This window comes from Furipterus horrens, unplaced genomic scaffold (assembly GCF_987537825.1).
Source record: "Furipterus horrens unplaced genomic scaffold, mFurHor1.1.pri manual_scaffold_2, whole genome shotgun sequence".
Taxonomy (NCBI): domain Eukaryota; kingdom Metazoa; phylum Chordata; class Mammalia; order Chiroptera; family Furipteridae; genus Furipterus; species Furipterus horrens.
The window spans coordinates 139,328,825-139,473,003 of NW_028327172.1; the positions used below are offsets into that span (position 1 = coordinate 139,328,825).

Here is a 144,179-nt window from a genome sequence, read left to right on the forward strand (position 1 = left end):
TGATAGAACCGTCAGAGTCTGGGTCTCCTCAGATTCATGCATTGACTGGTGAAAAGCTGTTTGGAATTGACCTCAGAATTTATTTCTCAGGTGTAAGGTGTTTAGAATCTGGACGTAGGAATTCTGTAAACCGTGTACCTTTAGGAAAATCAAGGCAAAATGGCTTTTCCAATCTTTTATAAGATCATGATTAAATAATGAGAGAGAGATCCAAAAAGTTTATTAGCTCACTTTCCTAGTTAACCTCTGTGAAGGTAAAGTCAGATTTGATTTCCATGTATTTTGCCTCTAAATGAACTACATTGAAAATGCACGCTGAGTAATCGTGCAAAAAATGAGCAGCAATTATTTTAAGGATGCAACCCGTTTGAGATACACTTTACACTTGGAAAGCTCTGCCCCAGCGCCTCAGCGGCGACCAGGAAGAGGGCTGGGTGGCCGCTCTCAGTAGTGACCTCCGGGCACTCCGCCTTGCCCTAAACACTACGCCAGGCGCAGAGCGGCAGCCCCTGTGGCTCCCCAGCTTCCCGCGCGTCCCGGGATTCTGTCCCACTCTTGGCTAGCCGCCTCCCCGCCCTCTCCCGCCGCCGTCCACGCCCCCGTCGCGGGGGGTAGGGCAGGAGGCGGTGGTCGGCCCGCCCCACGACCCTATTAAAGTGTCTTGGGCGAGGGCCGGGCATGTTGAGCCTGGAGGCGAGAAAAGCGGTGTGCCGAGCTCCCGGAGCGGCGCGCAGGGCCCAGCGGCTAGGACTGCCCTTCCTGCGCCGCGGCGGGCTCTCCGAGCTACCCCACGCCTCCTGCGCCCCCCTGCCGCGGGCCCCCACTCCGCCCTGCGGGCCCCGAGAGGCCCGGCCATGCGCCCAGGCTAGTGCGCCCGGGGCGCAGCGCCGATCAGGGCTGCCCCGCAGCCCGCTCCCGCCGCCGGCATGCTGCGCCCGCTGCTGCTCGCGGCACTCTGCCTGGCCGGCCAGCTCGGACCCACCCGCAGCTGCCAGTTGCCGTCCGAGTGGAGACCACTGAGCGAGAGCTGTCGTGCCGAGCTGGCCGAGATCATCGTGTACGCCAAGGTGCTGGCGCTGCACCAGGAGGTGCAGGGCCTCTACAACTACCTGCCCTGGCAATATGAGGCTGGCGAGGCGGGGCTTTTCTACTCCGCCGAGATCGAGATGCTCTGTGACCAGGCGTGGGGCAGCATGCTCGAGGTCCCCGCCGGCTCCAGGCTCAACCTCACCGGCCTGGGCTACTTCTCGTGCCACTCCCACACCGTGGTCCAGGACTACTCCTACTTCTTCTTTCTCAGGTGAGCCCAGCGCGCCCACGCCGCCATCTCTGCCTATCTGCATGACCTCTCAAATCCTGTCCGTGCCACAGGAGAATATGCCTTGGGGTCCTCCTCTTACTTTTTAACCTATACCTCTCTGCAAGATCCCAGGTATCTCTGGCTAAGAAGGGTTAAGAAAAAAAAAATACGGGAATGATTTCTGGGCTTCATGCAAAGAAGAGTTTCAGGCAATTGCTCAAGGTGGTTTCCAATACTTCATTTGAGTCAACTTTTTTTTTTTTTTTTTTTTTTTTACCGGATTCAGTGGGAGTAGCTTGGGCTGGTGAGAGAAAAAAAGAGAAAAGAAAAACCTTTGAAGTCAGACTGTTGTTGGAATTCTGGTTCTGCTCTCCTGATTTTGCACAAGTTACTGACCTCAAGAACATCATTTCTCACCATAGTGATGTGAAAAGCAACGTTGGTTGAGACTAAAACACCTTAACTCATGCAAACACCTGGGGCAGGTTAGATGCAGGAATAGTCACACTCACTTCTCCCCACCTGCTTGAATTCCTGGATGTGAATGGTGTGGAATGCAACCCAGCTGTCCTCTTGTTTCACTCCTATCTGTTGATATCAGTCTCATATCAGCTGCCAACAGACTTCAATGCCAAGCTGTTCAAAATAGCCAAGGTTTAGTGGGGTGGGCTTCTCGCTGTAAGACCCTGAGTCACAGTGCTTCCAAGAGGATAGAGGTGAGTCAGACAGGAGGTTCTCTCTGATCAGAGACTGCTGGAACCTTGTGATGTGCCCTGAACGTTGGCCTGTGGTCACAATGGAATGCATGTGCATGAGTTCAGTCAGTGGCTCCACTAAAGTCTGAAACAGCAGCAGATGAAACCCTAAATGCATTGATTGTTTCCAACTGAAATAGGATAGTGATACAGAGCAACTGAGAGAAACATCAAAATGGAATCTAACATCTATATCCAGATAGTGAACTAACCAAAGATGTGATTGGTACTGGTTCCAGTCTGCCCAGTGTGTAGCAATAAGGATCTTTGAACGAGTGTGACCTGGGTCTGCAGATTCACTTTGAGCTCCTGGGATTTCACATTTCTCTGAGAAGGGAACCAGGAAGTCCCACAGAGGGCATCCATAAGCCCATGGCAACACATGTTTTCCATACTGAAGCCAGAATATCTAAGTTTAGAATACATGAGGCGTGCTTCATGTTAGCTTGAGTGGTTCAGCTAGGTTCAGTTGAATTTTTTTTTTCATTCCTTGGGAAGCATAGTTTCTAAATAAAGTCAGCGAGGCCTGAGACTGCACCTTTCTTATACAGAGAAACTTCACTTAGCTTTTTCCTGTTTTTACTTTAGAAAAACACCGAGAACCCAGCTATAAAACTGTACAAAAATAAAATTTTATTTTCCAAAGCCAAAAGAGCTGGAGTGCTTGAGTAGACATTGTCCCCTCAAACTCCCTACCCCCGGCTTTATAATGAAATACAGTTTTGTCCACTGGCTCTGTGGTGGTCAGCCAAGTCTTTCATCTTTTGCTCTGACATATTTACAAAGAGTCAGGACAGAGACAAACAGTAGCCTGATAGATTTCCATTTCACAGGGCTGTGTTGCCCTGAAGTGTGTTAACAGCTGCATACAAATCATTCCTCCTCTGTTATTTGGGGACCCACTGAGACAGATTCTGGTCAGTGTTACAGGGGGAAGGGGCAGTGGAGACTCACTGGTGAGTCTCTCCGTTTCCTTTTCATGATTTTCTTTCCAGAAGGCTATTTACACTAGGCTCTATAAAAATGTTAACTAACATTTGTACTGCACTCACTTCAGCTCAAGTACTTTATTTACTTACATTTTCTAATGCAATCCTCACACTGCCACCAAGAAGTAGGTGCTCTTATCATCCTGTTTTTACAGATTGAAATCCTAAAGTTTAGAATTTGAAAAATTTGTTTCATGTCAGACAGAAGATAAATAGGGTAGGATTAGAACTCAGGTCATTTCAATTGGCCTTCCTTTCACCAAGAAACAAGGCATACCCTCTATGAGAAGGAAGGCCTCTTGGGAGATATGCAAATAGGCAAATATACATGCAAGCAAGCACTTTCCCCCCTGCTTTACCCAAAGTTATCTTTTTGAAAACCTTAAGAATAGATGCATGTACCCAAGGCAGAGAAATAATTAGAAACAGTAACTCTTCTGATGAGAGTCATGTGAGACATTGTGTAATTAGCAAGACTGTCTCAATCTTCTCTGACTCTTGATTAAAGCTGGTACACCCCATAGGTGTCCTGTCTACATCTGCTTTTTTCCCCCCTCTTTTCCACTAGGATGGATGATAATTATAACCTCTTGCCTCATGGAGTCAATTTCCAAGATGCCATCTTTCCAGACACTCATGAGAACAGAAGGATGTTTTCCAGCCTTTTCCAGTTTTCGAACTGTTCCCAAGGACAGCAATTGGCCACTTTCTCCAGTGACTGGGAGATCCAGGAAGATAATAGGGTAAGAACTGGCTGTACCCTGTGCAGCAGCAACATGATAGAATAGCCGCATCTTGTATGAGATTTTTTTAAAAAAGATTTTATTTATTTATTTTTAGAAAGAGGCGAAGAGAGGGAGAAAGAGGGGAAGAGAAATATTGATGCAAGAGAGAAACATTGATGGTTGCCTCTCATATGTGCCCCCGACTAGGGACTGAACCCACAACCCAGCATGTGCCCTGATTGGGAATCAAACTGGTAACCTTTTGATTTGTGGGATGATTCCCAACCAACTGAGCCACACTGGTCAGGGCTTGTATGAGTTTTGTGACCAAAGGAGTCAAGAATACTCTTTAAAAGCTCAGACCAAAGCGTATTACCCTCCCTTTTCTCTCCCTGTCAGCAATTAGAAAACATTGCCCATAAACTTCAGATTTCTGAAGCTTTACCATTTGGCATGGGGTTCCTCACAAAGTGAGGGAACAAGATGGGAGGAAGGTTGGCACACTGTACCTCAGTTGTTCCTTCTGTAAAATGGAGTCAACAGAAGCATCTGCATCACAGAGCTGATACCGTATGATTTTACTGTGTGAAATGTATAAACATGTAAAGCCCTTAGCATAGTGTTTGACAGAGGAAGCACTCTACACGGGTGAGCCTTTGTGACTATCATCATTATCATTGCTGTTCGGATGTGTTATTGATGGTGTCAGACTCTAAGAAATTTTCTAAGAGGAAAGAAAATGTCCTTAAGGAAATGAAATGAAATAATTATCATAGTTAGCACAGTCTATGACTGTAAACTATAGTTGTTTAGACATGGAGGTACAGGGTGGCCAAGGTGGTTGTGGTGTATAAGGGTCAGGATGATTTGGGGATGGAGGTATAGGAGGGGAAATTTTGAGGATTGTTACTGTCCCAAAGCAATGACATTGCCACAGTGGAGGTGGGATGATTGTGGAATCAGGCCAGGCACTTGTCTGAGACTTTTTAAGGCAATGTGACAGACTGCTGGAGAGAGTTCTGCTGTGGGGATGTGGGGATCCCATGGAACAGGAACTGTTTTAGGGGTGAATGGACCGTTGCATGTATTTGGGGGCCTCTGTCCTTCCACCCTCATGGAATGGGTTTGGATGAAGTGCTTTTCTCTCATCTGGTGGGTTGGCCTAGGATAGCTGCCTTGTTCTTCCAAACTTCCATATCTTTTGCCCAGGGTTCCCTGGCACATGGAGGCCTTCTTCCTACTCCTGCACAGAAACTGTTAGCGTGATGGCAGGTACACCCAGCTAAGGAAAACTGTTCATTTTTACTTCCTGGATATTATGAAGAGGTTCCTTCCTTAGACCTACTTTATTAACAGCAGTCTAGAATCCTCTAGCCCTCCTCCATGTTGTCAGAGTTTTCTGAACACTTGTCCTATTTTTCTCCCAAACATGGTCCCAAGCACCTGCTTCTTACTCTTCATAATCTGTACCGGCACTCACTCCATTTTGACCTGGCACCACCAAGTGTAAGCCTGAGTATCCCAAGCCTGAGTCATGTCCTACCACATTACAGCTGAAATCCTTTTAGGCACGGCAGTTTGGTTCTCCATTTTGTAGGAACTTTGCTTATACTCCTAGAGCCTTGATAACAACACATTTGTATTAAGAGATCAGATAATATTCCAAAAATATCTTAGTAGCTTAGCTCCAAACTCTTTGGCTACATAACTTATTAGTCCTCTGATCACATAATGAAGCTATTAACATTTCCTGGAATTAGCTTTTCCATCATTTGGAAAAAACAGAACAATAGGACCATGGAGAATTGTTTCAATGTGCAGGCAGCCCTATTTCTGGTGGTCAGATGTTGATCTTGGGGAGAAGTCCTTTTCATTTCCCTCTAATCACCTTGGCCACTTAGACAACAAAGGGAGGGGATGCTGCCTGACTCTGAGGAAGAATCAGAAGCTTTGCGGGAGGAAAGTTCCAGATTGCTGAGCTCCTGTGTGACTGAGTTTAGAAGTTAGATCTGATGTACCTTGCACTTTTCAATACCTTTGGAACCCCTTCCATTTTTATCCCTGCCCACTTTGAAAGGTAGCACATCAGAGTTAAGTTAAATTAGCTAGATAGTTAAGAATTTAATTTTAAAATTAAATTGCCTTTTTTTCTCAATATTAAGATTTGTACTTTATGATACTCCTTGAGAAATTTGTATGTACCTGAAGAGATTCAAGTAGTTGTGAACTAATGATCTCAGAGGTGGGTGAAGAATTATTGACAATTACTTGTGCTTTTCTTTAAAAAAAGCAAAGCTAAAATTTTTATGCCTTTCCTGTGTGAAGGTGAGCATCACATTGTCTATCCTACCCAGGATGACTATCTCATGTTCTGTCAGAAGCAGTCTATAGTTTTACTGTGGAGGTCCTTAGTCTAGGAACGAGTCCAAAGAGCTGTTCAGGACACATCTTTATTTCAGTAGGAGTAGGTCTGAGGATACTTTTGAAAATAAGAACACAGGAATCCTTCACATGTTCTGAGCCCATTACAATGGCCCTGGACATTGCACAGTACACGCCTTTCTTTTGTACATGAGCTGCTCTTAGATCACAAGACTGGTGAGTCCTTGGGCTTTCTACTGCCCGAGCTGTTGCTCTCAGCTCCCAGTCAGCCGGACAGTCATCTGGATGGGATTTGTGAAAGGCATCTTTCAGTCTCTTCACTGACATCTCTCACTTTCTCTGGTTGGAGGATCAGTGAATCTGGGACTCTGGAGTCAATCCAGAGGCTGAGAAATGGAAGAGGAGGAAAATCGCATGTAGGGAAACGTGGGTGATGTACACCCGAGGCCTCATTCCCCTCAATCCTCAGCAGCACAGTCCATGTTTGGGAATAAAATATAGAACAAGTGTTCAGAAAACTCTGACAAACCATGGAGCGGGGTTAGAGGATTCCATCTCTAGTTCCAGCTCAGATGTCCCACTCATGCCTCAGTAACTAGAAACACAATCTTTCAAAAGTTGCCAGGGAGTCAGCAGTGTTACTGAGCATTCAGTGCTGCTCGGGTTCAGTGTCATGGTGTTAATGGGACCTTGGGGGGTGTCTTTGGCAAGTTGGAATATCCAGCAGACTTACTGGCAGAATTCTCTTCACAACAGCCAAAGACATTTTTCTTTCTTTTTTTTCTATTCTGCTGGGTGAGTATAGCTGTCAAAACAGAAGTTGGATATTTTCCTTTCTCTCCAAGTACTGTCCCCTAGGACTAAGACCCAGACTGACCCATACTTGTATAGGTCTGTCACAGCATGTCATGGGATTGAGATAAGATTTGTGAAAGTCCTCTGCCATCTCTTTCAGAAAGAGTTGGGAAGGATGGGGGAGTTCTTCAAGCTGCATTAGAAGGAATATAAATTTAATCAGAAGATCTAGATCGACTCCGCCATTTCCATAGGAATGAGTTTGGGAAGGGCTCTTTAATTTCTCACAATGTCAATTTTCTCACATATAAAATGGGGCTATAATATATTGTGTTGGCCAAAACGTCTGTTATGTTTTTTCTGTATGATGGCTCTAGAAGTGCTTAGTTGTCTTTAACTTCATTTGAAACAATTTTGTTAGATTGTATTGTGAGATGGAAGAGAAAAACATTTTTGGCATATTATGCTTTACTATTTCAAGAAATGTAAACATGCAACTGAAATGCAAAGGAAGATTTGTGCAGTGTATAGAAAAGGTACTATGACTGATGGAACATGTCAAAAGTGGTTTGCCAAGTTTCTCGGTACTATTGACATTTTGACCAAATAATTCTTTGCTGTGGGCCTGTCTTACGCATTGGAAGATGTTTAGCAGCACCCCTGGCCTCTGCCCACTAGGAGCCAATAGTGGGAGGTAGCCAACCTACTCAAAACATCCAAATCAATAGTTATTGGTGAAAATGAAAAATGTGTCTTATTTTACAGAAAAAATATAATGACTTTTTGCCAAACCCAATATAAACTAAGGTTGTTGTAAGGACCTAGCTAATTAGAGCATATCGGAAAGTATTTATACTGTACAAACTGTGAAGGGCGATGCAAGGGCTTATTGCTATAAATTGATCATTTTAAAGTATGATTTTAAAAATGGCATTTTTAAAATTTAGAAAACTTCCTGCTACTTCCCAGGGGAGCAGTGGGGTGGTGGCAGTGTGGCGATGGGGCCGTGTGTTGGCGGAGCGGTGGCAGCGTGGCGATGGGGCCTTGTGTTGGCGGAGCGGTGGCAGCGTGGCGATGGGGCCTTGTGTTGGCGGAGCGGTGGCAGCGTGGCGATGGGGCCGTGTGTTGGCGGAGCGGTGGCAGCGTGGCGATGGGGCCGTGTGTTGGCGGAGCGGTGGCAGCGTGGCGATGGGGCCGTGTGTTGGCGGAGCGGTGGCAGCGTGGCGATGGGGCCGTGTGTTGGCAGAGCGGTGGCAGTGTGGCGATAGGGCCGTGTGTTGGCAGAGCGGTGGCAGTGTGGTGATGGGGCCGTGTGTTGCAGATGGGGGCGGGTAGCAGGCAGGCCACCACGCGTACTTTCATTTGTTCAGCAGAATTTATGGGATTCCATGCAGGGGACACTTAAAAACTCATTTGCTGAATTATAAACACATTCTCATATGGGTTCCCAAATCTAGAAGTATGAAATGGTAGGCAGTAGAGTTTCTCTCCCACTGACACCCATCTAACCAGTTATCACCCACCCTCCAAACAAGTATCTGCTGTTATTAGATTCTTATAAACATTCAATGAGCATTTTCATCCAACAAAGAATGCAAACGTGTATTGTTTGCCATCTTTGACACAAGTCAAAGTACACTGCTGTGTACTATGCATACTTTGATCACCTTGTTTTATTCATGAGGATATCTTGATCTTCCCATATCAATGCATACAAAGTTGTTTTAAATAGTAGCATAGTATTCCATCATATGAATGTGTCACAGTATGTTAAATCAAGTCCCCTATTGATAGGGAGTTAGGTTGTCTCCAATACATTGCTGTTACAAAGAGTGTGGACATATATAATATTATACATACCTGATTTTGTGGGATTGTTGGGTTTTAGTCTTTAGCAAACACTTATGGAGTACCCACCGTGAGGCAGCTACTGGGACAGACACTAGAGTTTAAATGTTGTGCAAAAATCTTCCAGTCAAGCTGGAAGTGTAGGCAGACATGGCTCGCCTCTTTGCACAACCACATCCACATTACAACTAAAATATAGAACAACCATCACTCAGAACAATCAGAAATTGACTTGAATGGAAGTCTGACAACTATGGAATTAAAGAAACCACATCCATCTGGACTATTAGGAAGGGCACAGATGTGAATGGGCTGGTCCCTGATCCACATGTGGTGGATAAAAACTCAGGAAGGATATCTCGGGAGCAATGAATACCAGGCCCCCTGGCCCAGGGTTCCAGGGCCAGGATGATAAGTCTCTAAAACTTCTGTTTGGAAACCAGTGGGGATTGAGTTGGTGGAAGAAACTTCTGGAGCCCCAAGCAATGCCTCTTAAAAAACCCACACACTGACTCACCTGCTCAGACTTACTTCCTTTGAACTCCAGCCCTGGGGTAGCAGCTTAAAAGCACCAGTGGCATACAGGGAGAAACTGAAGTGTCTGGCATCAGGGCAAACAGAGGCCATTGTCCCTTTTCTAAACCCTCCCCCCACAGAGCTGGCAAGCTGGTGGCATACCTGAAATTCCATCACCCTAGCTAGCACTGTTTGACCCACCTTGGAGATCCCCAGAGACTCTGCCCCACTCAATTTACAGGCCCACCCAAGCTGATTTTCATATGAATGGCTGGTTTTGGCTCATGCTTCACAACTTCCTAAATCCTATCAAGCAAGCAACAGTGAGACCCAGGCAGCAACCAGCCTAGATTCACGGCTTGGCTTTGCCTGGGAATCTCCAAACCCAGCACAAGTAGCAGCCATCTCAGATTGCATTATAGCTCAGGAAAGGTGGCCCCAGGCAAAACACAGGTGGGAGCTGACCTTGGTCAGCACCACCTAGGAAATCCCAGGACCTGCACAACCAGTGGACAGCTACAGATCACATCAAAGGATCACCACCCTGCCCCATGCACAGCTGATCCTCCATGGAGGGCGGAGGTTGGTGGTCAGAGGTCACAGCCAATCCTTGCAGCTGACTGGCCAGAGTAAATTACTCCCATTGACCTGCCAACAGCAACCAAGTCTCAACTACAAGAGGAGGGTGTACTCAGCCCACACAATGGGTGCACCTTGAGTACCCAGGTTGGGTGATAGAGGAGGTTGTGCCACTGGACCCTACAGGACACCTACTACGTTAGGCCACACTACCAAGGCAGGGAGTCATAGTAGCTCTACCTAATACATAGAAACAAACACAGGGAGGTTGCCAAAATGAGGACACAAAGAAACTTGCCTCAAATGAAAGAATAGATCAAAACTCCAGAAAAAGAGCTAAACAAAATGGAGATAAACAATCTATCAGATGCAGAGTTGAAAACATTGGTTATAAGGATGCCCAGTGATGCTTAATGATGACTTCAACAGCATAAAAAGATCCAGTCAGACACAAAGGATACACTCATTGAAATAAAGAACAATTTACAGAGAAATAACAGTAGAGTAGATGAAGCAAAGAATCAAATAAATGATATGGAACATAAGGAAGAACAAAACGACCAATCAGAAAAAGAGGAAGAAAAAAGAATCCAAAAAAACGAGGATAGTATAAGCAGCCTCTGGGACAACTTCAAGAGATTCAACATTCACATCATAGGAGTGCCAGCAGGAGAAAAGAAAGAGCAAGAAATTCGAAATCTACTTGAAAAAATAATGAAAGAAAACTTCCCTAATTTGGTGAAGAAAATAGACATGCAAGTCCAGGAAGCACAGAGAGTTCCAAACAAGATGGATTCAAAGAGGACACTCCAAGACACATCATCATTAAAATGCCAAAGGTTAAAGAAAAAGAATCTTAAAAGCAGCAAGAGAAATGAAATTAGTTACCTACAGGGGAGTTCCCTTAAGATTGTCAGCTAATTCTCAAACTTTGCAAGCTAGAAGGGATTTGCAAGAAATATTCAAAGTCAAGAGAACCAGGGATCTACAACCAGGACTGCTGTCCCCAGAAAAACTATCATTTAGAATCTGAGGGCAGATAAAAAGCTTCCCAGATGAGAAAAAACTAAAGGAGTTCATTATCACCAAATCATTATTATATGAAATATTTAAGGGATTTATTTAAGAAAAACATGATGAAAATTATGAACAATAAAATGCAATAAATATAAATCTATCAACAATTGAATCTAAAAACAAACTCAGAAAACAAGAAGAACAGAGATTGAATCATGGATATAGAAAGCATTTTGGTGGTTGCCAGATGGGGGGAGGTGTGGGGGAATGGATGAAGAGGTAAGGGGATTAAGAAGTACAAATGGGTAGTTACAGAATAGCCGTGGGGACGTGAAGTACAGTATAGAAAATGGAGTAGCCAAATAACTTATATGCATGTCCTATGGACATGAACAATGATAGGGGGATTGCCTGAGGGAGTAAGGGATGCTGCGTGGAGAGGGGACAAAGGGGGAAAATCAGTACAACTGTAATAGCATAATTAATAAAATATAATTTAAAAACATCGCACAAAATACAAACTCTCTAATCCGTAAAGCTTATAGTCCTAGTGTTGTTGGTTGACATAATCAAAATATTACATTTAGTGACTTTATAATTTCAAACGGAAATAAATGTTCCAAGGGAAGGAAAGGAAATAATCAGGAAGTGTGACCTAGACTTAGAGATAAATAAAGCCTTCTCTGTTGCATTTATACTAGAGCTAAGATATGCTGGATGAAGAGGCATCAGGGGAAATGAGCGCAATCTAGAGAAGGACAGTATGTGCAAGGGCCCTGTGGTAGGTAGCAGGGTACATGGTTCATTTGAGGAAATGAAAGGAAGCCCTTATGACTGGAGCAAAGGGAATGAGTGAGAAGGATGAGGAAAGAGCAATTAGTTAGGACCAGGTCATGCAGGGACTGATAGATCCTGGTGAGGATTTGGGCTTTGTCCTAACAGTAATGGGAACCCTTTTATGTTTTGAAAGCAAAGAGTGATAGAATCAATTTACAGTTTGAAAACACCAAGTGGTTTGGAGGGGATCCAACTGATGTGGTGAGAACAGGTATTGGCTGTTATAAAGCTACCAGATAGATGCTGAACTGCAGTGGAGGCAGTGGGGATGGAGTACAATAGGCAAACCAGAGAGATATTTAGGAAGTCAAATCAGTAGGTATTAATGATAGTTTGGATTTGGGTGGTAAAGGAGGTGGGTGGTGGCTAAAGACAATTCCTATGCTTCTGGCATGTAAACTGCGTGCCAGGACCAACACTGAGACATGGGAATGGGTTTGGTAGGGGAATTCATGAATCTAGTGTTGGGTGTATTGAGTTGAGGTGGTTGGAGCTACAAGTTTGGAGCTTTGAGAAGGGCGCTGAATGGAAGATATACCTTTGGGACTGAACAACAATTTGATGTCAGTTGAAACTGCATCTGAATGAGGCCCAAGGGAGAGGACGTAAAGAGGAGCAGAGGCCCTAGGATTGGACTGAGCCTGTGGGATGCTATTGTTGGTGGAGGAGGAGCTGTCAGAGTTAGAAGAAAACTAGAAGGGTCTGGGGCACAGCATGTTTCCAGTAGGATGAATGATTGACAGAGCCCGAAGCTGTTGAACTCAAGGAAGATGAGGACTAAAAACCACTGCACGTTGGTGGCCTAATTGAGGACAGGTTCCACCGTGTACGGGAGGAGAATCTAGATTGTGAGGGTTAGTGGAGTGTGCAAGGACAAGAGGATGTGGAGCAAGTGAGGTGGACGACTCTCTCATGAAGCTTGGCCGTGGGTGCTGTGATAATACATAGAAGGCAGTGGTGAAGGGGCAGAGCCGGCGACAGAGGAGTTTTGTTATATTTAGATGGCACCATCCTAGTCAAACCACCTTGGTCCCTGTTTTCTCACTCTTCAGACACAGTCTACCCAAGTAGATGAAACTACCCAAGGGCAGGGATATCTGTTTTGTTGACTCTCGTATATTTGGTGCATTTTTATGGTGTCTCACACATTTGTGAAATCAATAATGTCTCTCATCCAAAGGGCTCTGAGGCCTAAGCAGGGATCTTCTTTGTCCCCACCTTCCTCCCCTTTCCCCCTCTCTCTCCCAAGTAATGTGGTGAGAACGGGTAGTGGTTGGTATAAAGCTATCAGATCAATGCTGGACTACAGTGGAGGTGGGGGGAATAGAGTAAATAAATTTGGGAGAGATTTAGGAAATAAAATCATAGGCTTCTCTCCACTTCCTCTTCTTCCCTCTCTTTACCCATCTCTCCTCCCTCAACCCCTCTCCTCCCCCTCTTCTCCCTGTCTCTCCCTGGCTTATTTTCCAAATATTTAAAATCCACATAACCGTAAATTCACTTTTTCATGAACAGTTATGACTTTTGACAAATGCACGTGGTTGTATAATCACAACTACAACCGCGATACAGAACACTTCCATCACAGAAAACCTCCCATGTGCCCCCCCTTATAGTCAGACCCTAACCCAGCCTCCGCTCCTGGGAACACTGGTTTGTTCTCCACCACCAGTTTTGCACTTTCCAAACTCATGTGAACAGAATCCTACAGTAGGTTGCATTTTTTAGTTTGGCTTTTTTTTTTTTTTTAATTTAGCAGAATGCACTGGAGATCTGTCCATGTTGTGTGTGCCAATAGTTCACTCCTTTTTAATTGCTGAGAAGTATCCCATTTTAGGGATGAACCACAGTTTTATTGATCTATTTACCAGATCAGAGATAGTTAGGTTGTTTCTAGTGTTAGGCTACTGGAGCTTCTATACATGTACAGGTTTATGCCCAAACATGAATTTCAGTTTCTCTTGGGTAAACACCTAGGATAGGTTTGCTGAATCATAGGTAAATGTATGTTTAATTTTATAAGAAACCGAAAAACTGTTTTAAGAATGGCTCTATCATTCTGCATTTGTATTAGCAATGTATGAGAACTCCAATTCTGCATCCCCATCAGTATTTGGTGTTAGGGAAGAAAAAAAAAGTGGGTAATATAATGGGTGTGTGGTGGTATCTCATTAAAAAAAATTCCACATATAAGTGGGATCATATAGTTAGTGTTTGTCTTGGTTCTCTATTTCACTTAGCATAATGCTCCCAAGTTCCATTCATGTTGTCCCAAATGACAGAACCTCCTTCTTTTTTAAGACTAAATAATATTTCATTGTGTTTCTATATCACAATTTCTTTATCCATTCATCTGTTAAAAGAAACAAGTTGTTTCCATATCTTGGCTATTGTGAAAAATGTGTAATGAACATGGGAGGGAAGATGTCCCTTCCCCTTCACCTACTTATTTCTTTTTTCTTTTTCTTTTTTTGGTATATACCCAAAAGAGGGACCACTAGCTATTATGGTATTACCTTTTTTAATTTTTGCAGAATCTCCATGGTGTTTTCCATCGTGGCTGCACCAATTGCCAGTTTCACTAACAGTGCACAAGTGTTCCCTCTTTTCCACATCCTTGCCAACACATGATATGTTTTCTTTTTTGGATAATAGCCATCCTCACAGGTGTGAGGTGATATTTCATTGTGATTTTGGTTTGCATTTCCTTGATGATTAGTTGGCGATCTGTATGTCTTCAGATCTTCTGCCCATTTTTAAATTGGATTATTCTTTCTTTCTTTCCTATTGAGTTGTATGAATTCCTTCTATATTTTGGATATTAAACCATTACCAGATATATGATTTGCAAATATATTTTCCCATTTTGTAGGTTGACTTTTCATTTTGTTAATGGTTTCCTTTGCTGCACAGAGGCATTTTTTGTTTGATGTAGCCACTTGGTTCACTTTTGCTTTTATTGTCCTTGCATTTGATGTCAAATCCAAAAAAATCATTGATAAGACCATGTCAAGGAGCTCACTGCTTATGTTTTCTTCTAGAAGTTTTATGGTTTCAGGTCTTACATTCAAGTCTCCAATCTATTTTGAGTTGATTTTTTTGTGTATGGTATAAGATAATGGCCCTGTTTCACTCTTTTGCATGTGGCTATTTAGTTTCCCCCCATTTATTGAAGAGGCTGTTTCTCACTGATTGTATATTCTTGGCTACTTTGTTACAAATTAACTGGCTACATATGTGTGGGTTTAATTCTGGATTTTCAATTCTATTCCATTGATCTATGTGTCTGTTTTTATGCCAATACCATACTGTTTTGATTATTGTAGCTTTGTAATATAGTTTGAAATCAGGAAGCATGATGCCTCCAACTCTGTTATTCTTTCTGAAGATTCCTTTGGCTATTCAGGGTTGTTCCCTTTTTTTAAGTAGTTCCATATGAAATTTAGTTGTTTTTAAAATTTCTGTGAGAAATGCCATTAGATTTTGATAGGGATTGCATTGAATCTCTAGATTGTTTTAGATTTTAGCAATCTAGAAAACAAACATTTTAACAATATTAGTTTTTCCAATCCATGAACTTGGGATATATTTTTATTTATTTGTATCTTCTAACATTTCTTTCATTATGTTTTAAAGTTTTCAGTGCACAGATATTTTACTTTCTTGGTTAAATTTACTACTAAATATTTCATTCATTTTGATGCTATCATAAATGGGATTGTTTTCTTTTTTCTATTTTAAAAATTGGTTTGAGAGAGACATTGGTTTGCTGTTCCACTTATTTATGCATCATTGGTTTCTTCTTGTACATACCCTGACTGGGGATCAAACCTGCAACCTTGTGGTATCGGGACCATGCTCTAACCAACTGAGCTATCTGGCCAGGGTGGGATTTTTAAAAAATTTTTCTTTTAGATAGGTCATTGCTGGTGTAAAGAAATGCAACTGACTTTTGTATATTGATTTTGTATCCTGCAACTTAAATGGATTTATTAGTTGTAATGTTTTGTATGTGTGTGTGTGGCCTTTAGGATTTTATTAAATACATACAGAATCATGTCATATGCAAACAATTCAGTTTCTTTAATAGCTAGGATTAATCAGGTTAGCTATTTCCTTTGGCCTGTGCCACTGTGGCAGTGCAGATCTGGGGTTGGCCTTAGGGAAAGGCTAGGTGGGAAAAAAGAGAAGAGAAAGGGAAGAAAACCAGGGGCTTTTCCCATATTCTCCAATACATTGGGGCCCTCTTGCAAGGTCTTCTGGACAGGAATGGGGGATTTGTCTTGGAGATTCTGCTGCATAATTCCACGATTCGTCCCCCATTGGTTGAAGTCCCATTGCCTCTAATTGTTTAGTTTTCAGAGTCCATAGGTAGTTGCCTTTTGTATTATGTGCAGAGAATTTTAACTGTAGACAGTAGGAGTCATACCCATCCAGCTTACTTCATCATGACTGGCACTGGAAGTTGATGTTTCTTTTTTACTATGCCCATTAAGAACATTTGGGCCCTGGCTAGATAGCTCAATTGGTTAAAGTGTTGTCCCAATATGGCAAGGTTGTGGGTTTGATCCCGGTCAGGGCACATACAAGAATCAACCAATTAATACATATATAAGTGGAACAACAAATTGATGTCTTTCCCTCTCTCTCTCCTCATCCCCCCCTCTCTAAAAACAATCAATAAATAAAACTAAAAGAAAAAATTTGGTCAAACTTGAATAGGACATACCACAGGGAGGAAAAGAACAGGATTTAATTTATTTCAGACTATCAAAAGCAAATAGGAATGGGAAAGATGATCTATAGTTTTTAAAGTGAGGTTGGAGCCCTAAATGGATTAAGAAAGTAAGAACTCGGTTCATCCAGATCATCCATAATGCCCTAGAAGTATTTGATTTAAAATATTCCTGGAAGTTTGCTGAGACAGTCAAGTTCACCAAATTATCTGTTCAAGAATAAAGAGACCCCTTAGGGATGGAGAGGTATAACTTCAGTTTAATAGGTATTTGAGCACCTGTTAAGTATCTGTTTTTCTGTATTTCTCTTTGATACCATATCAAAACTCCCCAAAGTGGTAATTTCTTAAAAGTTACTTTCAATGCAGAATCTCAAACATTATCAATGAACTTTCTGTATTCCTGTGTGAAAATCCATTAGTCTGTCTTGCACTTCAAGTAGGTTTTTTTTCCCTGTGCATAATTTTGTAACATGATGAATTGGGCATTTAGAAAGTTCAGTTATATGGCTCTTGCATATGTCAAGGCTTTTAATTATACAATATGAAAAAATCCTACGCATTAATACACCACCGATCTCATCAAGGAAGTCTTAAGCATTGGGAAAATGTCAAGCACACAGTGGCAAATTTTCTAAATTCTCATTTTTGCTTGAAAGCTTGAATTTTATCACTGGCAACAAATACTGTTGTTTTCTTTGAAGTGACAGGCTTGCTTTATCCATTTTCAAGAAAATGTCTAACAGATACTCAAATTTGACTACCTATAGTTTGTCAATCATTCTTTCCCGTACAAATAGTGTTTCCTGAAGAAAGCCACTAGTTCAGCTCAGAACTCAAGCACGTAGTGCTTTCCCTTGACACAACCATTGTACTTTGATAAGCAGCTGCGGTGCTTTATGTGTGCTTCCGATTTCTTTACATGGAGTGTTAAAAAAAGCCAGCATTTAATTAAGGAGTTTTACTGTTTTGTAAAAGACATTCTTAAATTCATCTGGCTTTTTCTTTTCTTCCTACATGAGGCACTGAAGAATACAATGACTATTAGTGTAATTTGGTGCCACTGTCTTGACTTGCTCTAGGTGCCAGCACTTCTGCTTACCTTTGCTTTTGTACCAATAGTGCAAATGTCAATACAGTAAAAAAGACATCTTAGTATTATTCCAAAAGGAGTTTTGCTCTCTTGAATCCCCTGAAAGGATCTGGGAATCCCCCAGCAATCTGCAGACTTCAAGCATGGCTGCTGTAGGCCAGCTCAGTGATGGGAGAATGTACAAGAGGAGATGTTACTTGAGATGAACACTCAAGGATGGGGATCCTTTCACAGTCTGAGCTATGAAAGGGGGATGTGTGGCCTCACAATGGGGCCCAGAATTTCAGAAGACTAGGAGTAAACACTGACTGGAATGATTACAGCCGTGGGGTTTCTAGCATTAAGAATAGTGGGAAGTTGCATAGTTAGGGTTGGATCAGGTTGTAGATGGCTGTGGATACCTTTGGGAAGAGTCTAGTCCTGGGATTCAGGGGATCTGGATTCTAATCTGGACTGTCCCTATTAACAAATATTAATCTAGGGCAAATCCATTCATCTGTATGGATCTTTGTGTTTAGCACATAATACATGCTCAATAAATATTTTGTTCATTGAAATGAAGTTATTTCATCTCAGGAAAACTAAGTGGTTATATTTTATTTTACTGAGGCTTCTATAAACACTAAAATTATTTCTGTTATTAATATCACAGTTCATTCAGCTGAGGCCTGGTAAGTGAAGTGCAATGTGGGTAGACCATGACAGTAGCAGAAGTGAGACCATAGTCTCCTGACTTCCAGTTTCTGCTTTTTTTGTCTCCATTGTGCCTGCTCACTGGTTTTCTGCCTCCCATACCTGAGAGATTTTGTGCTTACAGAGTGACTGTTACCTCCCTGACCCACTTCCTACCTCCGTTCCTTTCCTTATCAGCTGGCCTGGTTTTGTCCTCCAGTAATGCTGTTAGCCTACACTTATTTTTTCTTTGTGACGCTTATCACAAATACAGTTAAGGAGTCAGCAGGACAAAGTTCTCACTCTGATGTGTTGAAGAGGCTTCACTGAGTGTCTGCATTTCTTCCTTAATTTTATTTCTTTTCTTGCATAATAACTTCAGTCCTGAAGCCTTTCCAGAGTACTTCAGTACATATATACTGAGCTGAAGAGGGAAGAAATAAAAGTGAAGTCTGGTCTTCCATCCCAGGTCTTCTTTGTCCCCAAAGAAGAGAGTCCTCTAGCCTCCACCTGGCCTCATCGAGGCTTCCCAGTTCCTGGAGTTACTGTGGAAATGTGCTCTAGTACCAAAAGGAAATAAAAGCATTCTGAGAGTCTTGCAGGCTGGGAGATAGAAGTTCTGACTTTTGTTCCCAAGGTCTGTGGTTGCTTTCTTTATTAAATCCTTTCTTCATGTTTCATTGTCCTCATGTGGATGTGGAAGCTGAATGTGTTGACTGTCCTTGCAGAAGCTTTGCGAACAGGCTTGAGAGTCTGGTAAACTTTCTAGCCCTCAAGCTGTGGTTTTAAATAAATGATGATCGTTTATCTCCTTCCTGCCTTGGAAGCAGAAAATCTGCCACCATCTGAGCACATCTTAGCTCATGCAGACTTCTCTTGGGAAGGGGAGAAGTGTCTTTTTGCCTTTATGCTTCTTCCCCGCACTCCTCCTCCTCCTGCGCCATCCTGTCCCATTGCCCAGCAGCTTCAGCTCTCATCTTTCTCAACCTGCACTGTGGTTTTGCACACAGGCGGGGACATATCTGGGCATTGATTGGAGTGGTTAGAACAGGCACCGCCTATGAATCCTGGGCAGAGGTCTCCTGTCTTTCCCACACTGCTCTGGTTCTCCTGGGCCCTCAGGGATGCTGTCAAGCTTCAGTTCCCCTGGCTGGTTCTCCTCTTTCTTTTATTTAAATCAGCTGTGACACTGGCAGACCCACGCTCCCTCTGAGGGCCTAGGCAACCGCAGATGCTGCCAGCATGTTCCAGGATCATTGTCTTCAGAGTGCACACAGGCCGCTCCATTTACTTTGTACAAACACAGGATGAGGAATGTCAGGGCTAGAAGGGAGCTGAGAAGTCATCTAGTTCAGCCCCATAATGCAACATCACAAAATAATTTTATATGAAAACGAAGACTCATTCCACAGCTACAACTACTGGCATGTGGCCCTAGTGATGCTGTTTTGACTTTAAATAAAATAATTATAATTTCAATAAAAATATTTTTAAAATGTTAGTAGAAACTAGCATAGGGTTCCAAAAGTATGCAAATCTTTGTCCTAGCTTTGTAGCAAAGCAAAACTATCATACTAAAGTCAAAGGAAGTGAACCACCACATACATACAATTATATGTGCATGCATACATAAAAAGGAAGGGCAGGGTGTTCTTGCACAGCATCAGGTGGTAACCTTGTGGGTGCTTTCTTTGTTATTTCCATTTATTTGATCTGAGGAGAGGATCCTTCTTCCACTTCCTTATTCTGTGGCTAGAGCGAAGTGTTGATTTCTGTTTTCTGGGAAATGGTTGTAGTTGTATCTAGAGACCAGGGTGGTCTCTCTGTGCTGCCTGTCTACCTTTCGGTCTTGTTTTTCTCCCTCAGTTCTCCCAGTAGACCTTGGGTTGTCCACCTGCCGGATGCCTCCTGCCTGTCTCTTTCCCAGCATCCCATTCACCAGGCTGCACAGATTTCTTCTGCTGACCTGTGTCATGTCATCAACCCTAATGCTCTACTGGACAGTTGAAACTGATCCCAGGGAATAATTCAAATTAAAGCAGTAAAGAGTAGTAGTGGCATTATTTATAAACATGTGCATTTTAAAGTTTTTGATCCCTTAATTCTAAAAAAAATGTGAGTGCAACAGACCACTCAAGCAAGAGGCAGAAAATAGCTTTTCTTTTCTGGATGATACATTGAATCACTCAGGCTAGATAGTTGACACCATCCATATACCATCCACGCGGAAGCCCAGGGGCAGTCCCTTCCTCTGTCCTGCTGACCTAAGGCAGATTGCACCCATATATACTCCAGGCATGTCTTCTCTGAGTGTTTATTTGTCTGTAATTAGGTCATAAGCTACTAATGAAAAGGCATCCTATCTTTTAAATCCAATTCTTTTTCACAGACAATAGGAACTTAATATGTGTTGGTCGAAGATGAAATATTACTGTGGCTGAAGGAGTCAGCAATAAGTCTTTCCTAGTGTTTGAAAACTGCTTATAGAGCCTACTGGAAAGGCCCTGTGAAGGCTTGGGTTTTGTGTTTCTTATAAACACTAATTAGTTGGAACCCTCCAGTGAAGGTCATTTCTTCTCCCTCTAGCCAATTCACGTTGCAAATGCGTTTCTCTCAGGCAGGGATTTCTGCTTACTGCAGGTCCTGGCTGTCAGCACTGCAGTCAGCTACTAGCTGGAGGGGCGGTGGATTTGCTTTCTTCCCTTAGGAAGCTTTATCAATGCTGGTTTCAACAGGCATTTATGGATGCCAAGAAAAAAAACATAGAAAGCACTGCGTACCCTCTTGTGGGCACTTAAAAGTGGCGAATGCCACTGCATGGGAGCAGACCCTGTGGTTGAAGCCTAGCACTGCTCCAAAGGAATTCGGTGGCAGTAGGCAAGCCATTCAACTTTGTGGAGCCTCCACTGTTTCAATAACACTGGGAGATTTGCACAAGGTTATTTGAGATTTAAATGAGATATTCATGCAAAGATCTTGGCACAGAGTAAGAAGTGGCCAGCTGGTGAATGGGAGCTCTATCATTTGGTAAATTCCCAAGTGCATTTTGCATTTGCATTTTGGCCCATTAAATTGCCATCTCAGAATGGTGTGTGGGGGTAGAGCTTTCAGATCAAGAAGTTTGGGCTTTCAGGTGGACACCTCTTTATTTTTTCAAGAGAACACGTACTTTATTTATTTATAACACTTTATAAACAACCACACTGTGCATTTTTAATTCAATACTAACAATTTTTTCCCCTATGAATTTATACCAAACCCTATATAAAGTCAATGAGTTAATACAAGAGTGAAAATGATTAAGGGAGAATAACTTTTGAAAATGTTAAATTACAACACTCGATACAAAGACAGATAACTATCTGTCCCATACAAATTTACATGCCACACATTAATTTATAATTTTAAATATGGCATAAAACAAATTTACTTAAAAAGCATCAACATCAATTTTATTATAAACCAATGAATTATGCAGAGGAATATTTATTAAAGCTTACTAAAAAAATCAGTAAATATTACAGCTGAGGTAAAAAATGATAAGTAAACAAAACAATTGTTTATAAAGGCCCAAAAGTAAATGGAAGGGCAGACAACACTTTCTAAAGACTGTCTGCTCCTTGGTATTTTAAAGCAGCTTCAATACATGTAACTTAATAACCTACTGAACACTTCTATAGCCTAGGGCTACAGCTAAACCTATGGATATACACTGAGTTGGTTTCAATTGTTGGGTCAGCTCCATCTTCTAAAAGCATTTTTACACATTGCATGTGATTTCCGTGTACAGCATAAAGCAAAGTTGTGCCTCCATTCCAATTGTATTCATTTACAAGAACTCTACAATCAAGCAGCATTTTGACAATATCTGTGTGGCCTTTACTACTGGCCAGAGATGGTGCAGTCTCTGAATCTTATCCTGAAAGCTGGGAATCAGCACCGTTCTGAAGGGGAAACTCTACTACAGCAACTTGACCGTGTGCTGCAGCCCACATCAGAAGAGTAACTCCTTTTTCATCCCTGTGATTGATAACATTGTCTTACAGTTTCTTGGTCCATGTGAGTAGCCAGGTAGAGCATCTTTCCCTGAGCAGCCAACTGGTGAACAGATAGAGAATTTGCTAACAGAGGTGTGGTTGAGACCTCATTTCCTCTGTGCTTGTTGGTTAAGGTAGTTGACTCTTTTATGGGTGAGAAGGGCTTGGTTGTTGGGAGGTTCCTTCCTTGGGTTCCTGGGGAAGGAGTTGCATGGGTATTGCATTCAGCTCTAAATAGGACAGATGCCACCTCCAGGTCAGAGTCAACTTGACCTTGAACATTTCTACTATACTTTTCTTTTAAGGACTTCCCAAATTGAGAACACATGTTCATATCAACTCAATTAGGCAATATGAATTTCATTCCCACAGCAACACCCTGAGCTGATGCTTCTCTTGCATTTGAACCCAGCTGATGTTCTGTTTTAATGTCTGGCATGGCAGGCAGACTCTCACTGCTGGGACACTCTTCCTGCTATCAGCTGGGCTCCAAAGTCCAGATGTGCCGATGTAGCTATGATTTCAACTGCAGTTTCAATAATTAAAGCATTTCTTCATAATTTCCCTTTGGTTTTTATAAGAGTGGTATCTAGTATATTTTTGAAATTTGGGTATTAAAAAAATCCACGGCAGGCGGTCCTGAGGACAGCGGCCGGAGGCTGAACCAGTGGGACCGCAGGGCCTCGTGACCTCTTTCGGCAACGAATGGCCAGTGGGGCCTTTCCATCGTGCGGCCAGAGATTCACTATAGGCCCTCAAGCCCCCACTTGTTTTGATTGTGACATCACTTCCGATTTCTTCTTTCGCTTTCTGGACTGAAAAAACGTTTCTCACCACTGCCTTTGAGAGGATTTCCAGGTTCTTTCCTGCCACTGCACTGTGCGATGCTTATTGCCTGAGTACGACAGAGACAAGGTCATTTCAGGGGGCCACTGAGTCACCAGAGGAAGGCCCCATCTTGCCCTTGGGTCACGCCCCCTCCTCCCAATTCACTCGTCCTCCTGACCCGCCTGGACATCTCTAACTCTTGAATCCCAGAGGGTCAGCATGGAGGGTCAAATGCCAGGGTGCTGTGAAATGTCCCATTTTGGGGTGTGGGATTCTCCCTCCAGACAAGAGCAGGGGTTTGATTGCTGCCATGGAGAGAGTGCTGGGCGGAGCGAGTTCTCAGGGCACGTAGGCTGGGTGCCAAGGCCTTCTGTTGCCATAGACTGTACCCCCAAAATTGATACATTGAAATCTTAACCCCCAATGTGATGGTTGGCAGGCAATTAGGTCATGAGGGTAGACCCCTCATGAATGAGATTAATGCCCTTATAAAAGAGACCCCAGGGAGCTGCCCTGACCCTTCAGCCATGGGAGGACCAGGTGAAATGATGGATTATCTATGGCAAGTCCTCACCTGACACCAAGTCTGCCAGCACCTGGATCTTGGACTTCTGAAACTTTAGAACTGGGAGAAGTAAATACCTGTTGTTTATTGCACACTGTTCATAGTATTTTGTTATAGTAGCCAGAATGAACATACCTGTAAATATTATGTTTCAGTAGTATGATTGGATTAAAAAATAGACTTTGTTTTGTAGAGCAGTTTTAGGTTCACAGCAAAATTGAGTGGTAGGTACATAGATTTCCCATACACCTTTGCTCCCACACAATGACAGTCCTCCCTCATTATTATATCCCCCCACCAGATTGGGACATTTGTTACAATTGATGAACTGATGTGGAATCATCATCATCACAGAGTCTGTAGTTTACATTAGTGTTCAGTCTTGGTGTTGTACAGTCTATGGGTTTGGGCGAATTTGTAGTAACCTGTGTACCATTATAGAATGACACAGAGTAGTTTCACTTCCCTAAGATTCCCATATGCTTTGCTGACTCACCTCTTTCTCTCCTCTAGTCTTACTGGTTTTTAAGCAATAATTATTTTGCATATTGGACAGGACATATTTAGAAGTCCACCTGTCTGTTTTTTGGTGTTTTTTTTTTTTTTTTTTTAATTTTTAAAATTTTTTTTATCTATTTGCCTCATAAGATCATGAGTAAAAGGTTCACGGATCAGATGTAGAAAAGTAAATCCATTTCTTTGTGGCTGTGGATTCTTCTCTTGACAACAAACATTGTTTGATGACTTCTGTTAGAATTCTTGGCCACTCCTGCTCCCCATCCCTGCCACTCCTCACCTGACATTTCTCTCTTATACTCAATACTCTGATGGTAGGGACCATGTCTTCTTCATCTGTGTATCCTAGAGCTTACCACACAGCAATTGCTCAGCAAATGCCCTATGAATCAATGTTCATTATCAATTTCTAAAACTCTACTTCCTTTCATTCATGTTGTTTCATGATCATCAACTGACTGTGGACCAACCTTGCTTCACTTCTGCTGCCGCCCCCATGTGCATCTTTTTACCAATTGATGTGAGGGAAATAGGACAGAGGCCCAGATCTCCACAGCCATGCACAGGTTGCTTCTAAGTCAAGCCTGGCCTTGTGGCTTTGAGCAGAAAGGAAAGGCTATAAGGCATTTGAGATGACATTGCTCTAGGGTCTGGACCCCATTGTGGGGAGACACAAGGGCTTAGGTGTGAAGAGCAGGAATCTTACCCATGAAGAGATGCTCATGTCTTGTCTTTCAGACAGTAGGATGCAGTGTGGAAGGGTGTGTTTTGAGGCCCACTGGCCTATCACAGCTCCATGTTCTGAATTTCTAAGTGGTTTCATTTCAACTCATTGAAACCTGGAGAAATTAAATTTTGCACCTGAAAAATTGGAATTGGGTTAACTGTGTCACCCTTGGTAGCATGATTAAGAAATGATACATGTGAAATGCTTTGAGGCCTTTGTGGAAAAATTGCTGGTTCAATGCACAATGTGTTTCTTCTGTCAACTGCCAGAGGGTACCCTTGGTGTGGCAGAGTGCTGGTAAGAGAAGGGCTGTTAACAGGGCTTGCCCACAGGATGCCCACGGGTGGGTGCCTGCCTGTTCTGAGCACTCTACTGCAGGCCTGGCCCCCTCACAAAGGGAGGATTGTGAGTCCCAGGTCCATGGGAGGAGTGGTTCAGTGTTGATTTGCCCATCTTTCCTCTAGTTGAAAAACAACCAGGGATGAATTGATTTGGTGGATTTGTTTTCTCTTTAAGCCTTTCTCTTCAAAGGCTGCTGAAACTCTTCATGTTCTTATGCCTCGATAAGGCTCCACTAATGCCCAGTAGGTGGAGTTGGGGCTGAGCAGAACATGGGAAGGTTCTTGTATGTTCAGAACTTGGGCTGGGGGTAGGTGCAAAGTGAACCTTGATTGTTTCCATTGGTGGATGTGGGGAGTCCTGGAATAAGCATGCATGTTGAGGGTGAGTGGGTGGGCCAGCAAACACCTTCCCTACCTGAGCCCTCTGAGATGGTATGGACAGAGGACTGGAAGACTCTGGGTAGAGGACACTGACTAGGGGGATTTGCCCCTGCTTCCTGCTGGATCAGCGCCTTGGGAAGAACGTGTGAATGGTGGGATTGAAGCCCACAGCACCTAAAGCAATTTAAACCTTAGAATGAGACTGACCAGAGGAGCCCACAGAAACCTAGGGCAGAGTCAGTTAGGCATGGACTTGACTCCTGACTTCTCAGCTGTTAGACCTTTGGGGATCCCTCAGACTCATTTGTCATGGGACATACGAGATGGGCATGACAATACTTACCTGGAAGGGATGAGGATTTCATGAGACAATGTATATAGAACACCAGATACATATCAAGTATTTAAAAAGAGGTAACTTACCAATTGTCAAATTGGGGGAACATGTTATTGGGAGGAATTGTGCTATTGCTGTAATGAAATGCTAAGGAGATCCAAATCTGGTCATCAGACCTTCATCCCTGGATGGGATTCAAGGGCCTAGTTGTGCCCTGTGCTGTGTATTGGTAGTAAGACCTGTCTGAGATGTTGAAGGTCCAGAGGTGCACAGAAAGCCCTCTAGTTAGGTGGTGATCTAGAATGATGGAAACTTACCATGCCACTTAGAGAGGTGGTGCCTCAGCTGGTGGGTCAGCAGCACACAGTGCCAGGGCCCCTCAGGGCCACGTCGTCACTGCTTCCTGACACTCTCACAAAAGCTCTCAACAGCAGGATGCCAGGCTCCTATTTTGCCTCATGGAATGGCATTTCCCAGACATGTTGGCCTTTTATACCTGGCTACTCAGAGGAGTAGTTAAATTGTGTCTTGGAGGCGTTGGAGACATTTTTCAAACACCTGGCATGAACAAGAACCACAATACTGGCTATGGGATCAGTTTGTTCATCTAAAATGAGAAAATCATAGAACCTACTTCATAAGGTTGCTGGGAGGGTTGAATTTATTAACTTATGTTAATTACTTAATATACTTATAGTAAAGGCTCAAAAACATTGGTTCTCTATATATTTTAAAGTTTTTTTATATTTATTTTTAGAGAGAGGGGAAGGCAAGGAGAAGGAGAGGGAGAGAAACATTGATGTGCGAGAGAAACATCGATCAGTTGCTCCTTGCACGCCCCAATGGGGGACTTGGCCCATAATGCAGGCATGTGCCCTGACCAGGAATCAAACCAGCGACCTTTCGGTCTGCGGGAATGACACTCAACCTACTGAGCCACACCAGTCAGGGTGGCTCTATTGTTATCACTGTGGCTATTGTATCTTCTACCTTCTTCTCCCCCTACAACTCCATCCATTCCTTCCATCCCCTATCTTCAATTTGGGTTCCAAGAAGTTTCCAGGAAGATAAGCCATTTGTTGGGACTGTCTTGTGGAAGCTATGTTCATCCTGTCCACATCTCTCACCTGCCCACCTCTGTTCTGACCCTTGGAGTCAGCCCAGTTTTCTTCCTGTGTGCCAGGCAGCAATCAGGTCTTACTTTCCATGAGGTTGGTTCCTACCATTGCAGGAGCTGGCAAGAGAGTGTCCTTGTCTGACTTTGAGGAGTTGGCCTCAGGGCAAGGGGGAACTGAGCAGGGCCCTGGGGTTTCTCTGGGCAGCAGGGAGAACTCTCATAAAACACTCTGCCAATTCCTTTCATGGGATTCAGAATGGAGATCCTACCACTAGGAAAAACTGGACCTCTCGACCCTCTCATCTGCCCTTCCTTTCTCCTAGAAAGGTGGGGGTGTCCTGTTGTCCTGGAGGTATAGCCTGGCTTTGGTATCCCTGACTAGGAGCTCAACTCACAGCTCCTCTGTGACTCATAACTGGAGCTCACTGTCATGCTCCACGCCCTCTGCTTCCAGTAGCACATGTTCTGGCCAGGTCATAATTCCTTCCACCCACCCCGCCCTCCCTGTGCCAGCTGAAGGATATTATGAGGAGGAGGTTAGGTGGATAAAATGGCCACATACAGGATTTCCCAATTCCCTGTACTTGAAATTGCTGAAATATAACAATGTACCATCAGTTAGCTCTGTCCCCTCTGCCAATGGAGATAACAACTGTAAAAACACACTTTGAGAGCAAAACAGGAGGAGAGGAATATGGCCCTCTCCCTGCTAGTGGAACAGTCATTTTGGTGGCACTAGAAACAGACCTCTGGCCTGCGCTGACCTATTCTATTCCTGTTCTCTGTTGATGACGCCTCTTGTGGGACACACCAGCCACCACCTGGCTCGGCCACATCCAGAAGGCAGCCTGTCTCACAGATGGAAACTCCAGACATGAAGTTTGGAAACCTTGCTCTGCTTTCTACCTGGAATGAGATTTTTCTCGCTTTACTGAGCAGCCCTTTCCTACCCAATATAGTTCAACAGATTTAAGATTTGGGATGCTCTGTCCATTGCCTCTCATCTCCCACTATTAGAGGGGCTATTGACCATGCCTTTGACCATCTTTGATCATCTAGAATGCTGCCTAGTCTCAGGGTGCTTGCATTTCTCTTCTCATTTGACCTTCATATCCACAGATGCCATGACAGATGAGAACATGGAGGTAAGTGACCCACTCAAGGTCACAGAGGTTGTTAGCAGCTAAAGAAAAATAATTCCAGTCCCCGAATGTCTAGTGTGGCACCATCATGCTACTTGGGGAAAAGCTGGGGTCATGTGCAAGAAGCCTTGGGGATATGAGACCTGAGTCATGTTTGCCTGAAAGCCCAAAGTCCAGGCACACCTTGATTTTTTGTGCTTTGTAGATACTGCGTTTTTACAGACTGAAGGCAAGACCCTCCACCAGCAAAAAGATTACTATTTGCTTCCTTGTAATACTAGCTCTATTGCAGTGGTCTGGGATTGAACCCATAACATCTGTGAGGTTTGTGTGCACAGTAGGAGTTGGGTAGCGTGCAGTGAGTGAGAGCGGAACTTAACACCTTCTCATTGGCATGGAGGCAGCAACACCTTTCTGGTGATACTGGGGGCCCACCAGATAACCACTGCCTTTGACCTTGTGGAGGAGGCTGCCGTATTGCAAGACCATGGTTGGCCCCGTTCCCTTTTCCTGAGCAGACAATGCTGGTCCAGACAGGCCAGAATCGGTGGCATTCCCTGAAGGAGCTCCATCAGGACTCAGGAAAGAGGCTAGGCTTTGTGCTGTTGCCCTTTTCTGTTGCTCAGGAATTGCTCAGGAATGGACTCAGGAGAGTCCTTGCTTGGTCTTTGTGGAGCTTCCTCCCTTCAGCCGTGTGACTTACTCTGTGGGCAGGGCTCCTGTAGTGTGCTGCACACCAGGACTCCTGGCTGGGGCAGGGGCTTGCACTATGTTAGATTTTGTCTTGCTTCCCTAAGGGCAGGTCTCATCTGTTCTCCCTTCCCTGATGATCCCTCAGACTGTTTATTAGCAAAAGAGACCTCATGTCTTTAAGAGAGAGCTTTGCTCTCTGTGTCTCCTCTTGGTCCCAAGCAAAGCACCCAGCACATAGTAAGGACTCCATAAATTATAGCTGCTGCCATTGTTCTCATGACCTCCTTTATTTCTCGCAAGTCCAAAAGCAAGGTGGTGATGTCCCCATTTTACAGATGAGGAACCAGGCTTGGAGAAGTCTGCCTGGTCCCACAGTCAGTGAGTTGCTGTGATGGGATTTGAACCCAGGCCTGTCCACATCCATAATCAGGGTTCTTTCTGCTTTATCAGCCCATTTCCCCTGTTGTCCTGTTCACTGCAAGCCAAACTGATTTCTGGGATTCCTCATTTTAAAAGCATCTGGAACGTGACCTGGGGGCTAAGTGCTACGGGACACCTTTCTCACTCACCCTGGTGGAAGGGGACTTGGCAAGAACTAGGAAGGTGTCAGGGTTCCAGCTTAGAATGGGATGTAGCTTAGGGCAGGGGGTCAAGTCCAGCAGGAAATTCAGAAAGCCAGGCTGGAAAACAAGGCAGAAGTCAACTGCATGGTCTATACCTGTGGCAGAATTTAGGAGGACTTGCCTCTGGCCAGCTTTAGAAATTGGAGGGGACATATCAATGAAGCCCAAGTACATTGTGCACTCTTAAGAGTCCAGGCTTGTGTGGCTGTGAGGATTATGACAAAAATAAAACAACAAAAGCAAAACAAAATCACAAGTGAAGTTGAGGAGAGCGGTTGCATTTGAGGCCTTGGGGAGGAACAGTGAGCGTGCTCTGGGTTTGTGGATGGTGTGAGGTGAGTTTGACAGTGAGGGTCACTGTCCTGCAGGCGGTGGTGGTGAGAGATGGGGAGAAGATAACACTCCCAGCCTGGGAGCCATCAGTTGCAGCTGTGAGCAGGAATGAGTCCATCCGTTTGGCGGCAGGTTGGGGTGGAAGGAGGGACAAGACTCAGTAGACAGAGAGGGGGCCATGGGAAGTGGGGGTGGGAGAGCAGTGTGGCGGGACCCACATGCAGAGACAGCCAGGAGGGAGAGGGTGGCAGTGCCAGAAATTTAAGGTGTGGAGGGGACCTGACCTGGCGAGGAAGAAGTCATCGAGGACCCCTGGGAGCTCTTTCCTCCTTTTGCACACCTCCACCTACAGTGGCCTACAGGGAGAAGTGGTGCTCTGAGCAAGGGATCTCAGGGCCTCAGGGAGTAAGTTGTGTTCAGAGTGCGGGGCCAGTTAAGGCAAGAAAACGTCCTTGTTTGTTTTAGAAGCTATCGGTCATTTCTGTTTTCTGCCTGAACATTGGCTCAGCTGACCACAGTGGCCCCTTTCCTGCCCACTTCAGCGACTTAGAGTCCCACTCCATGATGTAAACATAGTTTACAAGGCCCCAGGGACAGGCAGGGCAGTAGACAGCTTGGGGTCTGATTCCACATGGTGACAACCAAGGACTCTTCTACCCTTCAAAATATGATAACTTGATAGATCTAGGTTTTGGAGTAATTAGCCTTGACCCTATACTTCTAAGTAGACAGATTCCCTATTAAAACTGGAGACAATGAGAAGTGAGAAGCAGAAGGGTTAACGAACTTGCAAAGTGCTTTATAATTGCTAAGTTTATTAGTTTGTGGAGTAACTTTTAAAGAAGTTTTAAGAGTGTTGTATTTGGGTAGAGACATAGTGCTTAACAATGAAAAACAGGTCATTAAAATAACAAAAGAATCAATATAATTATCTTCTTTGCCTGGCAGAAGCCTCTGAAACCCGAAAAATTAAAGTTGGGGCTTCCAGTTGATTAGGCTCTTTATTAAATGGCACCGAAGTGGGTAAGTTGTGTAGTGGACTAAAGCAGCCTTTTCAAGGTGGAACTGCTGAGTTGTGGGAGGGGGGGACAGGTGTGGGTCCACATCCTCAACTCACTGGACTCAGAGCATTGAAGGCAGCTGGGAGGGAATGAATGAACAGAAGTGCAGCAGCTACAGATCTGGGACATTTTATGGGGTTGTGTATCATAGATCACTTAACATTTCTGGGTCTCAGTTACCAAGCCACAGTCCATTTGGGATAACAAACCCTGCCTTCCTCCTGGGTTGGTTGAAAAGGCTCAAAGAGATAAAATACAGGGCAGTGCTTCAAATGTCATCAAGCACTATACCCATAAAAGTATGAAAAAGTCTCTCCATTTTTAGAAAATGTTGGGGTTTCAGCAAGTTCAGTAAGTAGCCACCAGCTTCCTCTCCCATGTTCTGATTTAATTGCACTGAAGTTTTTTTTTAACTGATTGAGATGGAATTGGAAAATGTTGTTCCCAACGCAGGATCTGATGGCCTCACCCATCCAGGCAGGCACAGGAGGCCCTGGAAAATCACAGCCCATGTCTTTGGGCTCTGACACTAACATTTTCAGCTTTGATGAGAAGACTGGGCAGGGAGCTCCCTGTGGTCACCTAGCTCCCAAGAGGATAAGGAGAGAGGGTGGGAGAGTGAGTTCCCATCCCCAATCCATCAATCTGGATTCACTCCCCATTTCCAGGGGGATGTAAGTGAGGGGCCTGGAGAGACCAGAAAGGTACCTCTAATGAAGAGTTGACTACACAGGAACTAGATGGAAGAAGAGAAGATTTCTCCCAACAGATACTGCCATTTAGAAAGAACTCAGCCCCCTGAGAGCTGATGCTGTGGCCTCTGAATTTACTAAAACCCATTTGCATCACTCCCAGATGTTTCCTTCCACAGACTGTGACAGATATATTGAGACATGACCTTAGGAACATCTAGAGAAAAGTTGGCAAAGAGGTCATATAAGTAAGATGCTTGGATAGAAGATTTCCTTTCTATACTGGAAGCTTAATGATGTGTGGTCACAAAAAATGTACTCTTGGTTTGCTTTCATAGAACTCAATGGTTTCTCATCCAAAGTGAATTATATTTCAAGTCTCATTTGGGTGGGGTGTACCTCCTCCACGTGTCATTTTATAGCTCATGTGGAGTAATGAAGCCTTCTTTTGGGGGGTGAGACATCTCTGGATTCTGTTTTGCATTGTACCTCCTTGAAACCCCCACTCTGCTAGTGTCCACAAGTTAATGAATTTGTGATCATATGAGAAAAGAAACTAACCGTTAACAATGGATTACTACTATATTTATATACTTTGACCACCATGGCTAATCACTTGATTTTTACTAAGATGGACTATTAATGTTAAAACCATTAGTTTAATAAAAAATAATATATTTGCCTTTCCAAGTGCCTATGACAGTTTCTATGACTTACACCTATAATCTCTCACACACAAACAAAATAAAAATCTAACAGTTTTTCTCTTCCAGGCTGGTGTGGCTCAGTTGGTTGGAGCATCATCCCATACACCAGAAGTTTGGGGGTTCAATTCCCAGTCAAGGCACATACATACTTAGGTTGCAGGTTCAATCCCTGGTCAGTGTGCATATGAGTGGCAGTGTGTGTATGGGAGGCAACCAATCGATGTTTCTCTCTCACGTCGATATCTCTCTCCCTTTCTTTTTCTCTAAAAATCAATAAAAATTTAAAAAATTTAAAAAATCTGACAGTCTTTGGGAGTAGGAATCAGAAATATGTACTGAGCTCCAGTTGATGAACTTGCTAACCATTATTTCAAGATCAGTTGTGTTGTGAGAGAGTGTGCTTGTGTGATTATAAAAGTGTATGAACATGTAATGTACTATAAAATATTGGTGTTTGGAAGTCCTTCTCTTAGCACTTCTTTTAGGTTTTATGTGTAAGCTTTAGACCCTGTTGTTCTTAATACATTTACTAAGTGTGATTGTAGGTAAGTCACTTGCCCTCTTAGTCTCTTTCTTTCTTCCTCTGTGAAGTAGAGTTAATTATATCATTAGGGATGCCTTTGGCTGCAAGTAAGAGAGACATCTGGACTCAGCTAATTTAAAACATTTACTATATTTCCTAGTGAGGAATGTATTATCACATGAGGTAGGCCAAAGCTCTAGCAGTTCCAGACACAGAATCAGGGCTCGGGTCCCCCCCTGGGTGACTCTTGGGGATTGGCATTCTCTCTGTGGAGCCTCTGTCCTCAGGCCAGTTTCCCCCATGGTTACAAGAAGATTGCAGCAGTTCCAGGCATCAACTCCAGACCCAAGAATATCCAAAAGAAGGAGACAATCTCTCTTCCTGTGTGACTTTTATTAAGAACAACAAGGAAAGTATTCTGAGGAAGAACTTCTCCCTCCTCACAACCAGCAGACTTTCTCTTATAAATCATTGGCCAGAAGTGTGTCACATGCCTGCAGCCAGTGGGTCTTCTTAATTAGCTTAGACCAATAAGGATCTGCCTCCTAGGGCAGCCCCTCCTGAAGTAATGGCCTTGTGGAAAAGGCTGAAAGTTTAATAAAATTGGGGTTTATTAGGAACAGAAGAAGAATGTAAACAACCAACAAAATAAACCCTATAGGATTATTGTGTAAAATAGATGATATACATATGGTTTAATGAGTAAACACATACAAAACTCTTCAAACAGTGCTTAGGACATGGGAAGCACTAGATATGCATTAGTTTATTGTGATGAATAAATGGCTCATTGCAAGTCTCAGAGTGCCATACCAATGTGAAATAGTCTTATGACTAGTGTTGTTTTATTAGAGGTAAGAGGAAACAGATGGATGCCAAAGATAAACAAGAGGGGAAATCTAGCTGATGCCCAGAGGCAAAGAGGAGACAGTAAGCAGTTGGCCTATATTTGGTCATAGTCTGTACACTAGGAGGAGTTAGGGCAGCTTTCTAAATAAAGGAAAACTACAGTTGCCCAATGTGTTAATGAATTCCAGTCCCCAAAGTCTCCTCTTCCCCACAGCTATTTTTTTTCACTATTTGAAAGTGGTATTTATTTGTTGAAGTATTTTTAAAACAGCTAGAGGTCTCTTAAATGAAAAGCTTAGATTTTATTACTTAAAAAAATATTTATTTATTTTTAGATAGAGGGAAGGAAAGGAGAAAGAGGGGGAGAGAAACATTGAAGTGAGAGAGAAACATCCATCAGTTGCCTCTCCAACACCTGCAAGCAGGGACCTGAACTGCACTCAGGCATGTACCCCAACTGGGAATAGAACTGGTGACCCTTCGGTTTTCAGGATGATGCCCAACCCATTGAGCCACACCAGTCAGGGAAGATTTTATTACTTTTGACATGGGGAGAATGGAGGTGAAAAATTGTGTGTTGTATATCTCTGCATGTAAATTTAAGTATTTCTATGAAAGATCCACATACTTATAAAAAACTGTATAAGAGCTATAGTAATCCTAGCCAAGAAAAAGGAACAGAAAAAAAAAGCTTCTTAAAGCTTTAAGCTATAACTAAAAATAATCTTCCTAGTCCATGTTTGAAACATTACTCAAGAAAAATTCATTAGTCAGTGTATCCTGAATGATTTCAGAGTTCATTGTCATTCTATGTGACTTCAAGAGGATCCCTGTAATATCTGATGGCGTTTTATATCATTTGGGACAGGCTTTGTTCTGGCTGCTTGATATGATATTTTAAACGTAATGAGGGACAACTGTAAAGCTACTGTTTGTGTCTTTAAAAGAAAAAAGGAAGATGTAGTTCTAAAGGTAAAAGCTCATTTCGCATCAATGCATCAAGTTTTATTTTTATAGTCTTGAAGAGATTTAGGGGTTTTCTGATTGTTACGTATTTTTCTTAAATACAAAGCAAATTACTTTAAAGACAGGGTGTCCATTGGACAGCAGAATTTGTCATATCAAATCCCTTACCTTCAAGGAAACCAAAGAAGACACAGGAAAATCTTGCAGCTCTTAATTCTGGCAAGAAAACAGCAATTTCTTCTTTCATCCTTCTTGGCCTTACATCAAATTTTATTTCTAATCTTCTCAGAAAGCTATGTTCCATTATTTATAATCAATCTCATAAAGTTGATGTTTGCCAATTCTATCTGGTTTGGCACTGAGCATCTACAAGTTCAAATTGCGGTTTCTTCCTTTATCAGAGCTTTACAGTTCTTCCCACTTATACCCCCTCAAAAAGGGGTCTGAGGGATATTTCTCTACATTTGTGGAGTATTGTCTTCAAAGCTGAGACTGCAGCTAGCTCTGGGTCCCCAAGGAGAGGATTGAAATGGAACCTGTACTGATTTCGGCTGATTACTTTGCATGGAAGATCCTTTCTACTTCCCTGGTGCTATGAGCTTAAGCCCTATTAACTTCTTAACACTAAGTCCTCCCTTGGACGTCAATCTAATGGACTTCACTAGATGTCCTAAGTTGCTCCAGGCTTGAGAGCAAATACTGAGCAGTGCTAGGATATATTTATACTATATTTATACAGTGATCACAGAGCCTTCGGGAAGAAGCAACAGAACACCCAAAATTATGTATGCCAACATCTTTTCAAAGGCTCACGACGACCATCTCTGTTCTTAGATTTATTCCATAGACTGTAGCTAGGATAATTTAAGACTGACAGAAGGTTTTTCCCCTTTCTCCACTTTTCATACTACTTGACTTTATTCTTCTTTCACGGAAATACTAGTCTTCAGTGAGGACTTGACCCACCTGCTATTGCCTTTCCTGATGCATTCTTAGCAGGCTGTTGTGACTCTAGGTTTTCACAAAAGCCCTGTGATGTGTATACAGCTACTACTCTCATGTCATGGATGTGGAACCTGAGGCGAGGTGGGATTAGGCCACTTGCCCAAGCCACTGAACTAGTGAGGGCAGAATCTGAGCTGGGGCCTGGGTCTGTGGGATTTCAAACCCATGCTGTGTATAGCATCACATAGAGCTGTTTCTGGATGTGCTAAGTGGAGGGTGTATTTCTAGGTTCCTCCCCTGCTGTTAAGTCACTTCTGTTCCTCCTTCTGTCTACTTTGGTCCCACTGAAATATCATATTATAAGGATAACACCCAAAACTGTAAAAGTAAGAAAGTCAGAAGGTTACCCCAAACTCCCTTTGTGCTGGTGCAGAGCGCTTTATGCCCAATAGAACGCTTCCCCATTTTCTGTCCTCAGTGGGGCTCCTTCTTCATGTTAGGTCAGAAGTCCCAAGCTTGTGATCTGTGGGCGGAGCTTGGGCAGCAGTTACTTCAGATCTGTGTTGACCTTTTCAAACACTTGGCTGTAGGGAAGGGTTGTGCTGCCTTGACCTCTTCAGGGGCCTGCCAGCCATTTCCCACATCTCTCACCTTCCCCTACTGCTGAGTTCCCCCTGCCATACCTGGTGTTTTGAGTCTGCATAGTTGTCATTGCAGCGGGAAGGCTTTCTGGGCCTATTACAAAAACACTGGACCTACACTAAGTACTATAGGCTTTGGTCTGTTAGTTTCACGTTGATCAGGACTGGAATGTCACATTATAAATCTCCATGCCTGGCAGTGCTTTCTCTGGGCCAGTGAGCAGATGGGCCTTGAACCCAGGGATGGGGAATTTCTATCCTCTGAGGCACCAGGACACAGCCACATCTCTCTGGCTCCCAGTGATCTCTTGTGTCTTCATTTTGGCCTCCCTTCTCCCCTCTTCCCAAACACACAAAGGAAACACTAAAAAAACAATGCAATAGTACAAAGGTCTGTAGGGCTGAGGGACAAAAACAATGGATATTCGAAAGACATATGTCTGTTGTTTTCATTGCTTCCTCCCTCAAGGACAGTACAGTTATGTTGAGAAAACACTCAAAAAAGGAGAGGAATTTTTAATTTTCCTTGGGTCTCACATGTAAGCATTCTGGGTACTGTGTGACACAGTGGTAAACTCAGGCTGGAAAGAGGCCCCAGCCCTGGCTTTGACCTTGACCAGCCCTGAGGTCCAGGCCATGTCACTAACCTTCCCTGGGGTGCAAGTTTTTTGCCTGTAACCTGAGGGTTTGGACTAGATGATCTGTAAGGTACCATTTAACTCTGACATTCTGTTGTTTGAACATAGGAGATACAGTGTCCATAAGGATGGTTTCCCATGGGCTGATCCTTGACTCACCCTGACCCTGTATATTCAATGGTAGAACATTTAGCTAATTAGTACTCGAGTGTCTATTATAAGCCAGGCACTACACTAGGAAATCATAAAGTATATTTCTACTCTTTGTAGCTTGTAATGTGGGTGGAGGAGTAGGAGTGGTGGCCATCTCTAGTTTACAGTGAAGTAGAGTGACTATAGTAGCCTATCAGTTAGAGTCTAAAACTTAATTCTTCACACCCCTCCATGTGTGGATATCTGCTGTTTCTGTCTGCTTCTTGCTTTTGGCAATGGCACCCCAACTTTCCTGTGCTGCCCTTTCCTATTGGGTCGATCACATGCCTGTGATCTAGGCCTGGCCAAGTAGAACTCCAATCCCCTGGCTATGGTCCGTGGTTAAAGAAATGGGCAGAAACCCAAGCCAGGCAGGTTAGACTTTAGTTAGGCAGAGGGCCCCTCTTCCCACTGGGGTTGCCAAGATGGAGAAATGTCTGCCCGATGCTGCTGGTGACCATCTTCACTACAACGTGGGGTAGACCTAGTGACGGTGAGGCTGTCACTTGGCGGGGAGGTTGGAGCAGAGCAGAGGAGAAGAGTGGGCTTCTGGTGACATTACCAGCGTACCTGAGCCCAGCTCTGCCAGCATCTAAAACAAGGCTAGGACTTGTCAGTCACGTAGGCCAGTATACCATTCTTTTTTCTCTACTAAAGTTTTGGATTGAGCTTCTATCACCTACAATTGAGTCACAGTCAGTACCACTCTTCAGGCATGACTGCCTTTCTGCCACATTCCCTGGGCAGCCTTTTACCCTGTTAGGATGCATTTGAATCTGTTAGGATGAATTTGACTTTGAGACCATACCCAAAGCAGCTTAAATGGTAGGGTGTTTATTAGTCTCTTATAACAGCCTAGGGCAGTATGGGTCCAGGATTGGTATTTATTGTCACCAGAGGCTCAGGTTGACAGGGTCCTGGCACCTGCTGGCTTGGTTCTTGAGTTTGTCCCCACATGGTACAAAGTTGCAGCTCTAGAAATCACTTTCTCACATGGCTGCTTTATCCCAAATGGCAATTCCTCTCAAAATTCCTTCACAGAGTTGGAGTATTGGATTTCTTTGGCTTGTTTGATTTTTTGGTTTCTTTTTATCTTAGATAAGAAAAAAAAAAAAGACTCTAGTAGCAGCCCTTTAGTAGCAGCCCTTTAGCAGAATTGCCTTGATGTTCCTATTAAAGAAAAACAAAGCCTGACATTAGTTAAAGGAGGTAAAGGCAGATTTCACTGAGTTTTACTGCAGGACAGGAAATACACCTAAGTGTCTATAGAACTGGGCTCAAATCTGATCCATGTAGAGGTGACTGGGAGTTTTAAAGGAAGAATTTAGAGAAGAGTAGACAGGGAAGTGGAAAATTATGAAAAGCAGGTATGTTTGTCAGCGTTATTAGGCCATCTGGGTTTGCTAACTGCTGCTTATTGAAGTTACACTCCTACCCTCCTACAGAGACTGGGAGACATCGGTCTTGTTCTTCCTGATGATGACATTTCAAAGGAATGACTTTTAGGGCCTTGAGAAAGACACTTCTGGGTTGTAGGAGATACGTGTACATCTCAAAGGGACAGAGAGGGATGATTCACAATTGAACATAAGTTCTTTATTTTTATTTATTTATTTTTAATTTTTAAAATTTTTAAAATTTAATTTTATTGTTTTTCTATTACAGTTGTCCCATTTTGCCCCCCATTGCTCCCCCCACCCAGCCCACCCCTTCTCTCACAGTCATTCCCCACCCTGTTGTCCATGTCCATGGGTTATTTATACTAGCTCCTTTACTAAACCCTTCCCCACTTACCCCCTCTCTCTCCCTCCCCCCCCCCGATAACTGTTATTCTGTTCCTTGTTCAGTTTTGTTCATTTGTTTGTATTGTTCATTAGTCTCCTGTACATAGTTCTTTAGGAAAAAGGGAGGCAGGGGCTTCTCAGGTTGTCGACTGGAACAAACTGTAAATTTGATTGGAAGCCTTGAGTTTTTTCAGACAAGAACTCAATGGTGCTGGGTCATCGCACGGACATGGCCTTAGGCTGCTGGAAGCCATATTAGAGTTTGTTCAAGTCACTGAATGTGGAACTGTTTGTGCCGAAAGTTGCAGTTCTTATACGACAATGTTGAAGCCTCAGGGGGAAGAAAGCTCAGAGGAGACTGACTAAAGTATGGTCAAGGAAAGAGTCTTATTTCCTTGGCCAGAATTGCATTAACAGTCCTTGACCAACCAAGCCAGTAAAAGCTCCAGGCATATACTGTGGCCAAAGAATTGTAATTTTCATTATTAGTGTAGAATCTAACCTTAGACTCATCAAGATCTATCTTCTGGAGTTGGGAAGGGCCTTTTCTCCGAGTCCAAGACCAGGAGGAGGGTGACAAAACTCAGGGTTCCATGGGCAGGAGGAAGGGGATGAGGAGTGGGTGGGGTCTACCACTGGGTTCCTCTGCAGACTCACCAGCTGTGATGGTTAGAGCGGCCATTACTGTCCATCTCTATTTATAATAGTCTTGCTCCATAGAAATGCCAGATAGAGGAAAATTGGTCTAAAGAGTATAATGTGTTTAGCTCCCTCATGGATAATACAGTATACCTTGAAAGGCATAGAATGATGGGATAAGAAAGTTTCTCTTTATTTTTGACCATGGAGATGGTGGCTTGGCAGAACAGCAATGTAGTCACAAGTCACTGAAACGAGGACAAAGTTTTTGAATCTGGTCTTGGTTACAAACCAAATAATTCACAGGACTCACTTTGAACTTACTTTCCTCTCCTCACTCCCAAAATCCTGCCATATTAACTATGGGCAGGCCTAGAAATAACTTGGTTTTGCCTCAGAAAGGTGGTAATTTTAGACAGGAATCAGAATCTAAGTGATGGAGTCGAATGAGGAGTAAAATACTAGTCACAGAGTGGGTTCTAGGATTTTGTTAAGTAAAATGGTACAGATTGCCTAACACAGTTCTTTAAAAAGTTAATTATATTTTATTTGCATTAGGAGAGCTTGGTATTTAAAGATGTCTCAGAGTGACCCTTTATGAAAATAGAACTAAACGATTTTGGTGACTCAACTCCATTTGGTATACCAAAGAGTCTAAATGCCAGACACATCTGAACAATTACAGAATTATTCTAAACATTTAAAAAATAAATAATTAATTTTTAAAAAATTGAAGCATGATCTGCTGACATGGGCGGTGTGTGGTGATTGTGGGAAGTCCTGGGCTGTGAGTGACAAGTGGTGATATCTTGGTAGGCCAGTCCACATGCTGAGAATGGAGAGGCAGGTAGCAGTGGACACTGGCAGAGCTATCACGGCAGCCTCGTGGGTGAAACCTGCCTCAGGACCATCTGGGTCTCTTACACGTTTTCATTTATAACAGTCATTTTGGAGTGCTGGATAATAATTGGGAAGATACATATTATATGTCCCATTCAATAATCCATGTCATGGAAAGAAACATAAGATCATTCAAAATAAAAAGTATTTAGTTTGGAGGAAGTCTTTCATTCACATTGTGTTTGTTTGGATTCAGAATATCCCAGTTCTGCAATTCTGATTCATTTAGAATAGGTCAGAAAACGGGCATTCTGGGTACACTACTATTTGTTTTCTAAGTGAAGGTTTTCAGACATTATTACATAGCATGGGTTCTTCACACTAGACCAGAGGTTGGTAAACTTGGTTCCACAGGCCAAATCTTGTCAGCTGGTCACACAGAACCCACTACCTGTTTTTGGCTTCTAGCTAAGTATGTTTTTACATTAATATTTTTTTTTTTTTTACTCATGAGAATTGTGTGAAATTCAGATTTCAGTCTGTGCACATAAGGCTTTCTCAGCTCACAGCCTTGGGTGGTCATTGCATTTGTGTGTGGCTGCTTCTGTGCTAAGTGGCCCTAGATGAGTAGTTGTCAGAGGTTGTGTGGCCTGCAAGGCTGAAAATATTTACTGACTGGCTCTTTACCAAAAACACTTGTCTACTTATGCAGTAAACCCTCACAGTGGCTCCTGTTTTTCTCCTCTTCCTGCACATGAGGTCCTTTCTCTTGGGGTCAGGCGTTCTGAGCAGCCACTCGTCAGCAAGTCAGCAGTGAGGCTCAGGGGAGAGTTTTTCCTCCCACATGTAAACAGTTGGAGCCTGAGGAGCAGACTAATAACATCTCTGTGGAATACCTGTGAGAAGGTGATTGACCACTTCCTATTTTCCTTTCACTTCAGGCCCTATCAATATTTTATTTTCACGTGTACATTTTAATCTTTTTATTTCATTTCTTCTGAATTCCTCACATACGTAACTTTTGGGGACATGATGAGATGGGCTAAGGGTAGGCAGAGGGATCCAGCTGGACTGACTGAATTCCTCATTCCAGTCAGGGGCTCAGTGCCCACAGCACAGAGGCAGCATGGAGGAGAGCTTGCTTCACTCTGCAGAGGCTGGGGTGAAGGGCACGGGTCAGGGACTGCTCGGAGGAGGTCACACCTGGCCTGGGGTTAAAGGAGGATGGTGCTCTGAGGATGGGCTCTCTAGACAAAGGACACTGATGTGCAATGGCACCAAGTCATAAAACATTCCCAAGCATTTGGAGAATTTAAATAAGTTCATTATTGCTAAAGAATACATTTCAAGATGGGGTCAGAGAGAAGAAGGTATAGCCAGAAAGGTAGGCAGGAACTCGGGTATATAAAGAGATGGCATGGGCCAGTTGAGTGTTCCATCTAGCTGATGCCATCAAAACATTTCAAGCTGGAGGTGAATAACATTGGTTCTGTTTCTAACTAGTTCTCTAAGTCCAGCTGAGGATACCTATTGCACCTCAGTGAAACATGATTTCTGTATAGGTTAGTTAAAAGTCTGTCAGTAAATAATTGTTTTTGAGTTTGGGGATTAGCCTATTTCATTACTTCATTGAATTATTTCTTCTACCAATATTTATTGAGGGCCTATTTTGTGCTGGGGACTGTTCTAGAAACTGAAGATAGAGTGGTGAGCTAAACAAAGTTTTCTCCTCCGAAGCTCACATTCTAACTAACTGTTTGTGGCCGTTCATTGTCTGGCTACATAAGCGGGTTCAGAAGAAATGCATAGGGCTGTTTTTTGGTCTTACTGAATTTTAGCACAATCATTTTGGCTCTGTTCTTGTATGGCCACAAGAAATCATTTCCTATTTTGCACCTGTGTTTCCTTACCTGTCAAATGGGCATAATCGTGGCCACCTTTGGTGAAAACAGCAGAACAAATCAGATGTGTTAGTGGGGGTTGAATTAAAAAGAGGAGTTCCCATGAGAACACAGGGTATACATCCTTTATCAGTGGCTTCCAAACATTTTTAGCTGTGGCTCATGCAAATAAGAACATTTGGAACCAAAGCGAGGTCCTAATCCTTGGTCTCATCTATCCTGCTTTATCTACAAACGCTGGTAGAGACCTGCTGCATTGATTTCACAGCCCACTGTGCCTGGATCCCAGCCTCCAGGCTAAGAACAACTGCCTTAAGGTGAACGTTCCTTGCCAGTGGGGTTTTAAACTTTATTTCTCCCCTTTCTCCTTGAGTACTTGTTGCTGAATTGTTTCAGTTTGTATTCGGCCTTTTATAACCCAAGCAACTGTTGACAAACTGAGCTAGAGATCCTCCTAGTCTGTATCGCCAGGGAAATCAGTCTACGTGCCTGCTGCACATTCTGTCCCCCATGAGGTGACCCAGGCTGCCCTGGCAGTACAGGTGGGCATTACATGGAGTCAGAGGTGGTGGATGAGAAGCCATCCTTCCTCCCCTTCCCTTCCTTCCAGAGGGTCTTGCTGTCAGCTCAGAATAAATGATCGTGATGCGACACCTTTCCCCAGAGAGAAGCACAGGTCTGAGCTTGTGTAGCTTGTTCTGGTTGGGGCACAAGGGCTCCTCTTAAGGGTTTCTGATGTGGGCGAGGAGGTGGTAAGTTTAGAAATGTTTGCCTTCTCTATTCTCATGTTGTACAGAAAGTCCAGGATAAGGGGGAAAATGACAATCAAATGAACATTTTTCTGGGGTTCACCAATTCCGACATGTTAAAGTATTTCACACTGTTTGAATAGAGAACACTTCATGTCATTCGCTGGCTTCCCTGGAGCTGATCTCAGGCACAAGGTCTGGAATCTGAGACAGTGGTGCAGGAATTCCTTCCTTTAGAATTAGCTTAGCATTTCAGCAGAGCAGGATCCTTTCTTTATTTTCAGTTTAAACAACCTGGTAACTCATCAGGCTGATTCTCTCTTTCTCTTAAATATATGTGTGTGCACTTCATCTTCATTATCCAGCTGTCTATTGATGACCACTTAGGTTTCTTCCATATCTTGGCTATTGTAAAAAATGCTGCAATGAACATAGAGGTACATACACAGTATCTTTTTGAATTAGTGTTTTGCATATCTTTGGATAAATACACAGAAGTAGAATTGCAGGGTCATATGGTAATTCTATTTTTAAATTTTTGAGGAAACTCCATACTGTTTTCCATAGGGACTACACTGATTTATAATCCCACCAGCAGTGCATGAGTTGTCCACCATTTTTTAAAAAAGATTTTTTTAGAGAGAGGGGGAGGGTGGGAGAAAGAGATGGAGAGAAACATCAATATGTTAGAAAAACATTGGCTGCCTTTGTAGGCTCCCAAGTAGGGACCTGGCCTGCAACCCAGGTATGTGCCCTGACCAGGAATCGAACTGGTGACCTTTCAGTTTGCAGCCAGGGCATTCAATTCACTGAGCTATACCAGCCAGGGCTGGGAGTGTTCCCTTTTCTCCACACCCTCACCAGCACTTGTTTGTTGAGTTTTTGATGATAGCCATTCTGACAAGTGTGAAGTGATATCTCATTGTGTTTTTTATTATTTTATTACAGTTGTCCCAATATTTCTCTTTTTGTCCTCCTCTGCCCTGCTCCTCCCCTTGCCCTCAGTCTCACAGTCAATCCCCACACCATTGTCTATGTCCATGGGTCATTCATACATGTTCTTTGACTAGACCCTTCCACTTCTTACCACCATTATCCCCCTCCTCCCTCCCCTCTGGCTGCTGTCAGTGTGTTCCCTGTTTCCATGTCTCTGGTTCTATTTTGCTCATTAGATTCCTCTTACAGGTGAGATCATATGGTATTTGTCTTTCACTGCCTGGCTTATTTCACTTAGCATAATACTCTCCAGTTGCATCCATGCTGTCACAAAAGGTAGGAGTTCCTTCTTTCTTTCTGCTGCATGGTATTCCATTGTGTAAATGTACCACAGGTTTTTAATCCACTCGTTTACTGATGGGCACTTAGGCTGTTTCCAGCACTTTGCTATTGTAAATAATAATGCTATGAACATAGGGGTGCATAAGTTTTTTTGAATTGGCATTTCAGGATTTTTAGGGTGTATTCCTAACAATGAAATTATTGGGTCAAAAGGCAGTTTTGTTTTTAATTATTTGAGGAAATTCCATACTGTTTCCCACAGTGACTGCACCAGTCTGCATTCCCACCAACAGTGCACTAGGGCTCCCTTTTTTTCACATCCTCGCCAGCACTTGTTGTTTGTTGATTTATTAATGACGGCCATTCTGACTGGTGTGAGGTGGTATCTCATTGTGGTTTTAATTTGCATCTCTCTGATGGCTAGTGATGTTAAATATCTTTTCATATGTCCATGGGCCATCTATATGTCCTCCTTGGAGAAGTGTCTATTCAGGTCCTCTGACCATTTTTTAATTAGATTGTGGGTTGTTTGTTTTTTTGTGTTAACATGTATGAGTTCTTTATAAATTTTGGATATAAACTCCCTTATCAAATGTATCTTGGCAAATATCTTCTATTCAGTAGGTTGCCTTTTGGTTTTGTTAATGGTTTCCTTTGCTGTGCAAAAACTTTTAGTTTGATGTAGTCCCATAGTTACTAAGAGTGATCTAAAAATTTACTGCCTATGTATTCTCTTAGGAATTTTATGGTTTTGGGCTTTACGTTTAAGTTTTTAATATACATTTTGAGTTTATTATTGTATATGGTGTAAGGAACTGATTCAGTTTCATTGTTTTGCTTGTGTTTGTCTAGTTTTCCCAACACCATTTTTGAAGAGACTGTCTTTACCCCATTGTATATTCTTGCCTCCATTGTCATAGATTAATTGATCATATAGGGGTGGGTTTATTTCTGGGCTCCCTGTTCTGCTCAGTTGATCTATATGTCTGTTTTTATGCCATTACCATGCTGTTTTGATTATTATAGCATTGTAGAATCATTTGATATCAGGTAGCATGATACTTCCAACTTTATTCTTTTTTCTCAAGATTGCTTTGGCTTTTGGGGTCTTTTGTGGTTCCATACAAATTTCAGGATTATTTATTCTAGTTCTGTGGAAAATGCCATTGGTATTATTATGATAGGGATTGTGTTAAGTCTGTAGATTGCTTTGGGTAGTGTGGACATTTTAATGATGTTAATCCTTCCAATCCATGAACAAGGTATATCCTTTCATTTATTTGTAGCTTCTTCAATTTTTTTCTTCAATGTCTTACAGTTTTCCAAGTACAGGTTTTTTTTACCTCCTTGGTTAAATTTATTCCTAGGTATTTTATTCTTTTTGAGGCAATTGTAAGTGGGATCGTTTTCTTAATTTTTTTCTGATAGTTTGTTATTAGTATACAAAAATGCAGCCAGTTCCTTAATATTAATTTTGTATCCTGCTACTTTACTGAACTTATTAATTCCAGTAGTTTTTTTGTGTGTGGATTTTTTATCATGTCACCTGCAAATAATGACAGTTTTAATTCTTCCTTTCCAATTTGGATGCCTTTTATTTCATTTCTTTCTAATACTATGAATAAAAATGGTGAAAGTGCACATTCTTGCCTCATTCCTGATCTTTAAGAAAAAGCTTTCAGCTTTTCATCATTGAGTTATGTTAGCTGTGGATTTGTCATATATGGCCTTTATTGTGTTGAGGCATGTTCCCCCTATCCACACATTACTGAGAGTTTTTATCATAAATGGATGTTGGGTTCTGTCAGATGCTTTTTCTGCATCTATTGATATGACCTTTATTGTGTTCATGTAGTGTATCACTTGTATTTATTTGTGGATATTGAAACAGCCTTGCATGGTGGGAATAAATCGTGCTTTATCATGGTTGGTATGTGATGTTTTTAATGTATTGCTGAATACAGGTTGCTAATATTATATTTTTTGAGGATTTTTACATCTATTTTTACATCAGTGATATTGGCCTATAATTTTCTTTTTTTGTAGTGTCTTTGTCTGGTTTTGGTATCAGGGTAATCCAGGCTTTGTAAGATGAGTTTGGGAGCTCTCTCCTCTTTAATTTTTTGGAATAGTTTGAGAAGGATAGCTTTTAATTCTTTGACTGTTTGGTTAAATTCAGTGTGAAGACATCTGTTCCAGGGCTTTTGTTTGTTGGGAGTTTTTTTTTTTTTTTTTTTTTTTTAAATTACTGGTTTGATTTCATTAGTATTTCAGATATTCTGTTTTTTATCCTGATCCAGATTGTATGTTTCTAGGAATTTACCCATTTATTTCAAGTTGTTCAATTTGGTGGCAGATAATTGTTCCTAGTATTTCCTTATAGTCCTTTGCATTTCTGTGGTGTTGGATGTCACTTCTCCTCTTTCATTTTCTGTTTTACTTATTTGGGCCCTCTCTCTTTTTTTTCTTGATGAGTCTGGCTAAAGGTCTGTCAATTTTATTTATCTTTTTCAAGGAATCAGCTCTTAGTTTTATTTATCTTTTCTATTGTTTTTTAAAAAATTCTTTTGTTTATTTCCACTCTCTTTTATTATTTCCTTCTCACTTTGGGCTTCGCTTATTCTTTTTTTCTCTAATTCCTTTAAGCATAGGTTAGAGTATATGAGATTTTTATTTTTTTTTTTTGAGTTTAGCCTGTATTGCTATAAATTTCCCTCTTAGAACTGTTTTGGCTTTGTCCCATAGATTTTGGGTCATTGTATTTCAATCCATTTGTCTCAAGGTATCTTTCGATTTCTTCCTTGATCTTGTTGTTTACCCATTCATTGCTTAGTAGCATGTTATGCAGCCTCCGTGTGTTTGTTTTTTAGTTTTCTCCTTATCATTGATTTCACATTTCATACCATTGCGATCACAGAAGATGCTTGATATAATTTCAGTGTTCTTTAATTTACTGAGATTTGTTTTGTGGCCTAACATGTGATCTATGCTGGAAATGATCCCAGGTGTACTTGGAAAAAATTCATATTCTGCTGCTTTGGGGTGAAATGTCCTAAAAATATCAATTAAGCCCATCTGCTGTAATGTATCATTTAAGGCCACGATTTCATTGTTGATTTTTGTCTGGATGAGCTATCCATTGATAGCTGTTATTGTGTTACTGTCAATATCTCCCTTTATGTTGGTCAATATTTGCTTTTTATATTTAGGTGCTCTTACGTTGGGTGTACAGATGCTTACAAAAATTTTATGTTCTTGTTGGATTGATCCCTTTATTGTTATGAAATGCCCCTCTTTGTCTCTTGTTACATCCCTTGTTTTAAAGTCTTTTTTTTTTCTGATATAAGTATTGCTACCCCAGGTTTTTTAAATTTCCATATGCATGAAATATCTTTCTCCATCCCTTTACTTTCAGTCTGTCTGTGTCTTTTGATCTGAAATGGGTCTCTTGTAGGCAGCACAGGTACAGGTCTTGTTTTCTTAGCCATTAAGCCACCCAGTCTTTTGATTGGAGCATTTAGTCCATTTACTCTTCCTGTAATTATTGATAAGTATGTAGTTATTGCCATTTTATTGTTTTCTGATTGTTTTTGTAGTTCTTCTTTGTTCCTTTATTCTTTTGCTCGCTTCTTTTGTTATTTTGATGACTTTTTATAGCGTTGTGTTTGGATTCCTTTCTCCTTATTTCTTATATATCTACTGCAAATTTTTGGTTTGTGGTTACCGTGTGCTTCATATATATAGCAAGCTGTGTTTATAGCAGTCTATTTTAAATTGATGGTTGCTTAAGTTCAAATTCTAAAATCACTGCAGTTTTTACTGAACTCCTGTGCATCTATGTTTTTGTCATTTTTTTTACTTCTTTTGTGTGTGTTTTTTGTATTCCTTAATTTATTGTTGATATTACACACAGTCTTCCTCCATTTGCCTTTTGAACTTTTGTCTAGCTTTATAGTTGTTTACCACTGCTTTTCTTAAGTGTTTGCTCACAGACTCCTTTGGAAATGTGGTGCAAGCAATGAACTTTCTCCCAGAAAAATACATTTATGTACACATCACACTTCCATTCATTGTCTGAAGCCCACCCACAGAACACCAGGGGTCAGAGATGAATAATTCCTACTCAGGGATCAGAGGCCGTTGTTCTGTAACTACAGTATTTCCCTGTCCTCCCAATGGACAGTGCTAGATAAATCCTGTCGTGTTCACAGATTCCCACTTTCAGACATCCATCGGCTGCTCCCTGTTGTTGATCACATCTTTCTTCAGAACCTGTCATGCCAAAGGTTAGACTATAGGCTCTTTGTCATTCAATTTTGCCATGTTTGCTTTAGGGCCAGCAGACAAGGGAGAGGAGTAAATTGTCCACCTCTTATGTACTTGACTCATATTCTTTCTTACCATAATCCTCACCGCCAATATAGGAAGTAAATATAATTAGATATTGAGGATCTAGGAGGTTAAGTGACTAGGCAGTCATGCAACTAGTTAGTGGTTGAGTAGGATTCAAACTCAGATGAGTTCAATGCAAGACCGTCTGTTCTTTTTGCTATACCAACAGCCTCACACTGTTTTTCCCACTGTGACTAGGGAACTACCCTGACTCTAAAGTGACTTCTGGAGACCTCTAAGCTCATCCATCTTGTGGATTTTATGAGCGTAACTCTCAAGGGTCATGTAAATTTTGAAGTCCTCGCAAACCATTTCACTGTGGTCTCCTGAGTACCAGTCATGTACCTGAAATGCAACCATTATCTCTCCATCACATTTCCCAACTATAAAATCTCGTTCCCAGGAGAAACAGTGAACTGGAGCTTGGCTTAGGAAAAAAAAAAAAACTATTTCAATTACTCTTTTTCCAGATGTCTTATTTTTCTTCTTGCATTGTTGCTTCTGTGACTGAAATAGTCTGATGTATTTTGAGCTATTTCCTTTTCCATGTAAAACATCTGCCCACAGGGTCCTGTAGATTGTCAGAAAAATCAGTGTGTGTTAAGACAGTTAGATCTGAGGTGTTTACTCAAGAGGTAAAATTAGAGATGGTGGAGGCCTTGGAATGGGCATTTAATCCATCCTGGCCAGGGTTATTTTATTTTTATAGGTTTCCAACCTCCTTTGATGAACTATCCTGGTATCTGACAATCTTTGTGTTAAGTAAATTCTTATGATCAGCCAATTAGTTGTAGTTAATATTTGTATTAAATAATTGACTGTATATAGTTATCTTTTTGGTCATTCTTAATAGGATTTACTAGGCTTTGATTACATCACCCTTTTAGATAATTATGATTTGCTCAGACTCTCTAGTATGTCATGCAATAATTTTTCTGCATGGCTTCTGTATGAGAAAGACTGACCTTCCCAGAGTGTCTAATTTATTCTTAAAGGCCAGCTGATATCTGGGCAAAATTGATCAACTTCTACCATTTATTATGAAATAATTAATCTTCATTATAAAATATAAAGCTTCCTTCTCATGTAGCTTAGAAGTGCTCTGGTTGGATGAGCTGGACGGAAGTTGAACCTGGGCATAGGAATGTACCTTACTAAAGAGAACGTCTTTTCTATTGGAATGGGGGAGATTAGAGGGTACAGACACATTTCAGGAATGGGGAAGGAAGTTAAGGAGTCTTCCTCTCTCTATGTGGACGTGTGGGAACCTTCATTTCTCTATATAGTAGGAAACAAAGTCATCTGCCAAGATGGAGAAGAGGGACCCGAGGGAGCATGTTTAAGGCTAGATGGCGCTGTTGTAAGGAATAGAAAGAGAGTTGATGTGGTACACACAAAGGGATGACCCAGCAGAGTTGAAGTTGGAGAGGCTGAATCTGTAGTGCAGTCTCAGGGGCAGGAGGAGAGAAGGTAGATTTCTGCTTAGTTCTGGGGTGGTGTAGCATTGGGTGTGTTTACTAAAAAAGCAAGAGGGCAGGCGGATTAAGGGAATAGATGAGAACATAGTTGAAGTTATGAATAATTGATTTTCTCATCCATTTAACAAACATTTATTAAGCAACCATGGAAAAAATGAGTGGCTGGATAAGGAAAGAGGTGACTATAGAAGTAAATGGATACTTTCAAAGAAAATGGATGATCAGATGAGAAGCCTCAGGTGGTCAAGGGCCAGCAAAGGAAGTGAGGGCATGAGAAATCTGGAAGGATTATAATGGAAGCCAGTATTTCAATAGCTCTGTGTGTATGCCACACATTATTCTAGATTCTTTCCATACATTAACTCATTTAATTCTTACAGTAACCCTATGAGAAAAGACTATTGTTACTCACATGTTATAAGTATGGAAAGGTTCAGTAACTTGTCCAAGGTCTCCCCCTTTTCAAGGTCTCCTACTAGTGTGGGGCAGAGCTGGGATTTGAACCCAGGCAGTCTGGCCTTGAAGCCTAAGCATTCCACACTGTGCCATCTTGCCTATAGGGCATTGTGGCCAGGATGGGATGCAGAATGTTGAAGGCGGAGTGGTTCCAGGTGATGATACAGTATTGGAGCTATCCAGAGGAGAAAGTAGCTAAAGCTTGGTGTGGGTAAAAGCCACTGGAGGCAAGACTGGTGGGTGGGTACATTATCCATGTGATTACTAATGTCAGATCTGGAATGATGGCAGAACTGGAGGTAGAGAAGACTGTGGGCTGGGGGCAGAAAGCAGTCACGTGGGTAGGCTGGTGATTAGAAGGCCAGTAGATGGCAAAATGAAGGGTGGAGACAGTGATGCAGTCAGATGGCATGAGTCCCAAAGCTCCAGGGCTATTATCTGTGAGTGGAGAAGTAGTGTGGACATGCTATCGTTGGGGGAGGAAAATGCTAACCCCTTTTCCCAACCCTGAATCTTGAGGGACTGGGAAGCTGTGTCTTGGGGAAGGAGCCATGCTTCAGCTAAGTAGGCAGATGGAAGGAGAATTCTCCATGTGAGCTGAAGGTGTTTGGGGATTTATTTTCCATATTGCAGAGTTCTAGGGATTTGGGAGGGAGATGTGGAGAGCTTGGATCAAAGGCATAAGAACACAGTGGAAATTGTGTTGAGAGTAGGGAAGGATGGGAGATTAAAGGGACCAACACTTTGGGTAGTGACTGAGACACAGGCAGACTGTTGCCTTCAAGGTTCCATGTAGGGCCCTAGTATAAAGTTTCATGGGCCTCCCTGTGGGCCCAGGTCCCAGGTAGTAACCACTGTCCAAGGGGACCAGGTGGGCCTTCCATCTGGGCAATGCCATGAAGTGCTTTCTACAAGACTGTCTGCATTCCCTTAGCCACTACAACAAGCCATGAGTGGGCTTATTCTGAGTCACACACTGTCCCCACCCAATAGGTACTTTTAACCATTTCTGTGCCATAAAGCTCTTTGACAGTCTGCTGAAGTAATGGATCACTTTCCACAATAATATTTTTAAATGCATTAGATAAAATGCTCAGGATTACAGAGGAAACAAGTTATATTAACAGGTTACCAGAATATAAAAACTGTGATATAGAAATATACTGTATTAACACTTTATAGTATAACATAAGAACTAGCAGCAGATCTAATACCTGTTATAATTTCAAAGTAGTGATGAGCATAAATAATATATTAAGCTATAATGTGAGATGAAGATCTCTGTGATATCTACTGGGGTCAAAATGTCAGGTACTGCTATACTGCTCTGGCTTCTTGATCATGTGAATAATAGAGGGAAATGCTACTTTTCAGTTAGAGATTAATGAAAATAACCATGTCATATTTTCCCACCCAAATCCACATGGTCTCTGAATTCTCCTCACAGCCTTTGGGTGGTGGGGACTCCAGATTAAGAACCCCTGCATAGAGGAGACACACGCATAGGTCCGAATTCTTGGCATATGGTAGGTTTAGAATTTCTGACTTTTTCCCGTTTCACCATATCTGCCATGCACTGTAAATAATTAGTTAGAAATGAATGAAGTTATTAATTGTTGCATTTGGCATGGGCCTCATTCATAAAGGTGTGTGAATAGAGTATACTCGTCAGGGCTTTACATCAAATTGTGCCTCTCACTGTAGAGTCTGGGCTGGGACAGATATGTGCCATTGGGGGTCTCACTGAAGCTTCATCCTCAGAGGCCCCACCTGGTTCTGTGCTCCAGGGCTCTTTCTAGAATGGGATTTCTCAGCATCGGCACGATCAACACGGTGGGGTGGGAAATTCCTTGTTGTGGAGGGCTGTCCTGTGCATTGTGGTATGCACAGCACCATCCCTGCCCTCTGTCCACTGATGGCGATAGCATAACCCCAAAGTCGTGCCAAACGAGAAATGCTTCCAGACACTTAGATGTCTCCTGGGGTGGGGGCAATTTGCCCCATGTGAGAACCATTGCTCTAGAACATGGTTTCAGCTGTGAGCCCAGTATCAGCAGCCACTGTTCACTATGGCAGTTGTCAGTAGTACAGGAAGACTATTGTACCCATATCAGAATGACATCCCATCCCCTTAATGTTACAGCAACCTCTTGCTAATAATACAGAGAAATGTTCATGAATAAAAGGGAACTTTCCTAATGCTTTCCCTCAAAAATAATATCTGATTATACTTTCTGTACAATGTCAGCATGTTGCTTTTGTGATATACGAACTTTCAGCACATTGTGAACAGGTGACCTATTATCAATGAATAGAAAAGAAATGGAAACATGTTAAACCATTTTGTAGAGAAACTTCACAAACTCTTCTCCTGGGAAGGCCTTTGAAAGGCTTAGAGACCTATATGACGAAAATGATTTGGCTGAAGTTCTGCCTAGAGCAGGAGCTTGATGACATCCGGGAATCTATTCTAACTGTGCAATTAGGGAAAATGGAGAAAGTCATCCTCATAACTTGCTCCCAAGTTAGCATCTCCCATTATAATATACAGACGTGTGCACAGTAATTTTATCTGAAGATGAAACATAACTTTTAAACATTATTTCTTTCCCATTTTCTACTCAGAGACTGGTTTCTAATACTATTCACCTTTCATTTACTCATTACAAAAAGACATTTAAGTGGCCAGATCAAAAACAGAAAATTCTTTCTTGGTCTAGCTCTTCTCTGATTGTTTCCTGCAGGATATAACCTTACCTCCTCCCACCTTGATCATTTAGCTTGCTTTTGTATAGCATTTTACAGTTTTCAAAGACCTTCCACAAACATTTTTCATGTTTGATATTCCCCCCAAATTATATCAGACTGGCATCATTACACCCATTTTAAACATAAAGAAGTAAAGCTTACCAGCTCAGGATCAAATGATGTTGGGTTGTCTGAACAGGGTTGGTCTGAGGCATGTTGGTCTTGTGGACCATGGAGAAGGGGTAAAACCCACGCTGGGGTGCCAGGACGGGCAAGGGGGTCACTGGGGGTCACTGTTCAATGCCACACTGTTGACAGTGATAGAGAAGGCCTATGGCAGAGAGGGGCAGCGTGGACTGGACTCCCATGGACACACACCAGCACCAGGTACGCAGGTGTGTCACCCATCAGTGACAGGATTTGGGTCTTGCAGGGAACATGGTAGAAAATGATGGAGCAGCTAAAGCAGTGGCGGCTGTCTTGACTCCTGCTCACAAGCTCTGCTTCTGTGGAAGCCATTCATCAGGGCCCCTCACAGCTCTTTCAACTCATTGGTGACCTTGAGGCAGGTTGAGTAGCTTGTCTAACATGACAGGGTGCAAAAATAAAATGTTTTAGGCAACATTGTGCTGTTGAACTTGTCCTTTAGTTGGGTGGTCCCAGCTGGCCTGGCTCCCTGCTGGATTAGTCAGGGTTCTCTATATGGATTCTCCAGAGACACAGAGATATAAATATTCCTATATTTCTAAACATTTCTGTGCTTCTAAATAAAGACTTCTAGTGAGGGGACGACTTGCACAATCTGCTGTCTGCAAGCTGGTGGAGAGCTGGTGGTGCAGCTTCAGTCCAAACCCCGAGGCCTGAGAGCTAGGGAAGCCGACAGTGTAAGTTGGATCTGAGCCTGAAGGTCTGAGAATTGAGGGGACCAATGGTGTAAGTCCTGGTCTGGGTACAAAGGCAGAGAACCAGGAGAGCTGTCACCTGGGGACATGAGAAGACGGATGTCCCAGCTCCAGCAGAGAGCCAGGATGTCCTTCCTGCCGCCTTTCTGTCCTGTTTTGGCCCTCAAAGGATTGGATGAGGCTCACTCACATTAGTGAGAGTAGATCTTTGCTCAGTCTGCTGATTCAGATGCTAATCTTTTCCAGAAGCACCCTCACAGACACACCCAGAAATGTTTTACTAGCAATCTGGGCATCCCTTAGCCCAGGCAAGTTGACACAGAAAATTACCCATCACCTTCATCTCCACTTGAGGTCAGCCAGGTGCCTGCAAAGCTGTTCTTGTTTTCTCTGGGGCATGTGTCAAAGAGGCTCCTTTAACAATGGTTGCCCCGGTGATAGGTCCCTCACTCTGGATGTGGGCATCATGTTTTCAATGGAATGTCTTCAATGGGACAAGAGCTCTTTGTTACATCAGAGCTGGCAGGACACAATTGCTGCTTCACAGATGGTATGCTGATCAGAATACCTGGGTGCTTCCCACTCCTCCGCACCACGGCTCCCGCAGGGGGACAGATCAGGTGACCTGGGTGAATGTTAAGACTCAGCTGTTGGTGTAAGTTTATATACCCCAAAAAAGGGGTTCCGAGGGAGGTTACTGAGACTATTCAACCTTCCTGGGTGAAGAGACAACTTTCTATGTGGTGGCCAAGTGCAGTCCTGCAAAGGGGCAGGAAGACAGATGGCTAGAGACAAGCTGGTATTGGTTCGTCACAACTCACGGATATGTCCGACAGAGGGTGTCAGGTATGGTCATTTGGAAAAGGACTGGTGGGAAACGGAGCAAAAAACTGCTGAGGAAAGGCAATCACGCCACACGCCCTCTTTCTTTTCTTTTGTTGTATTCTTTTCTTCTGTGCTTGGGGCTTTCTGAACTTTTTTCTTCCCAAGATTTTGGCTTTCCAAGCTCTTTAAGAGAGAACAAAGTGTGGGTTTGCTGTGGGCGTGGGTCGAATGGCTCCCTGGCTGATTCACCTCATGTGCCCTTGCCACACTCCTTAGGAGCACCTCCTCCAAGCTCTGATTATCTTTGTATTGTTGTATTTGAACAGTGTTGTGATTTCATTTGCTTGGCTGTGTTTGAGCATGCAGAGGCCCTGGGTTTGCACACCTGCATTCCTTGCCCAGGCTCTGTAGCTTCAGCTTCACTGGAGAGGACACTCCAGCGTCATCACAAGATGTCGATTCAACATGGAAGGAGACAGATACCGTGTCACTCCCGAGTCGGACTGCACAGCCATTCTCGGCGGTGCAGATAGACTCTTTTTTTTTTTTTTTTTTTTTTTTAGATTTAATGTGTTTTATTGATTAAAATATTACATTTGTGCCACTTTCCCTTCCCTCTGCTCCCCTCCACCTGGTGGCCCCCTCCCTCCAGTTGTCCCCCCCTTTTAGATTATGTCCATTAGTTGTGCTTACAGTTCCTCCCAACCTCTCTCCGTCTATTCCATTCCCTCCTACCATGATCCCCAATTCCTATATCATCTCCCTCCCTCTCCCCACTCCCCCTCCCTGTTGGCCTCCCCCCACTATGTTTCCCTTACCCACAGTTCCTTTTCCACTCTCGTTGCCTGTTTCGTTTGCCTTTGTTTCATCTCCCTAGCTTCTGTTTTTTAAACCAGTCCCTTTAACTTCTCATATAACAGTGGTTTGGATCTAATGAACTCTTTCAGTTTTATTTTGTCCTGGAAACACTTTCTCTGTCCTTCTATTCTGAATGACAATTTCGCTGGATAGAGTATTCGTGGTTGTAGGTTTTGGATTTTCATTACTTTGAATATTTCTTGCCAGTCCCTTCTTGTCTGTAGGGTTTCCCTTGAGAAGTCAGCTGATAGTCTAATTGGGACCCCTTTGTACATAATTCTTTTCTTCTCTCTTGCTGCTTTTAAGATTCTCTCTTTATCTTTAATTTTTGACATTTTGATTATAATGTGTCTTGGAGTGGTTCTCCCTGGGTCCAGTCTCTTGGGAACTCTCCTTGCTTCCTGGACCTGCAAGTCTATTCCCTTCCCCAAGTCTGGGAAGTTCTCCTTTATTATATTTTCACTCAATTTTTCAAGTTCTAGTTCATCTTCCTCATTCTCTGGCAAACCAATGATTCTTATGTTGGGCCTTTTATAGCTGTCCCAGAGGTTTCTGATCCTCTCATTGTTGCTTGCCATTTCCTCTCACTGCATTGGTTGACTGCTTGTTCCTTCTCCACATTCCAGTTTGTTGAAATGGACTCTGGATTCCTCACCATCTGTCTCGTATGTGGTTTTGTTCCTTGCGTTATGAAAGTTTTTCGCTTCTTTCATATCTTTTTCCTGCTCTTTTGTGAATTCTGTAAGCCACCTGATAACAATGGCCCAGAACTGAGCCTCTGACAGGTTTCTTATCTGTTCATCTGTCAGGTTCTCTATCTGCTGTCTGGTGAGCTGCACCACCGGGATCTCTATATTTGTCTGCCACATTTTGACAGATGCGTTTTGTTTTCCTGGGCCGGCTGTCGGGGGCAGGGGGCAGTGCCTGCGTACGCGTCACAAATCAGCGACCGCCGTTGCCTGCCTGTGGTGCTTTCTGTGGGGGCGGGGGTCCAAGATGGATTCACACAGTTATTCAGCTAGGAGACCGGGATCCGTCCTCCCGCCCCCCTGGGCCTCACTGTTCAAGGCGATGCTGCGGCTGCTCCCCAGCGCCGGAGTCGCGCCGGCCAGGGGCTTGATTGGAGTCGCGCAGGCCAGGGGCTTGAATGCCTCCAGGATTTTTCGCAGCCCCGCCGCTCCGCAAGCAGCTTTGCCTTCTTTAACTCTTACCTGCCCAAATGGCACCGCTGGTTTATAACTTCATATGTTGGGCTTCCGTGTAGCTTTATTTTCTGGAATTTCTAGTTATCCTTTGTTTTGAAGTAGTTGTATTCCACTATAGTTGTAGAGGGAGACCTAGCGTGTCCGTCTAAGCCTCCATCTTGGCCGGAAGTCCGCAGATAGACTCTTAAGAAGCTACACCATCGTCTCTCGAGACGGACGGCTGCTGACGATTCCTTGACCGCTCCCATATGTCCCAGCAGGCCTTCAGGTTAGGGAAGAAATCAGTTACTTATGACTTGGCAATGTTCTCCTTCAGACACCAGAGCTCTCTTTTCTCCGTTTTAGTTACTTTTCTGAATTGTGCCTGTCATTTGAAATCAATAGAACCTATGTATCTTTTCTTTTTAAAGACCCACTCTTTATTTTTGTTATTTTAAATAAATATTTACTGATTCCAGAGAGAGAGAAAGAGAGAGAAACATTGATTGGCTGCCTCCCACACATGTCCTAGTGGGGGACCAAATCTGCAACCTAGGTCTGTGCCCTGACTGGGACTCGAACTGGGGACCAAATCTGCAACCTAGGTCTGTGCCCTGACTGGGACTTGAACTGGGGACCTTTCAGTCTACTGGACAATGCTCCAACCAACTGAGCCACACCCATTGGGCAATCCAATGTGTCTTGTTAGGGCTTTTGAAATGGCAATTGACATTCACTTGAAGTTGAATTGAAGTAAGTCTTTGCTCCTGATGATTCTAATGAGGACCCTGCACTCTAATGGGGCTCAAATAGGCTTACATAGAGCCTCATTGATCTTGTTGGGCGATAAGAAGCAACCTCTTTGGAGTGTTTTGGAACAGAGTAGGAGAGAAATCACTCCTAAACTTCCATATTGTTGTTCTTTATGTGGGGATAATAATCATCTCTGGAAGAGATCTTTAAGTCAGAAAGAGCTCTCTTTTGGTAATTTCGTAGCATAAATAGCCCATTTTCTCTTAATAAATCAACAGCTTAGGCAATAAGAAAAGATTATTATAGCATAAAAGAGACTTGGGAGTTATAACCACCAAATGGCAAAATGTGAGCCTTATTCGGATCATGATTTGAACAAACCAAATAAAAAAAAAAATCAGTGAGGTAAATGTACTGGGTATTGGCTAATATTAACCAATTATGTTTAATTTTGTCGAATGAGATACAGGTATGATGGTTATGCTTTCTGAAAGTGTCCTTACAGCTAGAGAATCCTACAAAAGTATTTACAGGTGAGATGATGTGGTATCTGGGATTCCTTCTAAAATATGATTTTTAACAGTTGGGGAGAAGCCAGTGGATAGATGAGAGGAGGGCAAAATGCTGGGCACCGGCGAAGGTGGACGGTGGTGGATGGAGGTTCACAGTACTGATCTCACTACTTTTAAGTGTGTTTGGAAGTTTCCATAATAAAAAAGGGACTTTTTAAACAAAAGATTCATTTTCTGGGTGGAGATGGAAAACAGGATGTGGCAAACATGATATCAGCTGATATGAAGAAGACCAGGGTGTTGGGTTGTCTTTCCTTGCTGCTAATACTCAGCTCTGAAAATCCTTAAATACTTGTTTTTCTTTACAAGATGGAAGTTATTTGGGGGGACTGACTGTTTTATTTATCTTTCTAGTTCCTACAATGCTAAATAAAGTTTTCCTGAGTTTACTACATGTCTTTTTTGATTTTAGGAGCAAAAACATTTATGATATGTCCTGTTCTCTTGAGCAGTACTACTTCATGTCCTCAAGTCTACTTTGCCTGCTATCAATATAGCCATACCCACTTTCTTATGCTGAGGGTTTCCATGATATATTTATATCAACCAATCTATTCTGGTTCTTTTCTTTTTTGAAGTATATTTTATTGATTATGTTGTTACAGTTGTCCCAATTTTTCTCCCCTTTGCTCCCCTCTTTCCAGTACTCCCCTTCCTCCAGCAATCTCACCCCTCTTAGTTCATGTCCATGGGTCGTGCATATAAGTTCTTTGGCGTCACCGTTTCCTATATTATTAACATCCCCATCTATTTTGTACCAACCAATTATGCTTCTTAATCCCTGCACTTTCAAACTTTTTGTGTCTGTATTTAAAATTTATTTCTTCTAGGTAGTGTATATCCAATTTGATCATTTCTGTCTTTTTAAAAAATCCTCACTTGAGGATATGCTTATTGATTTTAGAGGGGAAGGGGGGAGAGAGAGGGGGGACAGAGAGGGTGGTGGTGGAAAGAAACACATATTGATGTGAGAGATAAACATCGATCTGTTGCCTCGACCAGGGATTGAACACACAGCTCAAGTATGTGCCCTGACTGGGGATCAAACCCACAACCTTTTGGTGCATGGGACAATGTTCCAACCAACTGAGCCATCCAGTCAGGACTCATCTCAGTCTTTTAAATTAGTGTTTAGTTCATTCATATTTTATGGTTGGGTTTAAGTATACTATCTTGCTATTCGTTGTTTTCTATTTCTATCCGTTATATAACCTTTGTTCCTATCTTAGTAATAAGACAGGATGCACAGTGAAGAAAGTAGTCTCTTCCCCTGTTGGGTAGGTGCAGAATTCCAGGATGTATCATCCACATCCCACGCTTTGGGAAGTGTGCTCCTGGAGCACAGGTCCAGAACACCATGACTGAACCACCCTAGAGGAGGGCCTCATCAGCCTGCTGCCTTTCACTGGACCTCACAGCGAAGGCCACTGTCTCCTGTCATCCTCAAGTTTCATTCAGCCACAGTTCTTCGCCTACTTGAGAACTATATGAATGGCTTTAAATACATGGCTCCAGCTGTGGAGCTTATTGGGGTTATGTCAGTTTCTTAGGCTCAGAATTGGGTGATCACTACCATTGCAGGCAGTCTTGTGCATGGAGTGGAGACCAACTGGTCATCACTAGTTCCCAGCTCTCTTCACTCCACCTGTGCTCCCTAGTCCATAGCATGGACTGAGGTTCTTGTTTGGTTTTCTCCTCCTGACTGTCTGCCTGTGTCTACACTACCCAGTATCCTAGTCCCCACCCAGGACTAGAGCACTGCCCCTGGACTCCCAGTGCATCATCAGGTGCCCAGCTGTCCTGTGCTCCTGCCCAACCTCTCTCTTGGGCATAGCACCTCAAATAGCCTCCTACTCCAGCACATGCTCCCTCTGCAGCCCAGGAAGGCCTCCTGAGGCCTGTCCCACCCTAGTAAGAGCTGGCCGTATAGGACTTCCCAGCTCGTCCCCCTCCTCCTTCTTGCCTCATACATAAGGCTTCAGCTTTAACAGTCCTGGTTAGACCAACCCTAAAACACAGTGCTGAGCTCTGGGAGCTACATGAGATGATGGATTGGAGGATTCCAGATCATGACGATTGGAGAGGTCAGACCACGAAGGGTCCCGAAGGATGTGCTTTGAGAACTGATGTGGGAGCTGAAGGGTCTGCCCCGGGACAGAGAGGGTTTAGGGGAGATGAGACTCTGCACAAACCTCCTGCGTACTACCCTGGCAAAGAGGAAATGGCTTTATTCTGTGCGGTTTCAGAAGCAAGAGTTAAAAACCATTTGTTATGTTTTGTTATAAGGCACAGAGGTGTGTTTACCTTTGGAATAGGTAGTTGTGGTAGGAAAAAACAACAAAAACTGGGTTGCATGCGAGGCGTGGGCATAGCCAGAGCTAACGGTACTGGATGCTTCTGTCAGAAACTGAGGCTGTGACGATTCTGTAGCATCTGAAACCAGTCTCCTTTGAGGCACAACACTGAGATCACAAATGAATCCCTCACCAGACTTAGTATTTCTTCAGTCTCTCAAAAGGAGGACATTCCACTCTCCCTGCAAAGGGCTGCTGTTTCAGGTCGGTGTTTGCATTGCTGAGTTCAGGCACCCTCATCAGTGTTTGCAAATATACACATGGCAGGGGAGGTTGTGGCCACAGACTGTGTGTGCAGAGTAGGGTTATTGACTTGTAAAGTTTAACAAATGCTTACTGAGTACTCAACAAGTTCCAGGCACAGAGAGAGGATGGTGAGTGACGGAGACCAGGGGCAGACACACCTGTGGCCTTCCAACAGCTCATCATCGAGCATAGAGGTGAAGACAAGTATGTACATGACTGTAATGCAGATCCCAAAGGCAAACCCCTCTATGTACCTTATCATAAAATGTAACATAATTGGTTTTAATTCTTGCCTCTGTGAGATAAATGCAAAAAGGGAGGTTCTAAGCACCACGGGAGTGTGGAGAGTGGGTGGATTCCATTCAGTTGAGGGATCTGGGACAGGCTCTGTGAAGGTGGCATCAGAGATTGGCCTTGGAGAGGATGCTGTTTAAGGTGTGATGGTGGGTACATGCCAGGTGGAGGAAGCATCAGGGACAAAGACTCAGGAGTGAAGCTTGGGGGATGTTTAGGGAACAGCAAGACTAGTTCAGAGTGCCTGTAACTCAGTGCTTGTGAAAGAGTAATGATGTCACATCAGGAAGTGAAATGAGGGCTGTCTCCTGGACTATGGCTGCCTTTGAAGGTTTCCGAGCAGAGAAATGACATAATGCAAGTGTGCCGGCATGTGTTCCCCAAGTAAGGGGACGTCACCCAGAGAGACCCTGCCTTCTAGAAAATTAAACTTATAGACGGGGGCCCATGGGATGTCTGCAGAAAGCCATTCTAATTTGGCTTCATCTACTCAGTTGCTTTCCCGTGCTCTGAGGTTTTCAAAGCCTCTATCCAGATGGTCTCCTTTCCCAGGCTGACTTAAAAATAAGTGATTTATTCTTCAAACCCTGTCAAGAGGTTGTCTTTCTTATCTCACTACCAAGTGGGAAGGCCAGGAAAGGATATCATACGTCGGTCTGTTGAACATTTGGCAAGTATCAGAGTAAGAGCATGTTTTCCAGACTCTGTGCTCCCCTTCGAGACTGTAAACTGGCTTTTGGCGAAGCATCCTCCTTACACTCCGCACTGTGAGACATACGCCCACTCAGCCAAGGGGGAGAAGGGAAAAAAGCAAGCTTGCTGGGGCTCAGACAACAGAGAGCCAGACTCCTGGTTTCTACCACCTCCTGGTATAACATAAACCTTCTGGGTTCCCATGGAAGGCAGAGAGTGAGGTGGGGGTGGAGGAGGATGTTGTGGAAAGAAGGAAATGAGGGAGAAGGAAAGTGACCGAGAGAGGGGACACTGGAGAAGGAGCAGCAGGTCCGGACAGTCTTAAAGGCAGAGTGTGACAATTAGTGTGTGACATGAACTTCCAGGCGCCAGACCCTTGACAAGCCTCACGTCCAGTCCTCACAACCATCCCAGCAGTTTGATGCCATGGTCCGATTTTGTGGAGGGTGAATAGACTCCCCGAAGCTTGGTCCACTGCTCAGGGCCATGTAGCTGCTGAAGAGGTGCTGGGCTGTAACCTAGGGCGTGTGGCTCCAGAGCGCCTCCTGAGGGGGGAGGTTGGACGGGGGTTGGGGCGCGAAGGAGGAGGCTCCAGAGTTAGCACCTGCGGCAGAGGTCCAGCTGAGCCTGGGAGAAGGTGGGGAAGCCATCAGAGTGGGGGCACTCAGGAGTCTGTCAGTGTGGCCGTGCTGCAGGCTGTGTTCACAGGCATGGACAACAATTGTAAGGGCAGAAGTGGGACAGACGAGAGAAGTTAGGGTGGAACACTTTGGGAGTCCAGAGGTAAGGCCTGGAGATAGCAGGGAGGTGGCTGCAGTCATGTGAATGTACTGAATGCCACAGAACCTGCACATAAAAATGGTTAAAATGGCTAATTTTATGTTCAGTGTACTTTACCACAATAAAAAGAAATCATTAAAAAAATAAGGCCTGGCTTTCCCACTGATCAATGCAATCTGTTAGTGGGCATTCCTTCCTGGCTGCAAGTTCAATCAATTGTTGAGGCAAATGGGGGACTGGCACCCCCTCTGGGCTGACCTCACAAGCAGACACACACTGCCCTGGGGCCGGGGTCCTGGTACAGAGGCGGCTCTGGCCACAGAGGATGTAAAAAGTTTATGAGTGAAAAGGTCACCTTCTCCGGGACTAGAGTGGATTTGATCTTCATGAACTGTGGGTTTTTAAAAGCTGGGGCTGCCATTCTTCCTCACTCAGGTTGCCTCCTTAATTCGTGTTAACTTGAATATCCAGATTGCTTGCGAGGGGGATTATGGAAGAGGATGAGAAGGCAGTCATCTGGAATGGTGGTTTTCTGTTTTATTTTTCGGTAATCGAAACCGCCATGTCCCAGACAAATAGTATCATGTGTGGTTTGTCCGGGGTTTTCTTGAGAGTTGGAAGGCGGCTGTGCTGTGGGGAGCACGTCCGGTGTGTGCTGCCAGGGGTCAGGGAGGGCTGTGGGGAAAGCCGAGGCTCCTGAAACCTCTGCGTGAGCTTCTGGTTTGCAAATGAATTCTGATTGGAAGACCTCAGGCATCTATCACAGAGCTTAAGAGCATGGGGGCACAACCTTTTAAGAGAGATGATCTGATTTCAAGTTCAAGCTTCATCATGTACCATGGGGCTTTAGGCAAGTTACTTCAGCTCTCTGAGCTTTATTTAAATCTCGAAAATGGGGAAAGCAGTACAAACTACCATGTGGGTTGAATGTCAGAATTTAATAAGGGAATATGTCCAAAATGCCTAGTACAGTGCCTGGCACATAGTAAGTGCTCAGTTAATGGTAGTTGTTGTTCTTTCTCCAATGCCAGAATATAGTGATGATCAAGCCCTAAGTCTGAGGATCTTAGTTCCTTAGGTAAATGACTACCCCCTCTCATAACCATGAAGCAGCTCTGATTGTCATGTCTACATTCGATGTCCTCAGGCAGTTGGCATGCTTAGCAACTGCTCCTTTGGGAATCTGGGTTGAGAAGCCTAGATTCTGCTTGCTTGCTCAAGCCCTCACTCTTCCCTGGGCTGGGCTTTATACCTACAATGGCATCTGCAAGTCCTTGTGATTCCTGCAGGCTAGGATTTAGTCATAGCACATCTCCCTGGGGGCCGAGTGCCCCTCTTTGTGCTAATCACCAGGGTGCGCTGTGGGGGCTGAGTCTGTGCTGAGCACATGCAGAAGGAACCACATGACCTGTGGCACCAAGGTGCGTGCAAGAGAAATGACACCCCTGAGCTGGTAACTCCTTCAAAGAGAATGGCTCTTTAACTATTCACTGATTTCTAACTGCATGAGAAAGACAGGTATGAATATATTATCTGTGCCAAAGTGTAAGCATTAGAAGTAAAACTCAGCTTCCTTTTTACTCAGTCTCAGACCCCTCCCCAGAGATGGCCATACTGACAGTAAAGGTGCTTCCAAATTCTGACTAGGGCTTTACACACAATATATGGACCCTTAAAAAATGGTTTTGTATTGAATGTAAACTGTGGTTTAAAAAATGACATGAAAAGGAAGATTAATAAGAAAGGATGGTCATTTACTTTCAAATCTAATGGCTCATTCTAAATGGAGTTCAGAATTATTAGCTTTACAGTATTTGAGTTTGCCAATAAGATACATATCTTTAATGCTAAAAAGTAGTGTTGTGGCATCTTTTTCATAAATGGTATCATACTACAGGAGTGGTTCTAAAACTTGGTGATTGTTTTTTTTTTTCCACTTGATATATATGTAAGAGGTCTTTTCCCTCATCTTCTAATTCTGCATAGTATTTCAGAGAGTGGGTGGGCTGTAGTTTATTTAACCATCCCCTCTTTAAAATTTTTATTTTTTATTTTTCAATTAGTTTATGTTCAATATTATTTTGTATTTAGTGTCACGTGTGCAGCAGAGTGGTTAGATAATCATATACTTTACAAAGTGTTTCCCCCTGATATTTCCAGTACCCATCTGTCATGATACAATATTATCGACTCTATTTCCTATGCTGTACTTTTTATCCCCATGACTATTTTGTAACTACCAATTTGTTCTCCCTTCACCTTTTCCACCCAGTCCCCCAATCCCACCCTCCCCTCTGGTTCTCTGTGTCTGAGTCTTCCTGTTTTGTTTGTTCCTTTATATTGTTCTTTAGATTCCACATATAAGTGAAATTACATGATATTTCTTTTTCTCTGACTGCTTATATCACTTCGCACAATACCCTCTAGGTCCATCCATGTTGTCACAAAAGGTAAGATTTCCTTCTTTTTTATTTATTAGCCATTCTCTTTTTGATGGGCATGAAAGTTGTTTCAAGTTTTTCAATCTTATAAACAATTCTGCAGTTCTGCAGTGAGCATCCTTGTTTTTCCCCATTAGGAACATCTGTGCATATTTTCATAGATGGGTAATGAGAAGAGTGGAAAATACAACTTTTATAGGTTAAAAGCAGACTGAAACATAAAATTTTATGGCTTTATTCCCCTACTAGGAATAAGACATAAATAGGATCAAGAGTGTATATAAGAATAAGTAATAGGCAGGAAGGCAAACCAGAAAAGCATATACTCTAATTTTTAATACTGTCATCATCAAATATTAGTCTGTAGTTTTTGATCCATTCCAAATATGTATAGAGCTGCATAGTTCCAATACTATAATTTTAATATTATTATAAAATCCTTCTGGGTTTTAAAATTTTTGGCCAAAAATGTTTGAAAAAGAGAAACATCCTATCATATATTAAAACTAATTTAATAAAAGCCACATGGGATTGATATACCAACCTATAGCTAAACAGGATGAAGTAGGTCCAATGAGACCTTAGTACAGATAAATCAGAAGTCTAAGGAAGAGGTTATATAATCTGTGGCTAAGGGGGAGGTATTCAATAAAATGTGGGGGGATGAATTGATTTGCTCTTTGGAAAAAACTTATACACTATTTTCATACCATATACACAAATAAATCCTAGTAAATTAAAGAAATAAACATAAAATTAAACCTTAAATTAGTATAATACTTTTGGAAGACAATTTGGTGACATAATGCAAAATTCTTAGAAATATTTACCACTTCTAATCTAATAATCTAATAATTTCACTTCCAAGTGTCAACCCTAAAGAAATAATCCACATCAAGAAAAAATGTAGAACAGGAGTGACAGCTCTACCTAAGACACAGAGGCAAACATACACAGGAGACTTCCGGCCAAGATGGAGGCCTAGACTGACACACTCCATCTCCCTCCACAACTAAGAAGGAATACAACTACTGCAAAACCAGAAATAACAAGAAGTTCCAGAAAATAAATGGAAGTCCAATGTATGAAGTTATAAAGAAGTGGGGCTCATCCAGACAGGTAGGAGGGATGAAGCTGGGGTGGAGAGGTCAATCTGTGTTGGCAGTGGCAGCAGTGGCAATGGCGGGAGGACGGCAGTAAGCACAGACACCCGTATTTAAGGGGAGGTGAGAAGCACCTGGGGAACACCCCTGGCTGCAGACCAGACCCGTCATCTTGCGATTCCAATGCCAAGGAAGGCAGACCCCCATTGCCTTGAACTGTGAGGTCCAGAAGGGGTGGGGATGAAGGAGGAGGCTCCTGGTCTCTCAGCGGAGAGTGAACAGCAGGAATCCATCTTGGACCCCTACCCCAACAGAAAACGCCACAGCATGGTGAGAAGGGTTGCCCGGTTGTGACAAGTGCACGGGGCTCCACCCACTATAGCGTAGGAGGCATGACAGCCCTGCCCAGGAAGCAAAGGTAAACACAAAATTGTCAGGATGGCACATATCATGATAGAGATCCTGGTGATGCAGCTGATCAGCCAGCAAATATCTAATCTAACGAAGCAGCAGATAGGAAATCTTTCTGAGGAACAGTTCAGAGCTTTGGTTATAAGAATGCTTACAGACCTAACAGCAGATCTTAAGATGGGGAAGGAATGAAGGCTAGTCCTGCTGAAATGAACAAAAACATATATGAAACTAGTGATGAGGGAAAGAAAATCAGGGATCAAATCAACAAATTGGAACATAGGGAAGGAACAAATTGTCAACCAGTGCAGAAAGAGGAAATGAAAAGTGAGGAAAATGAGGAGAGGCTCAGAAATCTATGGGACAGCTATAAGCGGGCCAACATCCAAATCATAGGGTTGCCAGAAGATGAAGAAGAACTGGAAATTGAAAAATTATGTGAAAAAATAATGAAGCAGAACTTCCCTAACTTGGGGAAGGAAATAGACTTATAGGTCCAGGAAGCACAGAGAGTTCTAAAACAACTGGACCCAGGGAGAACCACACCAAGACACATTATAATCAAAATGTCAAAAATTAAGGATAAAGAGAGAATCTTAAAAGGAACAAGAGAGAGAAAGAGAATTATGTACAAAGGGGTCCCAATAAGACTCTCAGCTTATTTCTCAAAAGAAACTCTGCAGGCAAGAAAGGACTGGCAAGAAATATTCAAAGTAATGAAAAGCAAAAACCTACAACCATGATTACTCATGGTTGTCATTCACAATAGAAGGGCAGAGAAAGTGCTTCCAGGACAAAGTAAAACTGAAGGAGTTCATCAGATCCAAACTCCTGTTATATGAAATGTTAAAGGGACTTGTTTAAGAGAAAGAGGATCAAAACTATGAACGTTAAAATGAAAACTATCACAACAACCAACAACAGAAGCTAGGGATCCAAAACAAAGGAAAACTAAGTAGGCAATTAGAGTGGGAAAAGAGTTATAGGTATGGGGAACATTATGGGGGGAAGTCAGTAGGGAGGGTGGGGAAAGGAAGGGAGATGGTACAGGAATTAAGCATAGTAGGAGGGAGTGGAGTAGACAGGAAGATGTTGAGGAGAACTGTATGCACAACCAATGGGCATGGACTAAGGGGGGGGAGGACAATTGGAGGGAGGGGAGTCACTGGGTGGAGGGGAACAAAGGGAAAATAAATTGGGACAACTGTAACAGCATAATCAATAAAGCATATTAAATTTTTTTTTAAAAAAGAAAAAATAGTATCTTATTTTCTTTAACATTATTTAAAATAGTACAACGTTTAGATACAGCCTGTGTGCCCCCAAAAAGCTATAGCTAAGTAAATTAAAGAGTAAAATAGTTGCAGCCATTAGAGTAAGGAAACTGTTGGATTGCAAGGTTTTTGTGACATGTTAGTTTAAAAAAAGAAAAATTGAAAATAGCATGTTTATAACCAGGTTAAAACAATCATGCCAGTGAAAAAGAAAGGAAAGTGGTCTTTCACTGGTGAAATGGTAAGTCATGTTTTTTACTATCTATTTTTCAGTCGTCCAGTTTTAAAAATAACTAGCATATGATAGTTTTAGAATTCATTATTTCATCCAACAATCACCCTTTGGAGCACTTACTGTGTGTCAGGCACTGTATTAGGCGGTAGGGCTATAGTCCCTGTTTTATAGTAGAAGAAAGAGACAATTTACCATTAATAAGTAAATCTGATCATCTGAGGCTATTAGGGCCACAAGCAGGATGCTGAGATAGTCATTGGGGGAGGCCATGCACAAGAAGAAAGGGAGAGATAGCTGAGGGGCTGGCACAACACAGGACGAGGATAAGCCTGCTGTGCAACGTCATGAAGCAGCATCCCAGAGAGGTGGAACAGCAGCTTGTTGAAGAGGTTTCTAGGAATAACTTAGACCTGTTAGCATAATGGAACAACAATTAAGGCATATTTATAACTTCTCATGGCTAATATCCATTTTCCATTTGTCATGGAGTCTGGTCATAACCTTGCACTGGGTAGGATTCTGTAATCTAATGCCTTTCATATGTACATTTTGCCCTGGCCATGTTATTGACATTTTCAGGTTCACAAGGACTTGTGCCAGATACCAAGCCAGAAAGGAAGCCTTTGAAAGTCAGCAGAAGCATGTCACTGAAGTGCTTTGGTATCTGCTTGTCATCTGTTGTTTCAAGATTTTCCAATAATATTGTCCCTAATAAAATATCAACTGAGAATTATTTTGGACATGAGGTTATGGACAGCCCAGTGGTATGTAAGAATAAGTTAACACTGAGTGGCTTTAAGGTTTACAAATGAATCTATGCATATTCTGAACAACTTATCAGTAGAGATACTTTGTGAAAGAAGGAAAACACCTGCCAAGCCAGCAAATGGAAGAGCCAGGTTTGAAGTGAGGTCCCACTAAATCCCTCCACCAGTTCTTTTTTTTTAAATTAAGTTTATCGGGCTAATATTGGTTAATAACATTATTTAAGTTCTAGGTGTACAGTTCTATAACAACACATCATTGGCATATTGTAGTGTGCTCACCAGCCAAAGCCTAGTCATGGGCTGGCACCATATATTTGACCCTCTTTACCCTTTTCTCCCCCCACTCTTCTTCCTCTTTGGTAACCATCATGCTATTATCTGTGTCTATGAGTTTCTTTTGTTTGCTTATTTGTTGCTTTCTGTTTTATATCCCACATATGGGTGAAATCATACGGTTCTTGACCTTTTTTGTCTGACTTGTTTTGCTTAGCATGATAGTCTCAAGATTCATCCATGTTGTCCCAAATGGCAGTATTTCATCTTTTCTTATGGCTGAGTAGTCGTCGTCGACAGCCGTCCGTCTCGAGAGACGATGGCGTAGCTTCTTGAGAGTCTATCTGCACCGCCGAGAATGGCTGTGCAGTCTGACTCGGGAGTGACAATCCCTGCCGCACTTGTCACAGGTGAAGGCAGATGGCTGTTGTTGCTGCTGTTGACGCTGCTTCCGCCTCGATCTTTTCTGGACCGCCTCCTCGTTGTGCGCAGCCTCTGCACGTGACGTACCTTGCCTGACCGCGAGCCTCCAGGCTAGGCGGTCGTCTGCTTGAACTTCCCATGTGTTGAGATTGATGGAGCATTGTGTCATGTCCTTTTTGCAGATGTCTTTGAACCGCAGTTTTGGGCGCCCTGTCATCCTCTTGCCTTCTGCTAGCTCGCAGTAGAGGAGGTCTTTGGGAATACGGCCTGCATCCATTCTTTTGACATGGCCGAGCCACCTGAGTAGTATTCCATAGTATATATGCACCACATCTTCTTTATCCCATCCATTGAAGGACGCTTAGATTATTTCCATGACTTGGCTACTGTGAATAATGCTGCAAAGAACACAAGGGTGTACATAGCTTTATGAATAAGTGTTTTCAAAATTTTCACGTAGGTACCCAGAAGAGGGACTGCTGGGTAATATGGTAGTTCTAGTCTCAGTTTTTGGAGGACCCTCCAATTGTTTTTCATAGTGGTTGTACCAGTCTACATTTCCACCAGCAGGGAACAATGGTTCCTTTTTCTCCACATCCTCACCAACACTTATTACCTGGCTTGTTGATAACAGCCATTCTAACCGGTGTGAGGTAGTGTCTCACTGTGGTTTTGATTTGCGTTTCCCTTATATCTAGTGAAGTTTAGTATCTTTTCTTATGTCTCTTGGCCATTGTATACCTTCTTGTGAAAAGTGTCTGTTCAGGTCCTCTGCCCATTTTTTAATTGGGTTGTTTTTGTTGTTGTTGAGTTGTATGGGCTCTTTGTATATCTTAGATATTAGCCCTTTATCGGAGGTGATGTTTGCAGATCTCTTCTCCTCTCTGATTGGCTGCCTTTTTGTTTTGTTGATGGTTTCTTTTGCTGTGCAGCTTTTTAGTTTGATGTAGTCCCATTCATTTATTTTTGCTTTTACTTTCCTTGCTTCTGCAGTCAAGTTCACAAAGGCCTCTCTGGAGACCAAGGCCCACAAGTTTAGTACCTCTGTTTTCTCCTATGTATTGTATTGTTTCCGGTCTTATATTTAAGCCTTCCATCCATTTGGAGTTCAGTTGTGCGTGGTGTCAAACAACAGTCTTGTTTCAGTCTTTTGCAAGTGCAGGGCCGCCTGACTTGATTCAGTAGCAGAAAACCGAGTGCCAATATCTGGCTTTGAAAAAGTCTCCCAAGCAGACTTTCAGCTGAGTCAGGCCCTGGATGTGGCCACGTGGGCAAGTCATCAGTCCCTGAGAAGTAAACAGGATTGTACTCACAGCTCATAAATCTTCATCACATTCCCCAACAGGGCGGTGGCAGGAGCCCTTAGGGTTTTCAGCCAACGGTGACAATGCCAGGGAAACACACCAGCCATCAAGGCAAAAAGTAGGGCCTGGTCCTTAACTGCCCTTTGCAGGAGGAGCGCTGGACACTGAGCCCCAGGACTGTGAAAGGCCCCACTGAAATGGACATCAGATCATAGAGGGGTCAAGCTGACAGTTCTGTTGGAGAGAGCTGGGGAGGCAGGCCAGCATTTGCTCTGGGCCAGGTTTCCTCTAGGCTTCCTCTCCTTAGTGGCCCCCAGTGGTCCATGGTCCAGCCATCCCAGTCTCAAAAGCCTCACAAGTAAGCACTGAGATCAGAGGGGACTGCCTTGTGCATCTGGACCAAGTTCAGAGATCCACAGGGGGAGATGGAAACTTTGACTTGGTTAATGACCTACTACTGTTGCCTGGGGCAACAGCCATGACCCAAACCCTGAAGCTTAAAAAGCCAAACTGGCTCAGTGCACCTTACTCAGCAGTGGTCACACACCCAGGGCTGAGGCAGGACTGAACTTGGTCCCCATCCCCAATGGTAGGACATTTGTCAACTGTGGGTTTGGAGAAGGAGGAGGCTACATCATCAGCCCTTTCATAGTTGCTCTCCCATAGTGCGGGGTACCCTGGGAACTGAGCACACATACACATCAAAGGCCAGTGGGCGGATCTTTACAAAACCCTGCCATGCCAATGAGCATGAACAGCACCCATCCCTCCCAAGGGAATCGCCACATCAAGCAAACCTATAGTGGGCCTCTCTCCTGCCTGCTGTTTTCATGGGAGGGAACCCCAGCTCTGGCCCCGACTGGCCAGCTGGGGTCTCAGAGGCCCAAGGAAGCTTTGATCAAAAATTCAGAGATATCAGAGGTGGGAATAGATGTCTTTCAGAGGCTGTGACTGATGTTTAGAAAGGACCATGCACGGCTTAGCAAGGTCACTCACTGATCAGTGGCAGAATTGGGACTAGATGGAGTTGTCCCTCTGCAGTGATGCTGATTTTCTGGGGTCCTAAAAAACTAAAACACCCTCCTTCTCATCTTGCCTGGAAGTCTCTTCTCCAGTGTACCACAGGAAGTGTGGGCACTGAGTGGGAGCCCTAGCTGCCCGCTCACCTGAGGATCTGTGTTTCAGCATTTCCTCCCCATAGTAGGTCCAGAAGAGCATTGTGGGTTGGAATAGGTATTCCATAGCTTAGCGCGTCCCAGTCTTCTTTACATCATAAGTAACAGAAAATTAGGTTTGCAAGGTTCCTTAGGTGAGATATAGATTCACCCTCCAGAAGCTTAGAACTTAAGACTGAAATGCCACAGTCTGGGACGAGTTCAGTTGCTGTCCATGAGGCCCACATGCGTACAATTGAGTACAGAGAGAACAGTGTAATGCAATGAGAAATCCATTCATTTTGGGGGGACCAGTAGTACAGTAGCCCCTCTCTATATTGCAGTTCACTTACCACGGCCTCACTGTATCGCGGGATTTAAAAAAATATTATGTTTAATTATTTATCGCAGATTTTTTGCTATATTGTGGGATTTTGTGGTACTGTATACGTATGTTGTTAAAGTTACATAGGTTTAAGAATGTAGAATAAATGTAAGGTTCCTACTTCATGGGGGCGTCTAGAACGTAATACCTGTGATTATCGCGGGTATTATGTTCTAGACGCCCCCAACCCCCGCAATAGGTGAAAATCTGCGAAGTAGGAACCTTACATTTATTTTATTATTTATATGTATTTTAAGGCTTTATAAACACTTCCTACACACTTATAAACTGTTCCCGGTCTCTTATTAACCTTTCCCACTCCCTTATTGACCTTTTCCACACTTTTATAAACACTACTTATGTTCTTAAACATATTCTACACTCTTAAACCTATGTAACTTTAACAACATATGTATACAGTACCGCAAAATCCTGCAATATAGAGAAAAATCTGAAATAAATAATTAAATATAATATTTTTTAAAATCCTGTGATACAGTGGGGCCGTGATAAGTGAATGACGATATAGAGATGGACTACTGTAATTAAAATATCTTCAAATTAACTTACTTTAAAAGTTACTTAGCTCCTAGACTCATCATGCCGTTTTCAAGTATAATAATAACATTTTTTTGTTATGGACATTGAAAAAAATTCCCTGGGGAAAATGCAGAAGGCTCCGCATAGCTAAATGGATTGGCAGGGGGATCTGGGCACCTTCAGGACCAAGAGGATCAAAATCTCTGCAGCTTATAGTAAGTTCTGGTCTGTCAGAGGGCTCTGCCATGGTCCAATGAGGTTTGGGATAAAACAGAGGCATAGGGGTGGACTTACTCAGGGATGAGTGTGCAGTGGCCGATATGTTACTGAGCATTACATCAGAAGAAGATATAATATGCAGGGCTCCTCAACTTCATTTGACAAAAAAAAAAAAAAAAAAAAAAAAAAAATCCCTTTGTCCCCATGCAAGCATCTCATGTGCTGAGCACGTTGGGCAACACTAAGTAGTGAATTTATCTAAAGGTATAAATTTATTTCCCTGTAACTGAACTTAACCAATAAACTTTCTTTCCACGATGGCAGGAATTGACCCAAGGCAGTGAAGTCTTTCCTCATGTTAATTATGGTCAATTCATGATTTAAGCTTTGGCTGAGACCCTGTCCCCTTCCTCCTCCCCTCTGCAGCCAGCCTCTGAAATATGGTCTGGTCTCCTAAGTTTCCCTAAGTTTTCTGTAATCTGGCATCTCCCCTCTAAAATTCACTTCTTTTCTCATCCCCACCACGACCTGCAACTTTTGTGGCATTTGGTATATATATAAACTAACCCAGTCAGAGTGTGGGGAGCATATCAGGAAAAAAACAAACACAAAAAAAACAACAAACCAAAACCAAAAACAAACATGCACTAAATTCAGCAAACTTTAAAGCCTGTTCCTGATCATCCCAGAACAGGTCGTCAAAACTGACTTTCTTCCTGGGAAACAGGACTTCACAAGGATCATGCTGAACCCAGCACCCACTTTCCAAAGGCAGCTCCTGCTTCTCCATTTGGTGCCCATTTTTAAGTCATTGAACTTATTTCTGTTTCAATCCATGTTCCTCCCTTTGTTTATTAAGTGCTTGCTGTGTGCTAGGTGCTGGATGCACAGATGAGAAGATGGAACCCTTGTAAAGATGGACTTATGGTCTAAGAGAGAGTGAGACTTGCTAACAGAGCATGATGCAGTCAACTTGATGATGGGATCAGGGAATAATTAACCATGGCTCTGCCTGGAGGAATCAAGGAAGGCTGCACAGAGGAGGTGACCCTTGAATTGAGACTTGGAGAATAGATAGAATTTCCTGAATTGGATAAAAGTGTGAGGAATATGGGTCGGTGGAGATTTTCTAAGCAGGACATAACTACACCGCAAAGGTGCAGCCACTTGAGAGCGCCTAGTGTGGTCAGGGAGTAACAATTTGATCAGAAAAGCTCCATTTATTGTTCATTCTATGCCAGGTGCAAATACATTACATCTATTATCTGATTTAATATTCAAAGCAAATCAATGGCAGAGGCATTATGATCCCTGTTGTAGAAAAGACTGAGTAAAGGCAGCTTCGTTGACTTAAGCAAGGCGCCACTGCCAGATGGGGGAGCCAGGATGGAATCACATTGCCTGATCCTGAACAGTTTTGCTCACATTCCTGCCTAGGACACTAGATAGCCCCTCCTGCTTGCTGGGGCCAAGTGGTGGGAGGGGAGCTGCAGTCCATGCTGCAGTGGGGAGGGCACTCCTGACTTCCTGCCTGACCCCAGGGCTCTGTTCTGTTCTCACTCCCCTCACCCGCCAGCGGCAGCCTGCCTGGGGCACTTACTTCCCCTTCTGCCTGGCTCCTGGCACAGCAGGACAACTCTTTGGACTTTGGGTGGAGCAGAGAATTAGCTACCAAGTCAAATGCAGTAACAGTAATCTCAGGTTGAGTCTCCAGAGAGTCCTCAGAAGAACTGCTCTGTTATCACTTTGGTGGTTGGAAGCTTTTTCAGTAGCTCTGGGCGTCATCCAGCTTGTTAGTGTTGAATCGGTCAGGAACCCCTCTGCACTAATTTGACTCTGCCGCCCACCTTCTCACACGTCTGTGTCTAAGGGGCTGAAGACGATGGTGCCATGAAGAGAATCGTGGAGCACTGGGGCTGAGGCCTGTGAGCTTTCCAGCAACCCCAACTGCCCAGATCACATGGACAATGAAGGCGTCTTGGCTTCTGCCCATGGCTGGGTCAGAAAACACAGTGCAATGTAACGTTTCAGAACTGACAAATTGCATGTCTAGAGTCCCCTGATCTCCACATTGATCAATGATGTTCATGGGTCGTGCACATTGGTAGGTTCTAAGTCTATCCTTCCAGTGTCGCTGGGGAAGTATTTAGAAACAGTTGTTAGTCATTTTGGAAAGAGCTGTTTTGTTAATTTCCATCTGGAGGGTTGAAATTGGCAGCAGTCTGTTGAGATGGAGTCAGAAGGATCCTTGCTGACAGGGATTATTGAGAACTTGAGCTAAGACCCGGCAGCCAAAAGCAGTAATCGCCAATCAGTGTTTCCAAAGTAGTGTGAAAAGGATGTGCTGGGGTCAGGGAGGGTCCTGGGACACTCTGGTAACCAGGTGCTTTTCCTGTCCCTTTACCCTCTTTTCATTCTATGGCAATTTCCCTCGAAACTCATCCAGTTGTCAGCTGTTGCCTTGGCATCTGCATTTGCTTTGAGCCCATCTCAAGGTCAGGGGTTGGGATTGTTTTCCTGTAAAGTGCCAAATAGAAAATATTTCAGGCTTTTGTGACCAGACTGTGTCACAGCCACTCAACTCTGCCATTGTGGCATGGAAGTAGCCATGACAAGGTGTAAACAAATGAACATGGCTGTGTTCCAATAAAACTTTATTTGCAAAAGCATGTGGTAGGCCACATGTGGCTATAGTTGGTTAACCCCTGCTCTAGATTTAAATTCTCTTATTTTTTATTTCTTTCTCTTTTTTGAATCTGAAGAACAGGAACAGTGTTAAGAAGGCAAGCTGTTTGCCTGTGATGTTGCTTTTGGGCCTTCCTCCCCTCATTTTTAACGTTTCAGAAAGTACACTTAGTCTTGTCTTTATAGGTGGTTATTTAAATCAAAAGCAATTGTGAAGGCAAGAATCCTCTAAGTGAGCATTTGGTAGGGCTGCTGTCATGAAACAGTAATTTTTAATACACTTTTTGTTTAGCTAGATGCAGAGATTGCTGGTATATTGCAGGATAATTAAGGAAAACTTTCTGCACCACACAGTGTCAGGCATGGAATAAGAGATGCTCCTTGCTGGAATGAATGAACATATAGAAGCTGAAACTCTTTAGAAATGCTTTCTTTACAAATCATTTAGAGGTGATTACATGTGGTAGCATAGATTCAGTTCCTTTAGCTTTCATGATCTTGATTGTGGAGGTTTCCCATAGCACCTAAGCTTCCTGGGGAGACCAGAGAACACACAGGAAGGTTTTAGGTAAAGGTACAGGTGAGGCACTCCACAAGTTTGTCCTGTCATTGGAGACAGGTGACCCCTCTGAAAGGTCACAGTAAGGTCACTTGGCCTCACAATTGCAAACGCCCATCTCAGCACCCTTGCCTTGGCTAATGTTCATAAAGAGAGAGGAAGATCAAACACCGGGACCCAGTCTTGCAGTTCACAGTGGGGGACACAGCCCCCTGACCCGGCCTCCCCAGCTTCCAGTGAAACTAGAGTTCAGAAAATAGTCATGGTGAAATGTCAAGGGGATCACAGGAGAACAGAAAATTGAATAATGGCATGATTCTAACTTTGTTTAAAATACTTACTATCTTTACCCCTAAAGACAATTCTAGGAAGAATATGTGCAATAGAATTCGGTGACTTTAATTGTCCATTTTTGGTCCCATAATTAAAAAATTTTTCTACAATAAACACATGCTGCTTATATAGTTTTAAAATGTTTTTAAAAAGATAAAGAATGGGTATCCCACTCTAGCTTTTGCCTTATTGAGAACAGAAGAGCAGGTTCCCTGTGACCATCTTCTCATCTGCCCTGTAGCAAGCACCCTGTTGGCTGTGTGGAGCATCCCAGGGAGAAACACCTGCTACAGGTGACTGCTGGGGCTGCTCACACCTCTGACCTGGGAGTGCTTTCTCCTCCTTAGCTGATCAGTTGGTGTGATGCAGATCTCAGGAGGGGCTGTGCATTAGGAATCTGAGCTTCTGGGCCCCCTGATCATTTGTTTCTCTTCAGTTCTTCTTCAAAGAAAATGTGGCAGTACCTGTTTAGCTTGTCCCGGCATTTCCCCCTTCCTCTTCTCAGCTTACTGAAAAAATACCTCAAAGCTAAATGAGCAAATAATATGTCTTGACTTTTCATGTATTTTTTAAAAGAAGTTTTCTATAGAGATCGATGCCATTTGGAAAGTATTTAAGAGAAAGGACAGTTTCTTAAAGACACACACATATTTGAAAGCATAGGTCTTGTGTAGAGGTTCCTGCTTTCTTGATGAAAAGGAATTTGCTTTTGAGGTAGTGGCCAGGATTCAGGGGGCCTCCTTGAGATACTCTTGGCAGTGGCTTCATCATATTACGGGGTTAGCCTCTATTCCTGGGTCATAGGGTCTCCCTGCTTGGTGACATAGCCCACTTTTCTGCAGAGGTAAAGACCTTGTGCCTGGTTAAGGGTCCCTGAGTCATAGCTGTACTGTTGGTGACATTGGACAAGTTATTATGAGTCCTTCTCTGTCTTTCTGCTGCTATTCAAACCTTATGCCTATCAAAGAGAGGCTGTGGAGCTCGAGAATGACAAAGTCACTAAGATCTCCAATCATCCCACCCATCCTCATTAATAACTACAGCCCTGCCACCCCTCAGTACCCGCCCCCCCATACACACACTTCCAGGTGTCCTTTTCTTCCATCCTGGTTTCTTGAGGCCATCCTTAAGGTGGTCTTCCTCTTGCTGTAGCTTCTCCAGGCTAGGGACCAGCTGACCCCTTGGTCTAAGGGATGCTTACGAAGAGTGTTGAAGTCTCAGAAGTAGTACAGATCTTGTCGCATCACACTGTTGGCTTTTATGTATTATTTAAAATACAGCCTTTGGAGGGCATTCTAAAACATGACTTAACCTTCTCTCTGACATTATGTTCTAGCATACTGGATTCTGTTGTTTCAAACTTTGAACTAACAGCCATGAAAAAACCCAGTCCTCTTGTTTTAATAGACCTTGCTTGGACTTTGATCCTGTTTTTGATAGAAGAATCTACTGTAACTCTTAGAAAGACAGTGACTTAATGAGAGAGTGGATAAAAAGTGCTTGGCCTGCTACTTGGACATTTATCTATTTATATAGATAAACACAGTTCATGCTTGAACAATGGGACTTTAAAGTGCATGAGTCCACTTATATGCAGATTAAAAAAAAAACCTGTACCATTTGGATCTGTGTTGGGAAACTGCAGAGGTGGAGGGCCCACTGTGTGCATTGTTCTTTGCCATTTTATATCGGGGACTTGAGGATACCAAGAGCAACTAAGTTTTGGGGGACTCAAATTATATGCAGGTTTTCAACTGCATGGGGTTTGGTGCCCCTAACTCCTGGGTTGTTCAGGGGTCAACTGTACTGAGTTCTCCAGTCTCCCCTGCCCACCTCTTCTTTTTGAGGGGACTTTTTGGCCAGAAGAGGGCAGTGTTGCACGTGTGGTCTCCCCTAGAACAGTGGCAACCCCAGGCGGCCAAAGCTCTTCGTTAAAGGACAGGTATTTTTTGAACACTTCACTTGATTTAGATTTTGTATTGTATGCCTACAGTGGCCAGGGTGACAAGGCCACAAAGAGCGAGGCGGACCCGGCCTTCAGGAGTCCGCAACTCAGCAGGGCAGCGAGCGCACGCCCAGTGCCGCGTGGTGCTCGGTGTGCACTGTATGAACAGCTGCGGGGCACTAATGACACACGGGAGCAGGAAACGTGATGTACGACTGAAGATCCTGTGGGAAGTGGCATGGAGGGGACCCACAGAATGGTGATAGCATTGCCGGACACAGGTGAGGGAGGAGGAGTGTGGTGGAGACCCAGGATGGGAAAGAACAGGCAGTATTGGGGACAGTCAGGAGATAGGTTGCTTTGGGAGTAAAGTGGGTGAACAAAGGGATGAGAAATAAGACTGGAGATGTAGGCCAGGTCTAATCCCAAAGGCTAAGGCTTTTAAAAAGTTCCATAATGACTAACATCTGGCGAACATATACTGCCTTAGTCCATTAGGGCAGCCATAACGAAATTCCACAAGCTGGGTGTCTTATAAACAGAATTTATTTTTTCTCACAGCTAGATGCTCAAAGTCCAAGATCCGGGTGCCAGCATGGTGGGGTACGGGCTTTCTTCTGGGTCTCAGACTTCTTGTCTTTGTGTGGCGGAGGGGCAAGGGAGCGTGGTGAGGTCTCTTTCATGGGGACATTAATTTCACTCATGAGGGTTCTGCCTTCAAGACCCAATCACCTCCTGAAGGCCCCACCTCTGAACACTATCACAATGGACATTAGGACTTAAGCATATGAATTTTGGAGAGACACATTCAAACACCAACACAGTGTATGGTTCTGAGTACTTATCAGTAACTCATTAAATCCTTGAAACACCCCTATGAGATGGTACCAGGATTCTCCCATCGCACAGTGAGGGCACTGAGTGCTGCTGGCTGGGCTCTCTGGGAAGCAGGCGGAGCTGAACAGTATGCAGGAGGTTTTGTTTTTTTCATGGGGTGCTCCTGGGATCAACACCCGAAGAAGGGCATGGTAGGAGAGGGAAGAGCAGAATTAGGCAGAGGGAGGTAGGGAAGAGCAGAATTAATTAGGCAGAGGGAGGTGCTCTACCCCAGGTGTGCTTGGAGGCTGGGAGGGCTCTGGCTTTTATACCCTGTGTTAGCAGACCAGACACTGGATGTGGGCACCCCGGGGTAGGAGGAGTGACGGGAGTGAGGCAGCTCTCTTGAGTCAGGGGCAGTTTCTGGAGAGAGACTCAGCTGAGGGCTGTCAACGCTCCAAGAATCTGGGGGAACAACTCCTTTAGTCCGTAAGGGGGTCTGGCAGGTGCAGCAGAGATCCCACTATCATGTGCTTAAGGACTGGAAAACCAACGCAGGGAACTCACCATTGCACTGTATTGCAGGGTATAAGTTGGAGATCGATGAATAGTTCTAAGCAGAAGTAACTTGCAGCTCAAGCCTTACTTGAGAAACCTTATTCTTGATAGTAGTGTGTAGAATGGGTCAGAGAAGGGAGATGACAGGTGAGAATATATATCTTGAAAATACAGTACAAAATTCAGAAATTACAAAAGGGTATACGGTAAAAATAAATCTTCTCACCCCTATCCCCTCTGCTCTCTGGACACAGACATCCTTTCCAGCTTTTTAATACATTTTTCCAAAGGTAGTATATGCATATAGAATCTACATTTTACATTCTTGTGTCTCACAATCCACACCATTCTGAATCTTGATTTTATATAAACAGCCTAACTTAGATATTGCTACAGTGCCATTCATATGAAACTGCCTTGTACTTTTAAAGAAGGCAGATATTTTAATGTATGGATTTACTATAATTTTTGAACCAGACCTCTCTTGATGAGCATTTTTAGATTGCTTTCATTTTTTCCCTAGCTTAATTGAGATATAATTGACATATAACCTTATGTAAATTTAAGGTGTACAATGTGTTGATTTGATATGTTTATATATTACAAAGTGATTACCACTTTAGCATTAGCTAACACCTCTATCCTGTCACATATTTACCATTTATTATTTGTGGTGAGAACTTTTATGATTTACTCTCAGAAATATTGAAGTACGTAATACAGTATTGTTAACTTAATCATAATACAGTATTGTTAACTTAATCACCATGCTGTACATTATTAGATCCCCAGAACTTTTCATCTTATAACTCAAAGTTTGTAACTTTGACCAACATGTCCTTATTTCCCTCCCCACAAACACTCCCCGGTAACCATTATTCTACTGTTTCTGTGAGTTTAGCTTTTTTGAGATTCTATATATAAATGATACAACACAGTACTTGTCTTTCTCTGATTTATTTCTCTTAGCATAATGCCCTCAAGGTTCATTTATGTTGTTGCAAACTCAAACTACAGGATTTTCTTTTTCCTGGCTGAATAATACAGTAGTCCCTCACTATATCGCGGTTCACTTATCATGGCCTCACTGTATTGCGGGATTTAAAAAAATATTATATTTAATTATTTATCATGGATTTTTCGCTATATCTCAAGATTTTGCGGTACTGTATACATATGTTGTTAAAGTTACATAGGTTTAAGAGTGTAGAATAGATGTAAGGTTCCTACTTTGCAGAGGGGTCTGGAATGTAATACCCGCGATAAGTGAGGGAATATTGTATTACTTTCTGTGTATATACACACACATTTATCCATTCACTTGTTGACAGACACTAAGGTTGTTTCCACATCTTGGTTATTGTGACTAATGCAATGAACGTGAGAATGCAGATGTCTTTCTGGTCCTTTTTCATTTCTTTTGGATACGTAACCAAAACAGAGATTGCTGGATCATATGCTATTTCTATTTTTAACTTTTTGAGAAACTTCCACATTGTTTTGCGTAGTGTCTGGACCAATTTACATTCCCACTAATAATGCACAAGGGTTCCCTTTTCTCCACATCTTTACTAAAACTTCTCTCTCTCTCTCTCTTTTTTTTTTGATAATAGCCATTCTAAAAGATGCGAGGTGGTATACCTTTGTAGAACTGTCTATTCAGGTCCTATGCCCATTTTTCATTTTTTAAAAAGATTTTATTTATTTTAGAGGCAGGAGAAGGGAGGGAGAAAGAGAGGGAGAGAAACATCAATGTGAGAAAGAAACACCTATGGGTTGCCCCTTGCACATGCCCCCAACCAGGGTCCAGGCTGCAACCCAAGCATCTGCCCTGACCAGGAATCAAACCATTGACCCTTCATTTGGTAAGACAATGCCTAACCAACTGAACCATACTGACCAGGGCCATTTTTCTTTCTTTTTTATTATTATTTTTTCCTCTTCCTTATGATTTTCTTATTTATTTTTATTGTTCTTCTATTACAGTTCATTATTTAATTGGATGATTATTAATTTTTGCTATTGAGTTGTAAGAGTTCCTTATAGGTTTTAAATATTAATCTTATCAGATATGTGATTTACAAAAATATCTTCCCATTCTATACATTCTCTTGTCACTTTGTTGATGGTTTCTTTTGCTGTATAGCTTTTAATTTTTAAATATTTTTAGTAAATTTTATTGATTGTTGTTATAATTGTCCCAATTTCTTTTCCCTTTGCTCCCCTCCTCCCAGTACCCCTCATCCCTGCAGCAATCCCACCCCCCTTAGTTCATGTTCATGGGTCATGCATGTAAGTTCTTTGGCTTCACCCTTTCCTATATAATTCTTAACTTCCCCCTGTCTATTTTGTACCAACCAATTATGCTTCTTAATCCCTGCACCATTTCCTCATTTCTCCCCCTTCCCCCTCACAGCTGATAACCCTCCAAATGATCCCTATACCTATGATTCTGTTCCTATTCTGGTTTATTTTTTAATTTTTTAATTTTTAAGATTCTGTTGATAGTTCTGAGTTTATTGTCATTTTAATGTTCAAAGTTTTGATCCTCTTTTTCTTAAGTCTCTTTGACATTTCATATAATAATGGTTTGGTGATGATGAACTCTTTTAGCTTTACCTTATCTGTGAAGTACTTCATCTGCCCTTCCAGTCTAAATGATAGCTTTGCTGGACAGAGTAATCTTGGCTGTAGGTCCTTGCTTTTCATCATATTGAATACTTCTTGCCAGTCCCTTCTTGCCTGCAAAGTGTCTTCTGAGAAATCAGCTGATAGTCTTATAAGCACCCCTTTGTAGGCAACTTTCTGCTTCTCTCTTGCTGCTTTTAGAATTCTCTCTTTATCTTTCACCTTTGGCATTTTAATCATGGTGTGTTTTGGTGTGGTCCCCTCTGGGTCCAGCTCACCTGGGACTCTCCGTGCTTCCTGGATTTGTATGTCTATTTCCTTCGCCAAATTTGGGAAGTTTTCCTCCATTATTTTTTCACATAAGTTTTCAATTTCTTGTTCTTCCTCTTCTCCTTCTGGCACCCTGATGATTCGGATGTTGGCACATTTAAAGTTGTTCCAGAGGTTCCCAAACCTCTCCGCATTTTTTAAAATTATTATTTCCTCATTCTGTACTGGATGACGTTTTTTCTTCCTTATGTTCCAAATCATTGATTCGAATCCTGGTTTTCTACCCTTCACCATTGGTTTTGTGTGGATTTTCCTTTGTTTTAGTTAGCATAGCCTTCACTTCTTCTCTTATGCATTTGCTGTACTCAAGCATATCTGTCAAGCCTGTGAGCATCTTTATCACCAGTGTTTGGAATTATGTATCTGTTAGGTTGACTATTTCCTCGTCACCTAGTTCTCCCACTGGAACCTTGATCCGTTCCCTCTTTTGGGCCATACATCTCTGTCTCCTCATCTTGACAGGCTCCTGTGTTTGTTTGCCTCTGTGTCTTAGGTAGAGCTGTCGCTCCTGTTATGTTGTAACGGGTGGAGCCTTAGGGATTCATCAGTACAGGGGGACCTGTTTCACCACATTGTGGCGCTGTATGTGGGGGAGGGATCTGAGAGGGAACAATGCCACTTGCCCAGCACTCACTCCTTTTCCAGGCACCTTTCCCACCTCTGTATGGGACTGGTGCCCCTCTAGTTGTTGCCCTGGCCATCGCTCTCAGAGTGGGTGGGTCTGTGGACGTTTTAGGACCGTGAGGGCCCTTTAAACAATCGGACTCTGCTAAGAGACTGGGAGTTTCTGTCTCTCCCCCAACCCCCACTGGTTTGCACAGTCAGAAGCAATGAGGTTTGATTTTCCCAGAGGCTGGGACTGTGAGCTGAGCAGTCTAATGAGGAGCTGGGAATGCTCCCCAGGTGTCCCTCCTGACTTTTTAAAATGTTAAACTGCTTTCCACCAGCCTGCTGCTGCGCCGCTCCTGCCAGCACCACACTGCATCCTCTCCACCCTGGTTGCACCCCTCCTACCTGTCTGGATGAGTATTTCTTCTTTATATCTTTTTTTGTTGGACTTTCATGCAGTTTGATTTTCTGGGACTTCTGGTTGTTTCTAGTTTTGAGGTAGTTGTATTCCTTCTTAGTTGTGGAGGGAGATGCAGCTTGTCTGTGCTTTCATCTTGGCTGGATTTCATTTCATTTATTTTGTTTTATTTTTTAGAGAGGGAGAGAAGCATTGATACACAAGAGATACATTGGTCGGCCCCAACCAGGGATGTGGCCCGCAACCCAGGCATGTGCCCTGACTAGAATTGAACCAGAGACCTTTTGATTCACAGACTGGCGCTCAATCCACTAAGCCACACCAGCCTGTCCTCATCTTGACAAGCTCCTGTGTTTGTTTGCCTCTGTGCTTAGGTAGAGCTGTCACACCTGTTATGTTGTAAGGGGTGGAACTTTAGGTATTCATCAGTACAGGTGACCCATTTCGCCACGTTGTGGCACTGTATGTGGGGGGAGGGGTCTGAGCGGGAACAATGTCGCTTGCTCAGCACTCACCTCATTTCCACGTTCTTTTCCCAGTTCCTGTATGGGACTGGCACCTCTCTAGCTGTTGTCCTGGCTGTGGTTCCCAGACTGGGTGGGTCTGCAGAGGTACTAGGACTGTGGGGGCCCTCTAAACATGCGGACTCTGGTGAGAGACCAGAAGTTTCTTCCTCTGCCCCAACCCCCCACTGATTTTCACAGTCAGAAGCAATGAGGCATTATTTTCCCTGGCGCTGGAACCATGAGCTGTGCAATCTGGTCTAGTGCTGGGAGCACTCTCTAGGTGTCCCTCTCTACTTTCTAAAATGTGTTACTGTGCTTTCTGACAGCCTGCCACTGCTGCTGCCACCATACCACTTCCTCTCCACCTTGGCTCTGCCCCTCCTACCTGTCTGGATGAGTATTTCTTTATATCTTTGTTTGTTGGACTTCCATGCAACTTGATTTTCTGGACCTTCTGGTTGTCTCCAGTTTTGAGGTAGTTGTATTCCCTCTTAGTTGTGGAGGGAGATGCAGTGTGTCTACCTACTGATGCATAGCCTTTTAGTTTGGTATAGTCCAAATGCTGATTTTTTCTTTTTGCCAAATCCAAAAAATTATCACCAAGACTGATGTCAAGGAACTTACTGCCTATGTTTTATTTTAGGATTTGACTTCAGGTCTTACATTCAAGACTTTAATGTGTCTTGAGTTGATTTTGTGTATTGTATAAGACAGTGGTCAAGTTTCATTCTTTTGCATGGGGCTGTCCAGTTTTTCCACCATTTATTGAAGAGACTCTCCTTCCCCAGTGTATATTCTTGGCTCCTTTGTCATAAATTATTTGACCTTAAATGTGTGGGTTTGTTTCTGGGTTCTCTACTATGTTCTGTTGATCTATGTGTCTGTTTTTATGCCAATACCATACTGTTTTGATTATTGTAGCTCTGTAATGTAGTTTGAAATTAGGGCAAATGATGCCTCCAACTTTGTTCTTGGTCGAGATAACTTTGGATATTTAAGGTCTTTTGTAGTTCCATAAAATTTTAGGATTGCTTGTTCTAGCTCCGTGAAAATTGCCATTGAATTTTGATAGGAATAGCTTTGAATTTGTTGATCACTTTGGGTACTATGGCTATTTAAACATTAATTTTTCCAACCCATTAGCATGAAATGGCCTTCCCTGTAATTGTTGTCTTCAATTTCTTTAATCAATATTTTATAGTTTTTAGTATAATGATCTTTCAGCTCCTTGGTTTGTATTCTGTAAGTTTATTGAACTTGTTTATTTTAACAGTTTTTTAATGGAACCTTTCAGGTTTTCTATATCTAATATCATGTCATCAGTAAATAGTTTTATTTCTTCCTCTTGCATATGAATGCCTTTTATTTCTTTTTCTTTCCTAATTGCTCCCTGGCTAGGACCCCAGTACTATGTTGAATAAAAGTGGCAAGAGTGGGCATCCTTGTCTTGTTCCTGATTAGAGGAAAAGCTTTCAGCTTCTCACCATTGAGTATGATGTTAGCTGTGGGCATGTTATATATGGCCTTTATTATTAATATGTTGAAGTATATTCATTCCCTCTACTTATTTTGTTGATAATTTTTATCATAAATGAATGTTCAATATTGTCAAATACATATAACAATTGAGCTGAACATATGAGTTTTATCCTTCATTTTGTTTATAAAGTGTATCACATTGATTGATTTGCAGATGTTGAAACACTGTTGAAACACTGTGGTATCCTTGGAGTAAACCATACTTGATCAGGGTGTGTGATTCTTTTTATGTATTACTGAATTCAGTTTGCAAATAATTTGTTGAGGATTTTTGCATCTGTGTTCATCAGGGATATTGGCCTATAATTTTCTTGTGTCATTTTTGTTTGGTATCAGGGTAATGCTGGCCTTGTATGGTAGAGGGCAAATAAACCCAGAATTATAGAATTATCTTCTGGAGGGTGGGTCCTCGTAGTATAGGCTTCCCCTGCTAGGTGAGTATTCTAGAAACCCATCTGTATCAGTGTACCAGCTGCCATTGTTGTGAGTAGCTGCATTTGGCTTCAGTAAAATTTTTTTTGAGGACTCAATGCATTTGCCTGCTCCATGATGGGTGATTTATGAGCACACCGCCCACACTGCACTGAGTGTTCAACAGTTTTTGACCAAAAACAGCATGACTCCTTACCCCACCCTCCCTATTCACCCCATCTTGCTCTAAGTGAATTTTTTGTTTGTTTGGATGAAAATAGTCCTCTAGGAGAAATGTTTTGCTGATGTGGAAGAGGTGAAACAAAAAATGGCAGGAGCACAGTGGAAAAAACATCTCAATAGGTGTATTGCATCAAATGAGGAGTACTTGGAAGGTGACTGAAATTTAAACATGTAGAATAAGTACACAATTTTTAATAAATAAATTCCAGGTGTTTTGAGTACAGCCACCCCCTCACACACACCCCTGGAAACAGGTCTGGAAGTGTTCCCTCTTCTAGTTATTTTTTTGGAGGAGTTTAAGGAGGACTAATATTAATTCTTCTTTAAATGTTTGGTAGAATTCATCAGTGAAGCTATCTGGTAATGGACTTCTGTTACCTGGGAGGTTTTTGATTACTGTTTAATCTCCTTACTAGTAATTGATCTGCTCAGGTTTTTTATTTCTTCATGATTCAGTCTTTGTAGGTTGTATTTTTAGGAATCTACCCATTTATTCTAGGCTGTCTAATTTGTTGGCATGTAATTGTTCATAGTAATCTCTTAGGATCCTTTGTATTTCTGTACTATCAATTGTAACGTCTCTTTCATTTCTGATTTCATTGAGTCCTCTCTCTTTTGCTTTTGGTAATTCTAGGTAAAGGTTTATCTTTTCAAAAAGTCAGCTCTTAGTTTTACTGCTCAGTTGACTCTTAGTTTTACTGCTCTTTTCTGTTGTCTTCTAAGTCACTTTCATTTATTTCTGTTATGCTCTTTGGTTTTGCCTTTCTTCTACTAACTTTGGGCTTAGTTTGTGCTTCTGTTTCTAGTTCCTTGACATGTCAAGTTATTAATATGAGATATTTCTTGTTCTTAATGTAGGCATGTTTCACTATGAATTCCCTCTCAGAACTGCTTTAGCTCCATTCCATAAGTGTAGGTTTGTTGTGTTTCTTTTTTCATTGGTCTTTGACCCATTAGTTATTCATTAGCATGTTGTTTAGTCACCTCATAGCATCGTGGGTAGAAAAGATCCTTTGAGTCCGGTCTTCTTAAATTGATTAAGACTTGTTTTGTGGCCTACCGTATGATCTGTCCTGGAGAATGTTCCATGTGCACTTAAGAATGTGTATGCTCTAGTTTTTGAATGGAATATTCAATCTATGTTAAGTCCATCTAGTCTAATGTGTTGCTTAAGGCCAGTGTTTACTTACTGATATTTTGTCTGGGTGATTTATACATTGATCAATGTTGAGTATTAAATGCCCCTACTATTGTATTTCTACCTGTTCCTGCTCTATACAGGGGTGGGCAAAAGCAGGTTTATAGTTACAAGTACCTGAAACACAGAGTTTATTCTTGTATTATTTATTTGTATTACAACTTTAAGCCTACTTTTCCCATACCTGTATCTTTAGGTGGTGCTATATTGCATGTGTGAATATTTATACAAATGTTATATCTTCTTGTTGGATCGATCCTTTTACATTATTTAATGCCCTTCTTTGTTTTTGTCTTTATTTTTAATTCATCCATTTATTGTCTATTGACTGGAGAATTTACTTCCTTTACATTCACTTCATTTACATTCAAAGTAATTACTTGCCTTTTTGTTAATTGTTTTCCGGCTGTTTTGTAATTTCTCTGTTCCTTTCTGATCTGGTAATATCCTGCAGCAATATTAGTAAGATTCCTTTACCTTTTGTGTGTCTGTTGTAGATTTTTGCTTTGTGGTTACCTGAGGTTTAAGTAGAACAACTTATATTTATAAGTCTATTTTAAATTTATATCAGCTTATTTTCAAACACATTCTAAAGCTTTACCTTTTACCACCTCTCACATGTTTTGTGTTTTTGAAAACACAGTGTACATCTTCGTATCCTGTGTAACCATTAACAAATTATTGTAGATATACCTATTTTTACTACTTTTATCTTTTAACCCCCAGAATAGCTGTATATGTAATTAAGCCACCACCTTACTACAGTCAGGCATCACTTAAGGACAGGGCTACATTCTGAGAGATGTGTCATTGGGTGACTTTGTCACTGTACAAACATGAGAGCGCACACTTACACAGACCAAGATGGTACAGCCGGCACCACACCCCTGGGCTATATGTCTATTTCTTCTAAAGCTCCAAACCTGTACAGCATGTAATTGTATTGCGTACCATAGGCAGCTGTGTTACAAAAGTATTTGTGTGTCTAAACATATCTAAACACAGAAAAGCGACAGTAAAAGTACAGTAGGAAAGGTAAAAATGGCACACCTGTGCAGAACAGGAAGGTGCTCTGGCTGAGTCAGTGAGTGAGTAGTGAATGAAGGCAAAGGCCCAGGACATCACTGTCCACTACATAGACTTTATACACACTGTCCACTTAGGCTACACTCAATTTAGGACAGATATTTTTCTTTCTTCAGTGACAAACCTTAGCTTACTCTAACTTCTTTACTTTATAAACTTTCTTTTATAAACTTTTTTACTTGACCCTTGTCTCTTGTAATAACACTTAGCTTAAAACACAAAGACATTGTACAGCTATACAAGCTTTTCTTTCTATCTTTATTCCTATTAAGACTTTTTTTGTAAGAACTAAAACACACACACGCACACATTAGCCTAGGCCTACACAGGGTCAGGGGCATCTTGTCCCACGGAAGGACTGCAGGGGCAGTAACGCACACACACAGCTGTCATCTCCTTCGAGAACAGGGCCTCCTTCTGGAGCACCTGCTGATGGACCCACCGGCGACTCTTCTGGAGGATGAGTCACTCTTTTCAGAAATAGGTGCATAGTGGTTTCTTGGTTTCTTTTTTTCATTATAGATTTTGATCACACATAATGCAACGTGGACATTCCTCTCTATTAATGAAAGCCTTTCTGTATTGGGGGACCATGTTTTCAAACTTTTTAAGGAGCTTCTTTGAAGTCTGCAAAAGCTTCTTCTCATGCAGTTTCCCTTCCCATGCACTGTGAGTTTTCTTGGATGTGGTTCTTTTTCTTCTTGTGCAGTTTCCCTTCCCCTTGCCTCTTCTTCAGCTATGCATTCCTGCTCCAACAATTTCTCATTTGTCAGTTCCTCAGGAACCGGCTCTAGGGGCTCTCAATGTCATCCTCAGAGCCTGGATTTTTGCAGCCTCCTTATCCTTGGCAAATCCTTTGAAGTCACGGATGAACCTCTTGAATATCTTCTTTCAGATGCCATTCATACACTTGTTGGTCACATCACCTCAAGCCCAAGCAGCAGTCTTCAATCAGTTATAGAGGTTGTAATCCCTCCAGAAGTGCATCAGTGTCTTCCTGTTGCATCAATGGCCTAGGCAAAGTTCCTCCTCAGGTAGCAGGCTTTAAAAGTTGCTCTAACTCCTTGCTCTATTGTTTGGATCAAAGAGGTGCTGTGTTTGAAGGGAGAAATACCACTTCGATATTGGGATAAAGATCATAAAAAGAAGGATGTCTGTGAGCATTACCAACAATGCACAACATCTTGGCCCTGGCTGGGTAGCTCAGTTTGTTAGCGCATCATCCCAATATGCCAAGGTTGCAGGTTCGATTCCTAGTCAGGGCACATACAAGAGGCAACCAATGAATGCACAATAAGTGAAACAGTGAATAGATGTTTCTCTTTCTTTCTCTCAAATCAATTAAAATTAAAAAAAAAAAAAACTTGAAAGGTATGTTATTTTCCTCATAGTACTTTTTCATTTTTCTGGCATAACAGTTCAGGAGGGCATCCTGGACTTCTTAATGTGTATGCTTATTGATATGCTCAAAGGCCCTGGGGTTCTCACTGTGCTAGATATCAGAGGGTTTCAATTTGTAGCCTGCAACATTGCCCCCAATATGCCCTGAGTCGGGTAGCTGGTTAGGAACTGTTTCTCTACCTTTTACAGTCCTATGGGGTCTGCAACAGTAAGCCCTGCTGGCCACCAAAACCAAGGGGTGTCCCCTGGGCACAGCCAGAACCACTGGGGCACCAGGTGTGTGCACAAGCTCCTTTTGGGGGGTGGGGGGTAGTACCCATGACCTGAAACAAGGCAGAGGCTGAGTCTATGGGTTTGGAGAATATTGCAGAAGGCCTATAGTTGTGTACTTGATTAGAAGTCTCTCAGGCTGAAGATTTAAGATAAGCAAATAGGCCTCTTCCCAGAAAGACTGGGTGCTTTTCAGTCCACTGCCTCTGTGCTGGGCCCGGGGGTGGGGGTCCACTGCCTCTGTGCTGGGCCCGGGGGTGGGGGCATCCATGTGTGAAGCCTGTAAGAACTATTTCTCAGTTTGCTGTAGCCTGTGGACACAGCCCCACTGGCTTTCTTTGGGGATTCATCTCTTAAAAGCTGGCATCCCCAACATGTGGTTCAAACCCTTCACTCATGGAGAAGCTGAGAGTTGTATATTCTCTCCCATCTGTGGATCACACCAGGGGTTATGACAAGCTTGTGTCTCAGCCTCTCTTTCCCTTTTCCATACAGGGTTTTTCTCATTTGCCTAACATGTAGGAGTCACTCATCTAGTTTCTGGGTTTCTTTCATAGGAATCTGTTGTGTGTGTAGCTGTAGATTTGGTGTCCATGGGGGGAGGTGAGTTCAGAATCTGCCTATGTCACCATCCTGTACCATAATCTGCCTCTTATCTTTTTGATAACAGCCATTCTAATGGTGAGGTAGATTTGGTGTCCATGGGGGGAGGTAAGTTCAGAATCTGCCTATGTCACCATCCTGTACCATAATCTGCCTCTTATCTTTTTGATAACAGCCATTCTAATGGTGAGGTGACACCTCATTGTGGTTTTGATTTGCATTTCCTTGATGATTAGTGATGTTGCATATCTTTTCATATAGCTGTTGGACATTTACTTTGAGGCCCTTTGCCTAAGAGTGGCTGGAGCCAGTTCATGGACCACTGCAGGCTCCACACTGGGACCACTATCTGTGTGATGCATGGGGCAAGACGCCTCCTGGGTCCCTTGGTATATAGTCACCAAATCCCAAAGCTCCCACAAATGCACTTTTGCTCATGGATGGATACCAAATGTTTGTTTTTGGACAGTGGACCAAAAAAAAAAAAAAAAAAAAAAATCAAGGACCTCTTAGGCCACCATGATGCCGATGCCACTTCTCAATCTTCTTATATCTATAATAAGTAATACTATCATATATTTTACATGTGGTAGTTTGCACATGTGAGAGTATTTCTATAAGAAAAAGCCCAGAATTACTAGATCAAAGGGTATATGAAGCTTTCATTTTGATAGATGTAGCCAGATTGCTTTTTACAGCACTTGATAGTTTACCTACAGCGTATGAGAGTACCTACTGTCCCACATCCTGATTCAGTCTATGAAAAACAGCGATTTATTGAGAGGCTGAGATACTTTTCCTACAGGGATTTATAATACCTTTCCTGTGAACTATCCATATTCTTTGTGCATTTTTCTGTCTCGGGTTTTGGTCTTTTACTTCTTGATTTGTTGAAGCTCTTTCTTTTTTGATATGGGTGATAAATGTATAGAATATCTGTTTAAAACAAGATTTTCCAAGGACCCCAAATATAGAAAGCACAAGAGGGGATCTATCTAAGGTCAGGGCAGGAGTCACAGAGCAATAACACAGCCCTGGTGTCAGGGCTGTGGGTAATACTAGGGTCTGGGATGCCGACCTGCGCTGACTTCCCGAAACTCACCTGCCTCTCCCTGCATGGCATTTCTGTCTCCAGCTCATGTGTTCGTCAGTGCAGAAGGCCCTGTTTGAGGAGGAGGACCATGTCAAGAAACTGCAGCAGAAGGTGGCCACCCTGGAGAAGCGGAACAGGCAGCTCCGTGACCGGGTGAAGAAGGTCAAGAGGTCTCTGCGGCAGGCGCGGAAGAATGGCCGCCACCTGGAACTGGTCAACCAGAAGCTCAGCGAGAAGCTGGCGGCTGCAGCGGGAGCCATCCCGCACATCAATGCCCTGGGGCGGGAGCCTGCACGCAGCACCTACCTGCGAGGATAGCAGGGACCCCACAGTGCCTCGGCTGGCGCTGCTGCGGCATGTTGCCGCTAGCCAGGGAACGGAAAGTCATGGTTATGCTGGACATGCACCAATTTCAGATCTTGTAGAAGGTATTTTTTCCGATGTATTTGGTAGTGTCTAGTTGGTTTAAAGGGCAAGTCTTCCTGCCCCTACCTGGCCTGGTCCCAGACATGGTGCTTGGAAGTCCAGAGGCAATAGGACCAAACAAGCTGTGTGCATGTCTGGGGCCTGTCCTCAGCTTCTGGGAGCAGCCTGCAAAGTGCAGAAATTGGGGAAAGAACAGTTTAGGAGCAGCCTGCAAAGTGCAGAAATTGGGGAAAGAACAGTTTAGATTCTCTAGATGTAAGACTTCAAGGAGGTTGGCCTTTATTTCAGAAGAGAAGGCAGAGCGGCCTTAGCTTTGTGCTCTGCACTCCAGAACAAATAGTTTGGAGGGGCGATCTGAATCACATGGAACCGTCCGGTGTCTCATATTCCAGACCTTTGGAAGGAGGACGGTGGCCTTGCAAAGCTCCCAAGGATGCCTATAAGTAATGTGTGCAGTGGTCCCTACTCCAGCCAGCATTTTCTCACAGCTGAGGCATGATGACTTAATGAGGTCAGCACAGGAAAGGGAACTGAGCTGGCGGCAGGCCATTAAAGAGACACATTACACCCAATTTCCAACATCAGCTGCCCCGAGTTGAAGATGGTATTGAGGGGTCACAGTAATCAAGAAGGCATGGCCTTTATGGGCCCACCATGTTTCATCACACCACCTTCCTAAGTTGGAGAACTCTGGGTGGACAGACCTTGCCCTGGAGTAATGCTTGTGCATCAGTCTGTCTTGTGATGGCAACCTGTACCCAATCAAAACACTTCATCCCCTTGGGAAAGAAACCTTTAAAGACAGCCCTACCAGAAAAAAGTCGAGTGTTCACCATACCTGACATCTGAGCAAGTCCCACTTATTAAGAAGTCAGCTGAGTGTCCTGTCTGTTACCTTTTATTGATGGTAGAAGATAACCAACTTTCCCTTCCCTGCTTTTGCAGATTGAAGCTTCTGGCCCTTCACTGGGCGATCTGCTGCCCACCCGAGACGCTACAGGGCCAGGTTATTCTGTCTTCTCCATTAAAAGTAGCAGTTACTGTCAGATTTCCATTCCATCGGCAGCTGGTCTGAGGGTGGGACCTTGTGTCGCTTGAGTCTCCGTGGCAGGCTCCTGCTTCAGGGGAGAACTCTGTCCTGGACTGAGTGCCATTGGAACTTTTTGCTCAAGGGCACCTCATTTCCAAGCTTCTGCCTCTATTAGCTTATGCTTCCCAGTGGGGTGCAACAGAAAGTGCGTCTTCCAGGTTATTCTTCCTGGGGACATTTCCTTAGAGCGGTTTTGCTTTCAGCAAGGGAATGACAAGCCGACGGTGATTTACAGTCAGTGCTGGGAGGACTGTGGACGCTGGGTCTCTACAGCTGCATCATGTCTCCCTTTTCAATAAATATGAGCAATAGTTCAGCCACAACAGTAAAACGATGTGTTTCTTTTGTGTCAGGGAAATCCCAAGATGTGGCCTGGAAAGGCAACTTGGATCCTCTCGGGGGAGCGTGAGTAACATCTGGGGCACTTAGGGCACTGAGCTCAAGGCTCCTCTGCTTTCCCTATTGGGGCCTGGCCTGACCCCGTCTCTCTCAGGGTTTCCGTCTCTCAGCACAGCTGCAGAAAAGCAGTGCTCTCCTGGCCTGCTCCTCACAAGGGACAGCAGCTTCATTAATCAATGTCATCAAAAGCACACTCAGATCGGTTGCCAAAGGGAACTCTCTGGGTCCCTGTTATCTGCTGTGTTGTCATCTTAACCATAGTCCTTGCCACTAGTTATTGTACTAGTAGGAAGTTCTTTTTATGCAAGAATACTCCGATGATATATACTCACCAGAACTCAACATATGTCAGCCAGTCTCTCCTGGCACTATCTCTGAGATGCAGGCCACTGTTTAGTCCACTTTGTGGTTCAAGGAGGCCAAAGTCATACAATGAACGAGAGGCAGATACAATCTAGAATCTTTAAATACAGTCTCCAGAGGCACAAGCTGGTAGGATGTGGGCCACACCTAGTGTGGGGAAGAGGTTTCTGGGGCCTCCACATGGTGTTTGAATGTGAACACCTTTGGTGACTTCAGTTCAGGCCACTGTCTCTATTGCTATAGCTCCTATTTTTATTTTTCAGCACTAGGCTGTGTCCTACACTTATGGCACCTGCCTGGAAGCAGAGGTTAATAGGGGTTCTTGCTCCTGTGGTGCAAGGCCCTGTCTTCCTTTGGGGAGAGAGAGAGTGCACAAACTCAGATCACGATGACTGAATCAACTTTTGGCTTGGCCTTAGTCCACATTCCACAATGGTTTAAAAACAATTGAGCACACAGCATGTATTAGGCTCTTTCACACATTATCTCATTTAAGATCCCGAACAACGTTATGAAATAGCGGTCCTGATCCCCAATGTACACAACTAGTACAGGTGACTAGTCAATGTGCAACTCCAACTTCATTCCTCTCTTTATACTTGCTCATCTGTATAAAATGGGAATAATAATCACTGCCACCTCAACACTGATAAGGTCTAATGCATGTCAGAAATAAAAATATTTGGTGGGATTCTATTATTTTCCTATCAATACTTAGCTTAAAATGTAGCCTCTTTTCCAATTGCTTCTTTCTCATTCTTTATTTCTGAGCCACCTCCTTTTCTTTCACAATCAGTAGATATTTGTTCCTCCAAATTTACTGAGAAAATACAGTCCATCAGAAATGTGTTTCCTCAGCTTCCTAGCATGTCACTCATAATTCTCTCACACCTCAAAGGAAGGCTGTCTCTACTGCCCACATCCAGGGCCAAACCCTCTCTCTGTTATCTTAAGTTCATATTGCTTCTCTCCAAACCGGCTCCATCATTATTCCCCTCTTCTATCATAAATTTTGTGCTTGTTGGGGACTCCTGCCATTATCCCCCCCACCCCCCACCGCCATGCTCAGATCTACTCATCCCTGGACCAAAAAACAAACGAACATAATTTGGGAAGTACTGAGGTGGTCTTTACAGATGGTGACATAGAAGGCTTCTGAACCCGCCACCCCCCCCACCCCATACACACACCTGAAGGAACAGCTACACAGGGAGCAATTTTCTATGAAAGACATTTAGAAACTGAGTGCCTCTCCTTTGTTGGGGGAACAAGAAAATACGCACCTCGAAATGAGTAGGAAAGACTGAGATACACTCCGGCCAGTATCCCACCCCTCAACCCCCGCATAGTGCCATACAATCAGGAGGGTACCTGCAAAGCTCAGTTTCTCCCCAAGAAGTGAAGGGTTTGGACCCCACACCTAGCACCACAACTTTTAACACTTTCACCCAAAGGATGGGCCCCAAAACACCTAGCCCTGAAATCCAGTGGGGTTTGCATCCATGAGACCACAAGAGTAGAGCAAACCCAAGAAGCAGTCATTAATGGACACAAGCAGTCACTTCAGCTATCACCACAGGAGCAGTGTGCAAAGAGCAGGCAAAACATACCCACTTCTGCCTGTCCCTGGATGAGGGCTAGTAGCACACCAGAACAGCTGCTGTCTGAGGGCCGGGCCAGGTGTCTAACTCAGCACACTTGTAGGGCTTGCTGAGGTCTTCCCCTAAACCCAGGAAATCAGTGGACACCTTCTCTGCCCTCTCCCTCTAGACTGCTCCAAGTACCAGTGTCTCCCTGGAAGGAACTTGTATACACATCTGTGACTCAGATGGACCTCCAGATCACATGGCTCTCTGGTAGCCCATGGGGCTTCCATTCAGGAGTCCCATAGGATCATACCAAACAAAAGTTCTTACTGGCTATCCCCCCAGGGCTCAGTGTACATGGTGAGACAGAAATGCCCATCTCCCAGTCTTTCCCTGAAAGGGGTCTATTTGCATAGTTCAAGAGCTGCTGCCTTCTGATTCACCATGCATCTGGAGGCTGACTGCATCCTTCCCAAAGACCAGGGAAACTGGCATCCACCTCCTCTGCCCTCCTCCTCGAGCCCACTTCACGTCTCACCGGTTTCTCCCAGAAAGAAGGCTGTACACATGTCTGGTGCCCCAACTTTGGTAGCTGACACCTGAAGGACAGGCCTCTGAACTCTCTGGCTCTGATAGTTAATGAGGCTTGCTCCCACGAATCCCACAGGACTGCAGCAAATGAAGAAACAGTTCTTAACAGGCTCAGGAGCACCATTTGCAACTTTATACTGAGGCCCAGTGCAGGGGGAGCAGGCAAAAAGTTCCACCTCCCACGTTCTCCCAGAGATGCCTAACTATTGGGTTGGCCAAAAAGTCCATTTTGTTTTTCTCCATAAAAGATACATTTTTCATTTTCACCAATAACTTTATTGATTTGTATATTTTTAGTATGTCAGCTGTCTTCTGTGTGGTATAATGTTGATTGTTCTCAATTAATGTCTTGATTTGATTGCTATCAACTTCAACCGGTTTACCTGACCACAGAGCATCATCCAGCAAGAAATCTCCAGCATGGAACTCTGCAAACCACTTTTGACACAGCACCTTCTCCATACACTGCACAAATCAGTTGCCTTTTTATTTTACCTTTCTTGAAATAAAGTATAATATGCCAAAAATGTTGCTTATTTTCTTCCACTTTCGGTATTAAAATGGCTATACAAAATTCACCGATTTTGATAAGTATTTTTTAAATGTATGCTGATATGACAGCTGTCACAATACAATCCAACAAAATTGTTTCAAATGAAGTTAAAAAGAACTAAGCACTGCTAGAGCCAACGTACAGAAAAATAACCATGAACTTTTTGGCCAACCGAATATATACTTCCCCAGCTGGTGCTGGAAGGTGCAGCTTCCAACAGGCCTGCCTGTAGCTGCTGACCGAGATCCTCCTGTTTGGGACACTGACAGGTCTTGGCACACTCAGCCATTTGGAGCCATTAGTAACAAAGTAGATGGATAATCACAAAGGTCAGAGAAACAACCAGGAGCATAAGCCAGGCTGATAGATGGGGTTTATCTTCTGCACAACACCACTCTGTCAGATTGGCAGAGATGGTTGTTTTATTTAATGCATGGAAACCAGCACAGAGTTGAGGAAAATGAAGAAACAAAAATATGTTCTAAACAAAGAACAAGATACGCATTAAGAAACAGATACGCATTATGTTCAAAATAATGGACATAAAGATGGAGAGCATGTGTGAACAAAGTGAGAATTTCAACACAGAGATAGAAAATATTAAAAAGTACCAAACAGATCACAGTGTTGACAAATACAATAACAGAACTAAAAAAATTGAATACAGAGATTCAACATCAGACTAGATCAATTTAAAGGAAAAAAAAAAAACCCAGTGAACTTGGTAGGGTAGTAGAATTCATCCAACTATAGGAGTGAAAGACAAAAGACAGAAGACAGCTTAAGGGACTTGTGGGATACCATCAAAGTTCAGAAGGGGAAGAGAGAGAAAGTTGATTCAAAGGAATAATGGCTGATTTCTGCTTTAACCTGGGGGAAGCCCAGATTCCCAAAAAAGATAAATGTAAAGAGACCCACAGAGAGACACATTCTAATTAAATTGTCAAAATTAAAGACAAGAAGAGAATCTTAAAAGCAGCAAGAGAAAAACAACTTGTTACATACAGGGAACCTCCATATGATTATCAACAAATTGTTAGATTTTTTCTTTTACAGAAACTTTGCAGGCCAGAAGAGACTGGGATGATGTATGCAGTGTGCTGAAAGAACAAAACTACCAATCAAGAATACACTACCCAGCAAAGATGTCCTTCAGAATTGAAGGAGAACATGATATTAAATATAGAAAACCATAAAGAAGTCACCGAAAAAACAAGAATAAGTAAATTCAGTAAAGTTGCAGGATACAAAATCAACATGCAGAGATCAGTTCCACTTAAATTGTCCTTCAGAACTAAAGAAGAGAAAGAAAAAGAATTTTCCAAACAAGCAAAAGTATATGTATTTTAGCACCATTACACTGGCCTTACAAGAAATGTTAAAGACTTCTTTAAGTTGTAAAAAAAAAAAAAGAAAAAGAAAGTTGCTAATAAATTAAAGGCAAACATTTCAAAGGAGAAATCTCACTGATAAAGGCTAACATATAGATAAAATTAGAATAATCTAATGTCATGATGTTGGTGGGTTAATCACTTATAAAGGTAGTATGAAAGTTAAAAGACCAAAGTAGTGAAAATAACTAACTACAATAATTTGTTTATGAATACACAAGATAAAAAGATGTAAATTGTGACATCAAAAACAAAATGTAGGGCGGGAGAGTAAAAATGGAGAACTTTAGAGTGTGTTCAAACTTAACTTTAATGTTAACAGCTTAAAATAGACTGATTCAATTCCAAGATGTTTTATGTAAACCTCATGGTAATCACAAAGCAAAACCCTATAGTGGATACACAAAAGATAAAAAGAAAGAAATCTAAGCACACCACCACAGAAAATCATCAAATCAAAAAGAAGAGAGCAAGACAAGAACAGGAATTACAAAAAAGCCAGAAAACAAGTGAATAAAATGGCAATTAGTCCATACCTATTAATATCAACTTTAATTATAAATGGACTAAATTCTTCAATCAAAAGACACAGAGTGGCTGAATGGATTAAAAAACAAGATTCATTTATATGCTGCCTATAAGAAACTCAATTCAGCTTCAAGAACACACACAGATTAAAAGTGAAGGGATAGACAACTATGCTAAATGGAAACCAAAAGAGAGCAGGGCAGCAATACCTAGACATAATAGACTTGAAGACAAAAATTGTAGTAAGAGTCAAAGAGTGTCATTATATAATGAGACAGGGGTCAATCCAACAATAGGATATAACATTTGTAAATGTTTATGTACCCTACATAGGAGGGCCTAATTATATAAAACAAAGAGTGTCATTATATAATGAGACAGGGGTCAATCCAACAATAGGATATAACATTTGTAAATGTTTATGTACCCTACATAGGAGGGCCTAATTATATAAAACAAATATTAATAGACCTAAAGGGAGAAATAGCAATACAATAATAGTAGTGAACCTTAATACCCTACTTTCATCACTGAATACATCTCCAGAGGGAAAAATCAATAAGGAAACTTCGGACTTAAATATAACACGAGACCAGATGGACTTAACACACATTTACCAAACACTCCATCCACAGCATAGAATACACACTCTTCTCAAATGTAAATGGAACATGCTCCGGGATGCATCATGTGCTAGGCCACAAAACAAGTCTTAATAATTTAAGAAGACATAATTTATATCAAGCCTCTTTCTGATCACAGTGTTAAGAAGCTAGAAATCAATTACACAAAGAAAATAGGAAAATTCACAACTGTATAGAGATTAAACATGTTATTAAACAACCAATGGGTCAAACAAGGTTATGATGAATCAGACTTCCAGCCAAGATGGAGGCATAGACAGACACGCTGCGTCTCCCTCCACAACTAAGAAGGGACATAACTACCTCAAAACTAGAAACAACCAGAAGTTCCAGAAAATCAACCTGCATGGAAGTCCAGTAAACAAAAATATAAAGAAGAAATACTCATCCAGACAGGTAGGAGGGGTGGAGCTGGGTAGACAGGACACAGTGTGGTGGCGGCAGCAGGGGCAGCAGCAGCGGTGGCAGTGGCAGGCCAGCAGAAAGAGCAGTCACACATTTTTAAAAGTGAGGAGGGACACCTGGGGAGCGTTCCCAGCTCCTCGCTGGACCTCGCAGCTCATAGTCCCAGCACTGGGAAGAATCAAGCCTCACTGCTTCTGACTGTGCAGACCAGTGGGGATTGGGATGGAGGCAGAAACTGCCGGTCTCAGCAGAGTCTGCTTGTTTAAAGAGCCCCCACAGTCCTAGAAGGTCCAGAGACCCACCCACTCTGGGAACTATGGCCAAGGCAGCAGCTAGAAGGGCCCCAGTCTGGTGCAGAAGTGGGAGAGGTGCCTGGAAAAGGGGCAAGTGCTGGGCAGGTGGCATTGTTCCCTCTCGGACCCCTCCCCCACATACAGTGCCACAACGTGGTGAAACAGGTCGTCCTGTACTGATGAATCCCTAAGGCTCCACCCCTTACAACATATGAGGAGTGACAGCTCTACCTGGGATGCAGAGGCAAACAATCACAGGAACCTGTCAGGCTGAGGAGACAAAGAAGTATGGCTCAAAACAGGGAACGGATCAAGGTTCCAGTGGGATAACTAAGCGATAAGGAGATAGCCAACCTAACAGGTGAGAAGATAGCCAACCTAACACATGCAGAATTCAAAACATTGGTGATAAAGATGCTCACAGGCTTGACAGATATGCTTGAGTATGGCAAATGCATAAGAGAAGAAGTAAAGGCTATGCTAAGTGAAACGAAGGAAAATCCACACAAAACCAATGGTGAAGGGAAGGGAACCAGGGTACAAATCAATGATTTGGAACATAAAGAAGAAAAAAATAGTCAACCAGTGCAGAATGAGGAAGCAAGAATTGAAAAAAATGACGAAAACTTCCCAATTTTGTGAAGGAGATGGACATACAGGTCTGGGAAGCACAAAAGGCCCCGGTGAGCTGGACCCAGAGGGGATCACACCAGGATGTATCATGGTTGATATACCAAAGGTGAAAGATGAAGACAGAGTCCTGGGGGCAGCAAGAGAGAGGCAGAGAGTTGCCTACAGAAGGGTGCCTATAGAACTATCAGCTGATTTCTCAGAGGACAGTTTGCGGGCAGGAAGGGACTGGCAAGCGGTATTCAATGTGATGAAAAACAATTAATAACCAAAATTACTCTATCCAGCAAAGCTATCATTTGGAATGGAAGGGCAGATGAAGTGCTTCCCAGACAAGGTAAAGCTAAAGGAGTTCATCACCACCAAGCCATTATTATATGAAATGTCAAAGTGACTTATTTAAGAAAAAGATCAAAACTATGAACACTAAAATGACAACAAACTCACAACTATCAACAACTGAATCTAAAAATAAAAACAAAATCCAACTAAGCAAACCAGAATAGGAACAGAATCATGGGTATGAGGATCATTTGGAGGGTTATCAGCTGGGAGGGAGAAGGGGAAGAAATGGGGATATGGTGCAGGGACTAAGAAGCATAATTGGGTGGTACAAAATAGACAGGGGGATGTTAAGAGTAATATAGGAAAAGGTGAAGCCAAAGAACTTATATGCATGACACATGGACATGAACTAAGGGAGGTGGGAATGCTGGAGGGAAGGGCGTTACTGGGCAGAGGGGAGCAAAGGGGAAAAAAATTGGAACTACTGTTATGTAGGGAACCACACCTTGTGGTTTAGTGAATTGTAGCCCCTGCTTGAGCATGACCTGCTGCCTGCATTCCGGCTGTGGTTGTCTTTAAGTCTCAACATAAGGCTGTGCGTGGAAAATAACCGAAAACTACTCAGAGAGTTTCCATGGGAATTGGATTTAAAGAATGTTTATTATGCTTTAGAACTTGCTCTGCTTATCTTTAAATATAACATAAGCAATCTCTAGAAAGAAATGTATGAAACCTTGCACCTAATGCCAGTATGGCGTCAAGATGTTTGATAGACCCTGACAGACTGGTACCCTCTGTACTAGTACATGTAATCTGTTAGTCAACTGTAATCCAGATGCCTGAAAGCTATTGATGATTCATGACTTTTGACCTTGTATCTCCCATGTGTATCCTCCTCAATAAAAGGCATGAGGAAAGGAGGTCTGATTGCTGTTCTCTCCTAGAGAGAGCAGCCACCTTTCTTCCTCCAGACATAAAAAAATAAAAAGATTAAGACGAATCAAAAAAAAAAAAAACAGCCTGAGACAAAGGAAAATAGAAATGTAACATACCAAAACTAAGGGGATACAGCAAAAGCAGTTCTAAGAGGGAAGTTCATAGTAATCAATACCTACATTAAGAAACAAGAAAGCTCTCGAGCAACCTAACTTTTCATTTTAAGGAACCAGAAAAAGAACAAAGTGCAAAATTAGCATAAGGAAAGAAATAAAAAAAGACCAAAGCTGAAATGAATAAAATATGGACTAAGAACACACTAGAAAACATCAATGAAACTAAGAACTATGTAGTCTTTTGAAAAGATAAAATAGAGCTTTAGCTAGACGAGGGGATGAATCCAAAATGAAGGAGGGGACATTACAACTGATACCACAGAAATACAAAGGATCATAAGAGACTACTGTGAATAATTGTATGCCAGAAAATTGGACAACCTAGAAGAAATAAATTCCTAGATACACAAACTATAAAACTGATGCATGAAGAAATAAGAGAAGCTGAAGAGACCAATTATACAAGAGACTGAATCAAAAAAATCTCTCAACACACAAAAGTTCAGAACCAGATGGCTTCACTGGTAAAAATGTCTGCAAACCATTGAAAACAGAATTAATCTTATTCATTAAACTCTTTCAAAAAAAAAAAAAAAAAAAAGAGGCGGGAACACTCTAAACTCATTTTATGAGGCCAGCATTACTTTGCTAAAACCAGAAAACTATGAAAATTATAAGCAAATATCCTTGATAAAAACATGCAAAAGTCAACAAAATATTAAAACTGATTATATTAAAATCAAATATATTAAAAGCAAGCTGAATTCAACAATATATTAGAAGTATTATACACCATGATCAAATGGGATTTATTCCAAAGATGCAAAGATGGTTCAACATCCACAAATCTACCAACATGATACACTACATTAACAAAATGAAGGACAAAAGTCATATAATTATCTCAATAGATTCAGAAAAGCATATAATAAAATTCAACATCCACTCATGATAAAAACTCCCAACAAAGTGAATATAGAGGGAAGTACCTCAACATAATAAAGGCCACATGTGACAAGCCTGCAGCTAATATCATACTCAATGGTGAAAAACCAAAAGCTTTTCCGTTAAGATGAGGAAAGACACAAAAATACCCACTCTTATTCAACAGAGTACTGAAAGTCCTAGCTGTGGCAATTAAGCCATAAGAAGAAACCAAAGGCATCCAGATCAGTAAGAAAGATGTAAAACTTTCTCTATTTGGAGATGACATAATATGTATAGAAAACACTAAAGACTACACACACACACACAAATGTTAGAACAAACAAATTCAGTAAAGGTGCAAGATACAAAATCAATACACAAAAATCAGTCGTGTTGGTATTAATAATGATGAACTATCAGAAACAGAAATTAAGAAAATAATCCTATTTACATTTGGACTAAATGCATAAAATTCCTAGGAATAAGTTTAACCAAGGAGAAAAAAGATCTATATGCTTAAAACTTTAAGACATTGATGAACACAATTAAATATGCAGCTAAATGGAAGGATATTTTGTGCTCATGGATTGGAAGAATTAATATTGTTTAAATGCCCATACTACCCAAAGCAATCAACAGATTTAATGCAATTCCCATCAAAATTCCAATAGTATTTTTCACAGAAATAGAGCAAACAATCCTAAAATTGTATGGAACCAAAAATGATCCTAAATATCCAAAGTAATTTTGATCAAGAAGAACAAAGTTGGAGGCATCATGCACTCTGATTTCAAACTACATTACAAAGCTATAGTAATCAAAACAATATGGTATTGACATAAAAGAAGACACACAGATCAATGGAACAGAATAAAAATCAGAGATAAACCCATATATTTAAGGTAGAATAATTTCTGAGAAAAGAGCCAAGAATACACAATGGAGAAAGTATAGTCTCTTCAATAAATGGTGGAAAAACTGGACAGCCACATGCAAAAAAAAAAAAAAAAAAAAAGTTAAAGAAAAATTGAAGCACTATCTTACACCATACACAAAATCAACTGAAAATGGATTAAAGACTTAAAATGCAAGATCTAAAATCATGAAACTTCTAGGAAAAAAAGTACAAGGGGGAGCTCTTTGACGTTGGTCTTGGCAATGATTTTTTGAATTTGACACTAAAAGCAAAAGTAAACAAGTGGTACTAAGTCAAATAAAAGGTTCATGGAAACCATCAACAAAATGAAAAGGCTACCTATGGAATGGGATAAAATATTAGTAAACCATATATTTGATTAGGGGTTAGTATCCAAAATACATAAATAACTCATATAACTCAACAGCAAAAAACAAAACAAAGAAAAGCCAACAACAAAAATATTCCAAACAATTCAATTAAAAAATGGGCAGAGTATCTGAATAGACATTTTTCAAAGAAAACATGCAGATGACCAATAGGTATATGAAAAGATGCTCAATATCACTAATTGTCAAGGAAATGCAAATCAAAACCTCACACCTGTTAGAATGGCTATTGTCAAAAAGAAGGAATAATAAGTAAGACGAGGATAAGAAGAAATGGAAAATTATACACTGTTGGTTGGAATGTAAACTGGTGCAGTCACAATGGAAAATAGTCTGCAGGTTCTTCAAGATATTAAAAATCAAAGTACCATGTGATCCAGCAATTCCACTTCTGGGTATTATCCAAAGGAAATGAAATCACTATCTCAAAAAGATAAATGCACGCCCATGTTCTTAGCAGCATTATTCACAATAGCCAAGACGTGGAAACAACCTAAGTGTCCACTGACAGATGAATGGGTAAAGAAGATGAACAGAGTCCTGGCCAGTGTGGCTTACTTGGAGCATCATCCCATAACCACAAGGTTGCCGATTTGATTCCCAGTCAGGGCACATGCCTAGGTTGCAGGTTTGATTCCCCATTCCAAGGGCAGGAGGCAACAGATCAATATTTCTCTGTCACATCAATGTTTTCTCTCTCCTTTCCCTTCTCTCTTGAATGAGAATAAAATAAACCTTAAAAAAAGATGAATGGGTGTGTGTGTGTACGCAGATATATAAATAAATATAAAAATGTAATATCATTCAGCCATAAAAAAGGAACTCCTGCCATAGGGGACAACATGAATTAACTCTGAGGCCATTATGCTAAGTGAGATAATTCAGATAGAGAAAGGCAGATACTGCATGATATTATTTATATGTGGCATCTAAAAAAGTCAAACTTATAGAAACAGTCTAGAATGGTTGTTATCAGGGGCTGGAGTGTGGGGAAATGGGGAAATGTTGCTCAAAGCGTACAAACTTCCAGTTATAAGATGAATGAGTGCTGGGGATCTGATGTACAGCATGGTGACTATAGTTAATAACATTATATTATATAAGTGAAAATCGTTATGAGAGTAAATCTTAAATGTTCTCACCACAAAAAAAGTAATGGTATTTATGTGAGCTGATGGAAGTGTTAGTCATACTGTGGTGATAATCACTTGGCAATACATAAGTGTATGAAATCAACACATTGTACATCTTAAACTTACACAATGTTATATGTCAATTACATCTCACTAAAGCTGAGAAAAAATGAAAAAGAAAGTATGGAGTGTCACCATCCTTGAAAGTGGAGGTGGCCCTCCTCTGCTGGTCAGAGATGAATGTGGAAGACACTGTCACTGAAATGGATCCCTGGTTCACTGTGGAATGAGCACCTGAGGTACAAAGATCAGTGTAGCAGTGCTCATCTTCCAAAGACCAAGTGGGTATTTAACAGAAAATATGACCAAGGAGGCCACCTAATTGACTGATCAAAATTGATGGACCTCCTACCATACATTAATATACATATATACACACAAATTTATATACTCATATGTGTGAGTATATATACTCATACTGAAAACCATTTATTTATATTTATAAACATAAATATATAGAAATTATTTATATGTATATAAATAATATGTATTTGTAAATATACAATATATAAATATATATTTGTTATATATATATATGTGTGCATATATATATAAACAAAGGGACTTGCTTGAGCCACTACCTGTGGGGAAGTCATAGCCCCTCAACCCGAGACAGTTCATAGAGCTCCTTGATTTAAGGAGCAATCAAGAACCCTTGAAAGAAGACTTTGTGGTAACATTACATAATGCTATTCATGTTCCTAGTTGTCTACCAAGAACCTGTCAGTGTTCACCACTTTAAATGTGCACCAGAGAAAGGGCAATTCTAAAATCTTTCTGAGATTGGGTAATGGTACTGGGCTATCCCTGAGCCAACAGTCAGAGGGGATTCTACTGGGGTTCGACAGAGAATGGTGTTTTGGCCTAGTCTCTGTCACAGTGAGTCTCATGGTCTATGAGCCCACTCTGTGTTACTTCCCCAGCTCCTGGACATGTAATTGGAATAGACATTCTTGGCATCTACATGCCACACTGGCATCCCTGAACCATGAGATTAAGGCTATCCTGGCAGAAAGGTCAAGAGAAAACCCTGAAGTTTCTCCTCTTTAGTAATGCTGGGGTATATAAATAGTAAACAAAATAGAATCCTTGGGAACAGTATCTCACCAAATAGAGAATATTAATAAGAGACAGAAATTACAAAAATGAACCCAATGAAAATTCTGGAGTTGCAAAGTACAATCATCGAAATGAAAAATTCACTAGGGGGTTCAACAGCAGATTTGAATAGGCAGAATACATAATCAGTGAACTTAAAAATAGGCCAATGCAGATTACCCAGTCTGAGAAATAGAAATAATACAAACTAAAGAAAAATGAGCAGAGCATAAGAGGCCTGCAGGACTCTAGACACTATCCAACATATGCTGAATGGGGGTCCCAGAAGGAGAAGAGAAAAAGAGAGGGGAAGAAGGTACATGAGTGGTTCCCAGGTGCCAGGGTGACCAGGGGTGTGGGGTGATAAAATGTTCCAGAATTAGATACTGATGATGTTTGCACACCATTGTGAATATACTGAAAACCATTTAATTGCGTACCCCACAATAGTTAAATAATGACTTTTTGTTAGACAAGCTTTATATAAATAAAAAGAAATCATCTCAGTTCCTTCCAGTTTTGCTCTCTCATTACACGTTTTGATCTTAAGCCACAATGGATGCAATTCACTCGGCACCAAATGTCTTTGCTTACACGACCCCTCTGCCTTTTGCTTTGGTCTCTCTTTGTCCCTGTATCTCAGAAAATCTTATTTGAGTTTTAAAATCTGCTCAAAGTCTATCATGATTCTCATTCCCCACAGCAACCATCGTAATGCTTTAAAATTTTATAGTCTGGAAACTAGGTAGCTCTTGAAAAGCCTCAGGTTATCCAGGCCAATCTCAACTGGAAAGTTTTGTGAAGAATTGACTGGAAAGTTTTGTGAAGACTCATTTTTTGAAGTTTGGTAAAAATCAAATATTATGAAATTTACCATCTTTGCCATTTTTAACTGTATATCTCAGTAGTGTAAGGTATATTCACAATGTGCAACACCTAAGTATTGATTATACCCTGATTTGTAAAGCCTTCCATAACTGGAATCAATTTACTCCTTCCTCCGTGATCCTATGGCACTTCGGGCACCCTCCCATTCTAGTGCTGACCACATTTCGTTCTGGTTAGCTCTTGTGTCCTTCCCCATCACTCATTTGTGAGCTCTCTGGGGGCAGGGTGTGAGGCCAATTCATCTCTAAATTCTCTGGCCAGCACAATGTGATATGAACTAAGTGCTTGTAGAGGGAGGAATGAAGGGGTAAAGAAGGCAGTCGTATCATGTAAGACTTGGAGACAAATAAGGGAAGAGGCAAGTAATCACACACATTTCCTCCTCTTCCTCTACATCCTGGCCTAACAGCTTGCCTCATCCTTGGCCAAGAACAGGGGCAAGGGGTATTACTCAGTGGGTTCCAGGGTCCTGTCAGCTCCTGGTCTCAGAGAACATCCTACCTCCAGAACAGTGTCTTCCATGGTGAATGCCCTACAGCAGTTGAATTGCCGTTACCCAAGGCTATCTGTTTTGTTTATAAAGATTCAAGTTCTTTTTAGCTTCCAGCTCTCCTGGACTAAAGAACCAGAACCTTGAAAAAATGCCATCTGCTTGCCAGCTTGCCAGCTTTACAATCAACAAAGAAAATACGTGGCAAAGTAACTTTTTGGCTATCTAGACACTATTCCTCACAGGAGGTGATTAAAAATCCCCTTGCTTTTCTCCTCCCTCCTCACCCCTCGTGCCTATAGGACTTGCTGGCTTTGGCACTGGAGGCTGTGAACACAGTTAAGGGGTTAAACTCTAATGAGTTGGTCGGCTGCTTTCTTGAACTTTTGCTAAAGGCTCAGGGAGGAAGCTCAAAAAGGAACTAAGTGAAACCTTTTGATTATCTGTGTTTTTGCAATTAATCCTGTTCCCCATTAAAGGATCATAGGAGATGAATCTCCATTTGCCAGATGGCTGGCATGAACTGGATGGCCTGGCATTTCATTTCTTCCTGTCCAATAAAATGAGAAAATTCAAACCAGACACTGAAATGCCCTTTTCTTTTATTAAAAACAGTTCTTAATTGTGTAGCTGTGTTCTCTGAAAGTGAACTTCAATATGTCTGCACCTCTGAATGGTAGAAACAGGGACAAAACTGCCATTCTAAAAGCGCTAGAGAGTTACATAATGTGACTCAAAACTAGTGGGTGTCACCCCCTGGCTGCCCATCAGGAAGAAGTGGGGGCTGTAAATAAGATGCCCGCAGTCTGCCCCTTCCTACCTCAATGGGGCTTCTGCATCAGCACTGAATGCAAAACAAAATGGCTTCCATGATGCTAACCAGGAGTGAGAACTAAGAAATCACTGATCTGTGGGTAAAACAGGTCCTTTATCTTCAGAATGAACATTTATTCTGGGAGAAATTACTTTGGGAAACCCCTTGATAAAAAGATATAAATCAAGGTACTAGCATTAGCTCTGAACATTGGTAAACTGATTCAAATGCAAACACTAGGCTGATATATTAGCTATCTATTACTGTGTAACAAATGACTACAAACTTAGTAATAACTGTGTGATTACTCGTCGTCGGCAGCCGTCCGTCTCGAGAGACGATGGTGTAGCTTCTTAAGAGTCTATCTGCACCGCCGAGAATGGCTGTGCAGTCCAACTCGGGAGTGACACGGTATCTGTCTCCTCCCGTGTTGAATCGACATCTTGTGATGACGCTGGAGTGTCCTCTCCAGTGAAGCTGAAGCTACAGAGCCTGGGCAGGGTGATATGGAGGGTCTGCTGTTGCCCATGCAGCAGACCCCCCCTCTCTTCGCAGCTGAAGGGTCCAAGGGAAAGACGGAGTCAATACAGCTTGGCTTCAGGTGCGCCGCAGGAGTTGCCGGTGTTGACTACAACGTCAAACCGCCTTAGGGACTCCGGCTCCGGATTTTCTGTCGGGGTTTACTCCCTTAGCCTTTCCCCTGAAGAGGTATGCCGCAAGGCAGCGGAGGTTTTTTTGGAGTCAGAGTTTTCCTTCTCTGATGTGCCCTGACTGGAAGATCGAACCAGCGACACTTAGCTCGCAGGCCGACGCTCAATCCACTGAGCCAAACCAGCCAGTGTGTGATTACTAATAACTCAGTAAAACTGTGAGATAACAGACACAGCTTTATCACTGTCTATACCATTCCCATGGCTGGGTATTTTTAGGAAGGACAGACAACGGGTAACCCTGGAAGTAGCTGAAACTCACAGAAGCACTGATAAGTTACCTATTGCCTCCTTGATGTAGTCCCACACACAACAAAGAGTCTATGAAAGTCAACTAAAAGCATACAGGAACCAGAGTGAAAGGGACTCTCAGGATTCTGTAGGCCAACTTCGCCCCATGTTCAGATCCCTCCTTGAGCTTCTTAGTTGCTACAGCAGAATTCTACAGACTGGGCGGCTGAAACCACAAACATTTATTTTTCACAGATCTGGAAGCTGGAAAGTCCAAGACTGAGGAGTCAGTAGATTTTGTGTCTGGGAGAGCCCTTTCCTGGTTTACAGCTGGCTGTTTTCTCACTGCGTCCTGTGAGGAAGGAGAGCGGAGAGAGGAAGCAACTCTGTGTCTCTTCTAAGGGCACAGTCCCATTCACTTCCCAAAGGCCCCACCTCCGAAACCATCACTGGGGACTGGAGTTACAACCTCTGAATTCTGGGGGGACACAACCATTCAGTCTATAGCACTCTCTTCTCATATGGCTCAAGAATCCATGGGGAGACTTCTAGAAATGAGGGGATGGTTTGTGAGTGGAAGGCTGTCATTGTGAGAGGCAAACACTCAGGACTGAGTTTTACTCTTGTTCCTTGGAAATGTTTTCTCTGTGATGTAGAGATAATTTAGCTTCTCTATACTAATTTCCCATCAGTAAATGTAAAGTCCACAAACCCACTTATCAGTCATCTTTATAGCTGTATTTGTTTTTTAACATAGCCCCTGAAAAGAGAATTGATGTTCCTATCTTCCTAAAGATCAAAAGGACTGATTTTTTATTTTAATTTTTTAACAGTTGCTCAAGTGCCTGGATCTTCTGCAAAGAGCGGCTTTACCTCCACCCCACTTGTTATTTGCAGGCAGTGTTCAAAACTCATTTTCTTTGTTCAGTTAGATTTTGCTTTGGATTCCTCAAGGCGGTCTGTTTACTTGGAGTTAATAACTCGGACCCAAGTATTTAGTTTGGAAGAGGGAGGCCATTGCAAATCTCTGGGTTACCCAATCCAAGGCCAAGCAGAAAGTTTTTCTAAGCATTTGCTGGAGGGAGGGGCCAGCCTAGCCCTCCCATGGCTCTCCCCCAGGTAACCCCTGCCAACATCCCAGAGCGCAAGCCTTGCAGATCCACTCAGTCTGTCTGGTTGCCAAGAACTACACACCCTGGGGACTTCAGAGATGAAAGAAATACAAACATTTGAGAGACATTTTTAAAATTTTCCATAATTTTTTTCTTGTTTTGATTATGAGCATCAGTGACAATGAGTAGAATATTTGTCCTGCCACCACTACAGAATTTTCATCCCATCCATCACTCACTCCAGCAGGTGGCATGAGGCTGTCCTCCCATCTGCACACTGCGATGGTGGCACACCAGTGGCATGCAGCAGGTCACTTTGGGGGTGGGAGGCACTATCAGCTCAGGAAAAACAGGAAAGAATGGGAGGACTGTCCCACAGTCTAACTACCATCCCATAGAAACTATTTCTGCTTTAAAAACCGGATGCTGGTCATGGTTACACATGTTCAATCCATGCCATGATCACTTGTTCACTTTACTTTTGCAGTGGGATTCTCAAGGAGTGGATTCTTGTCCTTCCATTTCTGGAGGACGGTGATGGTAAAAATGAACATTACTGTATAACCCACTAAGCAGGACACACAAAAAGTTTACTCCACAGCATTTCACAAAGAACCATTCTTACATATCTGAGGACATAAGAAGGCTCGCCATTTTGGTATCAGACACCAAGTGCCAACAAGCAACAGGTTGGCCACATCAAGCGCATCCCATTTTCTGGTCCTCAAACATCAGCAAGGTTTTGGCTGGGAGGGTCACTGGCATCTCTTTCCTGGTAGCTCAGGCTGAGATTTAAGCCCTCTCCTTTCCCTTCCAAAATACTGTGACTGATATAGATAGATGTTTCCAGAACTTTATCACACTAACTGTTTAGTGGGGAAGAGACAGCTTTTTTTCATCAGACTAAAAGTAGGCATAAACAATATTTCAAAAGAAAAATGGTAGTATGTCCCTGCATATGTCAAAATTTCTCTCAACTCATGGACTCTGACCTCCTGCCTCTAGAATAATGGAAATTTTGCCAGGTTTTCCCTTGGCCTTTATGCCTCCCTATTGGCGAATTCACATGCATAAATTAATACTCTTCAGAACAGGATGGGACCCATAGTTCAGATTAACAAAAGTCTGCACTATTTCAACCCCTTTTAGTAATTTTTCTGCTACTTCACTGTCTACTTTCTGAACTGGACCCACTGTGTCCCTTTCTATCTCTCAGTACAGCTGGCGGGTAGTCCTTGCTGAGAAAGAGACCCCTGTGTTATTTTCAGCTTTCTTCTCCGGAGCAGAGCTAGCACTTAGCTTCTCATTCTAGACTCAGAGAAGCTGGATACGTGCTTTATTCCCAGAGCTCTCCAGTGTGTTGGGATGGAACATAAAAATAGCCTGCTCTCCTGCAGGGGACATATCCTGATTTGAAATCTTAAAATACTTTCTCAATTTCTTTTTCCATGGAAGAGACTAGGATTTCAACCAGGCAGTTGGCAAGGAGCCACACGGATTTTTCAGTTTGCTGGCCCTGACACCTCACAAGAACAAAGCTTACAAAAATCTTTCACTTCAGGAGCTTAGCGGGGAGTTGGAGTGGATCCATCCATCTCTGGGCCGGGATCCTGCTTATAACAAGGGGGCATGTGCCACGGGGATGAGAGAGCAATGCAAAGGGCACCCGCGCCTGCAGCTCCTGGAAATCCGCCATGTTGTTTGCCTTTGTGTTCCCTGACGATGATTCCCCATGCAGTCTTTAAAAACCAGTTCCTTAGACCATAGTTGTCTTGAGTAACTGAAAGTTTATACTCATTGAATAGCAACTCCCCCTTTACCCATCACCCCTGCCCCCGACCTGCCCCTGACAAATACCATTCTACTCTCTGCTTCTATGACTTTGACTGTTTTGTTAAGAGGGTAGATCTCCTGTTAAGTGTTTTCACCACAGCAAACAAAACAAAACCCATTTCTTGCCTTGAGCTGAGAGCTACCGAGCTCTGGAACAAGGCTACTCCAGCCCATGTTTAGAGCGCCAATGATATCTCAGGCAGGGGCAGCTCATTCACCTCTTCAACACAGTAATTAACCTTCTATGTATGTGCCAGGCGCTGTGCTAGTTCTGGCTGACCAAGACAGGCAGGTTCCAACAAGGCAGTCTAATTCTCTCTCCAACAGAAGAAACAAAAAACCCACCATAAACTAATAAGTATAAACAAATGAATTGAATGAAATCAAGTGTGTTGAACAGGGTAATGCTGCAGTGGGGGTGGAAACCAAAAGACCTATTTTAGACAGGATGGTTAGAGAAGGTGACCTTTAACATGAGACCCAAAACATGAGTTAGAAGCAGTCTGCAAATATATATGATCCCTTCGAAAAGGGAAGTATTTTTTGGAATGTGGTGAGTGGCTATCAGTGTCTACTGCGAACAACCTCTGGTCTAGTTACCCCTTCCTTCCCCAACACTTCTGCTCCTTGGAGGCATCTAGGGAGACTGAACTCTACTTAATAGAGACAGGAGAAATGCACCCTCTGCTATTGCAAGGAGCAGTAACAACAGCACACTTTATACTGTGATGAATATCTTCAGCCTTGATCTTGCCCTTGATCTCCAGACTGTCATATTCAATGGCATACATGACATCTCCATATGGTTGCCTAATACACATCTCTAAGTTATCAGGTCTTAAAACAGAACTCCTGGTTTTCTGCCCGAGACTCCCTTACCTCAGCAAATGGCACCAACATCTACCCAGTTACACAAGCCAAACACATCCAGAGTCATCCTTGATTCTTTTCTTTTTCTCATCCACTCATGCAATACATCAGCAAGACCTGCTGACTCTATCACCAAAATACACCGGGAATCAATTTCCTTCTGTAAGGCCACCATCATGGATGGTCTAAGCCCTCAGTGTCTATAATGCTGAACAGCCTCCTACAAGCTTCCTGGCTTCTATAACTGTCTCCCCTACAATTAATTTTTTTACAGCATAAACAGTGATTGTTGTAACATCAAATCAGATCTTCTCAATCTGTTTGTAAACTTCCAAGGGCATTTCCTTGCCTTCACGATCCCCAGAAAGCCACTGATCCATGCAAACCCCCTCTGAAGCCTATCTCAGACCATTCTCCTTGCTCCTGTCTCTCAACTGTACTCACTACTCTCCAGTCATGCTGGGCTTTTTATTCCTTGACTGTCGAAAGTCCTTCCAGCCTCAGGGCCTTTGCACATATTATTCCTTCTGCTTAGAGCCTTTAACTTCCAGATATTTGCACGGTCTTCTCCTTTAAAAGTTGATTCAGTTATCCCCTCAAGAGGTCTTTCCCTGAACATGCTGTCTAATATAGTCTCTGCATAACTGCATTACTGTTTAATCTCATTCATAGCATATATTTCCTTTTTAAAAAAAATATTTTTATTTATTTACTTTCGGAGAAAGGGGAAGGGAGGGAGAAAGAAAGGGAGAGAAATATCAATGTGTGGTTGTCTCTCACACACCCTCAACTGGGGACCTGGCCAGCAACCTAGGCATGTGCCCTGACTGGGAATCAAACCGGCGACCCTTTGGTTCGCAGGCCAGCACTCAATCCAGTGAGCCACACCAGCCAGGGCTCATAGTATATATTTCTATCTGCAATTATCTTTTTTTTTTTTTTGTCCATAGTATCCTCCATTCCCATTAGAAAATTAGCCCCATGGTGTCCTATCTGTTTTGTTTACTGCTACACTGCCCATCCTTCCTATCTAGGATGGTGCTTGACACACAGTAGGTGTTCACTATGTACATATTGGGTGAATGCATAAATGAACAAGATCTAGTATAAACTACTTTTATGACAGTCTTAAAGCATATATTAAGAAATATTCTTATCCTCACTTTATAGATGAGGAACTGGAGGCTGAGAGACCTAGGGAGATTAAGTAATTTGATCGAAATCACACAATTTATAATGAAGCTGGGATTCAGACTCAGTGGTCTATCTCCAGTTACATATATTTCCTTTTAACAGCAAGTATATTTCATTTTTCTTTAAATTTTACTCTTTATTTAGTCATAAATTACATGGAATAAAATGTACCCATTTTAAGTATATATTTCTGTAAGTTTTGACAAATATATATGAGGTCTGTCCAGAAAAAGTCCAGCCGTGGTTAATATAACTAGAACAGTTATATCAATGTAACCTGGAAGCCAAGGAGAGTGGACTGAAATGCACATACATGCATAATGATGGTTTTACTGTACTAGTCAGAGGGGGTGGTAGATGCTGTTGAGTGAACATATGTACTGTGTGGCTGTTGCATTCAAAATGACTAAGCAAGTAGAGCAACGAATCTACATCAGATTTTGCATTAAGCTTGAACACTCCTCCATGGAAACTATTTGGATGATTCAGAAGGCTGCAGCTATGGGCAACTGGTGATTGGCAGCTTTATCACCACAATGTGCTTGCTCATGTATCAAGTCTTCCGCAGAGTTTTTGGCAAAACATCAAATCACCCAGGTGACTCAGCCCCTCTACAGCCCAGATTTTGCACCCTGTGACTTCCGGATTTCCCAAAACTAAAATTACCTTTGAAAGGGAAGAGATTTCAGACTGTTGATGAGATTCAGGAAAATATGATGAAGCAGCTGATGACGATTTGGAAAACTGTGTGAGGTCCCAAGATGCCTACTTTGAAGGGGACTGAGGCACCATTGTCTTATGTACAATGTTTCTTGTATGTTGTATCTTTTTCAATAAATGTCTCTTTTTCATATTACAGGGCTTTATACTTTCTGGACAGGCCTTGTATACTCATGGACCATAATATAAAGCAAGAAATGGAATTAATTCTATCACCCCCATGTTTCCCTGTTCCCTTTTTCAATCAATTCCCATTGTCCTGGCACCAGGCAACTACTGATCTCTCCATTGGTGCCTGTATTTTTTTTTTTTTAATGCCTGAATTACTTTTCACTACTAAGGTATATGACCTCTCCAAGCTTCAGGTGATGATAATTGTAGTATCTCCCTCATAGGTGTATACATTAGAATGGTTGATATATATATATTAAGTGCTTATAAACATGTTATTGTGTTAGTCTGTTTGGGCTGACATATAACATAGACTGGGTGACTAATGCAACCGAAATTTATTTTCTCACAGTTTAGGAAGCTGCAAGTCTCACGTCAAGGTGCCAAAGGATTCATTTCCTGGTATAGATGGCCGCCTTCTCACTTTGTCCTCACACGGGCTTTCCTCTGTGCACATATGGATAGAGAGCACTCTCGTGTCTCTTCCTCTTCACGTAAGGACACCAATCCCATTGGATCAAGTTCCCATTCTTATGAACCCATTTGACCCTAAATGCTCCCCAAAGGCCCTATGTGGAAATATGATGGCATTGGGAGTCAGGGCTTCACTATGTGAATTTGGGGAAACACAATTCTATTCATAACAATCCCTCCCTTGGGCCCCCCAAATTCATGTCCTTCTCATATGCAAAATATATTCATTCCATCCTAACAGCCCCCAGGTCCTAACTTATTCCAGCATCAATTCCATGTCCAAAGTCTCATCTAAATATCTAAATCAGGTATGGAGAAAATATGAGATTAAGTTTCATGCTGAGGCAAAATTCCTCTCTAATTATGAACCTGTAAAACCAGACAGGTTATGTGCCTGCAAAATGCAATGGTGGGACAGGCATAAGACAGATATTTCTATTCCATAAGGGAGAAATTAGAAAGAAGAAAGGGGTAACAGGTCCCAAGCAAGTCCAGAATCTAGCAAGACAAATTCCATTTGATCTCATGGCTCAAGAATAATCCTCTATTACTGGATGCTCTGCTCTCCAAGCCTACTGGGGTGCAGTGTCACCCCTGTGGTCCTAGGCATCAGCCCCTCACCCCCAGCTCTTTGTGGTGGCCTTGCCCCGGAGGGGCTGGGCGAGGGCAGCCTGGCATGCTGAAACTGAGGAGCGGGCTTATCCTCAGAAACCTATGAGACTAAGGAGGAAATAGCCTTGCATGCTGGGCCTGTGGCGGGAACAGCAGGCTTGGTGATCTCTGAATCACTTTTGGGGTCATTCTTCCCTGTTCTTGAAAGATAAAATATGTTCATAGCTGAATAGCTCTATTGTCCTATTCTGTTCCCTTTGGTCCAAATTGGCAGTGTCTCTGCTGATATAACCCCATCTCTGTTCCTGGATTCTGCTTGTCTTCTGCTGAGATGGCCGATTAAATCCATGGTCATTTATCAAATGACTTCCCACCTGTATCCTTGGTGCTCTCTTCAGAGCTCTCTCTGTCTCTGTCTCTCTGTCTCTGTCTCTGTCTGTCTCTCTGTCTCTCTGTCTCTCTGTCTCTCTCTCTCAATAGGCTGAGAAGTTTTCAAGTCTTGAAGTTCTGAGTCCTTATTGCTTAACAATTTTTTTCAATTTATATCTCTTCTCTCACATTTTTCTGATGAGGGATAAGGAAAGACTAAACCACTTCTTCAAAACTTTGCTAAAGAATCACCTCACCTGCTTTAGTTATACCTCAGTAAAGCTGAAATAAGAAAGAAAATCACCTAAGCTAAGTATCGAATTTCATTACTCTCAAGTTCTACCTTCCACAAAACACTAGAACATAATTCAGTCAAATTCTTTGCCACCTTATCACAAGAATCACCTTTCCTCCAGTTTTTAATGCCATGTTCTTAACTTCCATTTGAGACCTCACCAGAATCACCTTTAATGTTTCTTTTTTTATCAATGGTCTCTTCAAAGCAATCTAGTCTCTACCAATTACCCAATTTCAAAGCCACTTTCACATTTTCAGGCATCTGTTACAGCAGCACCCCACCTCTCAGTACCGAAATCTATATTGGTCTGCTTGTGTTATCATGACAAAATACCACAGACTGGGTGCTTAACAGCAGAAATTCATTTTCTCATAGTTCTGGACATTACAAGTCTAAGATCAAAGTGCACAAAGGCTTCGTCCCCAAATACTTTCATCACATTGGGGATTAGCTCTTCAACACATGAGTTGTGGAGGCGGGTGGGCGGGCATGGAAATTCAGTCCACAGCAGCTGTTATTATCATGAAGTTATACAACCAGAGAATTCAGCACCAAGAACTGCCCCTCGTGGCCCTAGGAGCTTTTTTATTCTATTACTCTAGTCTTCCTCCCTCTCTACTAAAGCCATTGGGATATTACTAGGAATGATGGGAAGATGTATGATCTTTCCTTGTAGAAGTGGTGAATTTCTTGCTATCCTTGCATGGTGTCTGTCTCATCTCACTTCCAGAGGGGAGGCAGACTAGAGTAGTAGAAGGGGCAAATCTTTGGAGTCAGGTACACCCTGAAACTATATCTATGAAATGGAGATAATGCTAGCTGCCCATATCACTGCATCAAGGGCCCATGCCTGCTTTTTTAAAAAATGATTTTTATTTGTTGATTTGACAGAGAGAGAGAGAGAGAGAGAGAGAGAGAGAGAGAGAGAGAGAGAGAGAGAAACATCACTTTGTTGCTCTACTTGTTTATGCATTTACTGGTTGCTTCTTGTCTGTGCCCTGACTAGGGATCAAATCTACAATCTGGGTGGATCAGGACAACACTCTAACCAAATGAACTAGCCAGCCAGGGCTTTCATGCCTGCTTTTTAGTAGTGCTTTGCCCATGGTTTTAATGTATTCAATAATACATTTAAAAATCATTCAGCACAATTAAGTGGGATTTATTCCACAGATGCAAGGATGGTGCAACATCTGCAAATTTATCAATGTGATATACACCACATTAACAAAATAAAGGATAAAAATCATATGATCACTTCAAAAAAATGCAGAAAAAGCATTTGACAAAATTTAACATTTATTCACAATAAAAACTCCCAACAATGTGGGTATAGAGGGAATGTACCTCAACATAATAAAGGCCATTTTTGACAAGCCCAGAACTAACATTACTCTCAGTGATGAAAAGCTGGAAGTTTTCCCTCTAACATCAGAAACAAGACAAGGCTGCCTATGCTCATCACCTTTATTCAACATGGTACTGGAAGTCTTAGTCATTAAGCAGGAAAATATAAAAGGCATCCAAATAGGAAACGATGAAGAAAAATAGTATGTTTGCAGATGACATAATCTTATATATAGAAAACCCTAAAGGCTCCACAAAAACTGTTAGAACTCTTAATGAATTCAATAAAGTTGTGCAAGATACAAAACCAACATTAAAAATCAGTTCTATTTCTATATGTGAACACAAACTATCTGAAAAAGAAATTTAAAAAACAATCCCATTCATAACAGCATCAAAAATTGTAAAATATTTAGGAATAAATTTAACCAAGGAGGTGAAAGACCTGTACACTGAACACTATAAGACATTAAAATTGTAAGAAATTGAAGAAAACTCAAATAAATGGAAAGATATCTCATGCTTAAGTATTGGAAGAATCAGTTTTGTTAAAATAGCAATACTACCCAAAATGATCTATGGTTTCAGTACAATCCCTATCAAAACTTCAGTGGCATTTTTCATAGTAATAAAAATAATAATAAAATTTGTATGCAACTACAAAAAACCCTGAATCACAAAAACAATCTTAAGAAAAAAAAAAAGAAACCACGATTTCTCAGCACCAACTTTCCAGGCCAGAAGGTACTTAAAGTACTGAAATAAAAGAACTCACAACCTAGAATAATTTACCCAGCAAGGATATCATTCAGAATTAAAGGAGATGGTTTCCTAGACAAGCAAACACTAAAGGAATTTATCATTAAACCAGTTTTATAAGAAATGTTAAAGGGTCTTCTTTATTCAAAAAAGATAAGACCATAACCAGAAATAAGAGAAAGGAAAAAAATCTCACAGGTAAAGCCAAATATTCAATAAACAGAGTGAATCAGACATTTAAAAAACTGCATGGTCAAAAGAAAAAAGTATCAATATCAATTTAAAAACTACAGTAAGTAGTTAGGAGATACACAACACAAAAATATCTAAAACACGACATCAATAACATAAAGTACGCAGCAGGGAGTAAAAATATAGTCTGTACAGAATATATTCAACTTAAAAATTTCAACTTGAAATAGACTGCTATGGGCATAGAATAATATGTGTAAGTAAATCTCATGATAATGATGAAGCAAAAACCTACAAAATACATACAAAGAATAAAGAGAAAATACCTCCCGCCCCCAAAAAATAACGCTAAGGAAAACCAGCAAGCTGCAAGGAGACACATCAAAAGAAGAAATATAAAAGCAACCAAAAAACAATTAACAAAATGGCAATAAGTACATTCTTATTAATAATTGCTTTAAATACAAATCATTAAATGCTCCAATAAAAATACACAGGGTGGCTGAATGGATTCTAAAACACGGCCCATCTATACGATGCTTACAAGAGACTCACTTCAAATTGAAAGACGCATATAGGCTGAAAGTAAATAAATGGAAAAAGACATTCCATGCAAGTAGAAATGAAAAGAATGCTGGGGTAGCGATACTGTATCAGACAAATAAACTTAAAAAAAGGGAAAAGGAAAAAAGACAAAGAAGTACACATAATTATAAAGGGGTCAGTCAAAGAAGAGGATATAAAAATTGTAATTATCTATGTACCCAATACAGGATCCCATTAATATATAAAGAAATCATTAATAGGCATAAAGGGAGAAATCCACATTAATACAATAATAGTAGGGGATTTTAATATCCCACTCACATCAATGCATAGATCATCCAGGCAGAAAATTTGACCAGATTGACATAGGGCATTTTTAGAACATTTCACCTAAAAACTACAGAATCTACATTTTTTCCAAGTGCACATGGAACAGTCTCCAGGATAGATAACATATTAGGCCACAAAACAAGCCTCAATAAATTCAAGAACATTGAAGCATATCAAGCATCTTTTCTGACCACATTGACATGAAACTAGAAATCAACCACAGGAAGAAAACTGAGAAAAACACAAATATGTAAACACTAAACAACATGCTGCTAAATAAGCAATGGATCAAGGAGGAAAAGGGGAAATGAAAACTACCTTGAAACAAATAAAAATGAAAACAAAACTTTTCAAAATTTATAAATGCAGCAAAAACAGCTCTAAGGGAAGTTCTTAGCTATACAGGACTACTTTAGCAACAAAATCCCAAATATTCTAACACTATGCCTAGAGGAAATAGAAAAAGAAAAACAAACAAAACTCACAGTAAACATAAGGAAGGAAATAGTTAAGGTCACAGCAGTAAAAAAAAAAAAAAAAAAAAAGAAATAGAAAATTAAAAAACATAGGAAAGATCAATGAAACCAAGAACTGGTTCTTCAAAAAAAAAGTAACAAACCTGTAGTCAAACTCATTAATAAAAAAGGAGCCCAAATAAATAAAATCATAAATGAAAGAGAAGTTAAAACTGATACCACAGAAATACAAGGTATTTTAGAGTTCATTAAGGAGTAGTATAAACCATTATATGTCAACAAATTTGACAGTCTAGAAGAAATGGATAAATGTCTAGACGTATATAATTTTCTAAGACTGAACCAGGAAGAAATACAAAATCTAAATAGACTAATTACTAGCAATAAAATTTAAGCATTAATAAAAAAAACTCCCAATAAATAAAAAGTCTAGAACCAGACAGCTTCAAATGTTTAAAGAAGTATTAACAGCGATCCTTCTTAAACTAGTTAAAAAAATTGAAGAGAAAGGAATGTTTCCAAACTCAGTCTATGAAACCAGTATTACCCCAATATCAAAAGCAAAGACCCACAAAAAATGAAAATTACAGGCCAATATCCTTGATGAACATAGATGCAAAAATTCTAAACAAATATTAGCAAACTGGATTCAACAATATATTAAAAGGATTATGTCAGAACATGGAGGCAGCTAGAATGCACACCTGGACTTTTGACATAAGCAAATCAACCATATGCAAATCAACCTGGTCCATGAGGGTTCCCAGAGGAAATGTTAATGGGCCTAGCCCAGTATGTTAACTAACCTGGTGGGGGGAAAGCAATGAGATGTAAATGACCTACTGAATATGTTGATAAGCAAACTTACCCTCACTGAAATATGTGTTGGACAAGTATAAAAAGGCGCCTACAGAAGTCCAGGCAGGCAATTCCTATGGGCCCACGAGGTGGACCGGGAGTCTCCATTCCCCCATTTCCCATTCCAGGCTCCCCATTTCCCATTCCCCATTCCCCATTCCCTTGCTCCCTATTCCCCTTGCTCCTACAGGCCCTTGAGTTGGTCTGGGAGTTGCCTCTCCCCTCCATCAACCCCTTCCCCCTTTTCCCCTCAATAAACCTGTTGCCTGATCCCACAGTGGTCTCTGGGTGATTTATCAGAGCAAGGCTGCCCTGACAGATTATACTCAATGATCAGGTGGGATTCATCCCAGGGATGCAAGTATGGTTCAATATCTATAAGCCAATCAACATGATACATCATGATAACAAAATAAAGGATAAAAACTATATGAGATTTCAATTGCAGAAAAAGCATTTGATAAAATTCAACATTCTTTTATAATAAAAATTCTCAACAACATTAGTATCAAAGAAACATATCTCAACATAATAAAAGTCATATATGACAACTCCATGGCTAATATCACATGCAAAGGTGAAAAGTTGAAATATTTTTTTCTAAGGTCAGTAATAAGACAAGGATGCCCATTATCACTTCTGTCCAACATGACACTGGAAGTCATAGCCACAGTGATCAGAAAGAAAGGAAATGGAAGGTATCCAAATCGAAAAGGAATAGTAAAACTCTCCTACTTGCACATAAAATGATACTACATATAGATAATCCTAAGGTCTCCAGCAAAAACTATTAGAATTAATAAAATGAATTCAGTAAAATTGCAGAATACAGCATTGATATACAGAAACATGTTGCATTTCTATACACTAATAACAATCAGGAGACTTTAAAAAAAAACAATTCCATTTCCAATTGCACTAAAAAAACATTAAAAATAATCTAGGAATAATTTAATCTAGGATATGAAAGACCTATATTCTGAAAACTATAGGTCATTGAAGAAAGAAATTGAATAAAATACAAATAAATGGAAGGACATATCTTGCTCATGGATTAGAAGGATTAATATTCTTAAAATATCCTGTTACCTAAAGTAATATACAGATCCAATGCAATTTCAAATAAAATACAAATATCATTCTTCTTAGAATTATAACTAATCCTAAAACTTATATGGAACCACAAAGACCCTGAATGGTTAAAGACATTTTTAGAAGAACAAAGTGGGAGGTATCATACTACCTGATATCAAACTATACTATAAGTTACAATAATAAAAACAGTATGCTACTGGTATAAAAACAGATATATAGATCAGTGGAATAGAATGGACAGTCCAGAAATAAATTTTTAGTTATATGGTCAATTAATCTACAACAAAGGAGGCAAGGATATACAATGGGATAAAAATAGTCTCTTCAATAAGTGCTGTTGGCAAAACTGGAGAGATGCATACAAAAAAATGTAATTGGACAACTTTCCTACATCAAGTACAAAAATAAACTAAAACTGGATTAAAGACTTAAATGTAAGACCTGAAACCATAAAACCCCTAGAAGAAGACATATGTAGTAAATCATTTGATATCACCCTTGGCAATATAGTATATTTTTGGATAAGTATCCTCAGGCAAGGGAAACAAAAGAAAAATAAATAAATAAATGAACCACATCAAAGTAAAAAGTTTTTACACAGCAAAGGAAAACATCAAGAAAGTGAAAAGACAATCTACTGAATGAAAGGAGATATTTGACAATGATACATCTGATAAGGGGTTAATATCCAAAATACATAAGAAACTTATACAAGTCAACACTAAAAAAAATAAATAAATAAAACAATCTAATTAAAAAATGGGCAGAGAACCTGAATAGACATTTCTTCAAACAGGGCATACAGATGGCCAACAGACATATGAAAAGATAATCAATATCACCAATCACCAGATAAATGCACATTAAAACCACCTGTTAGAATAGCTATCATCAATAAATCAACAAATAACAAGTGTTGGCAGGGATGTGGAGAAAAGAGGACTCTCATGAACTGTTTGGAGGGGCTGTAAATTAGTGTAGCCACTATGGAAAACAAAATGAAGTTTCCTCAAAAACCTGAAAACAGAGCTGCCATGTGCTCTAGAAATTCCCATTCTAGGTATTTATAAAAAAAAAAAAAAAAAACCCAACCCAAAAAACAATAAATTGAAAAGATATATGCACACCTCTGGTCACTGCAGCATTACTAGTAATAGTCAAAATATGAAAGCAACCTAGATACCCATCTCTATCTATCTACACACACATACAAACACACTGGAATATTATTTAGCAATAAAAAGGGGCGAAAGCTTGCCATTTGTGACAAAATAAAGGAACCTAGAGGGTATTGTGCTAAGTAAAATAAGTCAAAGGAAGATAAATACTACAAATACCATATGATTTCACCTATATGTGGAATCAAAAGAGAAAACCAAAACAAATGAATAAATAAAACAAAATGGAAACAGACACATAGATCTAGAGAACAAGCTAATGGTTGCCAAAAGGGAGGGGGTGGAGGATGGGAATAAACATTGTTTTAAAGAGAAAAGTATTGTTATGTATGAAAAAATAAAGTTGACTGAAATTTAAAAATAAAATAAATTAAATTGAATGAATAGTGCTGTATAGGCACCAGCAGACAAAGCAAGCATAGAAAAATAAACCCTTAGGGCTCTTGATTTGGGGGATTTCACCTCTGGAGGAAGCAGAGACAAAAGTTAGGGCTCAGAGGCTTCCTATGCTTGTCAGTTTTCACTTATTAGTGCTCAAGCAGTATCTTGGCCCTGGAAGCCTAGGGAGGAAAAAAGAGAAAAGAACAAAGTTGGAAGCATCACACTTTCTGATTTCGAACGATAGTATAGAGCTATAGTAATCAAAAGTTTGGTATTGGTATAAAGACAGACACATTGATCAACAGAGAAGAACAGAGATCTCAGACATAAACCCACACATATACAACCAATTATTTTACAACAAAGGAGTCAAGTATTGTATATATAATATTCAAAGGATAATCTCTTCAATAAATGGTTTTGAGAAAACTGAACAGCCAAATGCAAAAGAATGAAACTGGACCACTATCTTACACCATACATAAAAACCAACTCAAAATAAAATCAAAGACTTTGGTATAAAACCTGAAACAAAAAAACTCCTAGAAAAAAACATAAGGAGTAAGCTCCCTGACATCGGTCTTGGCAATAATTTTTTATTTTGATACCAAAAGCAAAGACAACAAAAGCAAATATATCCAGCTTGATTACATCAAACTCAAGTGCTTAAGTACAGCAAAGGAAACCATCAATGAAATAAGACGGCAATCTACTGAATGGGAAAAATATTTGGGAATTATATATTTGATAATGGTTTAAAATCCAAAATATATAAAGGACTCAAACAACTCAATAGATTACACTAAGGAAAACAGTACAGAGGTTCCTCAGAAAAATAAAAATAGAACAACCATATGACTCAGCAATTCCACTTCTGCGTATTTATCCAAAGGAAACTAAATCGCTGTCTTGAAAAGATATCTGCACCCCCATGTTCACTGCATCATTGTTTACAATAGCCAAGACATGGAAATTACCTAAGTGACCACTGATTGACAAATGGATAACCAAAATGTGCTACACACACACACACAAACTGAAATATTATTCAACTATAAGAAAGTAGACAATCCTGCCATTTTGCAACAACATGAGTGACCTTGAGAGCATTATACTAAGTAAAATAAGTCAGGGAAAGAGAAATACAGTTATGCACAACATAACGTTTCGGGCAACAACACACTTCATATACAATGGTGGTTCCATAAGATTATAATGGAGCTGAAAAATTTCTATGACCTAGAGATGTCAAAGCCATTATAGCATGGTAGTGCAATGCATTACAATTATCTGCAGTCATATGCTGTATAGATTTGTAGCCCAGGAGCAATAGGCTATGCCATATAGCTTGGGTATATAGTAGGCTGTACCATCTAGGTTTGGTGCACTCCATGATGTTTGCACAATGACAAAACTGTCTAATGACATTTCTCAGAAGATATCCCCCTTATTAAGCAATGCATAACTGTACTGTAAGACCTCACTTATATGTGGAATCTAAAAACCTAAACTTATAGCCAGGATGGATTGGGGGGAACCAGAGACAGGTGACAGGTGGGCAAAAATGGGTGAAGGTGGTTAAAAGGTACAAACTTTCAGTTATAAGATAAGTAAGTCCTGTGCAGCATGATGACTATAGTTAGCAATACTGTATTGGTATAGACATTTGAAAGCAGCTAAGTGTAGATCTTAAAAATTGTCATCATAATATAAAAATATTGTACCTAAATGTAGTTTGAATGTTAACTTACTGTGGTAATCATTTCAGAACTAATACATATATCAAATAATTATGTTGTACACCTAAAACTAATATAGTGTTATATGTCAATTGTATCTCAATTTTAAAAAGAAGGTACAGAAATCCCTTTTTTATCATTGAAATGGAACCCAGATTTTAATTATTGAATCAAAAAATAAAATGCTTCATGAATAGGAATCTCAGGGTATTCAGAGAACAAAGTGGTGCACTTTCCAAAGAAAAATACTTCTCTAGATATCAGAGAGCTCCTGGGAGACATTTAGTCCTTTATAATGTAGTAGAACTAAATTAAGTGTTGACTATCTTAATTTACAGGGGCTGGCCAATTAGTTCTTTCCTTAAAAGGGTACTGTGAGATGGAGAGAGTGCAGGTGAGACTAAGTGCAGCATGTTATTAAAAAGATGTTCAGCACCATTGAAGGGTTGTGCTTGGATTGGCAGACAACTGTTGTGTGAATACAGAACTGCGGCGAATGACCTGTGACCCACATGGAGGGGCCTAACCACACGACGTGCTGGGCTGTCATTTATGCTGCACCAGGCTCTGGGTTAAGTGCTTTTCCTATGTTATCTCAGTGAATCATTCAACCATCTTGGAGCAAGGACTTTACAAATGTAATATGGAGCCCATTTTACAGATGAACAAAATAGGGCCAGAAAGGTGAACTCCCTCCCCCTCACACAGCCAGTGAGTGATTGGGGCTGGCTTGTGAACTTGGAGCTCTCTGACTCCCTGGGATCCTCTCAGCCACCAGGCTAACTGCAGGGCAGGAACACTAAGGAGAGCTTGTATTTCCGGAGCCCTCACCAGGTGCTAAGGTACTGCAAGGCACACTCTGGATGGGCAGAGATGCCCACTTGTGAGAAAACTGTGGAGATGAAACACTTTGGGAAATGGGTCACTAAGGACATCCCCTAGGACGGCTTCCCTTCCTAACTACTTTCTCTTGGACAGTGAGGAAATCACATTTAGCATGTAAGTAAGTCTCCTCACAATGGAATTCCATTTAATTACCCAAACTCTTTAATAAAGGGCATGAGGGAGCAGGCACAAACACATAGAAATTAAGGAAGTGATAAGAAATAACAGTTTCATATGTGAGAAACACATACTTGCCTCATTAATGGAAACAAACTAAAATAGGGGGGTGGGCCAAAGTAGGTTAATAAAAAAATAATAAATAATAAAACAAGAATAAACTGTTTCACCTACTCAGAACTGTAAATTTACTTTTGCCCACACCTTTATATAGCAAAAAGATATCTCAGTCAGGATTCCTTGGTTGCAAATTATAGAAAACTCAGCTCAAACTATGGTAAACAAAAACTGAGAACTTTAATTTTTTGAATTAGTAATACATTTACATGATCCCAAAAGGTAGCAAAGCATTTACACTGAAAAGTCCTACCTGAATCCTCTGGCCGTCTTGTTTCCTCTCCACAACCAAACAAAATGATCAGTTTCTTGTGTAGCCTTACAAGCGTGTGTGTGCGCGCGCGCACACACACACACACACACACACACACACAAGCTATAAAGTCAGGAGAACTAGACTCTAGTTTTAATTTCCTCCAGAACACACCCTGGGATCATGGACAAGCTTCTTCATTCTGGCCTTAGTTTCCTGACCTTGAAATGAATGGGTTGGATCTTCTCCAGTCTGAGAAGTGTTTGATTTGACATAAATTTTTACATGAAAGGTGGGACTGAATTCCCCAAATCCATAGACTTATTAGTATTAGAACCAGGAATGCTGGTGCAGTTTTATAAAATATTCCAAAACACTTACCACAAAAATATAGGCCACAGAATTAGTCCTTCCATCCCAGTCCAGGAAAGCAGTGAATATATAACTAGCCTAAAAGCCTTTTATTTGGTCTCCAATGTTTGCTCCCAGCCTGTCGTATGTTGGATCCAGATCATACAGGCTTGTGAGAGCCAATTGTGAGACTGTTTTTCAGCTCAGTGATTTCATGTTGTAGTTTATAATTTGTCAGAGTAGGAATAGTTATGCCACAGAAAGCAGCAAATGACACAAAGATGGCTTATCTCTTTCCCACAGAGAGCTGGTTTATCAGGACACAGTATCTCCCAATATGTTATTCATCATGATGGCTAATGTCGAATCAACCTGACTGGGACACAGGTGACCAAAAAGCTGGTTAAACATTATATCTAGGTGTGCCTGTGGGGGTGTTTCTGGAAGAGATTAGCATTTGAATTGGTGGGCTCAGTGATGCAGATGACCCTTTCCAGTGCAGGTGGGCACCATGACACCCACTGAGGGCCTGAATAGGTCACAAAGGTGGAAGAAGGCTGAATGTGCCCTCTGCCTGACTGTTGGGCCAGGACATTGATATTCCCCTGCCCCTCTGCACTTCTGGTTCTCAGGCCTTCCAACCTGGATTGGAATTCATACCATTAGCTCTGTGGCCTTCAAACTACACCACTGGCTTTCTTGGTTCTCCAGCCTGCAGATGGCAAATTATGGGACTTCCCTGACTCCATAATCGAATGAACCAATACCTTAAAATAAATCTCTTTACCGGGACCTGCAGCCAAGAGGGAGGCCTAGACAGACATGTTGTATCTCCCTCCACAACTAAGAAGGAACACAACTACCTCAAAACTAGAGACAAGAAAATTGAGCTGCATGGAAGTCCAACACACAAAGATATAAAGAAGAAATACTCATCCAGACAGGTAGGAGGGGCGGAGCAAGGGCGGAGAGGAGGCAGTGTGGTGGCGGCAGCGGCAGGCCAGCAGGAAGCACAGTCACGTGTTTTAAAAAGTAGGGAGGGACACCTGGGGGTGGGGGGCGCTCCTAGCTCCATACCAGACAGCACAGCTCATGGTTCCAGTGCCAGGGAAAATAAAGCCTCATTGCTTCTGACTGTGCAAACTAGTGAGGATTGGGACAGAGGAAGAAACTGCCAGTCTCTCAGCAGAGTCTGCTTGTTTAAAGAGCCTCCATGGTCCTAAAACATTTGCAGACCCACCCACTCTAGAAACGACAGCCAGGGCAATAGCTAGAGAGGTTCCAGCCCCATATGGAAGTCAGAGAAGTGCCTGGAAAAGGGGCGAGTGTTGAGCAAGTAGCATTGTTCCCTCTCAAGCTCCTCCCCTACATACAGCAGCACAACGTGGTGAAATGGGTCACCTGATGAATACCTAAGGTTCTGCCTTTTACAATGTAACAGGTGTGACAGCCATACTTAAGACACAGAGGCAAACCAACACAGGCACATGTAAAGATGAGGAGACAGAGAAGTATGGCCTAAAAGAGGGAATGGATTAAGGTTCCAATGGGATAACTAAGCAAGGAGGAGATAGCCACCTAACAGACACAGAGTTCAAAACACTGGTGATAAAGATGCTCACAGACTTGACAGATATGCTTAAGTATGACAAACACATAAGGGAAGAAGTGAAGGCTATGCTAAGTGAAACAAAGGAAAATCCACCCAAAAGCAAAGGTGAAGACAAGGAAACCAGGGTTCAAATAAATGATTTGGAACACAAGGAAGAAAAAAACAGTCAACCAGTACAGAATAAGGAAACAAGAATTGAAAAAAATGAGGACAGGCTTAGGAACCTCTGGGACAACTTTAAATGTGCTGGCATCTGAATCACAGGGGTGCCAGAAGGAGAAGAAGAAAAATAAATTGAAATCTTATGTGAAAAAATAATAAAGGAAAACTCCTCAAATTTGGTGAAGGAAACAGACATACAAGTCCAGGAAGCACAGAGAGTTCTGAACAAGCTACACCCAAAGAGGACCACATCAAGACATAGCATCATTAAAATGCCAAAGGTGAAAGATAAAGAGAGATCCTAATCCCCAAACCAGGTCAAGACACAACAAAGAAAGAAAACTACAGGTCAATATCACTGATGAACATAGATGCTAAAATCCTCAATAAAATATTGGCAAACAGGATCCAGCAATACATCAAAAAGATCATACATCATGATCAAGTGGGCTTCATTCCAGGGATGCAAGGATGGTTTAATATTCGCAAATCAATAAATATAATACATCACCTAAACAAAATGAAAGACAAAAATCACATGATCATATCAATAGATGCAGAAAAAGCATTTGATAAAGTACAACACCCATTTATGATGAAAACACTCAGAAAAATGCGAATAGAGGGAGCATACCTTAACATAATTAAGGCTATATATGAGAAGCCTGAGGCCAACATCATACTCAATGGACAAAAACATTCCCCCTGAATTCAGGAACTAGACAAGGTTGTCCACTCTCTCCACTCCTATTCAACATAAGTGTTGGAAGTCCTAGCCACAGCAATCAGACAAGAAAAAGAAATAAAAGGCATCCAAATTGGGAAAAAGGAAGTAAAACTATCATTATATGCAGATGAAATGATAGTATACCTAGAAAATCCTATAAACTCCACTAAAAGACTACTCAATATAATAAGTGAATTTGGCAAAATAGCAGGATACAAAATAAATATACAGAAATCTAAGGCATTTCTGTACACCAACAATAAAATATCAGAGACAGAGACAAAAAAGAAAATACCATTTACTATAGCAACAAGAAAAATAAAGTACCTAGGAGTAAACTTAACCAAAGAGATAAAAGACCTATACTCTGAAAATTACATAACATTGAAGAAAGAAAGGAAGATACAAATAAATGGAAGCAAATACCATGTTCTTGGATGGGAAGAATCAACATCATCAAAATGGCCATACTACCCAAAGCAATTTACAGATTCAATGCAATCCCTATTAAAATACCAATGACATATTTCACAGACCTAGAACAAATACTCCATAAATTCATATGGAACCAAAAAAGACCCCGAATAGCAAAAGCAATCTTGAGACGGAAGAACACAGCAGGAGGAATCACAACACTAGATATCAAACAATACTACAAAGCCACTGTGATCAAAACAGTCTGGTACTGGCATAAGAACAGACATATAGATCAGTGGAACAGAATAGAGAGTCCAGAAATAAACCCAGGCCTCTATGGTCAACTAATATTTGATAAAGGAGGAAGGAACATAAAATGGAGTGAGAAGAGCCTCTTTAACAAATGGTGCTGGGAGAACTGGTAGGGACCTGCAAAAAAATGAAACTAGACCACCAACTTACACCACACACAAGAATAAACTCAAGATGGATCAAAGACTTAAATGTAAGCCGTGACATCATAAAAGTCCTAGAGGAAAACATAGGCAAGAAAATATCAGATATCTCACGTAACAATTTCTTCACAGATACATCTCCTAAAGCAAGAGAAATAAAGGAAAAAATAAATAAATGGGATTACATCAAACTAAAGAGTTTCTGCTCAGCAAAAGAAAACATCAACAAGATGAAAAGGAAACCAACCATATGGGAAAACATATTTGCCAATGACATCACAGACAGAGGACTGATTTCCAAAATATATAAAGAGCTTATACGACTCAACATCAAGAAAACAAACAACCCAATTAAAAAATGGGCAAAGGACCTGAACAAACACTTCTCCGAAGAGGACATACAGAAGGTCCATAGACACATGAAAAAATGCTCAACATTATTAGCCATCAGGGAGATGCAAATGAAAACCACAATGGGATACCATTTTTCACCAGTCAGAATGGCCATCATCAACAAATCAACAAACAACAAATGCTGGCGAGGATGTGGAGAAACAGGAACCCTACTGCACTGTTGGTGGGAATGCAGATTGGTGCAGCCACTATGGAAAACAGTATGGAGTTACCTCAAAAGATTAAAAATGGAACTGCCTTTTGAACCAGCGACTCCACTACTAGGATTATACCCGAAGAATCTTGAAACACCAATTCAAAAGAACTTATGCACCCCTATGTTCATTGCAGCACTGTTTACAATAGCTAAGTGCTGGAAACAACCTAAGTGCCCATCTGTAGATGAGTGGATCAAAAAACTGTGGTACATTTACACAATGGAGTACTATGTAGCAGAAAGAAAGAAGGAACTCCTGCCATTTGCAACAACATGGATGGAACTAGAGAGACTTATGCTTAGTGAAATAAGCCAGGCAAATAAAGCAAAATACCATATGATATCACCTAATACAGGAAACTAAAGAACAACACAAACAAAGGAACTAAATAGAACAAAGAGCAGAATAGCAGTCAACAGGGGGGAGGGGAGAGGAAGAGAAGGGGGATAAATAAGGGAAGGGTTTAGTCAAGGAACCCGTATAAAAGACTCATGGACATGGACAACGGGGAGGGATATGATTGCGGGAGAGAGGGTGGGTTGGGTGGGGGAGAGAAATTGGGGGAAAAGGGGACAACTGTAATTGAAAAACCAAAAATAAAAAAAAATTAAAAAAAAGAAAGATAAAGAGAGAATCTTAAAAGCAGCAAGAGAAAAGCAGAGAGTTACCTACAAAGGGGTGACTATAAGATTGTCAGCTGATTTCTCAAAAGAAATTCTGCAGGCAAGATGGGACTGGCAAGAAGTATTCAATGTGTTGAAAAGCAAGGACCTACAGCCAAGATTACTCTATTCAGCAAAGCTATCATTTAGAATGGAAGGGCAGATAAAGTGGTTGCCAGACAAGGTGAAGCTAAAGAAGCTCATCATCACCAAGCCATTATTATATGAAATGTTAAAGGAACTTATTTAAGAAAAAGAAGATCAAAACTACGAACATTAAAATAACAACAAACTCACAACTATCAACAACTGAATCTAAAAATTAAGCACAAATCCAACTAAGCAAACCAGAGTAGGAACAGAATCATAGGTATGGGGATCATTTGGAGGGTTATCAGCTGGGAGGGGGAAAGGGGAGAAATGGGGAAATGGTGCAGGGATGAAGAAGCATAATTGGTTGGTACAAAATAGATAAGGGGGAGTTAAGAATAATATAGGAAAGGGTGAAGCCAAAGAACGCATATGCACGACCCACGGACATGAACTAAGAGGGGTAGGATTGCTGGAGGGAAGAGGATTACTGGATGGAGAGGAGCAAAGGGAAAAAAATTGGGACTACTGTAACAACATATAAATAAAATATACTTTAAAAAAATTTCTTTACCTAGATACATAGGTATAGCTATAGTTCTACATGTATCCATCTATCCATCCACCTATCTATCCATCCTTCCATCCATTCTATGGGTTCTGTTTCTCTGGAGAACCCTGAGTAACACATTCATAAAACATACAATGCTCATTTCTTTGTCATCCTCATCTCCTGGTGAAACCAATACTTAAAAAAACAAGAATTTGCCTATTTGTAAGTCTCCTTCTACTAAACACAATTTATTTAAATAAAATTCAGAAGAAAAAGGCAAGGGGAAAAAAGGAAAGAATACCAAATGTTTAGGTCTGTGGCCTAAATCTGAGTTAATCCTGATTTCTCAAAAACTCTGGCCACAAATTGCTTTCCCTGGGGATCACTTCTCTAAACTAAACAAGGTTTTGACCCAAATTTCTGCCTCAGACTTGCCAGAGCTTCATCAGCCTCAAGTTCTATTGGATCAGCTCTGTGTCTCCCTCTAACTGCAAAATTTGGACTGAGAATCATTGCTTCCTTCCACCACAAAGCTTATCTCATGCTTTGTTCCTCTGGGTGAAGATATCCATTCAGGCCTGCCAGCCGCACTGAGCACTGGCCAAGTTCAGCAGACACTAAGGTCTTAGGGTTCTTCTCTGTGTCCTCAGCTAAGCTGGCCATGATATAGCTTGACTTCCCCAGCCCACCAGGCACTCAGCCATTACTGCCATGCACTTGGGCTTGCTGACTCAGCTCTCTTCCCTGTTAGAAGCCCTTGGGCCCATCTTGCACCTGGCTGCCCTGGTTAGAGCCAGGATACCATGCATGCCAGCCCTTGGAATGACCTCTGGATCATTTCAGGTCCCGCTTCCCTCAGACTGCTCAAGTGTGGAAGCCTTGATTCCCAGTTCAATTACTGGAACCAGTGGCAATTTAAGGGGGAAAGGGTCAGTGTCAATAAATGTCAATGGAGACGTTTCAGTTAGAGGTCAAATTGGGGAGAAAAAACATAAAGCTATGCCAGGTGCCCTCATGCTAATGAGAGCCAGCCATAGTTTGGCATCACAGATTGGGATCAGTACTCCCCTGTGTGGGCAACTAGGCTGCCTGGGAACCTGAGTCCAATGAGCAGGTGCCCAAACTGAAGCCCTGACGGAAAAAATAAATGCTAATCTCCCCTTCTTGCTGGCACCCCAAACTTTGCCACGTGGCCTCTGAGGAAGGCCTCCCTTTCCACCCCTACAGGCAGGCCACCGCCATGATGGCATTCTCCCCTGTTAAACACAATTTCCATTTCTTCCCTTTTCATTTCTCTTTTCATGGTGACACGCTACAGGCGAAGGGCTGGAGTGGTCTTCTGCATCCAAGGCTCGGCTGTTGGAAGCTTTCCTTGTCAACTCTCTGCCCAAGGTGGGGGCACGTACTTAGAGCCTCTTTTGCTTTACCTTTGGGCCTCAGCTGGACTTCTGAGAGTAAGAAGAAAGTCCCACCTCAGCATCCTGTCACACACAGTGACCACAGATCAACGATCAGCTAAATTACAGAGTAGGGGTGATACTTCCTCAGCTTCTCTCTCCTGGCGTCTAATGGCCTCCTGCTGTGCCGCCACCTGTGGTGGTGCCCCCCGCTTTTTTCTGCACCAGCGAGTGTCCTCTTGCCCTGTTCTTTGACTCTGTCCATCTTAAAATGCCCGTGTCCCATTCTCCAGTGCTCTGGGACCTGGGGGTTTAGCTCTCTAAAGTGAGGTATTTGCATTTTAACGGAGATCTGCTCCCCAGTTTCACAGAAAGAATAGCCTTGAAGGTAAGAATTTTAGACATAGTAACCGGTTACAGGGCAGATATATTTGTAGAGCAGTTGGACTTTAAATGCCTTCCCAATGAGACCACATAGGCAGTAACTACAGGTTAGGACAAACCCATTCATCATCTATAAAGCACACCAATTGACTCAGAATGAAAAGACAGCGTGGTTCTTTTCCACCCCCTTGCAGCCTGTGGCTCCTTACTCCTGTGAAGTCTCACCACAGAGAGCAAAAGTCAGATACTTTACTCTTGTAGGGGGAATTTCTCAGTGATAACTAGTACATATCTTACAAGGCACCCAGAGCCTACAAAAAAAAAAAAAAAAAAAATCAACAGATTAGATCCCTGAGGGAAAAATGTATTCAAATTTGAATGAAAGTTTCTCCAGCCTCCCCTGAAATAACTGTGACAAGTTATTACAAGATTTGGGGTGATGAGTGGAGGTGGAACACAGAGAAGGCCATGCCTGTGGATGGGGGTCATGTAAGGTGCTCATATAAATTTTTATCCAAGCTGGGGGACACTTCTGAGAGGGAAAAGGGCACTCACCCGACATACTTATACTGGGACCAGAGTTATCAACTGGCACTGTCCAGGGCCTACCAACCCATAGGTCATCCTACAGCCTGTGAGTTGCAACTACAATGCAGTAAAAACCCACCTGTGACATGGGTCATCCTCCTCCCCATACTGCTTTAGCTACTCTGGGCCCATTTTAACAACTGGAGTGGGGCTGGCAACTGAGAATAGCACATAAAGTTCAAAATCACATGCTTGGGTGTTATAGCAATGTCAACTCCCTAAAAACTTTCTAGATGCTACAATTACTTCTGTAGTTTTTCCTGTTACAGATCACTCTTTCTGTAGCATTGAAAGCTATGCATGTAAATTTGAAGGTCCTTATTATGCAAAGGAGAGCCAAAAATCTTTTTCTTAAATTATATTTTATTGATTATGCTGTTACAGTTGTACTGATTTTCCCCCTTGCCCCCCACCACCCAAAACCCCGACTCCCTCAGGCAATCCCCACACCATTGTTCATGTCTATGGGTCATGTGTCTAGGTTCCTTGGCTTCTCCATTTCTTATACTGTACTTTACATCCCATGGCTGTTCTGTAACTACCCATTTGTACTTCTTAATCCCCTCACCTCTTCACCCATTCCCCTACACCGCTCCCATCTGACATCCCTAATTTGGTGAAGGAAATAAGACATGTAAGTCCAGGAAGCACAGAGAGTCCCAAACAAGATGGATGTAAAGAGGCCCATTCCAAGACACATCATAATTAAAATGCCAAAGGTTAAAAATAAAGAGAGAATCTTAAAAGCCACAAAAGAAGTTAGTTACCTACAGGGGAGTTCCCATAAGACTTAGCTTATTTTTCAAAAGAAAGTTTGCAGGCTAGAGGGGATTAGCAAGAAATAGTCAAAGTAATAAAAAGCAGGGACCTACAGCCAAGATTGCTCTACCTAGCATAGCTGTCATTTACAATCGAAGGGCAGAAAAAGAGCTTCCCAGACAAGAAAAAATTAAAGGAGTTCATCATCACCAAATCATTATTATATGAAATGTTAAAGGGACTTATTTAAGAAAAAGATCAAAACTATGAACAAGAAAATAGTAATAAATCCAAATCTATCAGCAACTGAATCTAAAAAATAAACTAAACAAACAAGAAGAACAGAGACAGAATCATGGATACAGAAAATCTCTTTTCAGTGGAGATTATAACTGGAAGAAGAGCCATGAGAGGTGAGCTGAGCCCTGGCTCTTGGGATTGAAATGACTATAAAGAGGCAGATACACTGCTTTCAGAATGGTAGAAAGATAAATAAGAACCAAGTCATGGAAGCCAAAAATTAAGATGATTTATGTGGTCACACTAGTCAAATAAAGATACAGAGTTAGAGCTAGCCGAGGTGCCCTTGCATGCACGCCTGTGAGTGCGCAAGGGGGCCCGAGAGCCTGCCTCAGGCCTGCCCCGCGGCGTTTCAGGAGTTGGTCTCTTGCCTCCTAGGGCTGGGCCCCAGACACTTGGGCACAGTGGAAGTGAGCGATTGGCGCCTATTGAAGCTGACGAGGTGTTTTTGCGCTCACGTGCCCGTGCGTGCACAAGGCTGCCGGAGAGCTTGCCTCAGACCTGCTGCACCGCGTTCCAGAAGTTGGTCTCTTGCCTCTTAGGAATACTATGTAGCAGAAAGAAAGAAGGAAGTCCTGCCATTTGCGACAACATGGATGGAACTAGAGAGAATTATGCTTAGTGAAATAAGCCAGGCAAATAAAGCAAAATACCATATGATATCACCTAATACAGGAAACTAAAGAACAACACAAACGAACTAAATAGGACAAAGAGTAGAATAGCAGTCAATAGGGGGGAGGGGGGAGGGAGAGAAGGGGGATAAGTAAGGGAAGGGTCTAGTCAAGGAATGTGTATAAATGACTCATGGACATGGACAACGGGGAGGGATATGATTGCGGGAGAAGGGGTGGGCTGGGTGGGGGGGAGCAATGGGGGAAAACTGGGACAACTGTAATTGAAAAATCAAAAAGAAAAGGAAAAAAGATATATAGAGTTAGCATGGAAGGAATAAATGGAAAATTTAAAAATATCAAGGCAGAAAAGCGATGTGTTGGGAGAACAGGCGTTCAGAAAGGGGCCAGGGTCTATGGAGGTCCCCCTCTTCTAAACACGCCTATCACTCCCCAAAGATGTCTTCCACATGATTAATTATTTATGAAGTAATTCTCTTAAAGATTTGTTCTGCCACTCTACATTTTTTTTTATAATGTGGCTTTATTCTATTCAGGAATATATAACTTGAATACTGCTAAGTCATCTAGAGACATTATTCAATGGACAAACAATTACATGCTTCCCTCCCATAAAACTCTCAGAATTGGAAAATTCTGTGAAAATCCATGAATTGGTACCCATTTTTCTAAGCTCTCCCAAGGAAGATTATGTTCTATGAATCACTCTCACCTTCTGCTTTACTTTGGGGTCCAAGGGCAGCTCAGTAATACTCTTGCAGATGGTGTCAGCTCTGTGACTCATGTTACCCCTGCCAACCCAGGGCCCCCTCTTTGGCATGCAGGAAGGATGTGGGGCAGGATGGGGTTCTCTGCTTCCTTTACTTACTTTCCACTGTGCGGCTCTCTACCATGTGCTCCTCCGCGGGTCTCACCCCTGCCCATTGGGGAAGGGGTCTTTCAGCACAATAACACCATGCATTATGACACGTGAAGGTGGGAAGTCTGAGTCTTGAGGGTGCTCTTGACAGAAGCCCAGCCACAGCCTTTGTAAGATGGAGGTGGGCAGACAGAGGAACAGAGAAAGACTGGAGCAGGGAGTAGGTCAGGAGGAGAGAAGACCTAAAGGAAGGAGAATGAAAGGGGCACCAAGGAAGAAATGGTTCCTGGACTCCACCCAAGAGGACACTGTGCATATGGAAAGCAGTCAGAAAGGGACGGTGATGGGGTGCCTAGCAATGTCCTCTGAACTCGTGTGCCTCCACAATCAGCCCATCCTTTTCCTGGGGGTTCAGCTGGATTACAGCAACCAGCTCTGATGCTAACAGACTTCAAAACACAGCTTTCCGCTCTTCTGTTTGTTTTGTAAGATAAGGGACACCTGAAGCCACCAGGCAGGCACACAAGGGAGATGATTTAGAAATGGGAACCACTCCAGGGTGCTCCCAAGTAATTCACTAAACCAGCCCCCAGTTCACCTGTACTCTTGTCCCTTTTTGTTGGCAGCAAAATTAGAGTATTAGATATGGTCCTGGGGATGAGAGGCTGTTCAGGAGAGAGAGCAGAGGGGAAGCTGTGACAGATGTGGCAACTGAAATAGGAATCAAGACTCACTGGTGTGTTTTTTATTCCCAGGTGGCTACATTATCTCACAGGGCTCTGACTTCTGCCTTGTTTCTTAAGTAGTTTTTTACAGTGCACAAACATTTATATAAGGCTTCTTGGGTGAGGGATTTACACTTGGGCTGCCAGAGTTGAGATATAGTGATGGATCACTATCGTGGGTTACAGTGATCTTGTCATCCCTACCTACCAGCTTATGCAGTTGAATTTGCAAAATGTGGGATGTGTTCTGTGTATGATCTACACCAGTTAGTCTCAGCCTTTGTGGTACCTTGGACCTCGCTGGGTGACTGTAATGTCAGTGGAGACCTAGTCCATGTTCTATACCTTCTCTTGTAGGTGGGCTGGCCCCATCATCGCTCCCTTCCCTTCCCCCAAGCAGCTTCCTGTTCCTTCATAAGCCAAATTCAAGTATCAGGAAAATGAAAATAGAAGTCCTGATTGCTCATCATGCAACCAAAGGACTAAGGTTATAAAACACAATGGGTGGAACCTGGCTCAAAAAGATTATTAGGTTTTCATTGGTTTGTACTTTATAGAGCCTCAGGGGATCTGAAAGAAGTTAATTAAGCTACTTCTGAAAGCCCAAAGACGTAGTAGAACCTGAGGAGAGATGAGGAGGTATAGAAAGGGAAGAAGAAAACTTAGAGGGAAAAGGGAGATCAGAGATAGAGGCAGGAGGACATCACTTCCTTAGTGATCTTTGAATATTGTCACCAAGTGGCCTGAGGACCTGTGAAAAAGACTGTTACTTGACTCCCAACAGACTCTTCTCCCCTTCTTCCTTTGATTACTAGAACTCAAGTTTTTCTCCTCAGCTAAAGACTATAATTCCCAGCCTTCCTTGCAATTGGGTAGAAAAATATGTCTAAGCTCTGTCCAATAGGATGAGTGCAAGTAAGGTATGCAGTTCTGGTTGGGCACTTGCATGGAGCAGCTTGCCCATCATTTTGTCTCTTATCTTCTCATTGGCTGGGGGTGGTGGGGTTGATCTCCTCCTGACCATGCAGATAAAGAGAATGTTGGTGAGATGATGGAGTAACAGGATTGGTGCCCTTATAAAGGAAGCCCTAGAGAGCTCTCTTGTCCCTTCTGCCATGTGAGGACACAGCAAGAAGACAGCTGTCTATGAAGTGGGCCCTCACGAGACACAGAAAGTGCTGGTGCCTCAATCTTGTATTTTCCAGCCTCCAGAACCATGAGAAATAAATGTCGGTTGTCTATAAGCCACCAAGCCTATAGTTTGTTATGGCATCTTGAACAGACTAAGACATATGTCTTGATAATATGATAACCTTTTGCTTCCTTTTTACCTTTTACCATTAGTATTCAATGGAACCTCAGAAGATGTAGAAAGGCTTTGAGACTTGCCATCTTCCAGGACACTGTGCTGGGTTGCAGGAAGTTTCCAGAATCCAAGAGAATAATATACACTGACTAGACAGAGTGGACCCAGGACATTTAAAAGTATCAGAAGCAGGAGAGAACACAGGATCCATGCACAACCCAAGTAGAATTTTCCCTGTCTTCTCATTGCCTCCTTGAGTCTGAGAGAAATGAAACGAATCTTTATACCCCATCTTAAAATTATAGCTCAGGCTGAAGAGAAATGAAATGATTCCAAGAAAGCTTAAAGAATGTCAAACATAATTCATACACATATCACAGTAAATAGAAAGTCAGTACAAATCTGTCCATGTTAGCCATAAACAAGATATTTATGTTAATGGCATAGCAACTATGATAACAAACTTTCAGAGAAGCGATAAAAAAGAGCTTGTATTAGAATATCAGAATATATGAAGAAATCTGAAAAACCAATAACAAAAAGACAGGTGACAAAAATAGGCAAAGGACGTGAACAAGTACTTTAAGAGGAAAAAAACTGAAATGGGCCAAATAACATAAAGAAAGATGTTTGCCCCATGAGTAATCAGGAAAATGCAACTTAAAACCATCCATTATTTTGGCAAAAGTTTAAAAGTCTCACAATAGCAAGAGATGGTGAGGATATTGAGTAACAGGAATTCTCGAAGCTACTGGAGTTCTATGTGGATTGTTACAAACACTCTGTAACATCATTTGATGTTATTAACTAAATCCAAATATGTGAATACCCTATGACCTAACAATTTCCCTCTTGGGGGGTATTCGATCCTTCAGAAATGTGAGTGGACAGCTACCAGTACAACATGTAAGAGAATTTCATAGGCAAACACTGGGCACAAACCAAATACCCATTTTCTGTAGAATGGATAAGTACATTATAACTATTCAGTGGCATGCTGGCAGATGTGTAACAACATGGTGGGTCGGAGCCCTGATTTGTAGCATTGCCAATTTCCACGATGTAAATACTCTCACTATGGCCAATTTCTGGCTCCAAACATATCAACCAACTTGCAAAGTTCCGGAACGTTTAACAATTAGCTTTTCTGAGTCTGTATAAACTGGCCCCAGCACACCGCGGAGGTGATTCATACCCTGGAATAGTACACAGCAACGAAAATGAATGAACCTTAGCTGCACACACCAACGTGGATACACCTCCCAAATATAATGTTGACCAAAATAAACAACACACGAAGGAATACACAGAGTATGATCTCATTTATATGAAGTTCAAAATTGGCCAATTTAAATCAGAATGTTTACAGATGCATACTTAGGTGGTAAAAGTGTAACTGGCAGGGGAGAGATCACCCCAAAAGTGAGGATATAGATAACTCTACTGGGAAGAAGATGACAAGTGGGGAAGAACCTGTGCTGAACTTTCTGGGGTGCTGGCAATATTCTGTCTCCTGACCTTACTGGAGTAACATGGGCATTCTCTTTGCAAGTATTCGTTGAATTATGCACACAGCTTGTACGCATCTTTGAGTGCACAGGCTGTCACCCGGGCTGCGCTGGAGCCTGCTGGCCCTGGCTCACAGCAGCTTGTGAGAGCCAACTGTGCTGTCTCTTCCCAACTCCACAGTTGGTGACATGCTGGCAGCTTGAAATCAGCCCTGGTGGGAATGTTTACACCATTGGAATTGTCCAATGCCACAAATCTGGACTTTTTCTTTTTCTGGAGAGCTGGTTTAACAACACGCCACTGATTGAATATAATAATACATTTTTAAAAAACATGACCTCAAAACTGGCTTATTTAGGCAGATTTTTTTTGCAAGACTGAATATACTCAACAAATCCAAAGCAAACTTCATTAAACAAACAAACAAACAAACAACAAAAACTAACATGACAAGGTCCCTGTGATGAAAGAAGGCTTGAGAGTTCGATGAAGAGAATGGGTTGGGAGAACTCTAAAATGTTTGCGGCTCTTAATTACTGATGGTAAAATGAAGGGGCCTACCCAAGGACTCATTATCTTTCCTTACCGAAAATGTTCTTGGTGACTACTTTGCAAGACAGTAAAAGACATAGTGGACAGAAAACCTTTTCAGTCCACCATTTAACTTCACTGTCTTAGTAAATTTATACCAGAAGTGGCCCAAGTCATTATACTACACCAACCCTCTGGCAATATTCCCAGCTTTCCTTAGTAATTAACAGCCATAACTTATAAAGCAGTTAAAAACAACAACACTCCTATCTTTACCTGCATATTCATATAAGCCTATATTATTAAAATTTTATAACTAATATAGGGGTATATGATCACTTTCATTTTAGCTTTCCTGATAGTAAATGATTAAAAAATCTTATTTTACATTAAAACAACTTCAGACCTATTATGGTGTGGAACAACAACAACAAAAAAATTCAGTAGTTTTCAAGGGAAATCATAAGTCTGCAGAGAAATGTTGGGCTTGTGAATGACTTCTTTAGACAATGATCTCAGATTCCATTGGGGTGGGAGGGGGCGTAAGCCATACTCCAATGGAAAGGTTTCCACTGTTGGAAAAGGAACACAGTGGGGAAAATGTAATTATAAAGTATTATCATTTCAGCTCTGGTTGGTGAGGCTTACTTGATTGAAGCATCATCCCATAAACTGAAAGGTTTGGTTCCCGGTCAGGGCACATGCCTAGGTTGCAGGTTTAGTGCTCAGTCAGGGTGTGTACAAGAAAGAAACCATTCGAATTCCGGCCAAGATGGAGGCTTAGACTGACACGCTCTGTCTCCCTCTACAACTAAGTAGGAATACAACTACCTCAAAACCAAAGATAACCAGAAATTCCAGAAAATAGAACTACATGGAAGCCCAACGTATGAAGTTATAAACCAGCGGTGCTCATCTGAATCGGTAGGAGGGGCGAAATCGGAATCAGGACAGAAAGGTCGGGCTGTGCTGTCCGCGGTAGCAGCGGGGATAGTGGCAGGGCTGCGAGAAATGCCAGGGAAGCAATCCCGGCTGCAGTCGAGACCCAGCAGCTCGTGATTCCAACGCTGGGGAAGGCAGACCGC

The 144,179-nt window shown here is 41.9% G+C and overlaps 1 protein-coding gene and 1 pseudogene across 1 annotated transcript; one reads left to right on the forward strand and one right to left on the reverse strand.

Moving 5' to 3' along the window:
• The first annotated feature begins 705 nt into the window (after nt 1-705).
• On the forward strand, nt 706-93,204 carry CCDC3 (coiled-coil domain containing 3). The gene is made up of 3 exons (XM_090268008.1): nt 706-1,300; nt 3,613-3,787; nt 92,626-93,204. Exons 1-3 carry the CDS (start codon nt 927-929, stop codon nt 92,899-92,901), a joined length of 825 nt encoding a protein of 274 aa, XP_090124134.1. The 5' UTR covers nt 706-926; the 3' UTR covers nt 92,902-93,204.
• LOC150019602 (ankyrin repeat family A protein 2-like) lies at nt 18,518-29,724 on the reverse strand (annotated as a pseudogene).
• Nucleotides 93,205-144,179: the final 50,975 nt, after the last annotated feature.

Excerpts from the sequence above, each read along its gene's own strand:
- CCDC3 (XM_090268008.1), top strand. The coding sequence starts at position 927 with ATGCTGCGCCCGCTGCTGCTCGCGGCACTCTGCCTGGCCGGCCAGCTC. Across the intron at positions 1,301-3,612 it reads TCCTACTTCTTCTTTCTCAG|GATGGATGATAATTATAACC; the intron begins GTGAGCCCAGCG and ends CTTTTCCACTAG. Across the intron at positions 3,788-92,625 it reads AGATCCAGGAAGATAATAGG|CTCATGTGTTCGTCAGTGCA; the intron begins GTAAGAACTGGC and ends TTCTGTCTCCAG.